The 144,179-nt window shown below is 36.7% G+C and overlaps 6 protein-coding genes across 6 annotated transcripts; 3 read left to right on the top strand and 3 right to left on the bottom strand.

The window, feature by feature from the left end:
* Positions 1-28,630: 28,630 nt before the first annotated feature.
* Positions 28,631-86,544, bottom strand: LOC307169919 (uncharacterized protein). The gene is made up of 12 exons (XM_079890788.1): positions 86,446-86,544; positions 76,737-76,876; positions 57,769-58,098; positions 57,074-57,403; positions 49,190-49,498; positions 45,757-46,092; positions 43,577-43,843; positions 32,989-33,120; positions 31,599-31,946; positions 30,476-30,799; positions 29,796-29,840; positions 28,631-29,677 (listed from the first exon to the last, which is right to left on the bottom strand). Exons 3-12 carry the CDS (start codon positions 58,055-58,057, stop codon positions 29,637-29,639), a joined length of 2,421 nt encoding a protein of 806 aa, XP_079746914.1. The 5' UTR covers positions 58,058-58,098; positions 76,737-76,876; positions 86,446-86,544; the 3' UTR covers positions 28,631-29,636.
* On the bottom strand, positions 63,294-65,864 carry LOC307169644 (uncharacterized protein; the record flags this gene model as incomplete). Its single annotated transcript, XM_079890372.1, has 3 exons — positions 63,294-64,418; positions 64,479-65,433; positions 65,853-65,864. The coding sequence occupies 3 exons, from the start codon at positions 65,862-65,864 to the stop codon at positions 63,550-63,552; spliced, it is 1,836 nt and encodes a 611-aa protein (XP_079746498.1). The 3' UTR covers positions 63,294-63,549.
* Positions 66,538-82,436, top strand: LOC307169970 (uncharacterized protein). Its single transcript, XM_079890871.1, has 5 exons — positions 66,538-66,688; positions 67,052-67,381; positions 76,759-76,908; positions 77,071-77,138; positions 80,186-82,436. Exons 1-5 carry the CDS (start codon positions 66,634-66,636, stop codon positions 80,237-80,239), a joined length of 657 nt encoding a protein of 218 aa, XP_079746997.1. The 5' UTR covers positions 66,538-66,633; the 3' UTR covers positions 80,240-82,436.
* Positions 86,545-97,492: 10,948 nt separating the features above from the next.
* On the bottom strand, positions 97,493-116,714 carry LOC307169922 (uncharacterized protein). The gene is made up of 9 exons (XM_079890793.1): positions 116,042-116,714; positions 114,769-115,071; positions 106,277-106,603; positions 103,923-104,219; positions 101,603-101,722; positions 100,201-100,551; positions 99,057-99,380; positions 98,749-98,793; positions 97,493-98,634 (listed from the first exon to the last, which is right to left on the bottom strand). The coding sequence occupies exons 1-9, from the start codon at positions 116,085-116,087 to the stop codon at positions 98,597-98,599; spliced, it is 1,851 nt and encodes a 616-aa protein (XP_079746919.1). The 5' UTR covers positions 116,088-116,714; the 3' UTR covers positions 97,493-98,596.
* A 6,177-nt stretch (positions 116,715-122,891) lies between these two features.
* LOC307169964 (SLAM family member 5-like) lies at positions 122,892-127,329 on the top strand. Its single transcript, XM_079890858.1, has 4 exons — positions 122,892-123,031; positions 123,794-124,123; positions 124,956-125,234; positions 125,337-127,329. Exons 1-4 carry the CDS (start codon positions 122,983-122,985, stop codon positions 125,486-125,488), a joined length of 810 nt encoding a protein of 269 aa, XP_079746984.1. The 5' UTR covers positions 122,892-122,982; the 3' UTR covers positions 125,489-127,329.
* An 8,244-nt stretch (positions 127,330-135,573) lies between these two features.
* On the top strand, positions 135,574-136,497 carry LOC307169643 (putative inhibitor of apoptosis; the record flags this gene model as incomplete). Its single annotated transcript, XM_079890371.1, has 1 exon — positions 135,574-136,497. One exon carries the CDS (start codon positions 135,574-135,576, stop codon positions 136,495-136,497), a length of 924 nt encoding a protein of 307 aa, XP_079746497.1.
* Between the last annotated feature and the right edge of the window lie 7,682 nt (positions 136,498-144,179).

Genomic DNA, 144,179 nt, shown 5'->3' with positions numbered 1-144,179 from the left:
TACATGTCATCTCAGATTCAATGGGTCAAATCTAGGCTACTAAATAATAATAATAATAATAAATATAGCTGCAAGCAGCAATTACCGGGGCCAAGCAGAATAAGACGACAAGACATGCCAACATTGCTGAAAGTGTCAGATCAACTGCAACAATCAGCAATTAAAGACATTTAAAGAGGATTTTTAATGGATTATCACTTTCGACCAATAGGTGGCGCAGTTACAAAACTGATGTGATGTGGTCAGAGTGAAGTGACAATGACACATACAAAGTTTGGTGTCAATATGTCAAGGCATTGCAGAGATAAAGCCTGAAAAATGCTTTTAGCATCTTGCCTCAAATTTGCTGCTGCGCTATACGAAAACGGTTTCGTCAATCGACACGAAATCCATAACTTTCAGTCGGCACAGTCTGGAGATGATATGATTCGATTTTGGTGAAAATCGGACAATCGGTGTAGGAGGAGTTCGAAAAAGTAGGTTTTGAATGAAAATAGCATTTTATTTCACAAAACTCTATTGAAGTCAATGGGAATTTCATGTTTTGTTCTATTATAGCGCCACCAAGAGGCTCAGTCCCACAATTTTTTTTACGTGTCCTCAGAGTGAGCCCATACATATGTGTGTCAGTTTTGGTGAAAATATCTCAATTCGCTTCAGAGTTATAGGCATTTATATGAAAAAACACGTAAAAAATGACTGACACATGACTTTGTTTGGAATTTACTACCCCTAAACATCAATATTTTCGCATTTGGGCATTGATGTATATTTATCGACCTATATTTCCAAACTTCTGACGGTGGTTTCGTCTCGATCGGACTAGCGGTTTCGAAGATATAGCCAAATGTTTTTTAAGCGCTAAATCACAACGCTACACAAACCGTAAGGCGAAACCTAGCATTTTTGGTATCATAGGACTCGGCAATGATTCAGGAGTCTAAAAAGATGAGTTTCGTGAAAATAAGTTGACCACACCCAAAGTTATAAGCATTTGAAAAAAAAAAAAATCACCACTAGGTGGCGCTGTTTCGAAACTTCTCACGCTCCTTCAGGACATCGGGCTGATGACCCATACCAAGTTCCGTAACAATCCGTTCATGCGTTCTTAAAATACAGCAGTTTAGCACAAAATTCAAAATGGCCGACAGCCAAAATGGCCGATATGGTAATATTGGATATCAGTGGACTCGGCATGTTACCCTGAATCTAACGAGACCAATTTTATGATTTTTGGACAAACTATTCAGAAGTTATAAGCAAAAATAGCCATTTTTCATATCTCCGGACCAGTAGGTGGCGCTGCGCCGAAACGCAGCATGTAGCCTCAGGTCATGCTTGTGATGACATGTGCCAAGTTTGGTCTGAATCCAATAAAGCGTAGCGGAGATACAGCCTTACGTCTGGTTTCGCAAGCGCTACGTAAAATTTGTTTGTGGGTTTTTTCGAAAATTGCTAAGCGAATCAACTTGAATTCCATAACTTTTTGTCGGCATGGTCTGTAGATGATCTGGTTCAATTTTCGTGAAAATCGGAGCAACGGCCTAGGAGGAGTTCGAAAAAGTAGATTTTTCAAAAATTCAAAATGCCGGACAAATTTCCATGACGGAAAATGACGTCATAGGGTGCGATCGAATCGTCTTGAGCTAGGGAATCAGAAGAAATGGGAATTTTGTTTCTAGCCCTTGTGGTTCAAAAGTTATTAGCATAAACATGAGTGCAAATTTGGACAGCTGGTGGCGCTAGAGGGAATGAGTTGGACACTCCAAATTTGCTATGGTGACTGTTCAGTCTGTCCTCTATCAGTGTGCCAAATTTCATAACTTTCCCGCAAGCGGTTCTATGGGCTGCCATAGACTCCCAGAGCGGAAGAAGAAGAAGAATTATTTTTGGTACGCCAACAGATACAATAGGTGCCTACGCACATTCTGTGCTTGGCCCCTAATAATAATAAACATCAAACAGTAGCCTATAGCCAATATCAAAATAGCGCAGTATTGCATCAAGGATCAGTCAAATTTCTACGTGTCTTTTGAAAAGCGGATGTTTTGGACGTTTTTATGCATTTAGAAGTTCAGAGGAAAATCAAATCAAAAGCGCCTTTCCCCCGCGGCGCGTTTAGGCTCGTTGTACCCCATTAAATGATCTCAAAGAAACCGTAAAGACTGACGAAGAGATCGGTGTTTTTTCATTTACCTAATAGCGACGAAGAACAATCAACAGCTTAGATTTTCCCCAGGCCAGAAGTGATTTTTTTTTTTTTAGAAAACAAGTCCAGAACTTATCAGAGATCCAGAAGACAAGAAAGTGGAAGACGAGACGAGGAAGAGGCAGATCCACCAGGAGTCGAGCAAGTGATAAATATTTCAAAAGTGAAAGTCAATCTACCGATACGCAGATTATCTAACGGTACGTTCACACGGGGCGTGAGCGTCAACGATTCCCATTGACTTTGAATGGGTGACGTCAAGCGTTGCCGAAAAGAATTGTGGATCCGTCGGCGGCGCTTCACTGGCGTTGCTCGCGGCAGAAGTTGAGAAATTTTCAACTTCTGCCGCGAGCAACGCCAGTGAAGCGCCGCAGACGGAAGCGTCAGCCAATAGGATCGCTCTATGCAAATACAGTAGCCAGGCGGCAGCCAATCACGTTCATCCTGTTCAAGAGCAGCAAACTGAGGATACATTTTAAATTTCATTGGCTGACGCTGCTATGACCTAGCCTGGCTCCGCCCTCCTACGTACTTCCGCTCAATTTCATTTTCCTTCAGTACTACGTCTGGGACTGCTGTATATTCTTAGGTTTCCAGAACCAAATTTTTTGTAGGACCAATCAGCGAATAGAGGGAGTGGCTGAGAACGATGACGTTGATGTGATCACACACATGACTAGCGTCGGCCAATAGTGAGCCTACGTGTGACGTACAACACACAGACGCGCTGCTTTATCAAGACTCGAGGAACAGAGAGAAGGAAATGAATAGTGGAATAAAGTCGTTTTTTTTTTTTTTTTCGCACAAAAAGTATTCTCGTCGTTTTATAAACTTTATAAAAGACAGACATCTTATTCTAAACATAATCCTCTGATCATTCGGACGACCACATGTTAGCGATTGGTTATGGCAGATCCTGAGTGACTCTGGGCAGATCCAATAGTTTTGAACTTTAACAGAGAACCCGCCTTCAAGGAAGTAAACGTTTCTCAATGGAGCGAGGCCAGACTCTCTGTACAAATGAAATGTTCGAGAGTCTGGTAGAACCAGGCTAGCTATGACCATGGCGTCAGTGCCAAACTTCAGCCACGCCTTCCGTCAAGCGTTGACGCTGACGCCCCGTGTGTACAAGGTCAGACTTATGCGCCAATAGGCTACACCCTACAGCTAAAGATTTCCAGACTGGATTTTTTTTAATTTCAACGGAGTCTCGATTAAAAGTCTACTGAAGCAGCGACCCGCTCTTACGATGAGATCATCACATATTTAAGCCCAAGTAAACATTAATGCCATCCAATCCAACGTCGAATTCCTTCTACAAAAAATGCACGTATGAAATTGACAATATTTTTGCCTCAAAAAGAAGCAATATTAATCTTTCTGTTGTGGGTTATCGCGAACTTTAAGTTAGGCTACAGTTCTAAAGGTGGACAATGATGGACAAGTGATTTCGAGAATTAGGCACGGAATAAGTAGCCAATCCTTTTCAAACTTCTCTTTAATAGCACTTGTCAGCCAGTAAGTGACAAACATTTACAATCACGATGGTAAGGATTTATGGCAAGTTATGTTGAGTAATCAAGTTGTGTTCTGTAGAGGAATAGCCTATATCAAGCCTACACAACGTATCACTAACTGACACAGTGATCAAATGAATACTCAACTGTCAGCTAATAAATAAACATTAAATAATAAGACAGCATGACGCAACATATAATAGCTGCAACAGCACATGTTTGTTACGACAGAAACGAGGAAACAATGTGCAAGTAAAACTCTTTTATTTAGAATGAAGTAATGATGATGATGATGATGATGAAAGTCCGAGATGATGCAGGCTGTGGCGCAGGGACTTCGATGGCCAGACACGGTGAAGACAGAAGTGCAGGGTGCTCTGAAGTGCCGACAAAATCCTGACATCAAACGAATCCACAAGACGGAGACCGGAACACAGGACGGAGACGGGGAACGGGAACGGGATCAGACACAACACAAGGACTTCATACAACGATCTGACAGGGGAGATGAGAAAGTGGTGAGTTTATATATTGTGATGAGATGGGCTGCAGCTGATGATGAGTGATTGCAGCTGGATCGCTGATCAGTGATAACAAGCCGGACACACCCACTCACGCGCTCACACACATGTAAACAAACAAAGCACGGGACGAGAGAGAGACATTGGATCTATGAACCGTGACAATGTTAGGCTAATTCAACGTGATATAACGCGGCTAACAGGATTAGCGTCTATCCGCGATCGTCATTTGCATATTTCAAACATTTGCCAAACATCTGACATTCACAACAACAGCTACAAAGTGTTGATTAAACAATATTCTCATAATTACTCACATTTGTTGCATGAACATTGAACAATATCAGGGAGAGCACAGCTGGAAATATTGCATCAGTCTGCTGGAAGTAGCAACTCTGCTAAAAATGTCCTTCTTCTTTTTTGCCATCACATTGCTAAATCCATTTCTTGGATTATAATGGAAATTTGTTAACACTTTGAACTCCAAAGTATTGGTGTTTTTATAAAAAAAAAATTATGTTTTTTTTTTTTTTTTTTACAAATAGAGTCATTATAACATTTATTTTGTACGATTATTACCCAAACCATATTAGACGGGAACAAAGATTTTGATACGGTCGAAAAAAAAGAAGAAGATATTTTCATGCATTTAGAATTTTGAAGATTAAAATTTAATTTTGGTGTGAATAATTGTTTTCTTTGTGAAACAATATATATATATATATATATATATATATATATATATATATATATATATATATATATATATATATCCCATTAGAAAAGGGTCAGTGTACATTAATCAAGATATATGAATGTACCCAAATTAGCTTTCAGTTTAGACTAGTTTTCATCGGTAGTCCCTTTGCCAGATGTTATTAGCTCTATAGTTAAATAATACTAAGTAGCCTATAATTAAATTATTAATAGTAATAATAGAGGAAGCAGCATTAATGTTCACATTGTTGATTATAAAGAAGTCATTTCTTAAAATGCTTAAATAGTTCTTTATCAAACATTTGAAGTGCTTGTTTGTATAATAATTCCAATGGTTTTAGAACTATCAAATGTGTATTATAGACCAGCTTGTCAAACGATATGGCATGAGATAGAGTGAAAATATATCTTTGCAGTCTCATTTGATAAAAAATTCTAATAAACTTAAAATGATCCAATTTAAATGTAATCTTTTTGCAAACCTTTTTATTTTTATGTGCAGCTCTTGTGGAAATCTTAAAAATTTGTTAAAAATCAGAAAGCCCTTAAATTGATTTCTCTTTTGCATAGGTAGCCTATACATTATTTTAAAAAGCCCCTTTTGATTTATTTTTCATTTTATTTTGTATTTTCTATAATTTAATTATTTGTTAGTTTGTTTTATTGTGATTTTGTTTGTGTTGTGGAAGCAATAAAAACAATAAATCCGTCAGAAACCGATGCCTATTTTCCGGTCCGGGCTGGACTTTCTGACACATTCAAAAGAGGAAGTATAGGCGACTGGACTGGTTTTCAAATAACGATCATCTTGTAAATAAAAAGAGCGGACAAGTGAGTCAGTCGTGGTCTGGGAAAGAGATCAGTTTATTAAAAAGAAGTCTTGCGAAAACTACAGAACTGAGAACCAGCTCCGGTCATTTAATCCAGTAGAAAGAATTAAAAACGAACCGACTTATATTTTATTAGACTTACATGCTATAATTGAGGGATGGATTTCACAAAATGAGTGTGATTATATTTTATTTTTATAAATACCCTTATATTCCTCCATATTAAATGTTCCCAATATAGATACAAGTTTTGAAAATCCACCAGGGAGATTTAGCGGGAATCTGTCTATTACAGAACTGGATTATTGTATTAAACCACGCAATGATCAGTGAACTTCCTTCTTTTAATCAAGATACAACTCGTGTATTGATGGAAACTACAGATTCATGTTTTAGTGACTATGGATATCGAATAGTTGTACATTATTTAGATCAGATCATAAAAGCCGCCGGCATGTAGCCTAGTATTTTACAATAACAGAATGGACATTGAATAACAACTTCTTTCTGTTTCAAGATCAATTCAATAAACAAATTAAAGGTACAGCACTCGGTGAATGTTTTGCTTCTAATTATGCTAATTTGTTTTTAGGATTTTGGGAAAATAAATTATTTTTCAGATTCTGAGTATTTTCTGTATTTTAAGTTTAAGATAAGAAAAACTAAATAAGAGTTAAATAAACAGTATACATAAAACAGATTAGAAAAAAATAATAATAAATCTGTAGACTTTTATTGAGCTGAGGAGATCCTGGTAGTGTTGCTGGACTGGGATGGGCAGCACCATAGAGACCCTGGTAAGGCCTCTGCCGGAGTGAATCATCTGGGATCAGTGTAAATTTCCAGTTTCAGATGACTCAGGCGTGGGCAGTTACTGAGATGTTCATAAGATTTTTATTTATTAAAGCTGCCGTCGGCAACATTTTTTTGATCATATTCAGTGAAATCGACACTATAATCCGACAGAACAACATAAATAAGGTTTTAGAAAAAAAAAAAACCGAGCTTCTAACTCCACCTGCAGCGTGTTATTTGTTTTGCAAAAATCCACCGCTCCCGCTTCATCAGGTCCAATCAGCGCAGGGGGGTGTGAGATCTGACTGTCAATCACAGGTCGTGCACACGCCACAGATCACGCTCCCCCCTCACGCACGTTACAATCACATGCACACGCCTGAAGTTCGCGCAGTAATGAAGAGTGATGGCGGAAAAGAATCCAATTCCTCAGTTAACCTCAAGAGCTAGGAGTTCAGAGCTTGCAACATTTCTTCTCGACAGGTAATTGTGCTTTATCAACCATTTACTTTATGAGTACTCCATGGTGTTGATCGATGCTGATGAGACGGGCGCGTTCACAGAAACGGTGCACACGCACTGACCCTCACGAACTCGATGGGAGGGTATTAGTTGATAGTGGGGGAGGGGCATGAGAGTTGTAAACATTCAAAATTTTGGCTAAGTCCACTCAATCTTCCAGGGTTGCGCTTTCCTTATTTCCTCCTCCAAACTTATCACAGGATCCATATTGTGTTTCTTCCTTTTCTAAATCCGCTTTGACATCTAGCCATTTTATTCTCCAAGTAGCTTAATCTACCCTCCAAAAAATGTGTTAATTTTTCATATATCCTGCGTTCCATTACCTTACATATAAGCAATGTTGATGGAACTGGTCTATATTATAAAGGGTGACCAGCATCTTTTTTAACGAAATAATTACTGGCTCTTTCCAGCTTTGTGGAAGCCTTCCCACCTTCCACAACTTGTTATATAACAGTATCCAGACTTTCCAGTTTTGAAAGGCGTTTTCACATACTACAATACATGCACGTCATATTTTCCTGGAGCCGTTTCCCCTGTGCTTTTCAATGCTTTCTGTAACTCTCCCATGTTTAAAAGAGCATCTTGCTCCTCATCTCCATTAACTTTCCTGCATATATTACATCCTTATACTGTGCTTTTGTTCTTTCTATTTACATTTTTTTCTATTATATTTTCTTTCTATATTTCAATTTTCTTTTGTATAGGCTATATTAACAAAAGCGTTTGCCATCATCTCTAACTTTTCATTATTTGTGGTCGCAATCACATTTCCTTCAGTCATAGGCTAACTGGGTAATTCCATTCATCCAACGTGAATTTATCGAGTTAAATTAGCTTTGCACTCAGTGATTTTAGCTACTTGTATACACTTTTGAATCTTTTTAATGCAATAAAAGACTAGTATTAAGACATCACGGGTACATGCATTATATAACATTTGTTCTTCATCTGCCCACTATAACTGTAAACTTTACTATTAGTCATAGAAACATAAAACTGTTACAGCAGCCTGGAACAGAGAGCGGGAAGCGGATTACAAGCACGAGCACCACAAACCTTGTCCTCTTTATCATGAGAAGAACTTAGAGGCTTGACTCGAGGATTTGACATTCAAAAGTGAGTTTTAAGCAGGGGGACACTGTTTCATAAAATATTGAAGCTTCCCCGGGCGCCGCCATTGGCTAGCGGACCATCACCTGCTGTTAGCATTCCGTTGACTCCCATTCATTTTGGCATCACTTTGACAGCGAATAACTTTACATCTGAGGCGTTTAAAGACTCTTATCCCTTATTTATTTCTAAAGAAACACGAAAATGTAAAAAAAAATGCTCCAGTACCTTGTAGCTTACGTTGTAGCCCCGTAGAAGCAATTTTTGTAAAAAAAAAAAAAAAAAAAAAAAAGGCTAACTGTTACATATTCATGTATTTGTGATTTGTTTGTTTTATGTTATGATCTGTTTGTCTCCTGGGGGAGTGTACTTAGCAAAGAATACTTAGCAAAAGTTCCTCCAGCTCATGGACACCTCCTACTCACACTCTCCATCTCTGCACGTTTCGGAAGGGAATGATTCAGATTTCTCTTGGCACAGCTACTAGAAGACAGACGGGTTGTTCACGTCACATCTACGTAGTCAAGCTCAGTTTGAGTCTGCGCAGTACGCTCAGCCATCAGGAAGTGAGTGCTTCTAATTGACTTCACTTTGTGTCCATTTTATATACTGTCTATTGTTTTAAGTTTATATTTAACAAATCAAAAGGTTGCGAAGACTGTCAATGGAGAGACAGAAAGCTCTCAGATTTCATAAAAAAAATCGTCATTTGTGTACCAAAGACGAAAGACGGTTTAACAAAGGTTTCGTTTTAGTATGTCAGCTATTTAACAACCAAGGTTTATTAATGACTTGCTCAGAATTTCTTTCAGAAAACAAAATGCCAGTTAACCCTAAAGAGTTTGCCATATGGGAGCCATACATCAGGAATCAGATGCTTTTTAAAAATTGCATTTACCCTTCCACTACAATACTTCTCCTGAACCAATAGAAACTCCAATAGGTCAAATGTTTTTCAGAAAACAAAGATAGAAATAATAAAGTTAGACACCTTTATCTTGAAGATATTGTTTCTGTATCTCCTGCAATCATTTACTGGAATAATTTGTTTAAAAATTTCAAATGAAATTCAAAATCCTTACAGCAAAAATATTTTAAAAGAGCACAGCACTTTAGCACAGAAGTTACACATAAATTGAGGGTGAAAATAGGTTTATAGGGCTAGATATGTATCCATTTATCCTACAAAATCTTAACAGTTCTAAAATAATTGCATTGCAGACAGTATGGCAGGTATTTTTTTTGACAAAAAAAAAAAAAAAAAAGGACACAGAGAGACAAGAGGAGAGAGGAGAAAGGGAAAGAAAGCAAGAATATGTCAGTACAACCATGGAGAAATGACAGAATGAGGGGTGATTAATGAATACCAGGAGATAGTTGAGAGCAGGCAGACAGTTCATATTTGCTTTTTAGCAAGGGCTTTGAACAATCCAAAGACTATTTGCAAAGGCGCTTTAGTGGCAAAGGCGCTTTAGTGGCAACGTTTCTGGCTCTGGCTATGAATCTGGGAAGAAGAAATCCTTGCCAGCTCAGTGGAATCTGAGAAAGAACTGGCCAGTCTTATGAAGCTCCTCTCCAAAAGACGCTCCCCCTTACCAAAAGAGATGTCTAGGGAATTAATTTAAATGATGCAAAGGCAAATAATATCAAAGACTTTTCTGAAATAAAAGGCATTGCTGGGTGTTACTGGTTTAGAAATATTGTGAAACGGAATCCAGAACTCAGCAGGGCCGAATGGAACTGGATAATATTCTTATAATAGACTTCTGACCTGTAATGCTGCCTGGATCATAATCACTGTTCGTTCATTGGCCAGAGGAGAACTGGCGCCCGACTGAGTCTGGATTTTTCCAAGGGTTTTTTCTCCATTCTGCCACTGATGGAGTTTTGGTGTACTGTGGTGCCTTTTTTGCCATTGGCTTTTGGCTTGCTCAGTTGGGGACATTTACTTTAATATTCAACAATAATACTGATCTGCCTGCATTGACACCATTATATGAGAACTGAATTGAGCTGGACGATGACTTCATGGTTTTCTCCAGAGCGGCTATACTGTATATATAAATGAACTAAATGAATAACTGTTTTACAACAAAAATGAAACATCACTGAACATAAGCTGGACTGTGACGCTATTTTCTTCTGGAAACAAACTTTGTCGCATTATTTTCCTGTTATCTGTGTAAAGCTGATTGGAAACAATCTGTATTGTAAAAAGCGCTATATAAATAAAGGTGACTTGACTTGAACCCTAGTGTGGTAGGAAAGTGGTTTCAACAGTATGAAGACCTGCTGGAGGAACCTGCGATCAAAGATATTTCATCACATCTTTTGAATTGCGATCATTCTGTACAGCATGACTGGTTTTGCTCTGTGTGGTTGGGGAGGTGGGTAAGCCCTGTGGCAACTCTAAAGGAGAAACCATGATAGTTTCTTGCAGCGGGAGAATAACCTTTTTTAAATTTTTTTATCACTTTTACTCACGACATGCTAGCTGGCAACAAAGGATTCTATTCATTATGCTTAGCTAAGCGAGCGGCGGCGCTGCCAAACTAAAATAATGCATGCACTGAGACAAAAATGTGTTTGCCCACCTATCTAAATGTAGGAAAGATGGTGAATAAGCCCTATTTCAAGAAACGGTGGAGTGTTCCTTTAAGTCATCGGGTATTTTTAACCTACACTGTAAATGGCGTGAGAACAGTTAGCTATTTAGTCTTGTTAGCATTGACTCAATAACTTTAATTGTAACTCAATGATAGTATGACAACCGGAAAATTAATGTTTTCGTCTTCATTGGGATTGGGGTTGAATCCTTAGGTAAGGTTACTGCGCTCACATCAGTGATATTATAAATATACCGTGCTTCAGTCATATTGCGCAGATGTTCACGCCGTTCACGCAAATCATATCACAGCTCCCCATGACACAGTTCTTCTCTCTGTTTCGCCAGGCCTGGCAGAGACTGAGACAGCTGAAAACACCCAGGCTGGATTCAGGAGCTCAGGGATGTTAACCTGGGATGTCCTGTTAACAAGAACACAATCCTTGATGATGTATACGCACCAAGCATCACAACAGAGAGGCCTGTATTACACACAGGAACAGAACTGGCCGTGGTAGAGGATACACCGATCTTGATTTACCGTGACACTGTCAGTGAGGATTTGGTGTATGAAGAAGTAATCATCACATCCCAGGAGGATATGGAGAGGTCCTGTTCCATGTTTTCACTCCTGAGCAAGACACCGATTTTCTTATCTTTAAAATAATATTTGACAAGCATACACACATACATGCACACAAAAGACACCAATGCACAGAAACACACACCTATACAACATGATCAATCCATTTTTAAGTGCATTTTTTAATGAAATATCCGTTCATCTTTCTATTTAATGAAATGTTGTTGCTATGGCACACTAATTTACACTAAATTGTTTCTCTTAAAGGTTTAAGTTGTAACAGTGCAAATTGAGTGTTAAATGCTGAATTGAGTGTTTCAATCTTCCTAAATATCACAAAACATTTGTTCTATGGATTTATCAAGATAATAAGTAGGTTATTGCTGAATTGAATACATAATGAAGTAACTACAGTGAATAACAACACTTAGTGGTACCATCACAATGAGTCTCTATCAGAGGCGTTCATAAGGAAACTCTGAATCACAGAAGATTACAGAGAGAGAAATGAAAAGCGGTTACAGTCATGGCATTTTATCACATAAACAATCTGCAGCAGCTGTTTGAGGGAAAAGCTGCTCAAAACTGCTGGTCTTAGCAGTGGCGGATCCTGGCATAGGCACAATATAGTGCGCCAATGTGTGTCATGGGGCGCCGCCTGCGTAGGCTATGACACACACACACACACACACAGCTTTCAGACACGATCAGCTTTCTTCTCTTCATGCAAGAGTGAAAGGAATTTGCCTGTGAGTGGAGAGTTCTGCACTTTCCCATATTACTTGGATGCGCTCTTGACATTTGTCATTAAAATAAAAAATGCCCAAGGCACCAAAAATGGCAGAACCGCCACTGGGCTTAGGATTATTTTTCTCCGTAACAATACGCAAACAATTTAGTGTGTATCTGTATTTGCGCTCTGTAGAACATCAAAGGTTGCTATTTACAATGTGTTTTTGCAGAGCTGAGCATAGTAGCCAATCACAAACATATCTGTTGATTTCTTGAACGCAATGGCCAATCAGAGGTGTTTGTTGGCACTAAACAAAAACTCTGGCGTTTTGAGCGGTGAGTGGACTGAGTTCTGCACGCTCGCAAATCCTCTCACTATAACAATTATGATATGATATTCATTGTGCAGCCGGCTTCATTTATCATAATGAAACTTTGTGAGATCGTGATGAGCTGAGATGAGTGACAGCTTTTAGGTGATTATAAATGGAGTGCTCTTTCTGTCATGCCAAATCCTGCATAAAGTGCTTGCTTTTCTGTTGCGTTCTGGAAACTCTGTTTTGTTTCTCGCTGCGTACAGTCTAACATGCGGTAGCCTTTCAAAGTATGTGCTCCATTTGATAGCGAAAATGAGCGCCGCTCGACACATGCGCTCTAATATGTTCTACTTTTGTCCAGTGTCTGCACTAATTTTGAATCCGGAATCCCGTACAATTCCAGTCCTCGTGACCCACTGCTCTGCACATTTTGTATGTCTCCCTTATTTAACACACCTGAACCAGATCATCAGCTCATTAGGAGAGACTCCATGAACTGAACTGAGTGTGTCAGATAAGAGAGACCTACAAAATGTGCAGAGCAGTGGGTCACGAGGACTGGAATTGGGAACCACTGGGTTAGAATATAGGTAACAACACAGAGTCAGAACAGTCTGAAGGTTTGGTGGTCATACCTTGACAACTGCATGGAGGAGTACCTTTTTTACATTACATTTTTAACAAGAAAATGCTCTTTTAGAGAAGCTGTCAATCAAACAACATGCAGGTCGATTTGTGAGATAGATTTCAGGTTATTAGGTTCAAATCCTGCAAGGATTGATCCATGAAATATCTCCATTGTGTTCTTTATCAAACTAAATCTAAGGAACTGAACCTGTGAAAACTGCGCTGAAAGACACTGTGGAGAAAAGCAGAAACAAACAGCTGATAAATACGTAAGGGATAATGTAGAGCGAGGCAGTTGTTATAGCGAATACAACCCCGACAGGCTGATCAGGACTCCGAGCCCAGCGGTCACGTGGTTCATGTAGCTCTCAGAGTTCCAAACAAATCTGTGTTGCCAATGATCAGCAGCAGCAGCTATATTTGCAGCAATTTTCGGTAAATATTGACGCATAATGTACATTGATTATTATGATGACACTTAAATTACTTGCATATAATAATACATTTCTAGGGAGTAGCAGAAACACAGCATTAATAAGTTTTTGTGTTTAATTTTGGAGGGAAATTGCTCCCATAACATAGAATACATTTACAGCAACAACCGTTTGCAGCAGATTTCTGTAAATACATGATGGAGAGAGGGCATTAAAGTTAACAGTGTGGTCAGTTTAAATGAAACTGGAGATATGGTTAGTGGAATAACTATGTACACATACTGTACATCGTATGCATTTGTGTGTGTTCTGATGAATGGTTTGAAAGGATGTAGTGTTGCATTAGCCATACTAAAATGAATCCTTTAACAGTAACGTTAATGATATGGATCATATTTAGGAACATAGTTATTTCACTGAGTAACCATCTCTCCAGTTACACACACACTGTTATGTCTAAGTCCTGGTAATCATGAAGACAAGAAAGTTTCTTACTTCTTCAAGGTTTATTTCAAACCCACAAGCAATACAACAGTGCCAGGCGTTTACATGATTAGGCAGCAGATGCAATAACTTCCATTCTTACTCTACAGCTTTTATAGGTAACAACATGTGGACTACAGCGCCATCTCCTGACAAGTACATAAACACAACACACACGTGTATATATTTGTATATAATACATACATACATACATGCATACTCTACCAGCCAAAAGGTTTGGATCAGTAAGATTTTTTATGTTTTTAAAATAAGTCATATCTTCTGCTCACCAAGGCTGCATTTATTTGATAAAAAAGTTAAATATTATGACAATTTAAAATAACTATGTTCTATATGAATATATGAAGAGTTCAGATGCAAAAGCCTCTAAGTGCCATCTGAAATTTTCTTCTAGAATGACCATTTTTATCAAGCTTGTATATTTAAATTCAGTAATTTCACTTAAATGGCAATGCAGATTACCTATTAATTGTAATTAAAGTGAAATTACTGAACTTAAATATACGAGCTTGATAAAAATTACCATTCTAGAAGAAAATTTCAGATGGCACTTAGAGGCTTTTGCATCTGAACTCTTCATATAGTCAACTGTAATTTATTCCTGTGATCAAAGCCTGAATGTTCAGCATCATTACTCCAGTCTTCAGTGTCACATGATCCTTCAGAAATCATTCTAATACGATGATTTGATGCTTATTAATAATGATGATTATTATTATTATCAATGTGGAAAACAATTGTGTACAATTCTTTTTCAGAATTCTTTGATGAATAGAAAGTTCAAAAGAACATTGTTTATTGTTATAAATAGTTTTTTTTGTTTTTTTTTTTTTTTTTATGTTGTGATCCTTTCCTCGGGTCTTCCTAGGCTATCATATATATATATATATATATGTTTTGTGCTTTAGGACCTTTCAGAGTTTTTAAGGATTTTATACAGTTTAAATTCATTTGAAAAAACAACAAATTTGGGAGATGATTTCACAATTCTACATTTGTGAATGAAAAATTTTGCCAGACATACAATTGTATACAGAACTCATCACCCTTGCTTTGCAATATCAATCCAAATGTTGGAAATATCAAAGCTGGAACGACGCCTGTAATGTGCTATTTACACAGGGAAGAATGACCATTTCGTCATATTAAAGTAGCCTACACCACATTTTAAAAGTAAATTAGCATAAAAAATAATAATGTACCATGGTATTCATAGTTTTAATATGACCTCTTCTATGTTAGACGGTTCAGAAACTTTCTGTCTGATAAAAAATTACCATACTTTTACAGAAGTAAAAATCACTATAATAATGCATTGCTCATTGTAAATTGCACTACGGACAAACAGCCCTTGTTTGAAATGACTTGACATGAATATTGAGTTGGAAAAGCTTATAATATGTAAAGAAATGTACGAATAAAGTGAAGAGATGAGCATTAATTAATTGCCTGGCTTATACTGCACTAGAGCGCTATCTAGTGTTATTAACCTGAAATTCACCTTTCCAAGATTAGCTCCACTGTCCAATATAAGTAGACCTACAGGAAACAGAAAACTTTTAAATTACAGTAGATTAGACACGGTGTTCAGGATTGAGTTTAACCGCTAGTAAAGCTCAAATGTTGAATAACATGTTAAAGGTGAAAGTTTAGTGCATCAATGTTGATAGTTGAATCATACGAAGACACTGATTCACAAAAGGTAAAAAAGAGAAATGAACAGGATTGATGAAACAGTTAGTCCTACACAAAATACTATAAACATGGGGTTAATACTACAGACAAACTGACATTGATTTTACTGATGTACTGATATTTACATATTTCTACTCTGATCATCAGTGGTATGATATTGATTTAACTGATAAATTTTATTTTATTTTTAAAACAGCCGCTAAAACAGCATTACAGTAGTGTGAGCTCAACACCTACTAACATGTTTCATTAACAGCATCTCAACTCTTGATAAAATGTGTTGGTCATTATGGAAAATCATCAGTATTCTTTCATTTTCACACGACTAGAGCTTTCCACTTCCATCAGCGCTTTAATGGGACTGAGCTCTCATGTTAATCTGTCGTGTTTAGTAAATGTGTCTCTAGAGTACATGAGTTGAATCTAGCAGGGCGTTGGACATTGATCTGTTTGTCAGAAGTCCACATCCATTACCTCATATTACTGAAGCTGTTGGCCGTCTCTGCTCTGGCCGTCTCATTTTTACAGACTGAACAAACCAGACAATAGCAGCAAACAAAGATATTTTTGGCTAATTATTTATTATTTTATTCAGTGAAGTGAAGCAAATGTTTTGCATTAAGCTTAAACCAGCAATACACAAAATACAGAGCTGAACATTCTCTAATAAAATCGTTTAAAAAAGAAAAAGAAAAATACCCATCAAATAAAAAAAATGTAATCAATAAGCTCACACAACTATGATAAATCATCACCCGTATCAGATCATTTGCATTCACAATCAGAGAGTAAGAAGGGCAGATTTACTTCAGATAACACAAAACAGAGATGAAATTAAAGGGAAATTAAGTGTTGTATAGCAGAACAATAAGGCACAGTGTATATTATAACAAAATGGAAATTAATGTGGAGATTATTACTGCAATAAAAGCGTCACATCAAAGAGCAAAACTGTCAGTGTGGCACAAACACACGTTAGAAACATTTAGAAAGTGTTAAACTAAAGTGTCACATGTCATTCCTATATTGTCCATACATGACATTTCTCATCAGACATCTTGATTTCCAAAGCCCCATTAACGGATCATTGTATTGTAGAAATTAAATTAAATCCGGTTGATAAACTAAGGAAAAATAAAGGCTACAGGAAATTTAACTCCGGTCTGTTAAAAAATAAAGATTATTGCACAAAGATAAAAGAAATAATGTTTGAAACTGAAAATAATGAGACTATAGAGAGTTTCTGCAATAAATGGGAATTTGTAAAGTATAGAATTGGAGAATGTTCCATTAACCTCCTGAGACCTGAGAGTTTGCCTGGTGTGCATTTTATAATTGTTCTTGCTATTTGGGATAAGTAGGACCTAATAAGTATAATAACTAAAATTTGTTTTTGTACAGGAAGTAGTTTTTGCAGAAAATGATGTCCTCATGTGAGGACAGTGGGTCTATGATATACCATATGATGTCCTCATGTGAGGACAGTGGGTCTATGATATACCATATGATGTCCTCATGTGAGGACAGTGGGTCTATGATATGTCCTCATATGAGGACATAGTACTAGCAATCAAAAAACAAACTTAAATGGTTGTAATTCAAGAATGCTTTGGAATATAGACATATGGTTGGTCTTGTTTTTAAGAAGACAGTTGCCAGATTAGTGTAGAAGTGAAGTTATGAAAGTGAAACAGATGAAAGTGAAATAGAAAAAAAGTTATATAAGTTTGAGTTTATGAAAATATAGAATGTACAAATATAATTATTTATATTTTATATAAAATATATATATATATTGTAAAATATATTTTACTCTAAAACTGCTAGAAAATTAAAGCCAAAAATCTAAACAAGTTGTGTTCCAAATTTTAGGTTGAAATCTCAAAAAATGAGCTTTCAGTAAGACCTCCGTGTGGCCGACTCTGTCGATTCTTTTAAAAAGCAACTAAAGACACTGTTATTTCAACAAGATTTTAGTTGACTGGGTTTTATTACCTTTTAATTTAAATTGTATAATTGTAAGTTTTATTATGATTGCACTTTGTAAAGCACTTTGTGATTGTATCTGTGAAAAGCGCTCTATAAATAAACTTTACTTACTTACTTACTAAGATTTTATTTGGGCGCAGTACTAAACTTTTTCACTAGATGGACAGCCAGCTTCCTTACTGACCATATAAGGGAGTCTCCATTTTCATATGTTTTGAGTATATATGATTTGAACCATGTCTTTCCATAATTTCATACAATTTATGAAGTATACATCCTATTCAGAAATATTATGGGTGTTTTGGCAGTATTTGATTTGATTTCAACCTCTAATAAACATAAAAAGAGCACATATGTGCGTTATAGCTCGCTGCCGCAGAATCCATAATATTTTTCTTTATATTCTAAACATTTTCAGACCTTTTTTTCTGATAACATTTAATTAGTGTTATCTTTTGAACTCTTGGCATGAAAACAAACTGAGGTTTCTACCAATCTTTCATGATTTTTCATGTTTATTTCTATTTCAAAATAAAGGCCTAAACACGCCTAATGAATATGAAATATTATTGTTGCAAATTGATAAATTACTGCTCTTCTGTAATTTATTTTAAATAAACAGCCACCAAATCTGAAAACTAGAGATTGTAAGCTTTCAAATGATATATAGTTTGTCAATATTACTTTAGGTTTTTACTAAGATATTATTGTTCTAACAGGCTGATCTCATGAAATGGCGTATGTATGACACGCCAATTCGATTTCCATTTTTGGCGTGCTATCAACACGCATAATCGCTTTTCAGTGTGTTTATCAACGCCGTTGACTTAACGTTACATTACTCTCTATATAAATATATATGACTTACCCCAAACCCGTCCCTAAACCTACCCGTCACTGGGGTTAATACCATGTATAGATTATAAATGTAAGATCCCTTAACTGTACTCCCACACCTAAACATACCCATTTTATGGACAATATTAAAATGTATAATCACAATAATTAACCTTATGTGACCGGATGCTCTCCTTTTCATGTTGCTCACTTATATAAATGATTAAGTTAGAGTTTCTCGCCGTAACTTTCCCTTTAAGTGTTGGGACACGTCATTTCCGATCAGCCATAAATAGCCTCTTTCAGCCTGCTAGGACACGTTGCTTCCTGTTGACTCGGGGGTTCCCTTTCGCTTCCCACGTGCGGGCGATTCGAGTGTGGCGTTACGCCAGTGATTGCAGGTTTCTACAATGGCGATTGCCTCTGGTAAGCTCGTAATGCAGTAGCTTATGACAATTGTGGTGGGGTATTAATCTGATGAGTGGGTATGATGTTTAGCTTGTTGCAGGCATATGTGAACCCATTTATGCGTCGCTGCGGGATCAAAGTGAGATCAAATAACCTAGAGGTGGGCGGTTCGGTGCTTGACTAATTTCATCGTCGGGTAAGTCTGGGTTGAAGTTACGGGTGCTGCGTGTGTGGGCATTTATTTTGAAAGGAGGTGCTTACAGTTTGTTTCAGAGATATAGACCAGTTTGCGTGACGGGATCAAAGGGAAACCGGAACATCTGAAAGTGGTTAGTTCCGAGCAATTGACTGACTTCGTCGTCGGGTAAGTTTTCCTGATTGGGTCGAGACATTGGGCATTTTTGTGGGTACTAACCATTGTGTTTCCCCTTTAAGACGGTTGAGATCTTTTGTGCAAATCTTATGCTCTCTATTCAGAAGGCCTATTTAATGCGAGGAATCGCCGTTGTCCTACAGTTTATTTCTCCCTTACCTGTTCATTTTGATTAATAGTTATGGCTTGTGTCTTACGAGTGGAATGACGATGTTATAATTTGTTTTTGTTTCTTTGTTTTGTTTCTTTGTTGTGAGATGATTTGTTAGTGGGAGCTATTGTTCCCAGGCGAGTGTTTTGGTTTATTATTAATATTTTCCTGTGTTCATATTAATTTGATTTATTTGGAATTATTTCTTTATTGCGCAAGTGCATGTTTGTGTGTGTGGGTGTGCTTGAGTGAGCGTGAGTTTCTTTTGCTAGACGCTGAGGGCTCGAGCCAGGAATCCTCCCTTTCGTTTTCTGCGTATCGGTGATGGTTTGAGCACAGGGTGCGGTGTGCAGTGAGACGCACGGATTTTGTGTGCAGTGGTGAGAGTTACTCCATAGTGTGTGCGTGGAGGTACTACCTGTTCTTGAGTCCTCAGCCAAAGCTTTCGAATGTAGTGTTATTGTATGTTAATGTCATTGTGAGTGTTTGTTAAATGATCTTGTTCCCTTCCTTGATCACCTAAATGATCGGTTGGTGTGGCATGTCTTGTCTGGCACGCCCAGTTTATTTTAAATGAGTTTTTATTGTTAATAAAGAATTATTGTGTATGATATTCACGTCTCTGTTCTTCATTAGTGTAAACAACTTGCGTGCTTTATAAAGCATAATTATTCTCTGTGTGATATCAGAGTGGCGTAGTCGGTTGTTAAAAAGCTCTATTTCATTTTGGTAAATGGGCCTTTAGTGCCCACCATTAATAAGTGTTTATATTTCTTGCACCTCGCCACACTTACAACACAACATCGATTCACAAAATACACCAATTTTATTAGCTTGATGTAATCCAAACCTTCAGAATCCATTATTTGCAAGAAAAAGAACCAAACTCAGCCCTTTATCCAGTGATCGCCATCTTGACCGTAAACGTCAAACCCCGCGCTTGTTATGAATTCAAATTCAAAAATTGCGCCCTCAAGAAGCGTTACGACAGGTTACTATGGTTACGGCATTACGCTCATTGGCTCTCGCCTCGCCTGCTTAGTCACAGATTGCGTCATGCACATTCACATTTGAAATGAAGCGCGCACTGTCGCGCAGGCGGCACAGTCAGCGAACCGAACCGAAGACGGATTAACATTTTCATGGATTTGAATTAATAAGTTAAATTCTGCTCTGTTACCTCATACAAAACCACTGCCAGAGAGGACACATCGTCACGTGAACAACTTTTGGTACCGATTTTGACATTTTCTCATTAAATAAATTATTGCGATTATATTTGTCTGTTGTTTTTCTTTATAATTGTATACGTAGTTTTAAGAAATGGTTATGATTAGATGGTAGGATTAGCAAACGTCCGGGGATAATGGTACGTGTAAGATTCACGCCTGAGGCTGTTAAACTGTGACATCTACACGTTTTCCAAAGGGGACCAACATGATTAATTTCACGTACATTTTGCTCCGTTTCGATCGGACATTTAACGGCGTAGACATACACGCGGAAGATGACGGTTCGTTTCGGCGTGAACATACACGCGGATAGCTCAAAATGCGTATAAATAACACGCCACTTTTGACTTGAAAGTGGCGTGTATGTTTACGCAAAGTCATGATGTCATGTTGGTTCTAAATATATATGGGCAATATATACCTGTGGGACGGTGACAGTTAACCCTGCATGAAATATTACTTAGACATGGTAAAAAATGTTTTGCATGTTTTTATTACTTAAAATGAGCTAAATAACAGATATATATAAAAAAAAATGTAAAAAAAAAGTTTAAAGGCCAACAATTTATGGCAACAATATGCAATCGTGGAAAGTACCAGAAAATAAAAATGTCAAAAAACTAATTTTATTTAAAACAAGACTCAACAAATCCATCTCATACTTAGTGAAATGTTTAAAGAAACATTTATACAGTAAAAACATTATATCATTTCAACAGTTATCTGAAATGTCTGGTAATAATAACCAGGAACCTGGAACCTGTCTCACTGAAATACACTATTCATTCGTTTAATTTCATTCAGTCATTTTTTTGCCGCTTCATTTCATTTAATTCTCTTCATGCCTTGTGAAAGTCAGTGAAGCAGAGGAAAACTAAACACTTGGAGCACTTGCTTCTCACAATGCCCTTGCATCCTGGCATTTTGCATCTGCCCTTCTCAGATGCATGCAAGGGCCAGTGGTCTGTGCGGTCTCTGCGGACAGGATCTGGCGGGACAAAGCTTTGGGGCCCTCTTTTATTTTTCCCCACCACAACAGCTTGTGAAGGTCTAATGTTTTTTCCTTTAAAATATAAAAAAAAGTTGTAAACATAGTCTCAGAGTAGTTTCATGCTGTGTAAGTCAATGGGACTCCATTAGGTTGAATGCACCAGGACGTTTCCATATCTGCATATAGTTGCCATATGGCAACAAATGTATTTTAGCATATTACAAAAAACGTATAAAATCAAAACTGAATTTAATGTTAAAAAATTTAAGTTTACTTACCCCAGATAGTGATTTAATTTTTTTTATTTGATGAAAATTTTTCAAAATTCTTAATAAAAGGCAATCTTCAGGAGCCCCAGACAGTGATGTTTGCATGTCAATGTCCATGAGCAAAAAGGACTGGCAAACAGGATACCCTGGTCATGTGACCTCATAAATTGTATTTTCTTAAAAGTTAAAGCCCCCCCTTTTCACAACTAACTGTAAAAACATAGATTTTATATCACAGCTTTTTAGAAAATTAAGATAAAGTAATTGTTGCCATATGGCAACGCTATGCAATAGAGGGTTAAGGGGATAACGTAATATAGTCCCAATGTCCTCAAACGAGTGCTTCACATTTACTGATGTCCTAGAGTGCTACTATTACTAAAATATTTCAAATTTTAATCCCCATATGATGATAGAGACAGTATTGTACATAAATACATTTGTTTCATTCATATAATTTGAATAGATTTTTTAGCTGGGTCATTTTTCTTTCGGGAACTGGTGTAAGTGTTAGGGTTAGGGTCATTTTCTTCTCACTGACATTGGTGTAATGTTGTGATATCACCACGAGATGGTGTGGGCAGTGTCCCTAAATGTGGCCAACATGTCTAAGATTTACAAATTTGACTATCATTGTGTCAAGAGGCAAAAATGTAATGTCCTCATATGAGGACGCAGGGTCTCAGCAAGGAGATTGCCAGGGAAAAAAGAAGAGAAGAAGTGAATTTGTTTCAGGAAATTAGTAAATATTGTGATAAGACAGAATTAAACAGTGAAGATAGAAGCAAATTATTGATATTGCAAGCCAAATTAGACGACATGTTTAGCAAAAGAGCTCGAGGTGCGTTTGTGAGATCACGAGCAAAGTGGAGGAAGGAGAAAAGAACAACTCATATTCAGTCGTTTAGAGAAGAGAAGACAGGAAAATAAGGCAATATCGAGTTTACTGATGAATGGAGTAGAGTGCAAATACAATAAAACCATTTTATAATAATCTTTACACCTCTGCATATTCCCAACCAGATTCCTCAATGTTTTAAATGAAATGAAAGACTTCATCCCCAAGATTGATGTTTCGTTTAAAGAATTCTGTGAGTAGATATAAGAATAGAAGAACTGGATGACGTGAGCTTGAGATTGTCATTGAATAAATCTCCGGGTACCGATGGACTCACTGCCGAATTTACAGATTCTTTTGGAAAGAAATCAGAAATGTATTATTTAAAGCAATTCAAGAATGCAAAGTGAAGAACGACTAAACTACAAGCATGAAGCAAGGCCTAATAATACTTAATCCTAAACATGGCAAAGATAAAAGATTGTTAGATAATCTAAGACCAATCACACTTCTTAACATTGATTATAAGTTGTTATGGGGAATTATTGCAGGATGAAAAAGTGTCTTCCACAGATCATAAATGAAACACAGTCTGACTTCCTTGCTGAAGATCTATCATAATAACATACGATTACTACTAGATTTAATCGAGTACAGTCATACATGTGTAGATCAGGGTTTTACTGTAGTTTTAGATTTCTACAAAGCGTTTGATTCAGTTGAACACCGAAACTTTAAATCATTTGGGTTTTGGACAGAAATTCTCTAATTTGATTATGATATTAACAGCTGTGTGTCTCTGGAGCTCGGCACATGCTCACGATTCGCAGTTAAGAGGGGCATTAGACAAGCCTGCAACACTTCTCCTCTGTTATTAATAATGCTCGCTGAACTATTGTCTATTAGGATTAGAATGAACAATTCTGACGGCTTCAACATCAGGAAAGCACATCATAATAAGTCAGTTTGTGGACGACACGACTTTATTTCTAAAAGACAAAAGGCAAATTTCCAGAGCGTTGGATTCAGTCAGTCAGTTCTCAAAGGCATCAGGTGTTATATTGAACACTAATAAATGTGAAATTCTAGCTTTACACGACCAACCAGCTCGCTTAACTGATAATATACAGGTTACATCAGAAGTCAAATATTTGGGCATCAGAAATAAAGAAACAAGGGAAAAAGATGAAAAAATATTGATAAATGTAAAGTAATATTAAAGTCGTGGCTGCAAAGGGATATAACAATGTTTGGCAGGACTCTTCTATCCAAGATGGAGAGTATATCAAGAGCCATTTACCCGGCCTTTTCACTAGAAATCTCAAACAACATGATTACATTAATAAATAAGATACATTTTAATTTTATTTGGAAGGATAAATGCCATTATATCTGGAAAAATGACATGATTAAGAGTATTGAAGAGGGTGGCATAGGTTTCTCTGTGATGAATGGTGTCTAAAACTAAAATGGTTGAATTCCTTTGTGTGTCATAAGGACTCTTTTTGGTTTAGCAGCCCGAACGCAATTTTCCAAAAAATGGGGGGAATTGATTTTGTATTGCGGTGTGACTATGATTTAAAATTATCTGATTTCCATCAGCAAGCTCTTCTGTACTGGAACCTCATGTTTAAGCACAACTTTACACACATAATACACCTCTGTGGAACAACAGGTATATCATGAGTAATGGAAAATCCTTGTTTTTAGGAACTTGGATGGGAAAAGGAATATGGGCGTTGACGCATTTGATGGATATTTTTGGTAATTTGTTGAATTACAGAGATTTTTGTGTTAAATTCACTTTCCAGTGCCCAATTAGAGAGTATAATAAAGTGTTAAAGGCCGTCCAGCACCCCTGAAAATGAGGATTAAACAGTTTGTAATGAACTCGAACTCTCAATCAGTAATTCATTAATTTAATTAGTAAACAGTTTAAAGATAAGTTTATTAGAAATGTGTTATCCAAACAGTTTTACTCTGGTCAACTGAAAAGAAAATATGTTGTAAAAGATTTCACTGATGAAGAGGCTAAAAAATAAGGAAGTGGTATTTATCTCACCCAATCCTTCCTAAAGCCAAAGACATTTAAAATCTTGACTGACATTTATCCATCTAATTGCTTTTTACATGAAAGATTCAATTGGGAAAACAATTCATGTGGATTTTGTGAGAGAGAAACTGAGACGGTAGAGCATATTTTCTTTCAATGCGAATTTGTACAAGAATTTTGGATTACATTTCAGAGTTGGTTACAATCTAAAGAGATATCACTTTACCCTTTGAATGTGAGATCAATTACAGTTGGAGTGTTTTTGAATGATAAAAACTCAGATTTGTTGATAAACTATCTGATTGTTTTAGGAAAGCACTTCATCCACAGGTGTAAATATTTAAAGATCAAACCCCATTTCAGTGGATGGAAGAATGACTTGAAGCTATTTGTTAAATCTCTTCATTGGATGACGGATAGAAATGCCCTAAAACTTCTTTACGTTTTGGATTTGTTTAGGTTATTGGACTAAGACCCTCACCACTGTGTTTTTATTTTATTTTATTTTATTTTATTTTATTTTATTTTATTTTATTTTATTTATTTGTTTGTTTGTTTGTTCTATGTTCTTTAAGTGATCTATCAACAAGATTATATATGTATGATTGTTGATTTATGCCTTAATTGTTTGTACTTGAATTATTTATAGCAAAAAAATAAAAAATAAATCTCGTGCCAGAGGAAGCACCTCACGTGATCTCACACAGCAGACCGGAAGCGGAGAAGCGGATGTAAACAAAATATATGTTCTTGGTCCTTCATAACAGGCCATATTCTTGAAAAGAAAAGGAAAGCGAAATCTTTCAAAAGTCATCCTTTTAACATTTAAGGATATTTCAAATGAATGGCGTCAGCGCTGGTCAATACAATGAATCAATGCCATTGACCTCTATGAAGTGAAGCATATCAGTTTCAGCGTTGCTGCTCAGCTGAGCCTTGTAAAGTGGAGCTTAAAAAAATATTTATAAATATTAAAATAATTAACAGCTTGTTTCATTACATCTCTCTTTGAATGAATCCGGATTTTTCTTCTTTTTTTTTTTACATTTCCGTTGAATGAACAGTTTCATGACTCACTCAAAGACAGTCGCTTGCCTCCATCTTGTGGTGTAACAGTGTAACTGCACTGATGACAGCCTCTCTATAACACGCAGAGCCGAGCAATGCCGATCCTGGTGAAATATCAGCAGAAAGCCTCTCATAAAGTGAGATTCGAGGATCGGAACTAACTGTTACATAACAATGGCCTAACAAGCTTATTGTCAGGTTACCGTTTATGTTCTGTTATTATATTTTGTGGACCCTTATTTTGGCATTGTATCTTCTGTTTACTCCACTTTAGTTTCGGTTTCATTACTGAACATGTACTCGTCTTCGGGCCTGCTTAACACTTGTTTATTTGGCAATAAATAAATGAAGATAATACCGAATATCGCGCTGTTGAGTCACTCAAAATGACCTCAAGGGAAATTCCTTCACCGCGACAGCCCTGCTTGTTTCTTATTGGCTACTTTGACAGGACTGACGTAATCACACAGTGAATTTACACAAAATTCTTTATCAACAAATGTAAATGGGGAGGAATAAAAAAAACTAATTTTACTCATTTTAAAATAGAAATAGGCCACTATTTGTATACGTTAAAAGGAAAAATAAATAATAAAGCGAAAGACAAAAAAACAAAACAAAAAAAAACGTTGACTAATTTGTAACTCTTTGTAGCCTACTTATTTGTGGTTATCTGAATTTCTCTCTGCTTTCTCTTTTTTCTTTTCTATTATATTTGTTTATTATTATATTTAATTTTATGTTGTTGGGTTGTTATTGCCCTTGTATGTTCATTGTTTAAAAGATTGCAAGAAATTTTCATTTTATTTTTTATGAGTTTGAGTTTCTTTCTTCTGCTGAACACAAAATAAGATATTTTGAAGAATGTTGTTAGTAATCAATCAGTTTATGAACCCCGTTGACTTCCATACATAGGGTTTTTATCTTACTATGGAAGTCAATGGGGTTCATAAACTGATTGATTTCTAACAACATTCTTCAAAATATCTTCTTTTGTGTTCAGCAGAAGAAACAAACTACAGTTTAGGAACAACTTGAGGGTGAGAAAATTATGACAGATTTTTTTTAACCTCCTGAGTCCCTGTGTCCTCATATGAGGACATTACATTTTTGCCTCTTGACACAATGATAGTCAAATTTGTAAATCTTAGACATGTTGGCCACATTTAGGGACACTGCCCACACCATCTTGTGGTGATATAACAACATTACACCAATGTCAGTGAGAAAAAAATGGCTGGAAAATCAGCAAAATATCAGCAAAACACTTCCCGAAAGAAAAATGACCCAGGTAAAAAATCTATTCAAATTATATGAATGAAACAAATGTATTTATGTACAATACTGTCTCCATCATCATATGGGGATTAAAATTTGACATATTTTAGTAATAGTAGCACTCCAGGACATCAGTAAATGTGAAGCACTCGTTTGAGGACATTGGGACTATATTACGTTATTTATTCTACCATGTGGCTAGCTAAACTTGGGAATTTTTAGACGGATCGCAATAGCATTGAAAAAACAACATTTGTCTGTGTGTGTATATGTGTGTGTGTGTGTGTGTGTGTGTGTGTGTGTGTGTGTAAGCATGAATTATTGAGTTAACATGGAAAAACTGGTTTGCTTTAGTGCAGAAAACTGGTAAAAATCAAGAATTTCAAAATGAAAGTGAGCCAATAAGTGGCCTTCTACTGCTCCCTGCTGGCCATTACCAGTACTATTATAAAAATCAGATTTTGTCAAGTGTTTATCACTTCATTTGTACTGACACTTCACATAATTGCTAGTAAAATGGTAAATTATAGACCCACTGTCCTCGCATGAGGACATCATATGGTAAAACATAGACCCACTGTCCTCGCATGAGGACATCATTTTCTGCAAAAACTACTTCCAGTACAAACATTTTTTTTTTGTTATTATACTTATTAGGTCCAACTTATCCCAAATAGCAAGAACAATTATAAAATGCACACCAGGCAAGCTCTCGGGTCTCAGGAGTATAAACAGATCTTAATTCATAAACATTTTCAAACACCAGTTTTTTATATATCGCTGCCTGCCATTATATTTTGAAGCATATTTATTGTGAATTGTGAATTGACTGTCTGTTAAATGGCGCCTCACTGTGGCCAAACCACGAACAACAACAGTCACTGTAACCAACTTTGAAATGAGCAAACGTGCTATGTTTAATAGTTTTTAGTTTTCAATGAACAGATTGTAAAGCTACAATAGGAGATAAAGTAATGTGAAAGGTTATCAGACAGAGGAGCAAAGAGAGCGACTGGTGAATTAAACACGATGACAGACACTGGAGCGCCAACTAGTGGAGGAGCGACCAAACAACTCATTCTCCGCAATTTCCTTAAAACTGATGCTTAACATGTTGTTATAATACACATTCACACATTATTAATACAGTATCAATATTCTCCCTCAAACTAAATAATGGAAGTTGATTGTGTAATTCTAATACAGACCATTTTTAAAAAGTTTTCTGATAGTTGTGATCCTTTCCTCCGGTCTTTGTAATGTATGGTTAGATTTTATAAAACACATTTTTTTTTTTTGCTGTTTTTATTTATTATCAGTGTAATTTTTTATTTTTGTTACATTGTACCAGTCAAATGTGTTTATTCTGAGCAACTTTATTATTCCTTTACACACAAGTGTGACTTTCTGAAGAACCAAAATGGTGTTTCTCCAGTTTTCCAGTCTGGGAGGATCAGGATGAGCATAAAGCAGACGACAGCCTCAAGATTTGTGTTTGTGGTTTATTTTGATTATTTTATTCAGTAACAGCATGAAGTGAACGCTGTGCGTCCGGCTCAAATCAGCAAATACAAAAGATTCAAGCTGAAGCTTCTCTGATAAAATGAAATAAAAGAACAATCAGAAATCAATAATTTCACACAACAGTGAAAATCATCAACAGAGAATCAGAGTTTATAATTTCACATTCACATCTGATCTGAGAGACACAGATGGGCAGATTCACTTCAGATAATACAAAATATAGATTGATAAAAATATAAGTGCAATTATGTATCATAAAAAAGACAGATTATAATATAAGCAAATAGAGTAAGGCCAAATAATACTAGAGTAATATAAATGTGCAGATAATTCCTGCAATAACAGAGTTTCACACAGAGATGAACAGTCAAAGTCACACTGAAGCTTCTTCAGTTAAACTGTTTCTAGAAACTTCTAGAAGTGAAGAGACTGTTAAAGTATCTAAAGCTCAGGATTAATCATGCTTGTTATATAAAAACACACATTAGTCAGAGAAATACTGGTTTAGCACACACACATTCTTCTTATATAGTCTATACATGACATTTCTCATCAGAGATTTTGTCTAATAGATGCAGAAACAGAAACTGGATTATACAGTGTGTATTATATGAAATGAGTAACAGATGAAATGTGGAGATTTTGATTTACATTAGAGGATCAAATAAAGATGAGAGTTAGTCTAAAGATCAGTGTGAAGAACATAGTAAATGAAATGTGTCTATATGTTATCCTGTTGTTTAACATCACAACATCACACACACACACACACACACACACACACACACACACACACACACACACACACACACAGCTAGATCTCCTTCATACAGGGTTTAGAGACTCACACGAGGAGAAATCTGATTTGATTGATTTTGAATGTTGATAATGTCACAGTCCGGAGTCAGAGAACGCTGTTCAAAGGCACCTCTTCTGGGTTATTTACTGAAAGAAAACACACGAGACAGATCATGTTAAAGAAAACCTTTGCTTTTATATATATAGTAAGGAGAGTTGATTTTGATTTATTATGAATGATGATAATGTTACACTGGATTCATACTTTTCACACTTTCCTCCTCTGGGTTATTTCTGTTATCAGTGGGATCTGAAAGAAACACGCGAGACAGATCATATTAAAGAAAAGCTTTTCTTTTATATATATATAGTAAGGCGTTGTTGATTTTGAATGTATTATTTGCATTTAGATAACTTAATATTTACACAATCAGAATCAGAATCAGAATCAGAAAGAGCTTTATTGCCAAGTATGCTTGCGCATACGAGGAATTTGTCTTGGTGACAGTAGCTTCCAGTACACATACAATATAAAGTGACAAGACAAGTGACAAGTAACATAGGTATAAATAAAAAAATAAAAATAAAAGATTATAAATTATAAATATATAGAAAGTTATAAGGTGCTATAATGAAATGTCTGAGGGAAGTATTGCACATGTTTGTTCCACAGTAGGGGAACATTAAGTGTTCATGAGGTAGATGGCCTGGGGAAAGAAACTTTTCCTGTGTCTGGTTGTTTTTGTGCTCGGTGCTCTGTAGCGTCGACCAGACGGTAACAGTTCAAACAGAATCATTCACAATCACACACACACACATTGACAGAGTCTGTTCTGACAGAAATCATAAAGTGTCATCATACAAACTCAGTCTTTCATCTTAAATGTCTGACAGGGTTGATCTAAAATAAGATCATTATTATACTGACATATTTGATTTACTCACCAGAGACTTTGACCTTGAATAATATAGGTTTGATAGTTCCTTTTTCAATTTTGTATAGCAAATACATTCCAGAGTCTGAGGTTCTGAACTTCTTGATGGTCAGTGATCCGGTCTGATGATTCACACTCAGTCTGCCTTGGAATATTGCAGCAGAAAATGGTGAGATTTTCTTGGTCCCTCTTGTGATTTCAGCTAACGGTGTGTCGTATCCAAACTTCCACTGGATCTCATCATGTTCCTGTATGTTAGCAACACCAGTCTTCAGTTCGACAGATTCTCCCTTCTTCACTGACACAGTCTTTATTTCATTCATCTGAGCTTGATCTACAGAGAAACACAGAACAGAAATCAGAAAAAGAAAATGAAGTAGTAAAAGCAACATGGATAAATTCCTCCATACTAAATACCTCAAATGTACTAATTTTATAAATAAAATTAATGTAATTTCTTATTATATAAACAACCTAAATGATGGTGTAAATCTATAAACAAGTCAAATGGCCTCAGTTCTCATGTGTGTGTGATGTGTGTGTTGGACCAATCATATTCTCTGATTCATGTGTGATCATCAGGATCATCACATCAGTGTTTAATTGTGTTTATGCCAGGAAACAATATCATTTTTATTGAATATCATGTTTCATTGTGGTTTGTTTTACGTTCCTCTTTGTTTTCTCTTCTTATTGTTCCAGTAATAATGGTTTTATTCTGATTAACTCTACACTTTATATATTTATACTGTTGAGCTTGAGAAACTGCAGATCATTTTTACTTTCTATCAAAAGACTGATGCGATTTGATTCAATAATTTTCTTGAGCTAATGTGTTTATGATTAATAATGTCAGATAGTTGTGGAGGTCTTCAGTGGCTCACAAACACACAACATATTGATCAAGTTTAGTGCAAAATAATTAAAACATTAATCAATACTCATTTGATTTTAAAGTGAATGAAATGAAACTGTCTTTATATACAGCATAATAGATGACATTATGCTTCAGTACTTGTGCAGAAGACTGTGCATATAAGAAGATATAACCAAATAAACCCATAATCCTAAATTGAATCAATTCAGCTGATTTAAAATAAAATCAATATTACGTAAAGATTTGAGTTACTCACCAAAGACAGAAACACTGAATCTCTTTATTGAGATCTTTCCCGATCGGTTGATCACTAGTTCATAAACTCCAGAGTGTGTGTTTGTGGTGTTTGTGATGGTCAGAGATCCATTCTGAGGATTCAGATCCAGTCTGTCTTTAAATCTCCCATCAAGAACATCATCATGTACAGTGAAACTATCAGCAGCGCTCTTCCTTTCAGCAATACAAGCGCCTCTAAACATCCACCGTAATTTGTCATCTTTATGTACTTTAGTATCATCAGGGTTTAGAGCGATACGTTCTTCATCAGGGTTTTGAGTGACAGGTTCTCCTTCCATCACTGACAGTATCCTCAATTTATAAATCCCTTCACATCAGCAAACAGAAACAGAGAAACACAGAACAGACATTAGCTGGAGAAGAAAAGCAATAAAAGCAGAGAGGAATAAAATCAACATGATCATTCGCTCCACATCTGACTCCTGCTCAATGATTGATCATTAAACCTGTAAACACTGAATCACACTCACAGCAGGAGACAATATAAACTAACACATTATCTGATATACTTCAACATTATTCATAATCTGTGTTTTTTACCTGTGTGTTTTGTGTTGTATTCATCATTAATTAAGTGCTTCTTTTTTAAAATAAAAGTATCTGCTAAATGTGTAAATGTTGGGTAGTCAGAGAAGGCTTTATTTTTAATCTGATTTTAATCTCAGGTTTTGTTTGATATGGTTGAGTTTATTATTTTAGCATCTGTGACACCCTGAAGCCATTGCTCTGTATTTCCTATCATTTAAATAAATCTATAACTTCTCTATTAAGAGTTTCCATTTCTTTGGTGTGAAAAGCATCATGAACTACTCTGAGCTGGTGCGCTGGTTTAAGATGACCTTTGAACCTGACCAGATGAAGAGTGCACAGAATCTGTGTGAAAGCAGTAAAACACCAGTCAGGAGAGCAGATCAGTTATGATTGAGACACACGTCTACTCAGTTATCTGAATGTGGACATTACACAGAAGTCTATTGTTAAAGCTAGTAATACATACTGTACTTTAACCCAAACCCAGACACCAACACTAACAGAAAACTTCATGCATTTTAAAAAGTGTGGACCTGCTATAAACTTAAGTTCCACACAACAATAAAATAGTTATATAAAATTGTATAAAAATACATTCAGCCTTTCATTCTTAAACAAAACCACAGGCCAGTGCTCTTTAATATCTGTGTATTGATTATGTTTCTTTCTAACTCTGCTTTTATGAGCAAAACCACAACACACACATACAAGTGTAAAGTGTTTGAAACATGATTATGAACAAACATTTTACACTTTAATCTCTACTGTAGCATAATAAAGCTCAGCATTTCTCTTGCTTTATCTGCTGTAATACTTACATTCTTTTAGTTCAGAGATCTTGTGGCGATAGTAAATCACACCAGCAGCTGCAGCTGTAGCTACAACTGCATACACCAGCAGAACAACACCAACACTGATCCCTGCTATAGCTCCTGGAGACAGACCTGGATCTGTAATGATAAAGAGAGAGTCAGTGTGAGTGAATCTGTCAGTCTGATCTATTTAAATATGAATCTGATTCTGTTGAAGGTGAATCATAAATGAGCCTCTAATGTAATTTCAGATATCATGATTCTCCTTTTCACTGTGTTCATCTTCTGTATTACTGTGTTACAGCAGGAGTTTGATGTGAACACACAACTGATCTCAATAAGAACAATACAAACAGTAATTCAGATTAAACAGTTTAAAAACCTTCAGAAACATGACAACAGTCTTAAAGCATTTGCTGCAGATACAGATGAGCTCTGACATGGGTTATGGGTTCATAACTAACAAATGATAAGTGCATTAGTGTCTTCCAGTTTTTCTTCAAATTTACCTTCTTAGTTAGCAGTCTGGGAAATTATAAACACATTTGTGATACAAATAAGAAATTCATACAAATAGGGGTGGGCGATACAGCAAAAATATATCTATGTTTTTTCAGGCAGGATCACAATTCACAATCTTATGATTCTTTTTCATGATGGTTTTTAAAACTATTTTGCAGGTGACTGAGCAGTACAAGCCCAACTAATTTCCCTATTTTAGAAATTTAGCCTTACAAGGTAATAAAATATAAAAGAAAAAAGAATGACAAACCATTTAGGCCAAAGTTGGGGATGGGCAAATTTGAAAAACTTATTTCACAATTTAATTTAATTATTTTATCATTGATATTAAAATTAAAATAAGAACAAAAGAAACTACACATATTAGGGCAAATACAATATAATATAATATAATATAATATAATATAATATAATATAATATAATATAATATAATATAATATAATATAATATAATATACAAATGAAATAAACAGTGCTTTCATTTTTTTAGCACTTCAGAATTTGAATAAACAAATATAAATATTAACAACACTATATATTCAATTTACATAAAACCCCAAATCTAGGAACATTGGGACATTTTGTAAAATCCATAATCTGTGATTTGTTAATTCTCTTTAAAAATATTTTCAAAGTTTTCACAGATCCATTTTAAGTGTATTTTGTAAATATAAACATATTTTGATTTTGTTGGCTGCAACAGACTCAAAGTTGGGGCAGAGGCAAAATAAAAGTGAAAAGATTATAGAGTATCAGAGTTAAACTGCTTTGAAACAGCCCAGAATGAGCAGGTGAATTGAACATAGGCGAGGATATCTCGATTGATTGTAAAAGGAGCTTCTCAGTCTTTGCGATTTTGTGATAAATATAATGAGAATTGTCAAACAATAAAAAAAAAAAAATCACATTTCTCAATGCAAGATTGCAGGAATATAGGTCTTTCAGCATCCAGCACACATAATATTATAAAAAGATTCAGGGAATCCAGAGAAATCTCAGTCTGTGTAGGGCAAGACAGGAGACCTCAGTTGAATGAGCGTGACCTTTGACCCCTCTGATGGCACTGCATGATAAACCGCTACTGTGTTAAATACAGCCACATGTTACTGTTGTCACTTAACACAGTCTAAGCAAACTAAGCAAACATCTGTTGTGGTAGACAGAATCAGTGCAAACAGCATGGGTGACTTGCATGTGTGTGAAGGTACGATTGACATGGAGGCATATATTGGGATTGTGAAGAGACATATAATGGTATCAAGATGACATCTTTCCTAGGAAGCAAGATAATGCCAGGGCTCAATCTCCACAGGCTAAAACTGAGTGGTTTCTAGACACTCTACATCCCTGTTTACACCCGGTATTAAGATGCATTTGGGCTGATCGGATCACAAGATGACGATGCTAAATACAGGCGTAAACGGGGTCTAAAAAGTTTTGAGCTTTTCCACTTTCTTTTTTCTTCAAATCTTTTTTTTAATTCTCAAGTATTTCAGCAGACAATTCTTTTAACAGAGGGTTTTCACAGAAGTAAATTACAGAACAAAGAAATTTAAGAATTACAGAAAATTTTCCCCATACCTCGTCAAAAGCCATCGAGTTCTTTTTCAAATTATACATGATTCTTTCCGGTGGAATATAGGACAAGATTTCATTCAACCACATATTGAAGCAAGGGGGTGTAACACTTTTCCATTTCAGTGCGATACACTTGTTAACAGCCATCAAAGCCATTTTAACAAATCTAATATTGTAGAAAGAATATAGAGGTAACATAGATTCATCTCCAAGTAGAACCAGTCTTGGATTTAAAGCCAAGTCAGAACCAATAACTTTTTCAATAGTATCTTTAACAGCTTTCCAAAGGTCATCCAAATGGGAGCATGACCAAAACATATGAATAAGAGACCCAGTCTGTGTTTTACATCGGGGACATAATGCTGAAAGGTCAGGGTTCATTTTATTTAGACGCTGCGGTGTATAATACACTCGATGAATCAAATTGAATTGCTGCAGTCTATGACGACTGTTAAATGAGAATGTCTGACTCTTTTGACAGATTGCTTCCCATTGTTCCTCTTTAAAATCAACCCCCAGGTCTTGCTCCCATTTCAGCTTGGCCCCCACTGGGCCACAAACCGAAAGCTTCAGCAACATTTTATACATAGTTGAAACAAATTTCTTTATATCTTTACCCACAATAAAGGTGTCTAGTTCCAAAGGATAAAAAGATAACAATTTACCTCCTTGCTGAACTCTAATATAATCTCTAACCTGTAGATACTTAAAAAAGTGCTTGGATTCCAGAGAAAATTTTAACTTTAACTGTTCAAAGGGTAATAATGACCCTTTGTCAAATAGGTCACCAAATACACAAATCCCTTTTCTATACCATAACAAGCACAATTCATCTTTTAATATCTTGGGTAATGCCGGATTAGCGTAAAAAGGGGTATCTGTGTATATTTTTTGAAGGTTTTTAGTCCTTTTCCTAATATCAGACCAAACTTTACACCCCTGTAGAACAAAGGGATTATTAAGAGTTCTTTTAAAGGTATGCACATAAGGGATATAAGGTAAGCTAGAAAGAGTAATATCTACTAATTGATGTTGCTCTATTTGTCTCCAAGAAGGGGGGTTGTGTCTATTAATTTGCCAAGCCCATATGACCATTGATTGTGCTGCTAAATAATATAAATAGAAGTCAGGGAGACCGAGTCCTCCCTCACATGGGTTCAAACAGAGGACTTTCAATTTTATTCTTGCTGGCTTACCCTGCCATAGAAATTTTGTTATTAAGCTATTTAAGTGCTTAAAAAAAGATTGAGGGACATGACAAGGGAGAGTCCTAAATAAATAAAGAAACCTGGGGAGTACACTCATTTTAATACAGTTTACTCTACCTATTAGTGAAATGGGCAGTGTTTTCCATCTATCTAACTCTTGCCCCATCACCTTCATCAAAGGGACATAGTTTAGCGCAAATATCTGGTCTAACTTATTTGAAATTTGTAGGCCAAGATATGTTAAGCTAGTATCATTCCATGAAAATGGTACATTTAATTGAGGCATAACGTCTGCAAAGGAATTAAGAGGCATAATAATACTCTTTGTACTGTTTACCTTATACCCCGAGATAGAACCATATGCCTCTAGTATATCGGCCAATGCAGGGAGAGATGACTCAGGCCTGGTTAAAAAAAGCATTATGTCATCAGCATATAATGAAATGGTATGTTCATCATTTCCGACTACAACTCCATGGATCTGTGGGTTTGATCGTATTGCAATAGCTAACAGTTCAATTACCAAAGTAAAAAGAAGAGGCGAGAGGGGACACCCTTGTCGGGTTCCTCTTGTAAGTGGGAATTGAGAAGAGGTATCGAAATTTGTAAGAATTGATGCCTTTGGATATTGATACAGAGTTTTAATCAACGCCATAAATCTGGGACCAAAATTCATTTTCTCTAGAACACAGAATAAAAAACTCCATTCGACACGGTCAAAAGCTTTTTCCGCGTCCAAAGAGACAGCTAAGACGGGTACATTAATTTTTTTTGAAAAATGAATAATATTGTAGAACCTTCGGATATTATCATAAGGAGAACGGTTAACGACAAACCCAGTTTGATCCATAGCCACCAGTTCAGGTATAAGGGAAGCCAATCTATTTGCAATAACTTTAGCTAAAATTTTATAGTCCGTATTTAATAAAGAAATTGGTCTATAGGAGCCACATAGATTAACTTCCTTCCCTGGTTTGGGTAACATGATAATCAGTGCTTGTTCTAATGTGTCAGGTAATTTCCCATTATATAAAGTCTCCTTATACATTTCTACCAAGGGACATAGAAGCTTTGGTAGAAACTTTCTATAAAAATCAATAGGGAATCCATCCTGCCCAGGGGCTTTACCACCTGACAGACTACAAAGTGCCCTTTGAACCTCCTCCTCAGTAATATCAACTTCTAAGCTTACCTTATCCTCCTCCGATATAACAGGTACGGATAAGGAGTTTAAGAACATTTTTATTGAAGCTAAATTACTCCCCTGAGAGGAGTATAGGGACCTATAGAACTCTGCAAAGGCAATATTAATTAGCTGTGGGTCCCTAGTTATCGAACCATCTTTTTGTTTAATTGAGGGGATTAATTTACTAGCATCATCCTTTCTAATCTGCCAGGCAAGTAAAGAACCAGACTTTTCTCCATGTTCATAATATTGCGCTTTAGTTCTTAAAAGAGCATTCTCTGCTTTGTGGCTAATAATGATATCATATTCAAGTCTTTTAGTTTTTAACTGTAGTAAATATTTATCATCCTGAGTTTCTATGTGTTTTTTTTCCAGGGTAGAAATAGCCAACTCTAAGGAACTTAATTTCCAATCATTCTGTTTACGTTTCCTCGATGTATATGAAATAGTTAAGCCTCTTAAAAAAGCTTTCAAACAGTCCCAGATAACTAATATGGAGGCAGTGTTTTTATTCAGTTCTAAAAAGATCTCAATGTTGGTATTAATAATGTCAATATATTCTAAATCATTGAGAAGGTAGTTACTGAATCTCCACCGCTTCTTTCCAGCAGTTTGTCCATACTTAACAAGCATCACTAGCGGAGAGTGGTCAGTGATTACTCTTAAGTAATCACAAAATGATACAAGATGTTGCTTCCCAGAGTATATATAGAATAGGTCTATTCTAGAGTAGCTATTATACTTGTGAGAGTAAAAAGAGTATTTCCTTTCATTTTCATTACGAGCCCTCCAAATATCAATAAGATTATGGTAGGCCATTTCTTGTATTAATACCTTAGCTGCAGCTGTATGTGAAAACCTATTAGTAGCCGATCTATCTAATATACCCAGGGTCAAATTCAGATCACCACCAATTATAAGTTCGGAGGAGGGGTAATTTAAATTCAAGAACAAATTGTAGAAAAATTGTGGTTCATCAAAATTTGGTCCATAAACATTTACCAAAACTATTGGTTCTGAGGCTACATAACCCCTTACTATAACAAAGCGGCCCGCTTTATCTTTAATTACTCTGTCCTGTTGAAATTGTACTTTATTACTAATCAGTGTAGCAACCCCTCTTGCTTGAGAAGAAAATGAAGAAAAGAAAATCTGCCCTTTCCATTGGCACCCTAATTTAACATGGTCTGCTACTGTTAAGTGAGTCTCTTGTAGGAAAATGAAATCAACACTCTGCTTATACAGAAAATTAAGATTTTTTTTCCTTTTCAAAGCTTGATTTAACCCATTAACATTCCATGTCATATATTTATACTGTATAGAGCTATTCATAGCTTAATTGTGGTCTTTAAGTCCACAATTAAGCTTTTCCACTTTCAACCACTTCCAGAGGTATACAAACACAATCAACCATATTGCTTTCATAGTGTATTTGCTCATGTGGTGAATGTGATAAAACAGCCAATATTATGGGAAGAGCTCTAGCCAGACGGGATTTAAACTTTGTCAGCTGAAGTGCAGTGCCGGCCCGAGCCTTTTTGGGGCTCTAAGCAGAATTTGATTTGGGGGCCCCCTCCCACCACGCGGAGTCACATGTTTGGCAATTATTGGCACAAATGTCACGCTATAATGTTACATTATAAATTAATACAATGAGGTTATGTATTAATACAAAATAAATACTTAATAAAAAAAAGATACTTAAAGTTTTAACTTTTTCTTTACTCTTTTACTAACTCTTTGAAACTTCTGAAAACAAACTGTCACAAAACATATTAAATACATTATTTGCAAAATATCCTCCAAAGTTTTGCAACACTTTGCAGTTTGAATGTCTTGTATGAACTGATGGAGTATGTTTTTATGTTTCCACTGTGCGATTGTGCCTGCGCCTCACACACACACACACACAATGCCAGCATTGCAATCTTGACATCGCAGCCTGTTCAAAGCCGTAATAAAATATAATAATAAAATAGTCAACCTAACATATAAAAATTACAGTGCTCTGTTTAAATAGTCAGTATTACAATTCGTACATTCACGATAAGCACCGCTCCACTGTGATGTTTCCAAGCACATTTTTGCGCATGTGAAGAGGATGATTTTTTCCGTCGATATTGGAATGTGGGTGAAGTTCAAAGCCTATAATAAAGAATAGTTTAGCATCCAAATACATCGCAAATGTTGAAACATTTTGATTCTAATGAGAGAGATACGTGAGCCCAACACTGCTTACTTTCACTTTCGCTTTAAATTATTTTTTTATTCCTGTTCTGTTCTGAATATCATTAAATTTAAAGGATAAATCATTGATTTAAATGTCAATCATCAATCATTGATCAAATCCAATTTTTGTGGCATGGCTTAACATTACCGTGACTTTGCGCACAAATTGTCTATGCACGCGAGGTTAACACTGGCAGACACAGCAGCAGTTGTGAAAAAAAAAAAAGTGGACTTCAGTTCGGCCTTCAATACCATCATCCCTGATCTTCTCACAGCCAAACTGACTCAGCTCTCCATGCCATCCACAATCTGTCAGTGGATCTCCAGCTTCCTGACGGACCGGCAGCAGCTAGTGAGACTGGGGAAACTCACATCCAGGACCCTCACCATCAGCACTGGCGCCCCCCAAGGGTGCGTTCTCTCCCCACTGCTCTTCTCCCTGTACACTAATGACTGCACTTCTAAAGACCCCTCTGTCAAGCTCCTGAAATTTGCAGACGACACCACTGTCATCGGTCTCATCCAAAATGGTGACGAGTCTGCTTACAGACTGGGGGTTGAACAGCTGGCTGTCTGGTGCAGTTATAACAACCTTGAGCTGAACACACTCAAAACAGTGGAGATGATCGTGGACTTCAGGAGAAACACCCCAGCACTCCCCCCTCTCACCATCATGAACAGCACTGTGGAAGCAGTGGAGTCATTCAGGTTCCTGGGCTCTACCATCTCTCAGGACCTGAAGTGGGCAAATCACATTGACTCCATTGTGAAAAAGGCCCAGCAGAGACTGTACTTCCTTCGCCAGCTGAAGAAGTTCAATCTGCCACAGGAGCTGCTGATCCAGTTCTACTCAGCCGTCATTGAGTCTGTTCTAAGCACTTCCATCACTGTCTGGTTTGGTTCAGCTACCAAATCGGACATCAGGAGACTACAACGGACAGTCCGGACTGCAGAGAGGATTATTGGTGCCCCCCTGCCAACCCTCCAGGACCTGTACTCTTCCAGAGTGAGGAAGAGAGCAGGTAAAATCATCACAGACTCCACTCACCCTGGACACCCCCTGTTTGAACTGTTACCGTCAGGACGGCGACACAGATCACTGGCCACAAGAACTTCCAGGCACAGGAACAGTTTCTTTCCACAGGCCATTTCCCTTCTGAACACTTAACATGCCCCCCAAAGCATATGCCTGTAAGTGCAATACTCCCACTGTCTAGTGCAATAAACTCAGGTGATATTTATATCTATATTATTCATACTACTCAAAATACTGTAAATATGTTTATAATCTGTAACATGCGCTAGACTCCCACTGTCTAGTGTAATATTCTCTAATTCAGGTGATATTTATATTATTCATACTACTCAAAATACTGTAAATATGTTCATAATCTGTAAATGTTTATTCAGACTAAACCCAACTGTGACCCTACTTTTTTACTTTTATACTATTTTTATTTATTTTTTATATATTTTCATTCTTAGAATTTGTATTACTATGTTCTTGTTGTATTTGTATTTGTATTTGTATATGTGCACTGGAAGCTTCAGTACCAAGAAAAATTCCTTGTGGGTGCAAGCACACTTGGCAATAAAGCTCTTTCTGATTCTGATTCTGATTCAGTTGTAGGCAGGTATATTGATCATGAAATCAGAATTTTCTTGTCTTGAATCATTCATTCATTCATTCATTCATTTATGTCACTTGTTTAAAGGTATAGTGGAGGATTTTTTTCTTCCGGGTGGATCATCTAGGCCAGTGGTTCCCAAACCTCTCCTGAAGGACCCCCAACACTGCACGTTTTCTTTGTCTCCCAAATCAAACACACCTGATTTAACTCATCAGCTCATTAACACATGGGTTAATGAGCTGATGAGTTGAATCAGGTGTGTTTGATTTGGGAGACAAAGAAAACGTGCAGTGTTGGGGGTACTCCAGGACAGGTTTGGGAACCACTGATCTTGACTAATGGTCCTCCTAATTGTCAATCATTCTGGTGATATGTTTACGTAAGGCCGTCGTACGTGCTCGTCCCTAGATAAGTTTTCGCTTTCTGCGCATGCGCACTTTCTGGTGTATATGTGTGGTGAGCTTGAGCTATGGTTTAAGCCATTCATTGAAGCTCGCCATTTCACCGGGTCCTTTGAAAATGTCTGAGGGTCGCAAGAGAAAATGTTTGTGCGACCTGTATGAGAAGAAGAGAAAGGCCTCAGAAGAGAGAAACAAGATCAAGGTGTTTTTGGGAGATTGTTTCACACGATGGCGTGCACTGAAAACACAGGTTGGGCTTCCCACTGATGCCTCAGTCGCGAAGTTTCTACTCGACAGGTAAAGTTTGGCATGCTATTTGGAGAAAAAGTGCAAATCTTCTCTTGGAAAGTAATCTTGTATGAGCGATGCCGACAGCAACTTGTAAACAGAGCGTGCACGAGGAGAACCTCGCACACGTTTAATAGGCGTTCCCTCTCGGGAGCAGGTAGAGTGTTGCGCATGTGCATTTTTTCAAAAAGTGGAGAGGGCGGTTCTTATCTAAAATTCAGGAAAATCCTCCACTATACCTTTAAGTTAATTAATATGTAAAAAAAAAAAAAAAAAAAACTCCACTGGGGGCCCCCTGGCCACCAGCAGGTAAATGTAGGAGCAGAGGTAAAGTAAGCAGTGATGGACTAAGATAATATTTCATATTCCATCCCAGACCACCTCCACTGCTGCCATCACTACCATCCTGTTCATGTAAGTCACCGGACAGCTATTCTTGTAAGTTAACCCTATTAGTTTATGTAACAGGTACCAGACAAATTATAAATTAAATTAAATTTAAATTATAAATACCATATGAGCGGGGTAGGGCAATGTCTATCTATAACATATTAAACCGTAAAATGGCCGTAAAAGCATGATATACAGTTGATACAGGTTTTCACAAAAAACAAAAAGTTTTTGTGAAACAATTATTGTTATTTTGCTCTCTCGCTGCCACTGACTTGTGTGACTTGTGTTTCAGTGAGTAACTCGTTATTTCTGAGATGCAGGTGATTGGCTGAAGAGAGTGGTTGCACACCTGAATGTAATCATGACGCTCTATAAAAGAGATGGGAGCGTGGGGCTGAGCTTGTGAAGAGATTGGGGCTGTTTTCGTTTGCTCTGTACTTTGGGTCTCGTGTCAAAAGGCTATCGGAGAACTCGTGAAATGTGATAAATATGGGAGATCACCGCTGCCTTTTTATCCATCTCCTTTGGGATGGTTGTTGTTCTTGGAGGTTTCATGAACTGAGAATGGTTGGACTGTTGTCTTTCATAAATGCAACACCTTTGCATATATCTGCTCTGCTGACACACTGATTACCATTTATACTGATCTTTAATGTTGTTCTGTCTTATACTGATAAATAAATTCACTTATTAATTGGCTGTGGTGTGTGTGATGACTCTCTTATTTTGTTGCGATTCAGAAGAGATCGTAACACTTTTTTTTTGCACCTATCAACCATGTTGAGTTTCAGCCCATAAAAATGCAAGCCCTAAAAATACAATGCACTGATTAAAATGCAAGCAAGGGTTAATGCAATGCATATTTTTTCAAGTAGTGCAATTCAACAGGCTTTTTTTGTTTCAAAAACATTTGCCATTGTTTTACTTCCATAGTGCCACTGTATATAGGTAGTAGGGTGAAATATTAACCTTATATCAGTTAATTAAATATATTTAGTTATTTTTTACAGCAAATTTAAGCCCTGTAAACCCTAAAATGTTGTTGCCGTATTTCTTATGGTAAAGTACTAGCAACCACAGCTGCCGTTTTTTTTTTTTTTTTTTTACCATAAATTTCAGTGAATCAGATTATTATTATATTTACAGATTTGAACTCACCACTGACAATAACAGTGAATCTCTTGTGTATGGTGTGTCTGCTGCCGTTGATCTTCAGTTCATAGAGTCCAGAGTCTTCAGTTCTGATGTTTGTGATGGTCAGAGATCCAGTCTTCTTGTCCAGCTCCAGTCTGTCTCTGAATTGCTCATATTTATTGATTTCAGTTTCTCCAAACATCCACAGTATGAAATCATCTTTCTGTATTTCAGTAAAAGTCTGTAGAGAGACATATTCTCCCTCTGTCACTGGCAATGACTTCACTCCATCTGTCAAAACAATAAACACATGAAGAATATTGAAGCTACTCAGACACAACATGGCTCATCTGTATGAAACATATCCATCCACTTGTAAGCATAGACCTCTGTATAAACTGAACCAATCTTAAATGAACTTGTTAATGAGTTCAAACTTCTGCAACAAAGTCTCAAGACTATTTTAAGTCAGTCAAATATTCTAACATTTTGTGAATGGCTTTGTAAGGCATGTAATGATCGTACTAAAAGGGACAGACGGTGTGCCACTACCCTCCTTAGCTCAATACTGCCCCACACCAATGTAAATCTTTAGAAGGAAGTGCAGCGCCACTGCCACAGCAGAAAAAGTGAATCTGCCCAGCTTATTTTTACAGTACCTAAAATAAACTTTCTGGACCAATCAATCCGCTTCAGCAACATGTATATCAGTCTGCATCAGTTAAACAACTAGTTAGTCACATTGTGGACTAGCCTACCAAATTAGTGAAAAAAAAGTCCCCCTGTGGTGAAAATCAAGTTTTTTAAAATGTTTTTATACATCTATGTGGTGTTTTTGATATGCTTTAAGATAAACCATGTGCAAATTCATAAGTCAACACCATTGCAGAGTATTTTCTCCTTAAAATTTCAGCTAAAAAAAGACAGTCTCAAAAACTCGGTTTGAATTTGGCATTTTGAAATGCCAGAATTTTTGACGTCACAAACTACCTTGTAACCAATCAGGCCGACATGTGGGCGGGCTTTAGTATATCATTAACTACGCTCTAAAGCAGGGGAGTCTCAAGAGAAGCCAGGTTATCCCGGTATATTTTTCTGTTGATATGAAAAATCGGGTAGAATTTTTGTTTTTTTTAATTTTGGCAAAGTATTAATACTATAATGGCACATGCAATAATATGATCACATATAAAGCCACAATATCAAATTTGATATCACATTGTTTATTTGAAAAAATAAATAAATGTTTTTTTCCTTTAAAGTAGCGTTTTTGGTCGTATTGTGTGAGGGATATGCAAATTTTCATATTTTTCATATTCCTGGATCTGCTTAGGCAAGGCAAGGGTGTGGAGTTACATTTAAGCTATTTTAAGATGAAGTTATTCCACAGTAATTTTTCTTTTTTTAATTGTCATTCTGGTGATCAAAGATATGACTACAGGGGGACTTTAAATTTGAACATGCTCAAGTGAATAGCCTGTAAATAATTATTTTGTGCCTGTTTTATGTTTGTTCTGAGAATCGACATGGATTTCTTTTCGTGTCCTGAATTTCTCCACAACTTGTAACATTCTATCTAAACCAACATCCGAACACAAACAATAAATACTATATTAAGCCACTACATTACTACATTGTCTGCCATGACAACTAAGGAGTGAAAAGGAAAATTGGACACAGGAAACAGGAAACCAGGATGAACAAACTAAAAGTCCTTGAAAACAAAACCAGAACAGACTCAAGTAAGCATAACTGTGACACTAGCTGCGTCCCAATTCAGAGGCTGCATCCTTCGAAGGCCGATTGCATCACTGTGGTGTGACGTTGGCTTTCCCAATTCAAAGGCACCACCAAATGCATCCTTCATTTAATAAAGGATACAACAGATGGATCCTTCACGGCCTTGCCAATCCCACAGTTCATTGCGAGCCAGTGACGACAGGATTCTTTTTAGAGAAATTACCGAATTACTCTGAATTTACCGAATTTGTACTCTTTATACAGAAATGGACCATGGTGAATAGTAGTCAGTTTATTTACAAATCAAAATATTTTAGTTTGTACTAATCTTCTTTGAAAGAGTTACTAAACTAACAGCACCACAAACATATTGTTTCTTAACCATAAACATTTAATTCAGTGCAAACATGTGTTCATCTAAATATATTCATTATTACATTGATCATTGACTCAACAGTACTCACCGCTGACAGTCACAGCGAATGACTTGTGCATTGTGTGTCCGCTGCTGGTTCTGATGTCAACTTCATAAACTCCAGAGTGTTCGGTTCCGATGTTCTTGATCGTCAGAGATCCAGTCAAACATTCCAGCTTCAGTCTGTCTTTGAATCTCCCATCAGAACCATCATATGTGGAGAAGATTCCAGTAGCTCTATTGATTTCAGCTATAGGTGAGTTTAGATGTTCAAACCTCCACTGTACCACATCATATATCTGTGTTTGATTAAGATGAGGATACGTGTTTAGAGTGACTGAATCTCCCACCAGCACTGACAATGGCGTCACTGTATCAGCAGACACTGGAGAAGAAACAAGAAACATTTCTCAGTCAATTACTTTTATTATACTGTCAGTAAACATATGTAACAAAGTTCATTGAGTTTTGTCTAATAAACATCATGTATTTCTGCATTCTATATTTAATTTATTTGATGGTTTTTAACTGGTCCAAAGCAGATGGATTGGATTTCAGACATGGTTTCACAAACACACACACATTACAGGCCAAAGTATACTTCACTTTTTACGTGTACGCGAGGGTCAGCGTACAGTGCACGTGATGCGAATTTCGTCATCAGAAGAGTAAGTACTTTGTACGTGCAGGTCGCACATGCACATACATTTTTTTTATATATATTTTTTTTAAACAGAACAGACTGGAACGCATGCAAGCTACTGGAACGCATGCAAGCTACTGCGACAATGGACCTACATAGACGAGAGATTGTGTCAAGAAGTTAGAAAGTAGAATGTTGGACGAATTGCAGCAGACACGCTCAATAAAGAATAACTTCTGTTTGAACGTGATCTCAACGTCTCCTGGTCTTGCTTTGAAGAAGAAAAAGTTTCCTACAATTAGTTTCAAATCACATTCATAACCGGCCTTACAGTCGTTAAGTGTGTCCCCGGCTTTACAGAATAAGGTCTCATTTGTTAACATTTGATAATGTATTAACTAACATGAACTAACAATGAGCAATACATTTGTTACAGTATTTAATGTTAGTTAATAAAAATCCAGCTATTCATTGTTTGTCCATGTTCCTTCACAGTGCATTAATGTTGATAATAACATAACATTAATAAATGCTGTAGAAGTTGTGGAAGAATTTTAATGTTTTATATGTTTGCATTTTCTTATATTCATATAATCTTAGTATGAATGTGTATGTTGTATACATGACCTGACAAAAAGTTAATGTGTGACTAAGTGCATGACCGAGACAGAGGGCCTTTATTCAAGGGTATAATATGATAGACAAATCTAAACAATGTGTTAGTTATGGCTGAGACATATCTTCATTTAGCCTCCAGAAAATTGTTTGAGGGAGCCAGGACTATAAAGAAGGAAGGATGGCCTCCTCTCATTGTCACACTCTGCAGGCATTTTGTATGACTGTATGTTTGCTGACCTTTCCTTGCAAGGGAATAAATAATCTTTAAAGACAATTGATACCTGTTTGTCTATTCTTAATTCATGTTAACAAAAGTAGTTTACTAATGTTAAAGGGATATTTAACCATTGGAAAGATGAATGTGTATTTAAATTGGGTCATTTATGTAGTAGAAATGTAAAATTATTTTAGAAGTTGGTGCCTTCTAGACTGAGCAAAGCCAAAAAATGTATTTTTGGCTCATGTAGATGAAAGACAACAACTCCCAGAATGCACTTGCTTCGCTGCCCTACGATGCCACTCCCAAGCCACGCCTACCGGTTACAGAGGGCAGCTCAGTTCGAAAATACTACAGGTTTTCTACTGATACAAAGGTTAATGCTAAATGCTTAAGTATCCCTTTAAATGCGGCGCGTACTTGTCTAACCACACGACCCGTCCGTGAGACCGGGATGGTAATAAATAATATAAAGGCCTATTCCTTCCCTCACTTGAATTTACATGTGATAATACCACACAACAACAGCACACATTGTGTTTTAAGGTGCTGATTCTGGCTCAAACATATATGGTTGCACACCTAAAGCTAGGTTTATACTCGCCGACATCTGTGCAGTGAGTATGGCATGTTGCATCTTTGCTTTGGAGATTCCTCGTTGTAAACCAACCAATCAGCGTGTAGCTCATCTAAATATTCATGAGCATACTATAAAAGGGAGAAAACCACTCGTTTCATTCTGGGGCTATTTCTCAGGGTTGCATTAGGGCGTATAAAAGAGCCACCGGGGCATTTTCACTTTCAGCCCAAACAATGTTACATACCCTTTTTGGAAACCTTAAGGTGTGAAATAACCTATAAAATCATTCTATCACCCCTTTAAAACTTAACAGTGTGGGTTTGTTGAATTTCTCTCTGTGATAAATTCATTTAACCATTAAGCTGTGGCATTTAATGCCAGTATGAATATTAATATGACGTAATAGAAGAATAATGTACACATATGAATTGCATATGGCAAATGTTTTATTTTCCTGAAATCATTTTTAATCTTTATATTAATTGTATGACTGGGTATTTAAAAATGTAATTAAATAAGACTGAATGAAAATGTACTTGTAAAGTAAGATCTGGGGGTTCGAGCATTCTGACACGCAAAATGAATCGCGCACGTGATTGGACAGAAAGTGAAGCTTCGTTTGTCATTTGGTCACATGATTTCTACGTTAACAACACAAGCCTCGAATCGCGGCTTCTTCTGGCACGCCCATTTATGCTCGACACAAACTCCGACGCCTTGGTTCAAAATATGTCACAATACTAGTCAGAGTTTATAATAGAAGTCTGACATTATAGACAAAATTCTTTTTTCTAGCTTTTTATTTTGCACAATAAACTGAATTTGAGATGTCATACAATTTGGACTTCTGTAACTATTAACTGATTATTCAGAAATCTGCTAGATCAGATTCAACTCTATTGTCATTGTAGAGAGTGCAGCACAGAGCCAATGAAACACAGACATTCTGAGTTATCTATATTGGAAAAATTCAAGATCAGAAGACCTCTAGACCTACTCGTCTAAATTCATCTCAACAATACAAAATTTCTCACAGCTGTTTTGATGGTTATCATTTATTCACTAATTGATTAACTGTTTACCATCAAAATAAAATCATTTACATTACATATTTTAACAGTCTCTTTAAGATTTTTTTATTTGATAATTTTAGCATAGAATCTAAATTAATATTAAATATGTTGCTTTTCCATATATTAAAGAAGCAATTGTATTGAATGTTAAATGGTCTTTTTGTCAGTTTTCTTGTCAGATAAAGACAAATATTTTATATATAAATATCTAATTTTAAACTGAAATTCTTTGTATAAATGAAAGTTTGGCAATAACATTTTGTATCTGTAACAAAAAATTGTGGAGAATTTAAATTGTTCATAGGGTGTTAATTATGTTTAGCAACTATTAACTAAAACTGAGACACTCACCACTGACACTGAATGTCTTCTCTGGGGGGGACCCTCTGGCACTGATGATCTTTAGTTTATATTCTCCAGAGTCTGTGGTTTTGATGTCTGTGATCTTGAGATCTCCAGTCTGTGTGTCCAGCTTCAGTCTGTCTCTGAATACCCCATCAGTACGGGAGACATCACCACTGATTCTAGCAATGCGATTTCCATTTAACCTCCATTCTATCAGATCACTACTCTGTATTTCAGTAAAACCAGTGTGTAAAGTGACAGAATCTCCCTCAATGACTGATACTGTCTCTGCTTTATCTGTATCACCAAACACACCTGGAGAACAAACAGAAACATAGTCAGTCAGAAATTAAACAACTCAGAAATCATGAGTCTTGCGACTGATCAGTGGTCTACACTGTTCTGTTTATGGATGCCCATCATAAGATAAAATAAGATAAGATTATATATATATATATATATATATATATATATATATATATATATATATATATATATATATATATGCAAAATAAATATATAAAAGTGATATAAAATATTTAGTATGCGACTACAAAGAACGGATAAATATTTGTATTTGAGGAACAATTACTCCACCTACAAATGAGTATACAATTATTAGGCTATATGTTTGAGTTTCGTCTCAAACAAACAAACTATTTAATTTAATTCAGTGCATTAGATTCATTGGAATTCAAAGGAACCAAGTTGCAACAAGGCGTTGAAAACACCCAGGCCTGTGTGAACAGTGCCAGTGTCTACTATAAATGTGACTCCGATTAAAATATCATGTAGCCTAGTCAACACTTACAGATCTCAAATATTAAGAAAAGAACATGTGTAAGTGCGCTCTTCATGATGATGTAAAGATGAGTGATGGATAGTAGATGATCCGTAGAGTTATTAAAGTCATCTCTGCCCTACAAAGGCTAAGAGCAGTATCAGCAAAAACGCCAAACTGAGAAAAACAGCTTTTTGTGTTTTTCTTAAACCAAATATAAGCATCCAATTAAATTTAACAACAAAGGGTACAATTAGATAGATCAGAGGGAGGTGAATATTAAACATTTAGTTTTTTGACAGTCAGGCAAAATTTGGTAGTTTTATAGGCTATACTGCACTTTGCCTTTGCATTACTGTGTATACTTACATGGCCATACAATAACAAATAGCAGTAAGTGTAGCAAGTCATCATAATCACTTGCTTATATCATAAATCATAAATCATAAATCAAATAATTTTTTATTACCGTGAGTCTGGAGAGGAGGGGGTAGGGGAGACGACTCTCTCCAGTATTTTGAATTTGTACTGCAGTAACTATTTTAAACACTAGCTGTCAGTATTACAGATTAATTTTGACCTTTAAGGTAATTTCTCTAAGGTATTCCCCAAGGTATGGTTGCTATCCCAATGCTGTAAAAAAAGCTAATGCTAGCTAGAAAGAGCTAAACAGACAAAATTGACAACAAAAAAAAGGTTAAAAGGTTTAAAACTTAATTTTTGGTGACTTGTTTAAGGCAAGTTTCACCAGCATTTTTCCACGTAAAAGTGAAGCCATTTTGACAGTTCCTTTCTTCTCTGAGAGAGGTTTTATAACATACTGTATGCTATAAAACCTGACTCATGCCACTTAGCTAGCTGCAACAATGTTCATACTGACACAAAGGCAAACTGCAGTATCATAGTGAAACCAAGGCAGTACGGGCAGATACTGCATTCTGCCTTGGTTTCACCCTACTTTTCAATACAATACTGCAACTAAAAATGTCAATTTATATAAGAAATTTATTAGGTAGCCATATGAAATTTTAACAGATTGTAGAGCAGATCCTGCACTTTTTATTTGTGCAAAAAAAATTTTTTGGAAAAATTGAAGATACTGCTCTTAGCCTTTGTAGGGCAGATCTGTTCTCTGTGTTTCTGAGCCGCGCCCTGAACCAGAGATCTTATACGAGTACTAACAGAACTCGTAACAGACTAACAGAACAAAAAAAACGATTTTTTCGTAGACGTTTACGCCGAATTTTTAGGTGAAGTATATCTTGATGATTTCTATTATGCTGAAAGAGACTGGTGTATATTGCTAATTTCAAACACAATAAAAAGCGCAGTCCCGTTTTAAAAATGTCTGAATCTTCCTGTATCAGAGAGTATCAGACACAGTACCTACAGCGCCACCTACCAACGAACTCCACACCCTCAACAAACACGCCCATGAAGCAGAACCTTTTTATGGTTATTAAAGGTGCAGTGTGTGATTTTTAGCGGCATCTAGTGGTGAGATTGCGATTTGCACACTGTCATTCACTCACTTCACATCCCTCAAATTTCAAACTCGAATGAGAAGCCACTACTGAAAACATAGTTATGGATCTTATATTGCATTTCTGCCATTAGATCCTCAGAAAAAACACACACATTGCACCTTTAATAGAACATTTGAACATTGCAATCTTTAAAGAAGTTAGTCACTAAACTAAAAAATAAAAATAAATAGTGATAAAAGAGTCTAGACAAAATTGTAACGGGTAAGAGGAACACCCATTACCTCATCTGAGCTAATTAGAATCAGCCTACATTTGATTTACTTTATTACAATAGTCCCTTTACAGTAATCTCATAAAAATACACTTACTTTTAGGTAAAAAATTCTACATAAGGCACATTTAATGTCCAACAACAAATATTTTAGCAAAATGTATTAGTCAGGATTATTGCACTCCTATTCTATTGAGCACCGTTTTGTGCACAACAGCGGTTGTTCACAGCGCTCAGACACTCAAATGGAAATATTTGCATGACTGTCTTACATTTACAGATGGAGAATAGCCTACCTGTGAAATGTAAGTTATGCATTGAGGAAAACACCACATCTCAAACGCATTAAACAACACAAAATATGCTGTTTGCTCTGGTGGATCGTTTTGATCCATAATCGACCTTTAGGACTGCTTAAGAATTGTGTGCATATCAAATGATCTTGACTGTGTCAGAAAACCACATTCATTCACTATTCCCTACATTCCACTAATAAAGTCCACTTGAATTTGGACACTGAGTGCACCGGAAGGGCTTCCACTTCATTCATCAAGACTCTCACAGTGCATTATGGGATTAAATAAGTGCACTCAATAACGTCCACCAGTACAAATGGCTGTTCTCTTAAATAGTGGTATAGGGGGCGATTTCGGTCATAGCCCTTTACTCAGTGAACCTGGGTCAAATTAGTAGGATTGTCAAATTGTTCTTTATGGAACTGCCTGATTTCTTAGTTTAATTCAAATTAGATTTTGGACTCTAATCCCCAATTTTCTTAGCACACTTTATTGAACAAGCCTCAAGAGGGATTTTACTCAGGCTTGTTCTAAAATGAACATTAACAGCAGTCTCATCTGTTACTCAGGCCCTGTCCCAAATGGCACACTTCATATACACTTCAAAGATATTCCACCGCGAGTGCCCCCTTTGCGATCGATATGTGCCCTTCACAGCAGACTTCTTCCCGACAGTCAAAGTGGCGTTACGTCATGAAAGTGCAGACTCATAGGTAGACAGTGAGTGTTTAGGGTGCCATTTGGGACAGGGCCTCTGACATCCTGAATCACTTCAAAGTTAAAGCGCCACATGAAAAATTTACTGATATTTTTTCTGATTATGTTATGTTAAAAATTTTGTAACAAAATCTCCTATTAAAGATTTTTAAAAACATTTGACTAGCCAATGTTACAATTGACATAAAGAAAGAAAGAAATAGCCATGTCATTTTCTATTAACTGAACGGCTATAAAATGCCATGTCCCACTTCAGATTCCAGGTCCCAGGTAGTTCTCAGTGGGCGTTTTGCCTTTGTCATAAGAAAATCACAGAGAAATAAAAAACACTGGTCAAGCTTTTTTTTTTTTTTTTTTTGCAAAATAAATTTTAATATCCATGGAAACCAGGACAATTACCCAGCTGGGTGAAAGCCGAATGGGGCACAGGCAGAAAGAGAGAGCCTTGACAACAATACCTCACTTAATAAAATACTGTAAACACTGAAAATCTACATTATTTTAAAACAGCAAACTTCCCTTCTCTTAAATGCTGTTAACCTCTGCTAAATGCACAGATTAATGCACCCTCTTCACATACACATTTGCTTGATACTAAATAAATAATGTTAATAAGAAAAACATAAACCAGAGAAAACTACAGTAAAACAAGCCAGAAATCCCATTATTCTTATATAACAGAATAAGTGTAAAAATAATTATTAAAAGGACAATGATTAATCATTGAAAGAACTGAACTTTAATCTGTAAATTCCTTAAAGGGGCTATATGCGTTTTTCTGAAATTTAAACTTGCGACTGACTCCTGTGGCCAAAAAACAGAACTGCTCTTCCTTTCTGCTCGCTCTTGCAGCGCGCGCTCGTACGTGCACACTTCACAAGTCATCTGCTGCAAGGAGGTCAACATTATGTTTACTGAGGTAAGAACAGTCAAATACATATATTGTTTGAGATAAGTGTTCTCTTATCATCCATTGCACTGCTTGCGAGTGTAGGCTTGCTGACTAGCGGTGGTGGCAGAGTGATCTGAACGCGCTTGACGTCACATCCGCAGACAGCGCGGGAAAAATCCGACCCGACAGAAAATAGGAAAAATAGGATACAGGCTTATAGGTGCACCCACTGTGAGCTGACAAGGTGTCAGTATGCTCATCAGGAGATGTTTGAGTCATAAATGGTCAAATAAAAAGGCTATTGTTACGTTTATTTTGGGGGAAAAGTTGCATATAGCCCCTTTAAAGATCAACTAACAGCCAGTTTGTGTTGTGAATTTAGAAATATTCTGGCAAAGCCCTATTCCCTCCTCGTCATAATGTGACATTATATGATTCATCTGTGAGGGTCTGATGATGATGATGATGATGATGGTGTCTGTTCTGTTCTCTCCTGTTTTCTGGATGTGATGTCATACACCACAATACAGGCAGCAGCCACACCCACCAGAGCAGAGATGACCAATCGGGTGACAGCTTCAGAAACATGACAACAGAAAACACAGTCTGAGGAAATAAAAGAACAATACAAATCAGGACAGAAAATGTGGACAACAACAACATTTCACCTGAGAGTGACAGAAGGAACCTTAAAGGGGTCATATAATGGTACATGCACTTTTACAAGTTGATTGTACTGAAATGTGTGTTGGCAGTGCCTGTACACAACCATCATAAAATGATAAAAATCCATCAAGTGTTTTTTTTTTAATCTCCTTATATATTTGACCCTCTCTCAAATCAAGCTGTTCGATATTGTGATGTCACAATATCGACGCCCCTCCCACGATGCCTGATTGACAGCAGCGTTTCAACACAGACCCGCCCTCGTGAGCGAGCTGTCAATCACAGTTGTTTGATTGATAGCTGGAGTGCTGAGTAGAATGGCGTCTAATGATTGTGGTGTTCTGTTCTTGGGTGTAATAACGAACACAGCAGTCATGTTGTTGATGTCCCTAAATCCGAACCGCTGAAGACGCAGTGGCTGAGTTTGTTTTCGAAGGGAATATTCCCCACGATCAACGTCAATGCTGTCATGTTTGCGCGAATCATTTTCAAGAACAAGTGAGTGTAACGTTTTATTGACCTTTATATTAATATTTAATCTTTGCAAATAGCTTGCACGCTTCACGATGAATGTGGCTATTTTTACACTCAGGGTACATTATGGCATGTTTTCTATGTACGAAGTTTTCAATATAATTCATAATCCCACGTTTATAATGAACGAAGCATTATTGTGTTAGAAACTGTGTACGCACAGAACAGAGGGGCGGTGTGAGCAAAGCTCATTATCATTTAAAGACACATGCACTGAAGCGGCGTGCTGAAAACAGAGCTGTTTTTGACCAGGTAAAATGAGTGTTTTCTTACAATACTAATGAGAATTTTTAATTAAAGTATATTACAAACTTTTAATTTAGACCCTAAAGAATCATATTAGCTTGTACAAAAATGACATTATATGACCCCTTTAAATACTGCATTTATTATCATTGAATATTAAGTGTGTAATTACTGAAAATGAATTACTGTTATCAAAACACCTGTGATTTTCACTGATTTGCCATTGTCAGGTTGGTCGAGACTCTCAAACAAACAGAGCAATTACTTGCAAGTGACAGTGTTTTAATAAGTGTCTCTGGGAGGAAGTATTTCATTATTGGGGGAAAAAACCCACCTTTATTTCAATGAAAGCATCTCAGCAGATAGAAAAGCCAAGATAAGTCGACAGTAAATTGATGTTAAACCTGCTTAAAAATGTTTTGTTTTTTTCTAAATTTCTCCTGAAGGAACAATCAGTGAAAATCTAGAAAGAGTTCAGTGTCCAAGAACATCAACACATCCATTAATAACTACTTTATTAATAAATACTTCAAATCAGTGACCAGAAACACATAAACTAACACATAAAATCACTGCTGATGTACCTGGACATGTCTGGCAGAGTTCAGAGTTGAGATGTGTGGTCCGGTTGGTGAATGAAGAAGCCACCACACAGCTGTAGGAATCATCCAGACACTCAATCTCCAGAGGTAGAGAGAGACTGATGCTGAGATCAGACGCACTGATGCTGGACAATACACTGATTCCTGCGTACCAGGAGAGAGTCACATGTCTCACATTCACCACTGAACACAGCAGCACACATTTGGACACTGACGATCCTGATGATGAACAGTTTGAAGAGTTACTGCTAATGACAGGAATGGGCAGACGAGCTGGAAAACATGAAAGAACTGTAATAGCAATTAGTCTAAAATTTCATCTTTGTTGTTGCTTCTTCTTGGGTGAGCGTGATTTGAAATCGAATAACATCCCGTGGTCCAGTAACTTCTTTTAAGTACAGATTAATAACAAAATTAACTTGAAAAAAGTTACACGGTCAAAAAACTGTATCGCTCCAATATTGCATCACACAAAAAACTAACAGTCATTGCCAGAAATTACATCATCGTCAATATTAAATATTATATTGCACATAAAATAATTTACTCATAATTATTTACCAATTGCTTAATGCACACAATAATTTATTCCACATCTAAATAAAGAAACATAACAATACATTATGAGGCCATTGCATGACCTACAATCCACAAAACAAAAGGCAAAGAATTAAATGTATATAGAGGCAGATCTTAACAGTGTGTGAGATTCAAACCCACAATGCAATGATTAAGAGCCAACGTCTATCCACTGACCCACACTTCCAACAACTTTCAAAACTGGCATAAGCAGTTGAGAGTCATTACACAAAAGCACTGCTGTTGCTCTTGCTTCATGAATATGAAAAATGATTTCAAGTGGCTGTAGTAGCCTGATAGGATACAGTCTCACATACACACAGGTATACGCACAGAACACATATACCAAGTTTAGTTTAAATACACCACAGCATTTCTAGGAAACATCCTGACTAACTTTGCTTTGGTGTGGAACTGGAATGATGTTGAAATTGAAAAAAAATGTCAGTCCGCTTGTTATATGACTGACCCAAAGTTGTTCTGGAGAGTCGTCAGACCCTCATCAATCATCATGACAAATTTCACAGTTTTCATCCGTATGATTTTTTGAGCTGCTATAAACTCTCATGGCAAAGGAAGAATAATACAAATGCACAAATGTATCTTTACTTCTTAAGGACACTGCCCTCCATTTTCTGATCACCACTGAAAGCATTTTTAACAAGCTGCATTGTGTCATATGCAAGACCCCATCCCCCATTTTTATATTTCATAAGATCTATACTTGTACAATGACAATAAAGTTGAATTATCTTAATTATAACAATAAAATGGCACTTCTGTAATATATAATAGAGTGAGCTGTATTTCTCTACTCACCATAGACAGTAACAGTGAATCTGTATGTAGATGATGATCTGCTGTTGCTGATCTCAACTTCATAAACTCCAGCATGTTCAGTTCTGATGTTCATGATGGTCAGAGATCCAGTCTTCTTGTCCAGCTTCAGTCTGTCTCTGAATCTCTCATCAAGATCATCAGGGATCATGCTGTTCACTCCATCAGTTTTAGCTATAAGATTCCTGTTAGTTCCGAATGTCCACATTATCTCTTCATCTCTCTGTATTTCAGTGAGACTAGAGTTTAGAGTGACTGAATCTCCCTCCATCACTGACACTGACTTCACTGCATCTGTGTCAGCAAACACTCCTGAAGAACACACAGAAACAGTCTCTCAGTCACACATTCAACTTTAAGTTGTTTTAATGAAGCTTTAACTGTTAGTTTCGAAATTATTACAAACTTTGAGAAAGTAGAAAGATAGAAACAGCATCATGGGAAATAAATTGCAGGGTGGAAAACACAGATATCTGAGTTGAAAACTGGCACATCCAATGGAAAGCACAGGGAGTGTTTAGAAACCATTCTGAAAACAGTAATTCATTTTCAGTAATTACACATTGTTCATCTATACATGTACAATGACAATAAAGTTGAATTGTCTTAATTATACAAAAAAAAAAAAAAGCCACTTCTGTAATATATAATAGAGCAAGCTGTATTTCTCTACTCACCATTGACAGTAACAGTGAATCTGTATGTAGATGATGAGCTGCTGTTGCTGATCTCAACTTCATAAACTCCAGCATGTTCAGTTCTGATGTTCATGATGGTCAGAGATCCAGTCTTCTTGTCCAGCTTTAGTCTGTCTCTGAATCTCTTATCAAGATTATCAGGGATCATGTTGTTCACTCCATCAGTTTTAGCTATAAGATTCCTGTTAGTTCCAAATGTCCACATTATCTCTTCATCTCTCTGTATTTCAGTGAGACCAGAGTTTAGAGTGACTGAATCTCCCTCCATCACTGACACTGACTTCACTGCATCTGTGTCAGCAAACACTCCTGAAGAACACACAGAAACAGTCTCTCAGTCACACATTCAACTTTAAGTTGATTTAACTGTTAGTTTCTAAATGATTACAAACTTTTAAGAAAGTAGAAAGACAGAAACAGCATCATGGGAAATAAATGGCAGAGTGGAAAACACAGAAATCTGTGTTCACACACTTTCACATAAGTTTACATTTTACGTTTTGGTTTAGTGTTATAAGTTCCATAAGTAAACAGTACGAAAATATCTCAGTTTTTATTAATTGACGGTGAACTGAAGTTCACTAGAGCTCCACACAAATAACATGCTATTCAGAGACAGAGCGTTTTTAGGCCACGGCCACACCGGGGGGTGGGGTGGAAGGGGGAGGGGACGGACAATTAGACGGTCTCCATTGACTTTGCATTGCAAAAGAGGCTCCTTGTCATTTATGAATTATAACAAAAAACAAAACAATGTCTAAAAGCTCCTATGTGACAAGGTGTACAGCAAACAAGCTAAATAACCCAGAAATACATTTTTATAAGCTGTCGGTTGTTTCAGGACATAAAAGTGGATCAATTGAGACAGAGCGCAACTAGTCTCGAACTCTGAACTACGCCCACTGGAACACGACATGATATTGTAAAAAAAATGCTGCAGCTTAGCTTACATAAATATAATATATAAAACTGACATTTGGATATTTGACTTCCCAGTGACAAAATGTTTACTGCACACGTAGACATATAGCCTAGGGTGTCAGCTGTCAGGATCCCACAATTTATCCATTCTTCCTGCTGATGCTTCACGTCTTATTGCCTATATCCACTTTTGTCTCCTTAAATGCTGGCTTTTACGGTTCGGAAGCTTATAAAAAAAAAATCTGTTTTTTTTAGCTTGTTTGCTGTAGGCCTACACCTTGTCACACAGCAGCTTTTAGGCATTTTTCTGTCTTTTGTTATAAGTCATAAATGACAAGGAGGCAGCCTCTCGCAATGCAGTCAATGGAGACCGTTGGACTGTCCCCAGTGTTGCCAGATTGGGACGGTGATTTCCAGCCCAAAAGCTCACCAAAACCCGCCCACTACAAGAAAAAACCGCCCAAAATTTTACTGCCGCCAAAATAATATGATATAAATTCATTACCATGTCATTCAAGGTTGATAAGCACAATTTTTATCTCCTTAAAACAAAATAACAATGATAAAATAAAATAAAAAATAAAATTCCAGGAAAACAGATCAAAACAGGGCAATAATAAAGGAGAATTAGCCAATATGACTAAAATGTCCAGATGGACACTGTCAAAACGGCAATCAAGAAATGAACCGATTACTTTAACCCTTGGAACTAGTACACATTGCAGAACATAACGCAGAATTTAGCAGTCAAACTCATTCATCGTTGATTCAAACCTTTTTCAGCAGCTGTCAGGGTCGAGTATAGTGCAATCTGGACGGTGTAAAAGTTGCCGATGTCTCAGGTAAGGTTAGGTTAGTGTGCACATGGCCATGGACATATTTCACGTCCCATATTTCATTTCATTTCATTTCAAGTCATTCAACTGTGCTCTCCTCAGAGTTATTCACCATCTATCTCCCACCAGGTGTACGTTTTTAGAGTTGCTCACTATCTTACTCTTTACTGTGTAGATAAAACTTACTGTTTAGTAGGCTATAGCTAGCCTATCACTTTGGCATTAGCGATGACTTGAATATACAGCTACAACTTATCGCGCTCAATCGCATCTGCCTGCTGATCACTGATTGGCTAAAAGTGCGTGCTCGTCGGTGATGTCAACACTAACGCCAGCTGACTCAGTAATGTCATGATGACTGATTTTATGGACTACATGCACACTTTAGTTTAGTTTTTTAATCAATTAGACTTTAAAATGTAGATGTTTGAAAACCGCCGAACTGACCCCAAACCAGCCCAAATTTTGTCCACCCGCCCAAACCCTTTTTTACCCGCACAATCAAATTCAAAACCGCCCAATTGGGCGGGAACCCGCCCAATCTGGCAACACTGACTGTCCCACCGCACGGTGGGCGTGATCTTCAGATTATGACGCGTTGCGCTCTAACTCTATAACTCATAAATCATAACTATAAATCATAAAACAGTCAATAACTCACCAATCAGACAGCAACAGCAAAGACAGCAAAAAGCAAACTTGCAAAACATTTTCTTCAACAGCTCAGCGGTCTGAAACAGTTACACTTAAGTGTGAAAGCCTGAGATCGTCTGCAGTGAAGATGTGTAGATAACAAGCTGTTAACAGTTTAAACTATTCTGTTAACTTCCTTAAAACTGAATTAGGCCACACCACCTGCCTCCAAACACACGCCCTCTCTCCAAAACCTGTCAGCCAATCAGAATGCAGAAAATGATTGACAGGTAAGAGAGCCTTCAAGTTTTTGATTAAAGTCTCTCACATTTAAATTATTATTTTTTTCTGTTTACAGGCTGTCATAGAGACAGGTGTCAGGACATATGTTTCAGTGATAGCTGGCTAGCAGGTGTTATTTCAAAGATAATTATTAAATAAATATCTTAATCTCTTATTGCACAAGACTTAAAAGAGCATTCACTGACAACGCTGTTGTTTCTAAGCGTCTAAGATCTCTTTCTGCACTCCCACTTGTAATCATAGGCAAATTATCACACCTTGTCTCTGCTCATTTGCATAAATTTGAGCATTCCTTAACTCCAGCCCAGCCTCACAAGCACAGAAATATTAATAACTCTACAGTATACATTGCTTAAAATATAGAACTGGATTTGACAGATGAGTGCACGCTGTAGTTGATTAGCCTACATACTGTACTTTTTATATAATTTAATTTATGTTTTTCTTTTTTTGGCACATAGTCACCATGAGAGGGCACACTTCTGAGCAAAACAACAACAAAAGCCACCTGTATGATTCCCCATAAAATTTAGTGACCTAAGCATTTATGTGGAAACATGTAATGTAATGTGTACCAATCTCTAGCATTTAATAATAGACTTATAAACCTACATCTTCTTGTTATTTCCAGTAAGAAATATAATCATTCAGATAAAAAAACAAAACATTTTGCTGTAGCAAAATCACAAACAGTTTTCGTTCAAAAGTTCGTTCAGCTTTAGAGTTCTACGTTATTAAGAAAAATATTATATTGTAATGACCTGGCAGTCAGCGCTAGCAGCTGGGTGCATTATGGGTACTTGTTTGTTGGGGGTTGATTTATGCGTTATTTAAGCAAGATGGTTGGGTTTTTGTGTTAGTAAAGTTATGTGTGTTTATGTTTGAGTTAGTTTGAGTGTTCTTGGTTCATTTACTGCTTTATGTAAAAATGTGGTTCTCACCGTCGTGGTAAGAGATGTGTAAGATGGGGTTTTGCCTGTGCAGTTCTTATTCTGTTGTTCTGAATAAAAGAGAGAGTAAGATAACAGTACTGCCTCCTGCTGGTTTGTGCTACAGATGCTCCACTTGCTGAGACACTCATGGTCGAGCGGTGTATGGGACATGAGTGCTCTAGCTCGCGCTAGTAATTAGCCTAGTAAAAGTAAATAGCGTAGTTTAAGCTCCAGTCAGCTCCCAAGCTTAATAACTGCAGTTATTACAATATATATACAGATATTTTTTAGGAAATCGATTTTTGACATTTGTGAATCGATTCAGAATCGTCCACGTCCGCATCGCGATGCATAAGAATCGATTTTCCCCCACCCGATTTTTCCCCTGTGGCCCCGCCTCTAGAACTGCTCTGTAGCAGAGTTGACAGAAAAATGTTACACATGCCGTATCAGATGAATACAACAAAGAACTAAGCCCGCCTCACCCAGGTCGGGTACCGGACCTAGTTGAAAACACTGCCAAAACTTCGCCGGCGCCTTCAGCACCACCTTAAACACGGTTGAGCCAACTGGACTAACTTAAAGGGGGGTGAAATGCTATTTCATGCATACTGAGTTTTTTACACTGTTAAAGAGTGGGATTCCAATGCTAAACATGGACAAAGTTTCAAATACTAATTTTCTGTTTAGTATTTCTGTGCCAAAAATTGTCCTTCCGGTTTGTCACAAGTTTCGGAAAGTTTTTTGTCGCGGAATTTCCTTATACGGGTCCTAAGGGCACTTCTCCGCGGGCGCGGGCGCACTCGTAGACCAGACAGAGAGAGAAGAGAGCGAAAGCAGTACGCCATCAAAGCGCTCTGCTCGGCTGAGGCTTTAGGGAAGTCAATGTCACCAAAGAAGTGTGTTTTTGGTTGCCAGGGCAAGACAACCCTGCACAGATTCCTAAAGAACCCAGTGTTAAGGGAGCAGTGGATGGAGTTTGTTTTTTCAGAGACTGTTTGTTTTTGTGCAAGACTGTTTGTTCCCTGCATTTCGACGATAATTGTTTTATAAACAAAGCCCAGATTGACGGATTTGCAGATCGTCTAATGCTTAAGGATCGAGCAGTCACAATGATAAAGTTTCGCGGTCGCAGGCGGTGAGTAAAACTGCTTTAAATGTCTCTGTGTGTTGTTAGCTCAGCGTTAGCACACAGCTTTAGCTTCGCCCACATGGCACGCCTCCAGACGCTCGTTTTTTTCCGGAAAGACTCGGTACAGCCTATCTTTCTTTTATAAATATAATAAAACTAAAGACTTTTTGGAGATATGAAGGATGCAATACTACTGACCTGAAGTCTCGCACAAAATACCGTCAACTGGCTGCGTCCGTATTTCCGTTAAAAATAAGGTGAATAGATCGATCATTTACAGTCTTTCACACACATTCATCATTTAAATGAGTAATGAATGACAGTGGCATCATAATGTCTGTGTTTTGTGTACGAGTTCAAGTATGGACTCAAACTGACAAAGAATATATTACAGTTAATTGCATAAACAGTCAATACAAAACTGTTCTCAAAAATCTGAATCCAGAAAACCGATCAGTCTTAATATAGTAATGAAAGAGACAATCCTCAAAAACAGGCAGAGTAAAAACCAGCAACAGGGCAGAAGTGTAAAGAGGAGAGGCTCGGGTAGAGAGGGTACACAGTCGCTGTAAAGGATCAGAGGAAGACAAACACCCTAAATTCACGTGGACTTCTTGAACATGCGTGACTGAAGACTAAGAGATCACGAGTCCATCAGTTTTGCCATGTCTAATTTTGTACCACTTCAAAAGAAAAAACAGTGCTTCAAGTTCGCCCACACGTTGAGAAGAGCAAGAAATTAATTTTAACCCTTTAAGGTACGCACCATGAAAAAAGCAAAGGAAAAATTATTTCTTTGCATTTTTTATTCAATTATGATAGCAATAACAACAATCAATATTTTTTTTTAAATTAGATCCTACAGTATTTTAGATACAGTGCTCTACCAAACGGTTGAGATGTCTGTTCATAGTAAAAGAACAACATTCAGAACAAGTCATATTAAGTGCAATTTCTTGACCAATAAAAAATCTGATGGTTGCTATTGATGGCTCCAAACACATCAAGAGTGTGTGTGTGTGTGTGTGTGTGTGTGTGTGTGTGTGTGTGTGTGTGTGTGTGTGTGTGTGTGTGTGTGCTGGTGCAAAACTTCAACCAAGATTTGATTAGTACGGAGCCCCCCCTTTGTCAAAAAATTTTTATTATAACTATCTTGTGGCCTCAGGATAGTAACTCGTGGCCTCAAGATTTTGTTACTATCTTGAGACCACAAGTTACTATCTTGAGGCCACGAGTTGCTATCTTGTGGCCACAAGATAGTATCTTGAGGCCACAAGTTACTATCTTGAGGCCACAAGTTACTATCTTGAGGCCATGAGTTACTATCTTGAGGCCACGCCCACGAAATACTATCTTGAGGGCCACGAGTTACTATCTTGAGGCCACGAGTTACTATCTTGAAGCCACAAGTTACAATCTTGAGGCCACGAGTTACTATCTTGAGGCCACGAGTTGCTATCTTGAGGCCACGAGTTACTATCTCGAGGTCACGAGTTGCTATCTTGAGGCCACGAGTTACTATCTCGAGGCCACGAGTTGCTATCTCGAGGCCACGAGTTAGTATCTCGAGGCCACGAATTACTATCTTGAAGCCACGAGTTAGTATCTTGAGGCCACGAGTTAGTATCTTGAGGCCACGAGATACTATCTTGAGGCCACGAGATACTATCTTGAGGCCACGAGATACTATCTTGAGGCCACGAGTTACTATCTCGAGGCCACGAGTTACTATCTCGAGGCCACCATTTACTATCTCGAGACCACAAATTACTATCTCGAGGCCACAAGATACTATCTTGAGGGCACGAGTTACTATCTTGAAGCCACGAGTTAGTATCTTGAGGGCACGAGTTACTATCTTGAAGCCACGAGCTAGTATCTTGAGGGCACGAGTTACTATCTTGAAGCCACGAGTTAGTATCTCGAGGCCACGAGATACTATCTTGAGGCCATGAGTTACTATCTTGAGGCCACGAGTTACTATCTTGAGCCCACGAGTTACTATCTTGAGCCCACGAGATACTATCTTGAGCCCACGAGTTACTATCTTGAGCCCACGAGTTACTATCTTGAAGCCACGAGTTACTATCTTGAGGCCACGAGTTACTATCTTGAAGCCACGAGCTAGTATCTTGAGGGCACGAGTTACTATCTTGAAGCCACGAGTTAGTATCTCGAGGCCACGAGATACTATCTTGAGGCCATGAGTTACTATCTTGAGGCCACGAGTTACTATCTTGAGCCCACGAGTTACTATCTTGAGCCCACGAGATACTATCTTGAGCCCACGAGTTACTATCTTGAAGCCACGAGTTACTATCTTGAGGCCACGAGTTACTATCTTGAGGCCACGAGTTACTATCTTGAGCCCACGAGATACTATCTTGAGCCCACGAGTTACTATCTTGAAGCCACGAGTTACTATCTTGAGGCCACGAGTTACTATCTTGAAGCCACGAGTTACTATCTTGAGGGCACGAGTTACTATCTTGAAGCCACGAGTTAGTATCTCGAGGCCACGAGATACTATCTTGAGGCCACGAGTTACTATCTTGAGGCCACGAGTTACTATCTTGAGCCCACGAGTTACTATCTTGAGCCCACGAGATACTATCTTGAGCCCACGAGTTACTATCTTGAAGCCACGAGTTACTATCTTGAGGCCACGAGTTACTATCTTGAAGCCACGAGTTAGTATCTCGAGGCCACAAGATACTATCTTGAGGCCACGAGATACTATCTTGAGGCCACGAGTTACTATCTTGAGGCCACGAGTTAGTATCTCGAGGCCACGAGATACTATCTTGAGGCCACGAGTTACTATCTTGAGGCCACGAGTTACTATCTTGAGCCCACGAGTTACTATCTTGAGCCCACGAGTTACTATCTTGAGGCCACGAGTTACTATCTTGAGGCCACGAGTTACTATCTTGAGCCCACGAGTTACTATCTTGAGCCCACGAGATACTATCTTGAGGCCACGAGTTACTATCTTGAGCCCACAAGTTACTATCTTGAGGCCACGAGTTACTATCTTGAGCCCACGAGTTACTATCTTGAGCCCACGAGTTACTATCTTGAGCCCACGAGATACTATCTTGAGGCCACGAGTTACTATCTTGAGCCCACAAGTTACTATCTTGAGGCCACGAGTTACTTTCTTGAGCCCACGAGATAGTATCTTGAGCCCACGAGATAGTATCTTGAGCCCATGAGATACTATCTTGAGATACTATATTGATCAAATATTTTTTCATCAAATATGTAATTTAATAATATTAAATGTATCATTTTACCAACACTAACCCTTTTGTTCATTGTAAATAGCTAATTTTACCAACATTAGCTAATTTTACCAACATTAGCTAGCTTCTCTACCCTAAAAGGACTACTCAACCGTTAGAGCATTTTTTGAAAAAATTATTTGACCCTTATAAGACTTATTTTTGTTTAATTAAGTTACATAATTCTGTTTAACATCTCCTCTGAAACGATAATATGTCAACAAAATAGTTTTACCTTTAAAAGTCCCGCCGATATGCGTCATCAAAGGATGAGTACATTTTTGCTGTGTCACATGCTGTTTGAAGGAACAATAAAAAGGCATGCTGCTCACAGACACAGCGCCATCTAGTGGATTTTTTTAGCATTGCACAACTACACCAAACAATAGAGATGACTCATTCAGGTTGAGTTAAGCTTGATGCATTTTTCAATTAAATATAGTGACTTAAAGTGGGGTCTACCAAACGGTTGAGTAGTACCTTATTTAGGGAAAAAATTTAAACTCTCAATAAGAGTGTTATTGAGTGTAATTTCATGTTCTCTTGAAGACATATACCATCCAGTTATTTTTTTCAAGTCTAAGATTTTGTTGGTCTGAATCAATACAGCATTAGTACAATAATACACGGCCCAATGAAAATGTGAAAAAAACATCACTGTTGCGAAACTGGATTACAGCCTCAACGCACTACACTCATGCTCACTCAGCCGAGACACAGAGGGAGAAGTAGATGCAAGTCTACATCGCTCTAAGATCATCTTTATAAACACCTATTTCATAGCTCAGAGTTGTTGGAAGAAAATGTTTAAAGGAAAAACATTAGTTTTTTTCTGGCTGTACTTTTGCCGTCTGGATGGTGAGTCACAAACTTTTTGGGGGTGTTCTGGTAAAAGTTAGTTCAGATCAACAGTCCACTATTTAAATCAGTCAGTCTTATTCCCAGATATTACTGAGATGCAGATGTGACCATGAGAAGTTTCCTGTTGTATTTACTTATGGAACTTATAACACTAAACCAAAACGTAAAATGTAAACTATGTGCAGGTGTGTGAACTCAGATTTCTGTGTTTTCCACCCTGCCATTTAGTTCCCATGATCCTGTTTCTATCTTTCTACTTTCTCAAAGTTTGTAATCATTTAGAAACTAACAGTTAAAGCTTCATTAAAACATTGTAAAGTTGAATGTGTGACTGAGAGACTGTGTCTGTGTGTTCTCCAGGAGTGTGTGCTGACAAAGATGAACTGAAGTCAGTGTCAGTGATGGAGGGACATTCAGTCACTCTAAACTCTGGTCTCACTGAAATACAGAGAGATGAAGAGATAATGTGGACATTTGGAACTAACAGGAATCTTATAGCTAAAACTGATGGAGTGAACAACATGATCACTGATAATCTTGATAAGAGATTCAGAGACAGACTGAAGCTGGACAAGAAGACTGGATCTCTGACCATCATGAACATCAGAACTGAACATGCTGGAGTTTATGAAGTTGAGATCAGCAGCAACAGCTCATCGTCTACATACAAATTCACTGTTACTGTCAATGGTGAGTAGAGAAATACAGCTCACTCTATTATATATTACAGAAGAGCCATTTTATTGTTATAATTCTTCTTGATACTACAAAATAAAAATCATTTATTTTTGAATTTTCAAATTTCTCAATGACACTGTAATTCCATTTTAAATATTAATCCACAGGCTACTTAAATCCCTGAAAACTGACCAGGCCTCTTGATTCTGACAGTGGATAGTGTCATAAATAATTCCTCCATCACTCCTGTCATAATGTAATCATTTTTCATATAAAAACCCATATAGCTCAGTCCAAATGATATTTCATTCAAACTTAGCCATATAGTTATATGATGAACCGTCTCCACAGAAAAGCTTTTTATTTTTGTAGACTGAAACATCTCCATTGACTTCCATTCAAACAGAGCAGCTTCTGGGAGCGTATTACAGAAAGATTATCACTTTATAATCCTGTCTTATCCTTTTGTAACAGTGGCCATTTCAGCGAGGACCTGAACGTTCACCTGAAATTGTGTTTGATCGTGTAAGGCCCGCTATATTGGTCCAATCTCGGTTCGCCAATACACGGGGAAGGTTATCACGTGTTCTGTCCTCACTCATGCAAAGTATTGGTTGGTTAAATTTGTAATACATTAATCATATGTATTTACTCGTTAATTCATCTGACTCCATAAATGAAAGGTTTTAATAATATCTGTGCCTCACTAAGAGTGAGCAAATGTTTGACTATTCCTTTTAACCATTAAAGCAGGGTTCACCAATCTTGGTCCTGGAGGGCCGCTGTCCCTGCAGAGTTTAGCTCCAACCAGCTCCAACACACCTGTTTGAAAGTTCTAGTATGCCTAGTGAGACCTTGATTATCTGGTTCAGGTGTGTTTAATTGGGGTTGGAGCTAAACTCTGCAGGACAGCGGCCCTCCAGGACCGAGATTGGTGAACCCTGCATTAAATGAACAATGTCAAGATCAGTTAGAATAATCTCATGTAACAATTTAATATTTCAGATATCAGAGATCAATTCCACAATCAATTCAAATATCTAGAACATGATTATACATTGGTTACACCAAAGAATCTTACCCAGCTTGTACCTGAGACAGAGAGAAAGGGAAAGAAAGAGAAAGGGAAAGAGAGAGAGAGAGAGAGAGAGACAGAGACAGAGAGAGAGAGACAGAGACCACCTATTCCATTCGTGACCAGCCAAGAAGAGGCCCAGAGAGAGGGAGCACACCTTCCTTTATCCTGTTTGACCAGGTGATATGGGGGATGGGGGAGACCACCCTCAAATGGCTTAACCAGTTTTCTCTAAACTTCTATAAACCTTATTACCTTTTATTTTATCTATCTGAATATGAGATATTTGTACCACTCACTTTGAGACATTTCAAATGACACCAAAAACATAATAGTCAATGATAAACATTCACATTAAACCATGTTCTTGTGTGAGTTCTTTGTTGTTTCTGGGAGGAAGTCAGGCTGTATGGGGGAGGTCAAATGCTAATTAGCCAGCAAGGCCCTTTTGTCTCAGACCAGGGCCCCAACCAGTATTTTCAGTCTTACAGATTCCCTCCTTGATCCCGTGGGTCAAATTCTGATGAACACTTACGGGGTCACAGTAAGACGTTTGTTATAATCCTTGAAGATGTAGCACAAAAATTCTCTTTGCAATGTTGGCATCTGTAGAAGCTCAGTGGGCTGTGTTCACCTGCAGAACACCTGTTCTCACCAGGTGTATAGCTTGAGTCCAGCAGGTGGATGAATGCGTTCAGGTTCTCTTCCTGTAATCCTGTGACGTGAGCAAAGTTCATAGAGTCAATCTGGACCTTTTGTGACTTGATCAGTTGACGTGTCATTCCTTCATGGAGAAACTTCCGCTTCCCTGGCACCTTCTCCACGATGATGATCTGACCCTCCTTGACCCACCCTGTCACCTCCAGCGGTACGGTGGTCTGGGCAGACCGCAGTGGATGAATGGGTTCTCCTTTGACACCTGAAAAGCATCTTAAATGTCCGCTTAACGATTAAGCACATATGAACTTACAGTCGTAAGGAAATGCATAGGAACGCATAATGCAATAAAGCAAAATCATGTCATGTTCAATGTAAAATACCATGTTCATGTCAGCAAATTTGAGTGGTACATTTGGTCTCATTAATTACCTGATTTTTAATTACCATGCCAATAGTACTACTATAGAGGGTCAAGGAAGGACAAAGGAAGATCTTACAAGCTCTTACCCTGTTTCTAGAAACATTTCAATAAATGGCATTCTAACAAAACAACCAGTGCTAGGTTAAAACAACATTTCATTTTGGTGTAACAAAATATAGAGATTCAATTGAATTGAGGTCCAAAAACATTTTTGCAAGTAAAATGGACAAAATACAAATAAGCAGAAATAAAAATAAGTTTCAGAAATGATTGTCTGAATTATTTAAAGGAAATGCAGAAATCAAAATAAGTTTCAGAAATTAAAATTAAAATAAGTGGTTTTGTGTGAGTGTTTTTTTATTATTTTTTTATTTTATTTAGAATGTCAGAGTGTGTTTTTGTCTGTGATAGAGTGTGTTTTTGTCTGTGATTGTGTGTGTGTGTTTGTTTGTTTGTTTGTTTGTTTGTGTGTGTGTGTGTATCTGGCTAAGTCACAGTCGATGACAGAGTTGAAATGTAAATTTTGTAATTGATTGAAGCGCTCACACTTCAGATTTATCCATTTTAATTATGTTTCTGTTATTAGTAGGTATGTTGAGAAATCAGGGGCCCTCTGATTTTCCAACTACCCTAATAACAATCAGAAAATTTGAACATTTTTAAATTTAATAGCAGGTCTGTCTCTGCTTTGTAGTTTGCATCATTGACTTCTGACTGTAGCCATTCATATGTATATTTCAGTGTTTTCCCATGAGTTGGCAGTGTGTTGTGAATAGCGTATGCTATGTGTGTCTCTTTTAGACCGTGATCATGGGATCAGCTTTACCATCCTGTGTGTGTGAAGCTATCTGGATCTGTTAGTGTGAAGATGACACATCTTCGTATAACGTGTAGTGTTCAGCCTGGATAGAATCTGTCTACCCCAGGTGATGATGCTGTGAGGGGATGGTGATGGAGGTGTGTGTTCAGTGTTCATGTCTAGGAGATGGGTGGAATCTAATCTATAACAATTGTGTTGCATATTTTGATCCAGTTCTAAACTGGGAGGCCATATTTATGATAGTGTGACGTGTGAAAAGGCCTTTTATAATGTCTTTTCACCCATCTCCCGAGTCTCAGGTTATGTTCTAACAATTCCGCTGTCCTGGATTTGCTCCAGGTGGGCTCCTTCCCCTCCTGGCATCCATCTTCCGAGAAATTTGCAGAAGTAAGCCTGAGACAGAAAACAGGAGAGCGAACCACAGATAATTCCAATATTTCAAAAACATTAAATTCAGACATGTGGAATTCTTTTACTTGTTCCATTATCATGTCAGTTGCAATTTTAATTCCAGATGTCACATGAAACCGAGTTTCATTGACCAAGTCTGAATTGTTGCTGTTGTCTGAATTGTTGCTTTTGTTTCAGTGTGGTCTGGTTAGCATTTGCTGTTTATGGTGTCGTTCACACATTTTAGTTAGTGCAGATATTTTTTGACCTGCAAAACCTGTGGCCTGACCTGTGGTACTTCTGTCTGCTGTTTAGCATTTCACACCCTCCTTGTAAATTTACTTCTCTGATTAGATTACATCTTTCAGTTGTTGCACAATTTGGTTTGCTATTACCTGTGCCACAATTCAAGCCGTGTTTTCTAACGGTGAAAAATAAAGGCATACCCCTCCCCTTTTTGGCACTTGGTAGCACACAAATTAAATTCTGTTTTAGAAATTCAGTTTTAATGACGAAAGTCACACTTCTTCAATTGTTGTCCTGCTCTGCGAGTGTAATATAATGTTTATTATAATTCAAGTTATAATGTAATTATATTCTCTAACAATACAAGTCAATTATATTGTTTTTGGTCTCTTAAGAGTCTCCGGAACAACTTAACGCATGGTCAAATCTCTGCTTGTTCTCATGTCAATACATTTGAATATGAAAAGGCTTTTGGCTCAGGAGTGATAAGATGTACATTGGCTCTTTCTCTTTTCTCTTTGCTAGGTTTCAAATACCTTTTCTTCTCATTTAGTCTTTTTAAATGGCCATTTTAACATTTGATTCTTCTATTTACTCTTACTTTATATTTTTCTGTTTATTTAGGAAAGATTTAGGAAACTATATCGCTTTGCAGTCCTTCTCCTAAGGATGCACGACACAATCTCGCCAGTCTGATTTCTCAAAACAGAGGTAATTGGCTAAATATCTGAGATTTGCCGTATTCATACGTACAAAATAACAGACACTTACATAGCCCCCTTGAATGCCACCTCAGGAACTTAATCAAATTGTTTCACTTTAGTAGAGGTCATGACCACCATAAAAGACGTTAGTCGATCAACTTACTATTCTTAAAATGGCTTTGGTTTAGTCAAGCCCTTGGTATAACCACGTACACGTATCTAAAGGAACATTTAAAATAGAACAGAGGTTATGGAACACACCCGAATCCAGGTTGATCAAATAGCATTTGCTGATTCTGGACGGAAATAACTCGCCCCCCTCATTCAAGTACACTTGAATCTGATATCAGTATTAGTCGTCACTAATGTCTTGCGCAGGCTTGTGGAAATATATGAATCCAGTAATCTATTTTGGAAAAAAACAAATCTCAGAGTAATTCAGAATACATTCAGAATACATAACAATATATAGTTCTCTGAAGCCTTAAATATAAAAAAGGTTTTTGTTTCAGGATTAATGAGATGCATTCGTTTCTGATTTTCAGATTTCTTTGTCTTGTGATTTACATTGTAGCCACATGGCAATCCTATGCTCCTGTTAGGAGACAAACAAATTCAACAAACACACTTGATATTTAATCCAGTTTACACAAGACACGTGGCCTAGCCTGCATGGCATCTACAACCTTTTACCTAAGTGTTTTATACAACACTTACAGTAAAGCAATCTTGTGTTTTTAAAGAATAAACTCAACTAGCCTATGTGCACATTTTCGTAGCACAAACAACTATAAAGTGTGTTCTAGCACAATGTGTTAAGCACAACTACAAATTTGAAAATCCAAACAGAATATGCATCACATCATCCTGTTTTTCTCAACCTTGCTTTTCATAAACAAATGCATCGACTTGTCTTTTTGTTTATCCAATTACATGTTTTCTGATCGTTCAAATTCATTGTGAGTCACACTATAGCCACCGAATTCAGCATAGACACGTGTTTAATTCAGTTTACACAGGATACATGGCCTACAATACAGCATCTAAAACCTTTACTTAAAGGTCCCATTCCATGGATAATTTTATTATTTTATAATGTTTCCTGGGGTGCCCTTATAATGTTAGTATGTTTTTTAGATACATTTTTTTTATAATTTAGAAATAAAAGGCCTATTTCCTAGCCTGATTTCATCACCTGATTTGAACGCTCTGTTTGAAGGGGCGTGTCTGCTGTGAGACTTCAGTGTAAACGCCCTCTGCTGTGATTGGCTAACATGCTTGCATATGAAATATCTGGCATTACATGTGGAAAACTTTTACTATTACTGCTATTATACGTTTTTACTATTACAGCTATCGGGATTAACGAATCCTGAGAAGTTTTTTAAGTATTTAGATCTATTTCAGTCACATAAAAGGTTGCAGTGATGATGAGCATTGAGCAGATGACAGTCTGTTGATCGCGTGAAAAAAGATCTTATCATTGCAACACAGTTTCTGCACTCACTAATGATTTCACCAATGCAAACATGAGGCATATAAATACAGTAAGAGCTTCGTTGTGCAGTGTAACAGCGTCATTGATTTCATAATTTCATCCGATTATAGATAAACATCAACCATGTCTGTTGACATTTCGCCATCAATACGCCTGTGTTCCTGTGGGCGGAGGTTAGTCAAAACATGGTTCTGGTGATGTCACTAATGAAGGATGTAGAGGGGTGTAGTCCAATCCAGCCGTTTTTTGTAGTCGACTTCTGTTAAATAAAATATCTCGCTTGGCATTGAACTTTGAGCTTTATAATTTTACAGATATTATTTATACTCTAACAAAAACATTACACACTTAAAGTTTGAAACATGGGATCACGAAGAACGGGACCTTTAAGTGTTCCAAATACACTCACAGCAAAGCAATAGAATACAACATCTATATCACCTTTGCTAAAGTGTTTCAAATACACTTACAGTAAAGCATTCCTGTGTTTAAAGAATAAACTTTAAATTAGCCTGTGCATGTTGTAGCACAAACAACCAAATTGTGTTCTATGTGCATGATGTGTTACTCACAATTTCAAATTTGAAAATTCACAGAATTATTGCTAACTTTTTAATCCCATCGTGTTAAAGTTTTAGCATTTAACATTAGCCTTGAATGCAGCATGGCTTTAGCATTGACAATAGCATTTAGCCTTGATATTTGAGTTTTAGCCTGTAAATCCAATCATCCTGTTTTCCAATCAAAATGTTCTTTTCATAAACAATGCATCGATCTGCCTTTTTATTTATAAAATCACGTGTTTTCCGATCGTTTACAAACTTGGATTTCTCTTTCTGTTGTTTGCTCATTCTCATCACGTGTTGCTAGTGTTTAAACAAAGCCAATACAACAATGGGCGGAAAACATGTGGCTGATTTTAAAACTTTTAGGCTTTACATTTTCAGCTCTTCATCGAGTTACTAATTATTTGGGAGATGTTATTCTCACTTTAGGTTTTGTTTCTTGTTGCTTAGGCAAAACAAGGAGATCTTTAAAAATTAATACACAAGGTTTTTCATTCTTCATCTGGCTGCCGCATCACATTTCTACAAACATTTCTTCAACACTTCTATAAAGGGCAGAAAAAGTTGACTTACCATAGCAGCGGAAGAAAGAGAAGACGTTTAAACCTCGTGCTGATTTTTAAATCCCGATAGACTACTTTGCTGGAAAGGACGTCGTTGCTCGCCTGTGTTGTGAGATCACGTCGCCGAGGTCACCATTTTGCAAGGCCCGCTATATTGGTCCAATTGCCGGTTCGCCAATACACGGGGAAGGTTATCACGTGTTCTGTCCTCACTCATGCAAAGTATTGGTTGGTTAAATTTGTAATACATTAATTAGAGATCAATTCCACAATCAAATCAAATATCTAGAACATGTTTATACATTGGTTACACCAAATAATCAGAGAGAGAGAGACAGACAGACAGACAGACAGACAGACAGACCACCTATTCCATTCGTGACCAGCCAAGAAGAGGCCCAGAGAGAGGGAGCACACCTTCCTTTATCCTGTTTGACCAGGTGATATGGGGGATGGGGGAGACCACCCTCAAATGGCTTAACCAGTTTTCTCTAAACTTCTATAAACCTTATTACCATCTGGATATGAGATATCTGTACCACTCACTTTGAGACATTTCAAATGACACCAAAAACATAATAGTCAATGATAAACATTCACATTAAACCATGTTCTTGTGTGAGTTCTTTGTTGTTTCTGGGAGGAAGTCAGGCTGTATGGGGAGGTCAAATGCTAATTAGCCAGCAAGGCCCTTTTGTCTCAGACCAGGGCCCCAACCAGTATTTTCAGTCTTACAATCGTTTGACATATAAGAGGTCATTGTATTATTAAAACATACTTTACATTTCAGACCTCAAAACCTCATTTAAAAACATTTATTGAAACCAAGCTACAACATTGTGACGTTATAATGTGGGGAAAGTAGAGAAGTAATTTTCATGTCAACACAAGAACATCTCTAACGTAACAAATATGTCTGATGTCTAGAAGAAGTGATAACACCAGGACAGACACTTTTCCTACAGACCAAATAGTGCTATTAGGAGTCGTTCAGACAAGACACAATCCTGCTCTATTTTATATCAATATAATTGTTGCTCTACATTACAGACTTTGCCTGCTGGGAAGTGTCTCACTGTTTTATTCAGTGTGTTGTACCATATACAGCTTTATTCAACGGGTTACTATTATTCAGATTTACTTTGAAAACTTAAAATGAGAATCAGCTTCAAAACCAAGCGTTTCATTCAGATGGTCAGATAAAGGGAGGAAAATGTATTGTGAAATTATTTATTACATCACAAGTTTAAACTCTCACCAACTGACAAGTCAAGTCATCTTCATTTATATAGTGCTTTTAACAATGTAGATTGTTCCAAAGCGGCTTTACAGAGATAATAGGAAATTAAAGTAAAGTGTTTTGGCTTTATAGCAGCTCTAGAATAAAGTTATTGTCTAGCTAAAGTTAGTTTTGACTGATTCACTTCCGTCGCAACGATCATTAGTTATTAACTTAGGGGCCGCTAACACGACACCATTTTAACAGAAAACTCTTAAGTTCTTTCTGCGCAAACTTCAGAAATGCGAACCAGTGAGAATGCCGATGACGTGCACGCATGCGTATTATAAGTTCAGTCTATAGGTATGTGCGTTTGAATATGTGCGCAGGCGTGTAGTCCTTCCCTACAAATCAACCCTCAACAAACTACTTGACTGGCCTTAAAATTAATAATACAGAATTTTTATCGCTTCCACGTAGCCACGAGAACCATATTTTTCCCGACAACGCTTTATCTGAATTACATCCCAAAAAACTTTTAGAATGCAGATATGTCATGGTGTTTGTTACAGATTGTCATGTCTGTTTTGTAAGTTTTGTTTATGTTTTCATCTTTTATTTTGGAATTTAGTCTTGTCATGTGATTCCCTGTTCCCTTGATGTGATCCTGTCGTGTGCTTCCCCTGTTCATTTGCCTTGTTTTCATTGGTTCATTTGTTTCATGCAGCATTTACTCATTAGGCTTGTTTGACTTGAACCGGCGCTGCACAGACTGATCGGGTTTATGACATCAACGTACCGCGAGTGAATCAAAAGCATATGGAGGGTCTGTTCTCCAATCACTCTCGCGATACTTTGATGTTCACAGATCGTCTGTGCAGCGCCGGTTCAAGTAAAAAAAAGCCTATTGATTCTTGTTTCATTAGTTCTGTCTTTTCATTGGTTGCTTTTGTCATGTGATCCCTATAGTCTTGTATTTAAGCCCTTATGTTTGCCATGTTACTTTCAACAATGTAATGCTGTTTCCCATGTTCCACATGTCAGGTTATTGTTATCAGTCAAGTTCTTAGTTCATGTTTCACATCTGCACATAATAATAAATAATAAACTGCGCCTAGGTCCTCCTCTACACTATTGTCTTTGTTTGCTTCCATGTCAGCTATGTTAAACACAGATCTACTACTTTCTCCTACTAATTCACTCACATTTATGACTGTCTCTCTTTAGCCGCTACAACACCAGATGCACACACTCCTCCAGGTCCTGTATCTCCGACAGCACTGATCTCTGCTGCTGCTGCTGCTGGATTTCTGGTGATTGTTGCTGCAGTCGGAATGATCTGGATCTGCAAGAAACACAGAAAAGCTGATCAAGAAGGCAAGTGTTTCCTGCTACTGATACAACTGTTAAACATGTGTTAAGCATGATAATGAATAATTATACACTTTAATAATACACCTCAAATTATGTATTTAGGATGAAAATGGATTTAGTGATTCCACTTTGTTGATTTAATGCATCTATTATTGTTGTTTACAGTTGAGACTCGTGATGAAGAGATAACCTACGCTGATCCAGCATTCTACAAGAGAAACACACAGAAAACGGTAAGATCATTTATGACCGTCATCTGTGTCATTATCAGCAGAATCACATTTAGATGCGTTTAGTGTTTTCCTGTTTAAGGGTAAATGGCTATGCTTCCTGATTTTCTTTATTATTAAATTAAAACAAATAAAACTACTAGTTTAGATTATAGTGGGGGTTACTAAAAGAACGGGTTACACTAAAAGTATGACATTAATATGAAACGACCAGTTGAATGTGGTGCACCAGGGTTTGAAATCTAGGATTTAAAGTTGTTCTTTGTGTCTGTTGTGGTGTGCTTTTCCTGGGAAAGCGGACTTCATACACTCACTAAAAGTGAAACAAATGTTTAGTTCCCAAACCCAATCTGCTGATACTATCACAACTTTCACGAAGAAGCCAGAGACAAACCTCTTTCACAAGCACTTGAGATTCAGGGGCAGTTCATGTGTCTATTACCCCTAATGTCTTGATATATTTACGAACATCCTGACGCTGCCCACATTGCTGAGAGCGACATTTAAATGAATAATTATATATCAGATGAATATTTATATTTTATATTTATTTAGATGAATATGTATACACTGTATATGCCTCATGCTCCTCTCAATAACAAAATAAACACGCAACAAAAATAACAGCGGTGAGAAAACATCAGTTAAGAAAGATATGATCATAGCGATGTAAAGTGTCCATCATATGCACACTTCACATTCTCACCGGAAGAAGCAGGTCATCCGGGGACTTTTGCCTATTCTTTTACGAGTACTTTTATCTGCCTATATAAGCAGCTCATCTCGCCATAGGATTCAGATTAATTTACTTCAGCGACGATCTTCACACATTGCGTTGCCTTTCCTGCAAGAAAGCCTTTTCGCCGTCGAACAGCCCAGCAGTGGAACGAGCTGAATCCTTGCTTTGCATGCGAGGGCTTGTATTGCGTGCAGAGGAGATGTCATGCGCTCACGTAGGGTTTGAAATGAGCTTGCGAGTTCCTGATTTCTCACGTGAAGATCTGTAATCCTTTCGCGGAAATAATTTACCACGCACGCCAGCATCAGTTCTGCGCTCGGTTCTTTTAGGCACTGATTTGCCGCCATACTGAACTCAGTACTTTTAAGGGCACCGACTGCATCACGTCTGTACTACCGAGTACAGACTCACATTAAACCAATTTCGGTACCTGAGAAAGCATCTGGATGCGAGAGAGACACCATGTGGCGTAACACCTGCAGCTTGTTCAAACACAACACACAGGCAAATGGCTAATCGAAAATGGTCTGAAGCATTATTTATAGGCTATTTGCCCCAGGAAGCTCCTAATCAAACACAAGATATGCTATATTTGAAATTATTCATTTTTTAAAAAAGTTTTAAAAGCTCAAGAGCGTACTGTATTTGGTAGCAAAATAGCAAAAGTCCCCGCACCAGCTGCAGCTAAGCTAACACACACTTGCAGGCAGCCAGTGCCGAAGTTTGATTTCCGCGATGCAGAAAACACTGGCGGAATTATGGAAGTAAAAGAATGTCAAATGTTTTTGAAACAAAAAGCCTGTTGAATTGCACTACTTGAAAAAAAATATCTGTAAAACCATCAAGATAATCTGGAGGATTGTTACTTATTTTACTAGGATTGTCGAAAGGGGAGAATTGGGCCAAAAATTGGCCCAATTATCCTGCGCCCGTTCTGGGTCGCCACACCCACTGGCCAAAGGTTGCAGCCTAGAAACGTGCCAAGCACAAGTCAATAAGAAAATACAGGGCCAGGTCAGTGGGGATCTCCACCTCCTAGTAGCCCATCTAGCTCACAAAAAAAAATCTTGGTGTCCACTCCGATAAGCAGAGGTGTAAAGTCCAGGGGTCAGAAAGTAAAAGGCCTGCCATATGTTTATTCCACCCATGAACTCAGCTGATTTCACTAATTAGTTCTCACTAATTATCTCCTGGCTGAAAAACTGTGCTAATTAGCAAATCCAGGTGATTGGAACAACATACTGAGGCGGCCTTTTACTTTCTGAACCTGGACTTTACACCTCTGCCGATAAGGCTAACTGACCAACATGGTGACATCATGATATCTTCAACATACCACACAAATGTGCAGTAGAAATGCTACTGCGCAAATTACCATAAAAATGTTTTGTTTGCAAGGTTGTGTGATTAATGTAAATTGAGTTTCGATTTCGAATTCCAACAATTATGAAAATATGATAAATAAAATAAAAATTATTGTCCCATTTTGATCATTTCCAGTGGTGCACTTTCACTCCTCAAAGGCCCGAACTTTTCATCATTAAACACATCATTAAACGTAAACCATTGGGAGAAAATTTTATGTATTTCAATATATTGGATCCATGCATTCGGTCTTAGTGACAGCAGCCTAATAAACCTGCTGCCTCACATGTCATTAATGTTAATCAAATAACAAAAGACAGACAAAATCACTTACTGCTCTTGACTGAATGATTTTAGCTTTAATAGGAATTTAAAAAAAGTTGTATTCCTATAGTGAAGACTATGCCGTTTTATTTTACATTTGATTATTCAATTTGTATAGTAGCCTGTTGATACTTGCATGAAAATCTTTAATTTGCATTTTTTTTTATTGTATGTGTCCTATTTTTTTCTACTTTGCTTTTTTCAGTATAGAAATTGGTATAGAGAATTGTGAAATTTTCCTGGTATCTAAAATTTAAATATCATAATCTTATTTCCAGCAAATACATGCTTGATATATATCATTATTGTTAAATAAATTACTCATAGAAAGTTTTGGTCATATGGCCCACTCATAATCGTGATTGTAATATTGACCAAATTAATCATGATTATGATTTATGCCCTAATCGAGCAGCCCTAGCATGTGCCTGTGCTGTCCATGCCTAAATCCACCACTGACTTAATCCATAACCATAAAAGGAACTATGAAAACCCTCTCTTTCTCTTCTTTTCTGCCTTTAACCTCTAGCTCTTATTAGCAATTTTTTACTAAACCTGCCATTGCATTCTATGAATATTGATAAATGTTCTCTTTGTATGTTCTGTGTGTGTTTTCTTTCAGAAAGTTAAACAGGAGGATGAGGTGATATACGCAGGAGTCGTCAACAGACGTTAATTACATTTGCTGTGAGGATTTTTTCTCATTATTGATGTTATTATCAATAAGGTTTTCATGCACACTAGAAAGATTATTGCAACAAAGCTGTTTAAGATTCAAAATCAGTGCTCATGCTTACATACGTTCTTACCGTTTTCTGAAAGGTGTATGAGTGTGAGAGATAAATGTGTGTGAGAGATAACTAAAGTAACACAAAGGTTTGGTTAAAGCTGATTAATGATATCAGCCATTGTATGAAGATTAAGAGCATGACACTTACACTGTGTTTCATAACGCTGCAATAAACCAATTTCCTAAGTGCATGTAAACTCTGAACATCAATGTTACTTTTTCTAAAAAGGTTTTGTTTGAGTTCAGTAATTTTTTTCTGTTTATTGTGATCCTGCATGGTAATGTGTGTTCCAGTGATAGTAAGGGTTAAAAGCACAAAGAATCACAGAGATAGTTAAGCATCATGGGGCATTAACTGGATTTTATTCAACAGTTTTGAACATTTGAACATTTTATTCAACAGTTTGAACATTTACTTTATTATTTACCAGACATTTATCATACATTAACTGATTTTAACAAAATTTGGGGGAGAGTGCAAAGTTACATAGAAAACATGGTAAAAAACCTCCACTTTACAAGATGCCCTACTGGGATTGATGTTAAATCAAAACGGCTCAGATATTTGTTCACAAGTATTTATTTTGAAGAGGGTATTTTTCTGTTCTGTGTGTTCATGCAATCCCAGCTGACTTTAAACAGCCATTTTATATGTCCTAACAGCACATTCTCAATGCATTCAGATAAAAAGTCAATGATTGATAACCATGAAACTGCAGAATAACAGTACACATTTAATTTTGGTTTAAATATGAGCAGCAAACAGATGTTTTGGTGTATTTTACAGTATTGCATTCAACAGACTCAAACCACAGAAGGCCTCAGCTTTAGATCTGGAAAGAAATGTGGTTTCATCTGTTAAGAGCATAAGCATGTGTTTTATTAATGGACGTTTGTGGTTAATGTGTATAGTGTTTGCTCGTCTTGAGGTGTGAATACTGAGTGTGTGTTCTTGTGAATCTTGTGGGGTTGAAGAACTTCAGCAATTTTACTTCCTCTTTATGCAAAATTTAACCTTTACTGCAAAATAAAGTACGGAATGGAAAATGTTTATTCTAAATATATTCTCTGTGAGATCTTACTGTGTGAATGTGAAATATTAATATAATTTACTATGTGTACGCATTCAGCAGCATTTGCATCTCTCTGTATATCCAAGACCTTTTACTCATATACTCCTGCTGTGATCCTACAGATAAGAAGTGTTAGTTTCAGTTAGTTATTTGGAGCTCAAGCAACACTTATTTTTTTCTGAGAAGTTTCCACTAATCTTATCACGCCTAGGTTCACACATCTTATGTTGATCTGTTAATGTCAAAGAAACAATCATTTAAAAAATAAGTAAATAATTAAAACAAAACAAAAGCATTGCAATTGAGTCATTGTTTTAAACAGTGATGCTTTTCCAGTAGCAAACTTTTTTTGAACCACCAGCAGTGTAGCATGACAGACGGCAACCGCCTGAATCACATGTCATGTGACTCACTGATATAGATCTACATTAAAACTTCCTTCAGCAGACAGTGGAAAAACACACATCTATTTTACACTATTAAAAGCATCCAACAATACTTTACTACCATTTAATAACCATCAATGGAAAGATGATGTTTGCCTACAAAATGGTATTATTACAGTATCTAACAGCAGGGCCTAACAAGGTGTTATTACAGAGTCATAGACGAGCGCTCTCTAGTGTGCAAAACAAGAGTTTACCTCTAGAAGAATAGCTCTACTGTTAACAGATGGGGCAATATAAATATATCATAGTGGAGCAGCAAATCAATGATAATTGAATCGAACTTTAGGAAAATAATAAAAATCTTGCCAAAAATACTTTAAATATTTTTGTAAATTTTTTTTTAATGTTCAGGTCTAATAATGGTTTTATCTGCAGTAAAGAGTCATTCACAAATAAGTTCAGCTTAATAAATCCTTCTTCATCACTGACAGATAAGACATTTGTTTGGTTTCAAAAGACTGTCTGGAAAGATTCACTTGTGAAAAGCTGCTCTAAACGATTCATGGAGTCAGACATTAAAGGGATGTTCACCCAATAAATGGAAATTCTGTCATCATACTCATCCTTGTGTTGTTCCAAACCTGTGTGAATTAATTTCTTCTACTGAACACAAAAGAAGGTATTTTGAAGAATATGGGTAACCAAACAGATGATGGCCCCCATTGGCCTCATAGTATGGGAAACAAATTATATGGCTGTGTCGAAAATCGCCCCCTATACCCTTAAATACGGCGCTTGTCTGAGTCACTAAACTGTAAAATAGCAAGCAAGCAACTTTATTTATATAGCACACTTTCAAACAACAGACGTTGCGCCAAAGTGCTTTACAAAAATAAAAACATTAAAATCATATAACAAAGCAAACATAACTTATTTGAAAGCTAAAGAAAATAAGTAAGTTTTTAAATAAGATTTGGGACCTACCACAGAAAAAGCACAATCTCCTTTTGATTTTAAATGGCAACGAGGAACCTATAAAAGCCGTTGGTCAGAGGACCTGAGAACTCTAGAAGGAGAGTAGGGAATAATAAGATCACAGATGTACTGGGGGGCAAGGCCTGATAGGGCCTTGTAGACAAACAAGAGAACTTTAAAATCAATCCTGAATTTAACAGGAAGCCAATGCAAGGATTGCAGTACAGGGGTAATATGGTCTCTCTTTCTCACCCCCATTAAAAGCCTTGCTGCTGCATTTTGCACTAACTGTAAGCGGATTAGCAAAGTCTGGGGGAGACCAATATATAGAGAATTGCAATAATCAATCTTTGATAAGATAAAAGAGTGAACCACGATTTCCAAATCCTTACTGGATAGAAAATGCTTTACTTTAGCAATTGATCTCAGATTAAAAAAGCTACCTTTAACAACAGCACCAATCTGTTTCTTAAAATTTAGTGATGAGTCCATAATTACCCCTAAACTCTTTACATGATCTTCAATCTTTATGGATAAAGAACCTAAATGATCAGAAAAGGTAGGCGAGATGGGAGAACCTATAATCAAAACCTCAGTTTTACTCTCATTTATTTGGAGAAAGTTGCAAGAAAGCCAAAGTTTAATGTCATTGTAACATTCCTGTACTCTGTCCAGAAAGCAGGTTTTATAAGCTCACAGGAAGATAAAACTGGAGATCGTCAGCATAACAATGGTATGCAATACCATACTTCCGAAAAATAGAGCTTAGAGGAAGCATATACAGAGAGAACAGCAACGGTCCCAAAATGGCCCCCTGAGGAACACCACAAACTAAAGGGGCCAATGTGGAAGAGTAGTCTCCCAGATTCACAGCAACTGTCCTATCTTTTAAATATGAGGCAAACCACGGAAGGTCTGTAGCCTGGACACCAATCCAACACTCCAGACGGTTGAGAAGAATCTCATGGTCAATCGTATCGAAGGCAGCGCTTAGATCTAATAACAACATGTGATCCTGAGTCCAACGATAATAATATATCATTAGTGACCTTGAGCAATGCAGATTCTGTGCTATGACAGGGCCTAAAGCCCAACTGGAATGTGTCTAAAATATCAAAAGTAATCAGATGAGAATATAGCTGTGAATAGACCACTTTCTCTAGAATCTTGGAGATGAAAGGCAGTTTAGAAATAGGTCTATAGTTGTTATATACTATATATACTATATTTTTTTAACAAGGGGTGAAGAATTGCATGTTTGAAACTATTTGGTACTACTCCATTCATCAATGAGCTGTTAATTATAGCTGTTAGGCTAGAACTCACAGTATGAAAAACATCTTTAAAAAGATGAGTAGGGAGAATATCCAGCCTGCAGCTACCTCCATTCATTTTCATGACAATATCTGCCAGCTGTGCTGATGAAACTGGTTCAAAGTCAGTGAAAAAGTTAGACAGCACAGGATTAATTGATGGACGGTAAATTATTTTGTAAAAAATAATAAAAACTCTTCACAAATAAGCCACTGGGAGACCGTGGACAGCTGTACATTCAATGTATTGCATTAATTAAAACCCAGTTCATATAAAGATTTGTAATAATAAGTATTTTTCCTGAATTAAGTTTTAATAGTATTTTCGTGCCGTGACCGTGTGGCCGGCCATACGATTGAGAAACACCCGTGCGCTCAACTGCTAGAGAATACCCATAATGCACTGTGAGAGTCGTGCGTAGAATAAATTCCCGAATCTGACCAGAAGATGGCGCCGGCAGCTGAATAATCCATCGTCCATTTTCAAACCGCTATGGCTACAGCGTATATTAATGCCAGTATATATATAGCATCAATCATATTTTGCATTCGTCCATCTATGCAAGACAATTTAACCCTTTAAGCATGCGCGATGCTTCAGATAGTATGGCTAACACATGAACACCATAGACAGTATATAAAATTGTCACAGCGACCCCATAGGTTTCAACGGAGACAAGTGAAGTCGATTAGAAGCACTCACTTCCTGATGGTCGAGCGTACTGCGCAGACTCAAACTGAGCTTGACGACGTAGATGTGACATGAGCAACCCGTCTGTCTTCTAGTAGCTGTGCCAAGCGAAATCTGAATCATTCCCTTCCGAAACTTGCAGAGACGGAGAGTGTGAGTAGGAGGTGTCCATGAGCTAGGAGCAGGAGAAACTTTTGCTAAGTATTCTGATTAATTATTTTTTTATTTTGCCTCCACGTCCCCCCGATTGCCCGCAAGCTTCTCCTCCTGTCCATACGGTAATTTCCAGAGAGTCACGTGTTATGACGCAATGTTAACTTTTACAAAAACTGCTTCTACGGGGCCATAACGTAAGATACAAGGTAATGGGGCATTTTAGTGTTTCTTTAGAAATAAATAATGGAAAAATTTAGTCTTTAAACGTCTCAGATGTAAAGTTATTCGCTGTCAAAGTGACGCCAAAATGAATGGGAGTCAATGGAATGCTAACAGCAGGTGATGGTCTGCTAATCAATGGCGGTGCCCGGGGAAACTTAAATTTATTACGAATGACTGCCCCCCTGATGAACACATGTAAACACATGAATCGGATATGGGTCACAATTGAAACAACGTGTAAACGGACAGAAAAAAAAATCTAATATAGGCAACAAATCAGAATTGGCCATCAAGACCTGGAGTGTAAACGAGGCCTTTGTCCCGTAGATGGTCTGCTTGTGCGTTTTAAACTCGCGCATGAGCAAATCCGTTTCCTTGCTAGAGAAGCAATGTAAATAGTGAATCTGCCCTTTTAAAGGGAATGGGAGATGAGACTCTGATTGGTTTATTATAACCCTTTTAGACCATGCGCGACGACCATTTTTCCCGTCGTTACACTAGCAAAAGTGGATTCGGACACTTGCAGTGTGCGCTTAGATTTTTTAAAATAGGGCTCCCAGTGTCTAAATTCACTATTGCAAGTGGACTAATATAGAGTATAGAGGGCGATTTCGAAAACAGCATGTATGGAAGTCAGTGGGGACCAACGGTTTGGTTACCGACATTCTTCAAAACATCATCTTTTGTGTTCAGCAGAATAAATAAATTCATACAGGTTTACAACAACAGAACACTAGGGTGAATAAATGATGACAGCATTTTCATTTTTGGGTGAACTATGCCTTTAATTAATCATTCAAACTGAATCGCGATTCGATCCAAACCATTCTGCTAACCCGTTTGACCAATTCATTGAAAAGAACCGAGTCAAAAGAACAATTAATTCACGAATCGGATTGGTTATAATTCTAAACAGCCGACAAAATACCAGACACGTGATTGGCGAACTATAGCCTTAATTTATATAGGGCTAAATATAGGGCCAACTTGTTTTTTTAAATGGCGACTTATTTATTAATATCCACTGCATAACGGTCCATAAATCTGCATGAATTGCTAATGGATTTACGTCAGAATCGTTTAAGATTTGTGCAAATTCTGCACTTCACAACGTCAACAGATACAAGAAAATGCATAATTAAAATCGTACTCAAACGTAGTAATTCAAGCAGGAATTTAAAACAAAAACATTTTTGAAGCAGTAGAACAGTCTCGGAAAAATGAAGTTCAATCCCAAATGTCTCAAAAAGGCGTATACCAAACAAAATCTCACCTTGAGGGATCCTGATGGCGTCAAACTCCAGACTTCTGAGGGACTGATGAAGAAGATCTGCAGCTTTTCCAGTTTTGCCATCCCTCATTCGTTCCAAGTCTGTGGGAATTTTCCATGTGTTTTTAGTAAATGTGATCACTTACTTGCAAATTACATCTGTAAAATATATTTTTTTAGATTCAATGTTAATTTGCCCAACTCACAAAGTGATTATTTCCAAACTTCTGCTAAGAAATGCCACTTAAATCATATTTACAACTCATGCGGAAGTCCATAACTTTCGTTGCAGTGATGCGAGTGCGCGTGACGTCACGCAAACATGGCGGCACGCAGCGAGATGTGATGAACACATGATAAACATTCGCTTTTAAATGAATGAAATTCATCGAAAATTACACTACATTATATTAAACCCTTTCAGTAAACGTTTTCGGAATCTAGTGTGTGAAACACCTACTCTCTGAACGGTACACAGACAACACCAGGAACGGCTCGGTTGCTCACACGGGTTTCCTGTTTACAAACATTACAGGGTGCGCGCGCATACCAGAGGCAGAAAGCCAGATGGGTGAGCTGGTTCGCTACTGCAACAACTTATTGAAGCTTTCCTTAGTGTTTGTATATAACTGCTGATTCAATAAAACGTGGATTTAGTTGGTTATGTTTGTCTGTCTTTAATTGTGCAGTGTTATTGTGATACATGTATGAATTATCATGTTAGACTAGTAATGTTAGCCAATGTTAGCATGCAGCATCTACTGGACAGCCCGGATTTGCTTTTATATAAAAGTTACGTTACGCTTGTTTACTTTACAACCAGCTTACATACATTACTGCCGTGCTTTACCTTGAGTTTCTTATCCTTTTTTTGTGTGATATCCCCTGTGATCTTTGTTCAATAATAAAAAAACTAAAAAAGCTGCCATGTTATCCTGAACGTCATCGGGAAATGGACCGCCTTTTTGGTCGGAAGGCGGAAATATTAAACTGCCTATGGTGTACTGTTATTTATATTTACAAACAAACATGGCTGCATAAAATCTGTTTCTTCAGAATAGGATACAGAGAAGATATAGCCAGAGGGAGCAGCTCTTAATACAAACAGGAAATATATATTAGTAACAAAAATAAGGATGATTTATAAAAGGAACAAGAAACATTCAAATAGATAAACGGTAAGAAATTATAACATAATATAAGGGGAGAATTCAGTAATTTTCAAGCTATTTACCTCAGTTGGGAAGTGTTTTAGGGTATCATATATTTTTTGTGCTTTAAGACCTTTCATAGTTTTTAAGGATTTTATATACAGTTTAAATTAATAAAAAAAAATAAAAAAATTGGGAGATGATTTCACAATTCTACATTTGTGAATGAAAAAAAATAAATAGCTAGACATACAATTTTATTAGTACAGAGCTCATCACCCTTGCTTTGCAATATCAATCCAAATGTTGGAAATATCAAAGCTGGAACCCAAACACAGCAGATTTAAACACCCTCAGAAATTAAACTATAACATAACTGGGGAAGAATCATATTCTCACAGAATAAACGACGCCTGTAATGTGCTATTTATACAGGGAAGAACGACCATTTTGTCATATTAAAGTACACCACAATTTAAAAGTAAATTAGCATAAAAAAATTATAATAATGTACATGGTATTCATAGTTTTAATATGACCTCTTCTATGTTAGATGGTTCAGAAACTTTATTTCTGATAAAACATTACCATACTTTTACAGAGGTAAAAATCACTATAATAATGCATTGCTCATTGTAAATTGCACTACGAACAAACAGCCCTTGTTTGAAATGGCTTGACATGAATATTGAGTTGGAAAAGCTTATAATATGTAAAGAAATGTACGAATAAAGTGAAGAGACAAACATTAATTGCCTGACTTATACTGCACTAGAGCGCTATCTAGTGTTATTAACCTGAAATTCACCTTTCCAAGATTAGCTCCACTGTCCAATATAAACAGACCTACAGGAAACAGAAAGCTTTTAAATTACAGTAGATTAGACACTGTGTTCAGGATTGAGTTTAACCGCTAGTAAAGCTCAAATGTTGAATAACATGTTAAAGGTGAAAGTTTAGTGCATCAATGTTGATAATTGAATGTACGGAGACACTAGCTGCGTTTACATGGACACTTATAATCGGATTGACGGCTCAATCGGACTAAAAAACCTTCATGTAAACACCTTAATTGATCCGATTGAGCTCGATCCGAATGAAATTTCGATCGGATTGAAAGGGGTGGTTTATCCCTTTTGTAATCCGATCGAGAGAACATGTAAACACTTGATCGGATGGAAAACCGAAACTGAAAGGACTGCGCATGTGCGATGACGTTAAATAGCGTAATGACGTATGACGCGCGGAACGAGCTGTTTTTCCTGTTGAATAAAGTGTCATATTAATAAGTTTCCCGTCATTCTAAAATTCTCATTTCACTCGCGCGTCTGTGAAGTGAAGCAGGACAACGTCCCACCAGTCCTTGTTTTGGATTCTCATCCACAGACGTCTGGTTTTGGCCGCGGGGAGGGGTATTTTTACTGCGTGATCAATAAGCAGCACGGCAAAGCAGTTAATATGCTCTAAATTATGACCAGAGACGAATTAATATAACATCTGCTGTTTAAAACAAATACAGATCCAATAGAGGAGAATATTTATGCGCGAAAAAGTGGGAAACTCTGTATATTTGTGCAGTGTGCGCATGTCAAAACATCAGATCCGATTTGAAACTTGTGACATATAAACGCGCGCATCAACCCGATTACTTTATTGATCATTCATGTAAACACCTTGTTCGGATTCATCAATCGGATTGATTTCATTCCGATTGTGTCCATGTAAACGCAGCTACTGATGCACAAAAGGTAAAAAAAGAAAGGAACAGGATTGATGAAACAGTTAGGCCTACACAAAATACTATTCACCTTATTCCGCCCCGCCCACTTTTACTTCTGTCCAGTACTTCCGAGTACTTCCGTTGTAAACCAACTTCCGGTTTAGCGGACCCTCATTCAATTTCGAGGAGAACTGCAGAGAAGTCTCACTGATAAAATGTCACATAAGATAAGCTAATTTGTGCCAAATGTGCTATGTACGTGTGTACCAACAGCACAGCAATGCACTGTTTCTCGGGGTAATTTTTAAACGACTTTTAGGTGTTTATATGACCCGTCTGCCTGTCTGATCGCAGCCCGGCCGATGTGTAGTGTTTAGCCTACATTAGCCACAAACATCTAATGTTGTAATGGTCTCACTACAGGACACATACACATGCTATACCTTGTTTGAAAGCTATGGTCCTCTAGAATTCAGTCGCTGGATTTATTTTACAGCCATTACTTGTGTTAGAGATCAAACCATAAGAAATTGCAGCTAGCAGTTAGCTAAGCTAACGTTTCCCACTTGTTCATCTAGTTGAGGCTCTACTTTCTACACCAGTTCGTGGCTATTTTTTTCTCATCTGTTGGCTATACACTGCAAATGTATCTGGTGATTAAGCAAACAAACTGGTGTAGTAAAGTTTCAATCTTTACATGTAGTAGTGTTTGTGCACATCTTCATAACTAAGTAATAGCTATTAGAAAGACACAGCTATTAAATAATTTGATTGGCATTGTTTCAAAAGCTTCAAGTGAAATGTACTTTAGTACGTTGCAGCAGTTGTTAATAACCATAGGCCAACGCATTTGGCTATAATATTATAGTCTATCTACTTATATCAAGACAGATAACAGATTGGACCAGGGCAAACAAAGCGCTAAGTAGCTAAACCAGGAAGTGAGATTACGCGGATGGCGCCACCCAGTGCTACTTCCGGAAGAAGGTGAATAAACATGGGGTTAATACTAGAGACAAACTGGCATTGATTTTACTGATGTACTGATATTTACATCTTTCTACTCTGAGCAACAGTGGTATGATATTGATTTAACTGATAATGACGCCATGGTGGATTTCTTTATTTTTTAAACAGCCGCTAAAACTGCATTATAGTGTGAGCTCATTAACACCTACTAACATGTTTCATCAACAGCATCTCAACTCTTGATAAATGTGTTGGTCATTATGGAAAATTAGCATTATCCTTTAATTTTCACACAACTAGAGCTTTCCACTTCCATCAGCGCTTTAATGGGACTGAGCTCTCATGTTAATCTGTAGTGTTCAGTAAATGTGTCTCTAGAGTTGAATCTAGCAGGGCGTTGGACATTGCTCTGTTTGTCAGAAGTCCACATCCATCACCTCATATTACTGAAGCTGTTGGCCGTCTCTGCTCTGGTCGTCTCATTTTTACAGACTGAACAAACCAGACAATAGCAGAGAGAATATATTTTTGGTTAATTATTTATTCTTTTATTCAGTGAAGTGAAGCAAATGTTTTGCATTAAGCTTCAAACAGCAATACAAAAAATCCAGAGCTGAACATTCTCTAATAAAATCGTTAAAAAAAGAAAAATACCAATCAAATTAAAAAATGTAATCAATAAGCTCACACAACTATGATAAATCATCACCCGTATCAGATCATTGGCATTCACAATCAGAGAGTATGATGGGCAGATTTACTTCAGATAACACAAAACAGAGATGAAATTAAGGGGAAATGAAGTGTTGTATAGCAGAACAATAAGACACAGTGTATATTATAAGAAAATAGAAATAAATATGGAGATTATTCCTGCAATAAAAGCGTCACATCAATAAGCAAAACTGTCAGTGTGGCACAAACACACGTTTCTAGAAACATTTAGAAAGTGTTAAACTAAAGCGTCACATGTCATTCCTATATAGTCCATACATGACATTTCTCATCAGACATCTTGATTTCCAAAACCCCATTAACGGATCATTGTATTGTAGAAATTAAATTAAATCCAGTTGATAAACTAGGGAAAAATAAAGGCTACTGGAAATTTAACTCCGGTCTGTTAAAAAATAAAGATTAATGTACAAAGATAAAAGAAATAATGTTTGAAACTGAAAATAATGAGACTATAGAGAGTTTTTGCAATAAATGGGAATTTGTAAAGTATAGAATTGGAGAATGTTCCATTAAGGTTAGCAAGGAGATTGCCAGGGAAAAAAGAAGAGAAGAAGTGAATCTGTTTCAGGAAATTAGTAAATATCGTGATAAGACAGAATTAAACAGTGAAGATAGAAGCAAATTATTGATATTGAAAGCCAAATTAGACGACATGTTTAGCAAAAGAGCTCGAGGTGCGTTTGTGAGATCACGAGCAAAGTGGAGGAAGGAGAGAAGAACACCTCATATTTCAGTCGTTTAGAGAAGAGAAGACAGGAAAATAAGGCAATATCGAGTTTACTGATGAATGGAGTAGAGTGCAAATACAATAAAACCATTTTATAATAATCTTTACACCTCTGCATATTCCCAACCAGATTCCTCAATGTTTTAAATGAAATGAAAGACTTCATCCCCAAGATTGATGTTTCGTTTAAAGAATTCTGTGAGTAGATATAAGAACAGAAGAACTGATGACGTGATCTTGAGATTGTCATTGAATAAATCTCCGGGTACCGATGGACTCACTGACGAATATATAGATTCTTTTGGAAAGAAATCAGAAATGTATTATTTAAGGCAATTCAAGAATGCATAGTGAAGAACGACTTAACTACAAGCATGAAGCAAGGCCTAATAATACTTATTCCTAAACATGGCAAAGATAAAAGATTGTTAGATAATCTAAGACCAATCACACTTCTTAACATTGATTATAAGTTGTTATGGGGAATTATTGCAGGATGAAAAAGTGCCTTCCACAGATCATAAATGAAACACAGTCTGACTTCCTTGCTGAAGATCTAAGAAAATTAAAAGATTAAAAGATCACAGAAATTCTCTAATTTGATTATGATATTAACAGCTGTGTGTCTCTGGAGCTCGGCACATGCTCACGATTCACATTTAAGAGGAGCATTAGACAAGCCTGCAACACTTCTCCTCTGTTATTAATAATGCTCGCTGAACTATTGTCTATTAGGATTAGAATGAACAATTCTGACGGCTTCAACATCACGGGAAAGCACATCATAATAAGTCAGTTTGTGGACGACACGACTTTATTTCTAAAAGACAAAAGGCAAATTTCCAGAGCGTTGGATTCAGTCAGTCAGTTCTCAAAGGCATCAGGTGTTATATTGAACACTAATAAATGTGAAAGTCTAGCTTTACATGACCAGCCAGCTCGCTTAACTGATAATATACAGGTTACATCAGAAGTCAAATATTTGGGCATCAGAAATAAAGAAACAAGGGAAAAAGATGAAAAAATATTGATAAATGTAAAGTAATATTAAAGTCGTGGCTGCAAAGGGATATAACAATGTTTGGCAGGACTCTTCTATCCAAGAGAGTATATCAAGAGCCATTTACCCGGCCTTTTCACTAGAAATCTCAAACAACATGATTACATTAATAAATAAGATACATTTTAATTTTATTTGGAAGGATAAATGCCATTATATCTGGAAAAATGACATGATTAAGAGTATTGAAGAGGGTGGCATAGGTTTCTCTGTGATGAATGGTGTCTAAAACTAAAATGGTTGAATTCCTTTGTGTGTCATAAGGACTCTATTTGGTTTAGCATCACGAATGCACTTTTCCAAAAAATGGGGGGAATTGATTTTGTATTGCGGTGTGACTATGATTTAAAATGATCTGATCTCCATCAGCAAGCTCTTCTGTACTGGAACCTCATGTTTAAGCACAACTTTACACACATAATACACCTCTGTGGAACAACAGGTATATCCTGAGTAATGGAAAATCCTTGTTTTTAGGAACTTGGATGGAAAAAGGAATATGGCCGTTGACGCATTTGATGGATATTTTTGGTAATTTGTTGAATTACAGAGATTTTTGTGTTAAATTCAATTTCCAGAGAGTATAATAAAGTGTTAAAGGCCGTCCAAGCACCCCTGAAAATGAGGATTAAACAGTTTGTAATGTACTCGAACTCTCAATCAGTAATGAGACCACTTTGTATCGAAGGAATTAATTTAAATAGTTAACAGTTTACAGATAAGTTTATTAGAAATGTGTTATCCAGTCAGTTTTACTCTGGTCAACTGAAAAGAAAATATGTTGTAAAAGATTTCACTGATGAAGAGACTAAAAAATAAGTTAGCGGTATTTATCTCACACAGTCCTTCCTAAAGCCAAAGAAGTGACGTTTAAAATCTTGAATGACATTTATCCATCTAATTGCTTTTTACATGAAAGATTCAATTGGGAAAACAATTCATGTGGATTTTGTGAGAAAGAAATTGAGACGGTAGAGCATATTTTCTTTCAATGTGAATTTGTACAAGAATTTTGGATTACATTTCAGAGTTGGTTTCAATCTAAAGAGATATCACTTCACCCTCTGACTGTGAGATCAATAACAGTTGGAGTGTTTTTGAATGATAAAAACTTAGATTTTTTGATAAACTATCTGATTGTTTTAGGAAAGCACTTCATCCACAGGTGTAAATATTTAAAGATCAAACCCCATTTCAGTGGATGGAAGAATGACTTGAATCACCCCTGTGTTTTTTTTTTTTTTTTTACTTATTTTTATTTATTTTTGTTCTATATTCTTTCTTCTAGGTGATCTATCAACACGATTACGATATGATTGTTGATTTATGCCTTAATTTTTTGTACTTGAATTCTTTATAGCAAAAAAAAAAAAAAAAAAATTCACACACTTCAAAATGTTAAAGCCACACCGCGGAACTTTTGCGGGCGCTAGGGGCGCTAGACCTGTAAGCGCCACAAGCGCCCCTAGAGGCCACAAGCGCCGCAGCACGGTCGCAAAAGTCTGCTCCATGAGTATATCAGTGCCCGGTTGCATAAAGCACCTTAAGTTTTTCCCTTAAGTATGATACTTAAGGGGCGATTTCCCCTTACCTAAGAGAATAACTTAAGGGTGTTGCATATAATCTCTTAGGTAAGGGAAACATTTAAGTGTTTCACGACAGCGATCCTGGATTCACGTTATAAAAGTCTGTTGTTGCCATAGATACGCAAAACACTAACACGCCGCGTCGCGTCTACAACTGTATCACACACCGGACGCGCACTTTCTCAGTTTATGGCCAGCATATTGTTATGTTTAAGGACATTATGGAATTAAGATAATGTCTGTACGTTATGTTATGACTGTACTCAGTGCCGTCGCAGGTGGGGTGCGAGGCCCTGTGCGAACTTGAAATGCGAGGCCCTGCTCTCTGATGTGGATGCTCAATTGCGCATGACACACGGATGTAGCTGTTCTAGTTCTATTGCACGCAGATGTAGCAGGGATATGTTGTTACACCAGATTATAAACCATTTTATTTATATTTTTATTTATTTTTATTATTTGTTTTGGGGCATTTTATTTTGAAAGAAGTTTGTGTGCTCTTACTAAGGGTAAACATCGCAGTATGCACGTCGGCTGACGTCATGCGTAGGAGCGAGCTTCAAACAGCAGTGCAATCGGAGGTTCGTCCTCTTTCCTGCAATGTCTCTTGAGGAGAGGTACGATTTCATGAGCTCCGTGCACTTGATGTTAAATTGAGTTAAAAGTGTTCATGTCAGGTTTAAATAATCATTTGTGAAAGAGTATTCATTGAGATGTTATATTTGACTATTAGTTCGAGTCATTAACTTGTTAAAGTAAGTTTATTTTTGTGCTGTTAATGAGTGAATAGTGCGTTGCGTGAAATGGCGGCGGGGTGTGTGCGTCACAAGTGAGAGATGTGTTAGTGGCTAAGCGTCTTGATTAAATTTTATATATGTGTGTGTATAGAGATGTGTATATTTGGTACGCATACTAAATATATATTCTATTTTATTAATAGATATTGTACATCGCATTTACTGGTTTCTGTAGTTAACTTACTGGTGTATTTAAACATGTATTTTGTGCTTAACAGGTACAGTTAAAAGAGCTGCGGTTTAACAGTGCCTGTCTGTTTATGTGTTTTATCACACAGGTATGTTAATTGAGATCTAAGAAACACTGTAATGCTGTTTTGAATTATTTGCATACAATGACATTTTTGTGAATATATTAATATTATTATTATTATCATTATTAATTATACTATTGCTATTATTACATATATTGTGTATGTGTGTGGTGAAGTGTGTGTCGCTCTTTCCTGCAATGTCTCTTGAGGAGAGGTACAGTTAAAAGAGCTGCGGTTTAACAGTGCCTGTCTGTTTATGTGTTTTATCACACAGGTATTGTAATTAAATTCATCTTTTGCATGACCAGCTTTGAGTGGAAAATCCTTTTATTTACAACATTCAAAATAACACAACGCAGAGGAACAACCGCTACACATAACCTCGCTGCAATACGTTTTTATCAAGTAAAATAATACAGCATAATCATGCACATAGTCTCAGAGTCAGCTATGACTTTTTGCTATTTATTTCAGAGGGAAAAAAATCAAATGTGCAACGAGCGGCTTTACATCAAGTCAGCTCGAGAATTTTCATGTGAATATATACATTGATCCGCCTATGTTAAAACATGTATCTTAATGGTCCAGTGGAAGAACTTTCGCCTATCGTGTCAGAGGTTTCCGGTTCTAGTCCGCCCTCGGACAGTATTTTTTTTTGTATAGTTTTTTCCCTCATCAAAACCGATTATGTTCATCAGTGATTGTATATCAAGCAGGGACACATTTGTGTGCATTATGTTTGGTGATTTCACCAGAACGAAGACAGTATTCGCAACGGATTGAAGCGCGCGTCTGAGTGAAGTTAGTGCGGTGTGTGCGCGAGCCACACGAGAAAACACTGTATCCGCCCACTGATCGCAGCGGCAACGAGCACTTTGATCACTTGATTTAAAAAAACATTTCAGCGCTAGATCATCGCATCTCTTATTTAAAAAACGAACGAAATGAATGCTCTGTCAGTTAACTGGAGATGTTTTATTTGTAGAATTGTTATATCCGTGCCGCGAGATGTTTTAAAAAGTGGTGGGGACAACAACAAAAAAAAATGTAAAAAAAAAAACAAAAACCCAAAAAACAGCAGGATTGCGAGGCCCCCTAGTGGCGCGAGGCCCTGTGCGGTGTACAGTTCGCACAGTCTATGCGACGGCTCTGACTGTACTGTACAATTAAATGTGATCGTTGCTGTCTGCAGTCTGAACACTATACCTCAGAGCGTCCGTTAACTGAATGAATTGAGAATATCACCTGAAAATCCGATACACACTAATTGTAGCCTACATTTATTGAATGGTAGCCGATTTATGCACGTGTAAAACATATCCCACTACTGAAAACTCCCAGTTGAAAAAAAACGCAGTGCTATTAGCAGTTGTAACACCGCAGGTAAAGAGTGGTTGCGATGTGTGACATGGTCAAGGTCGCTCTCTAGTTTGTTAGCGATTTATTGCGCAAATATTGCGCGTCGATCAAATCGGTATTCTTGCAACAATTTTTCATCGCTAAGATGGTCCAAAGGGTTCTCCCTATCCCTAAAAATTCTTCTTGGCACATAATGATCTTCAGCTGGTTCCATAAATTCAGCCATGTCGTCTTATTTTTGTCCGCGTTACTATTAAGGTTACGATTTCCAAACCTTAAGTTATACTTAGGGAAATGACCGTTAAGGGGTTTTATGCAACACTTAACGCTTTTTAAGGGATTGTTTAAGTGAAAAAACAGCATTTAAGGGAAATTCTAAGTGTTTATGACGTTTCACTTAAAGTAACACTTAAGGGTTTTTTTCTGCAACACCCTTAGGTTTAAGGGAAACATAAGGGCGAACTTAAGGGAAAATTACACTTAAGGTGCTTTATGCAACCGGGCACAGAGCCTATGGTCACGTGACGGCCGTAAAGCGATACGTTCTCCAGGTCACATGACCTGGCCAACGATGGTCCGTCTTCTCCAAACTTACATAGGCGGTATTTCAAGAGCGCAGCCCCGCTCGGAGCATTAAAGTGTCAAACGCTGTATATTGGCCTGAGGATTTATTTTTATTTTTTTTTTTTACATTGTTCCAGTCAAATGTGTTTATTCTGAGCAACTTTATTATTCCTTTACACACAAGTGTGACTTTCTGAAGAACCAAAATGGTGTTTCTCCAGTTTTCCAGTCTGGAGGATCAGGATGAGCATAAAGCAGACGACAGCCTCAAGATTTGTGTTTTTGTGGTTTATTTTGATTATTTTATTCAGTAACAGCATGAAGTGAACGCTGTGCGTCCGGCTCAAATCAGCAAATACAAAAGATTCAAGCTGAAGCTTCTCTGATTAAATGAAATAAAAGAACAATCAGAAAACAATAATTTCACACAACAGTGAAAATCATCTACAGAGAATCAGAGTTTATAATTTCACATTCACATCTGATCTGAGAGACACAGATGGGCAGATTCACTTCAGATAATACAAAATATAGATTGATAAAAATATAAGAGCAATTATGTATCATAAAATACAGATTATAATATGAGTAAATAGAGTAAGGCAAAATAATACTAGAGTAATATAAATGTTCAGATAATTCCTGCAATAACAGAGTTTCACACAGAGATGAACAGTCAAAGTCACACTGAAGCTTCTTCAGTTAAACTGTTTCTAGAAACTTCTAGAAGTGAAGAGACTGTTAAAGCATCTAAAGCTCAGGATTAAACATGCTTGTTATATAAAAACACACATTAGTCCGATAAATACTGGTTTAGCACACACACATTCTTCTTATATAGTCTATACATGACATTTCTCATCAGATATCTTGTCTAATAGATGCAGAAACAGAAACTGGATTATACAGTGTGTATTATATGCCATGAGTAACAGATGAAATGTGGAGATTTTGATTAGATTTACATTAGAGGATCAAATAAAGATGAGAGTTAGTCTTAAGATCAGTGTGAAGAACATAGTAAATGAAATGTGTCTGTATGTTATCCTGTTGTTTAACATCACACACACACACACACACACACACACACACACACACACACACACACACACACACACACACACAGCTAGATCTCCTTCATACGGGGGTTTAGAGACTCACATCAGGAGAAATCTGATTTGGATTGATTTTGAATGTTGATAATGTCACAGTCCGGAGTCATGGAACGTCTACACACTCCTCAAAGGCACATTCTCTGGGTTATCTTCTGAGAGAAAACACACAAGACAGATCATATTAAAGAAAAGCTATTTATATAAATAGTAAGGACAGTTTATTTTGATTTATTATGAATGATGATAATGTTAAATTGGATTCATACTTCTCACACTTTTCTCCACTGGCTTATTTTTTATTTCAGTGGAATCTGAAAGAAAACACACGAGACAGATCATATTAAAGGAAAGCTTTGCTTTTATATAGTAAGGAGAGTTGATTTTGAATGTATTATTTGCATTTAGATTTCTTAATACTAACACAATCATTTACAATTACACACACACATTGACAGAGTCTGTTCTGACAGAAATCAGAAAGTGTCATCATACAAACTCACTCTTTCATCTAAATGTCTGACAGGGTTGATCTAAAATAAGACTGTTATTATAATGACATATGTGATTTACTCACCAGAGACTTTGACCCTGAATAATTTATTTGTGCTTTTTCCTTCTTCAATTTTGCGTAGCATATAAATTCCAGCATCTGTGGGTCTGGTATTCTTGATGGTCAGTGATCCGGTCTGATGATCCAGCTGCAGTCTGCCTTTGAATATTTTAGCAGCTATTGGTGAGATAATCTTGTCTCCTCTTGTGATTTCAGCTAACCGAATGTTTAGTCCAAACTTCCACTGGATCTGTTCATCTTTCTGTATGTCAGTAACACCAGTCTCCAGTTTGACAGATTCTCCCTCATTCACTGACACTTGCTTTATTTCCTTTGTCTGAGCTTTACCTACAGAGAAACACAGAACAGAAATCAGAAAAAGAAAACCAAGTAGTAAAAGCAACATGGATAAATTCCTCCATACTAAATACCTAAAACTTACTCATTTTATAAATAAAATTAATGTGATTTCTCATTATATAAACAACTAAATTATGGTATAAATCTATAATCAAGTCAAATGGCCTCAGTTCTCGTGTGTGTTGTGATGTGTGTGTTGGACCAATCATATTCTCTGATTCATGTGTGATCATCAGGATGAACACATCAGTGTTTAATTGTGTTTACTCCAGGAAACAATATCATTTTTATTGAATATAATGTTTCATTGTGGTTTGTTTTATGTTCCTCTTTGTTTTCTCTTCTTATTGTTCCAGTAATAATGGTTTTATTCTGATTAACTCTACACTTTATATATTTATAGTGTTGATCTTGAGAAACTGCAGATCATTTTTACTTTCTATCAAAAGACTGATGCGATTTGATTCAATAATTTTCTTGAGCTAATGTGTTTATTATTAATGTGCCGTCACTGAATGTTTCTCTGTCAGAGAGTTGTGGAGGTCTTCAGTGGCTCACAAACACACAACATATTGATCAAGTTTAGTGCAAAATTATTAAAACATTAATCAATACTCATTTGATTTTAAAGTGATTTGAAATGAAACTGTCTTTATATACAGCGTAATAGATGACATTATGCTTCAATACTTGTGCAGAAGACTGTGCATATAAGAAGATATCACCAAATAAACCCATAGTCCTTAATTTAATCAATTCAGCTGATTTAAAATAAAATCATTATAACGTAAAGATTTGAGTTTCTCACCGAAGACAGAAACACTGAATCTCTTTACTGAGATCTCTTCCGATCTGATGATCACTAGTTCATAAACTCCAGAGTCTGTGGTTCTGGTGTCTTTGATGGTCAGAGATCCAGTCTGATGATCCAGTTTCAGTCTGTCTTTAAATCTCCCATCAAGAACATCATCATATACAGTGAAACTATCAGCAGCGCTTTCCCTTTCAGCCGCGCTTTTCCTTTCAGCAGCGCTTTTCCTTTCAGCAATACAAGAGCCTCCAAACATCCACAGTAATTTGTCATCTTTATGTGCTCCATCAGGGTTTAGAGTGACAGGTTCTCCCTCCATCACTGTCAGTGTCGTCCGTGTATAAATCCCTTCAGATCAGCAAACAGAAAACAGAGAGACACAGAACAGACATTAGCTGGAGAAGAAAAGCAATAAAAGCAGAGAGGAATAAAATCATCATGATCATTCGCTCCACATCTGACTCCTGCTCAATGATTGATCATTAAACCTGTAAACACTGAATCACACTCACAGCAAAAGACAATATAACTAACACATTATCTGATATACTTCAACATTATTCATAATCTGTTTTTTACCTGTGTGTTTTGTGTTGTATTCATCATTAAGTGTTTCTTTTTTAAATAAAAGTATCTGCTAAATGTGTAAATGTTGGGTAGTCAGAGAAGGTTTTATGTTTTATTTTATTTTCCCCATCTGATTTTAATCACAGGTTTTGTTTGATATGGTTGTGTTCATTATTTTAGCATCTGTGACACCCTGAAGCCATTGCTCTGTATTTCCTATCATTTAAATAAATCTATTACTTTTCCTAGAGTGTCCATTTCTTTGGTATGAAGAGCATCATAAACTACTCTGAGCTGGTGTGCTGGTTTAAGATGACCTTTGAACCTGACCAGATGAAGAGTGCACAGAATCTGTGTGAAAGCAGCAAAACACCCGTCAGGAGAGCAGATCAGTTATGATTGAGACACACGTCTACTCAGTTATCTGAATGTGGACATTACACACAAGTCTACTGTTAAAGCTAGTTATAAATACTGCATTTTAACCCAAACCCAGACACCAACACTAACAGAAAACTTAACTTATCATTTTAAAAAGTGTGGACTAGCTATAAATGTCATTTCCACACAACAAAAAAATAGTTATATAAAGTTTTATAAAAATGCATTCAGAGCCGTTCATTCTTAAACAAAACCACAGGTCAGAGCTCTCTAATATCTGTGTATTGATTATGTTTCTTTCTAACCCTGCTTTTATGAGCAAAACTACAACACAACACACACATATGTAAAGTGTTTGAAACATGATTATGAACAAACATTTTACACTTAATCTCTACTGTAGCATAATAAAGCTCAGTATTTCTCGTGCTTTATCAGCTGTAATACTTACATGTTTGTTCTAGTTCAGAGATCTTGTGGCGATGGTAAATCACACCAGCAACAGCACCAACAGCAGCACACACCAGCAGAACACCAAGAACAATCCCTGCTTTAGCTCCTGGAGACAGAGCTGGATGTGTAATGATAAAGAGAGAGTCAGTGTGAGTGAATCTGTCAGTCTGATCTATTTAAATATGAATCTGATTCTGTTAAAGGTGAATCATAAATGAGCCTCTAATGTAATTTCAGATATCATGATTCTCCTTTTCACTGTTCATCTGATCAATGTTATCATTTAATGTAATCATCTAATCATTTAAATACAACTAAAATGTTAATTAAAATTTTGTCTCAAGCATGAAATGTTGAGACATAGTTAAAATAATAATATTCCCTTTACAAATCTTTTGCACCAAAATCTTCCAAACGAGTAACAAATTATAACAGTCTCAAACAGTTCAAGATACAGAGTTTATTTTTAACATTTCAAATTCAGTTTAAATTAGTGCATTAGTCTGGGGAGTCTGCTCTGTATTTTCTACTGAACAAGAGGTGTGATCAACGGGCATAGTTCAAATGACTCTACGCAATTAGATAGTCCTTCAACCAATCAGACCAACGATCCGGGTGACATACTTTGCAGAGCAACGCGAAAAATCCAGACAGGAAACGTGTCAGGAAACGTGTTGGTTTGTAGCATGATCAGCGGTTTGCAGAAGCAGCAATGGCATCGAGCGATTTTTGCAGGTTATGCAGAAAAAACATGAAAGTAAGTGGTATTTACACCCACTCGAGCGATTTGTTTGCTTAACTAAAAAAGCCATTGAGCATCGTCGAGAGGTTAAATGGTATTGGATCAACGGTCGTGAGAGAGATGGGTAAATCAAATGCTTGCCGTCGCTTCTCTGTCGTAATAGTGTTAAACCCACCAGTAGGGCGCCAGGTGGATAAGCCAGTTTGTGATTGGTCCCCGCAGATTTGTAACGGAAGCAGGAAAGAAACATGTAAAGGTTTCCAGCCTGAGCTGCAGGGCGAAATCAAATTGCTGGCAGATCAGATTGGGTTTACCCAGTCTAAGATGGAGCAGTCCCAGTGCTAAAATTACAATGGTCATGAGTCGGAACCACAGGCAGTAGCCCAAGTAAAACTGCATCTGTGCATCAAATGTCTGTTTTGTTGACAATCTGTGAGTAAGCTATTTAGCTCCGCCCACGGCACACCTCCAGGAGCTCGACTGTTTTCTGAAAGAATCTGTACAGCGTATTTGTCTTTTATAAATCTGATAAAACTAAAGACTCTTAGGAGATATGAAAGATGCAATACTACTCTATAGGTACTCAAGGTTAACGTGAGATTGGCAGAAACTAACTGTGTGTGTTATGTACCCTTTAAAATGAATGTATCTGAATTTAATTTAATTTTTTAAACACTTTGAAGAATCAGCTATGACTGAAACTTTGTAAATATGAATCTAATTCTGTTTGAAGTGAATCATAAATAAGAAGCATCTCACGCCTATTTAAGTTACATCTGATATTATGATTTCCTCATTCACTGTTGATGCTGTTTTACTGTTACAGCAGCTGTTTGATTGATTTCAATAACAACATTATAAGTAGGAATTCAGATTAAATAGTTAAAGTTACTTTGCAAACATGCCAACAGTCTTAAAACATTTACTACCAATGTCATGGTCTCTGCATTAATAACAAACATTATTAATGCATTACTGTCTTACAACACAGAAGAAGAACTTCAGTTTACTGTCTTGGGAAGAAAGTGTCAACTGAGAAAATTATAAACACAAGCATTCAAAATACATAAAATGCATTTCTCAACTGTATCCGACCAACAGACAGTGAAATTATCAATAACCAACCATTGAAATATAACATTTCAATACATATTAATACAAAAGAACTGCTTCTCTCAAATGAGAGAACTTTGTTTTTTGTTCAAAAATAGTATTTCCTTTACAAATATCTTTTAGTATTTTGCCCCAAATCTCTTTGAGAGACTTACAAACTAGAACAATTTGAGATCCAAAACTGATGTTTAACTTTTCACATGGAGTTTCAATTAGTGCAAATTTTGTATTCATAGAGCTCTGATTTAACCTCTTAAACCCTTAGGGTTTTGGATTTCTGCCTGAAATTGACACCCTAATCTGATGGCTCCTTAACCACATTCAGTGAAGTAAATGCAAACTATTGGTTTCATTTCAACCTCTTGTAATAACAAAATGAAATGTCAAATGTAATAAATACTATGGCATGCATTCAAAATATTAGATAAGAGCATTATTATATTGACAGATTTGATCTACTCACCAGTGACCATAACATTGAATTTCTTGTGTATGATTTGTTTGCTGCTGCTGATCTTCACATCATATTCTCCAGAGTCTGTGGTTCTGGTGTTTGTGATGGTCAGAGATCCAGTCTGATGATCCAGCTTCAGTCTGTCTCTGAATCTCCCATCAGGAACATCAATAATGTTATTTTTTTGGATTGACAGCATGACAGTGTCTCCAAACATCCACAGTGCGGTATCATATGTCTGTAATACAGTATGAGTGTGTAGAGTGATAGTCTCTCCCTCCTTCACTGACACTGGCTGTATTTCACCTGTAACAACAAACGAAGAACATTAAGGAACAGCTACTCAGAGATTCATTACATGCATACAAAAAATAAATAAAGTTATATAGCACTGACAATAATTTTAGTTAACAACTCTAAGTCTTGTCTTTTACGAGATTAAATTCAATAGCAACTTTTCCTTGTGAGGGAGCAAAATTTACGTCTAACAGGACATTTCTTGGAGAGAAAAAACAAAAAGAAGAGAATCCAGGTGAACATGACTTCACTAAATACAGAGCATAACAAACATTCAAGAAACACATAGGTGTTAGATGATTGTTATGACAATTTTCATTATCAGTTTTATTTCAATATATAATTTATTATTTTCATTAATCTTGTTAGAGAGAGTCAGAAGAGACAGTAGGATACAATATATATACAGTGAGGAAAATAAGTATTTGAACACCCTGCTATTTTGCAAGTTCTCCCACTTGGAAATCATGGAGGGGTCTTAAATTGTCATCGAAATCACAATATATGATTTTTTAACTATTTATTTGTATGATACAGCTGCAAATAAGTATTTGAACACCTGTCTATCAGCTAGAATTCTGACCCTCAAAGACCTGTTAGTCTGCCTTTAAAATGTCCACCTCCACTCCATTTATTATCCTAAATTAGATGCACCTGTTTGAGGTTGTTAGCTGCATAAAGACACCTGTCCACCCCATACAATCAGTAAGAATCCAACTACTAACATGGCCAAGACCAAAGAGCTGTCCAAAGACACTAGAGACAAAATTGTACACCTCCACAAGGCTGGAAAGGGCTACGGGGAAATTGCCAAGCAGCTTGGTGAAAAAAGGTCCACTGTTGGAGCAATCATTAGAAAATGGAAGAAGCTAAACATGACTGTCAATCTCCCTCGGACTGGGGCTCCATGCAAGATCTCACCTCGTGGGGTCTCAATGATCCTAAGAAAGGTGAGAAATCAGCCCAGAACTACACGGGAGGAGCTGGTCAATGACCTGAAAAGAGCTGGGACCACCGTTTCCAAGGTTACTGTTGGTAATACACTAAGACGTCATGGTTTGAAATCATGCATGGCACGGAAGGTTCCCCTGCTTAAACCAGCACATGTCAAGGCCCGTCTCAAGTTTGCCAATGACCATTTGGATGATCCAGAGGAGTCATGGGAGAAAGTCATGTGGTCCGATGAGACCAAAATAGAACTTTTTGGTCATAATTCCACTAAACGTGTTTGGAGGAAGAAGAATGATGAGTACCATCCCAAGAACACCATCCCTACTGTGAAGCATGGGTGTGGTAGCATCATGCTTTGGGGGTGTTTTCTGCACATGGGACAGGGCGACTGCACTGTATTAAGGAGAGGATGACCGGGGCCATGTATTGCGAGATTTTGGGGAACAACCTCCTTCCCTCAGTTAGAGCATTGAAGATGGGTCGAGGCTGGGTCTTCCAACATGACAATGACCCGAAGCACACAGCCAGGATAACCAAGGAGTGGCTCTGTAAGAAGCATATCAAGGTTCTGGCGTGGCCTAGCCAGTCTCCAGACCTAAACCCAATAGAGAATCTTTGGAGGGAGCTCAAACTCTGTGTTTCTCAGCGACAGCCCAGAAACCTGACTGATCTAGAGAAGATCTGTGTGGAGGAGTGGGCCAAAATCCCTCCTGCAGTGTGTGCAAACCTGGTGAAAAACTACAGGAAACGTTTGACCTCTGTAATTGCAAACAAAGGCTACTGTACCAAATATTAACATTGATTTTCTCAGGTGTTCAAATACTTATTTGCAGCTGTATCATACAGTACAAATAAATAGTTAAAAAAATCATACATTGTGATTTCTAGATTTTTTTTTTTAGATTATGTCTCTCACAGTGGACATGCACCTACGATGACAATTTCAGACCCCTCCATGATTTCTGAGTGGGAGAACTTGCAAAATAGCAGGGTGTTCAAATACGTATTTTCCTCACTGTATATACTTAAGCACAAACGTGCTGATTTTAATCTAAATTGTTCACACAATGCTGATCTAAATAAATGTATTACACTGAAAGACTTGATGGACTCACCTTTGACAGTCACACTGAATGTCTTGTGCATGGTGTATTTGCTCCTGTTAATTAAATCAACTTCATAGAGTCCAGCATGTTCAGTTCTGGTGTTCGTGATGGTCAGAAATCCAGTCCAATAGTCCAGCTGCAGTCTGCCTTTGAATCTCCCATCAGGAACATCATCATATGAGACATTTCCAGTCTTCTTATTGACTTCAGCTATAAGATATTTTTTATCTCCAAACCTCCACTGTATCACTTCATACATCTGTGTATTAGTAACACCAGTGGATAGAGTGACATACTCTCCTAGGAGCACCGATGACTTTTTTTCATCAAACACAACTGGAGAAGAAATAGGAATAGTTATTAAGACTCATATTGCAGTTATTCAGATCTTCATTAGTGCAAAAATCACATTTTGAGTTTGGAAGGAGATTTACTGGATAAAGCGACAACAAACAACATTTAGAGGAGAATGTGTAAAATCAAGAGGGGAACGCCCAAAGGAGGGGAACGTAATCGGCGACAGGGATAGCACCTTACAGAAATATAATACATAAAACTGACATTTGGATATTTGACTTAGTTACCAGTGACTACATATTTACTGCACACAGTGTATTTTTAGTGCATACTGAGTTTCAGGAATCAGGATCCCATGTACTTATTCTTCCTGCTGATGCTTCACGTCTTATTGCCTGTATCCATTTTTGTCTCCTTAAAGGAGAACTCCGGTCAATTTTAACATTGAGCAAATTTTTTTGTACATTTGGAGTGTGTCATTACAAGTGCATCAGCCATGTGAGAGATTCCTTCAGAGTGAACACGGTGAATCTGACTGCAGTAGATGTGAAAGATATGAATAAAAATGATGTTAATTCAGCAAACGCACATACCTGTATTTACTTCCTGTTATTTTTATTCATATCTTTCACATCTACTGCAGTCAGATTCACCGTGTTCACTCTGAAGGAATGCACTTGTAATGACACATCAAGGATGTTAAGAGGCTAAAAGCAGGTTTAAAACTTGCCCCATTTAAGTCAACAGGGTGAAAATTTTAAAAAGAGGATAACACGGTGTAGGCAACACCGATTTTTGTCGTTGTTCTCTGTACTGACAGCACTCCAAATTTACAAAAAAATGAGCTCAATGTTAAAATTGACCGGAGTTCTCCTTTAAAGGCTGGCTTTTACAGTTCGGAAGCTAATAAAAACTTATTTCTGTGTTTTTTAGCTTGTTTGCTGTACACCCAGTCACACAGCAGCTTTTAGGCATTGTTCTGTCTTTTGTTAGAAGCAAGAAATGACAAGGAGGCAGCCTCTCGCAATACAAAGTCAAGGGAGACGGTTGGATTCTTGGTTTTCCCCCCGGTGGGCGTGGTTTTCAGATTATGACGCGTGTCGCTCTGTCTCTATGTCAGTTTGCCAATTTGCACTCTAATCTGGGTAAACGAAACAAACACACTAAAAAATGCAATTGGGTTAGTCAGAAGAGTGGCATGTATAGCATCTTTACTCATACTTTGTGTAATAGCCTGTGCCTGCTTTATTATTTGAATATTTTAAAGGAGTCATGAATTGAGTAATCAAATTTTCCTTGATCTTTTGACATAAAATGTCATCATTGTACTATAAAAAATGATGCTGTAAACTCACTCTCACAAATTTATTTTATGCCTGCTTTTGTCGCAATAGGCAAAAAAGGAACTTTCCCTCGCTGTTGCATATTGAAAAACATTAAGAATATCCAACCCTGTGTTTGTAGACCATTTTGTTTGCTTAACAGACAAATATTCTGTATCTTAAAACATAATATAAATGTAAGCAAATTTACTTAAATTTAAAAGTAAGTTTGACGTGTTCTGCAAAGGCTGTAAGGTCTGTGATTAGTGCCCTTCAGGTTAGTACACATCTATGGGTAGTACTGCAGAAAAATATTAAACTAAATACATCTTAAGTAAACAACAAAAATGCCAGCAAATGGTCTCTTTTATCATGTTTGTTTTGTGATTTCAGTTTCCAATGATTTCTTTCTGATTAGTTTTCTGATAAAACTTCCATTTGTTGGTGAAAAGATGGGTTAGTGTGACGTTGTTCCAGAGAGGCGTGTTACGGGTGTGTTTTAGTGAAGAGCTGTGAAATCCCTCCCTGCTCTTCACTGAATATCGTTTTTTTAACTTTAAAAAGGATTAACCTTAAATTTGCACAGTGAATAATATATGCAGTGTTATTTAACATTTGTACTTTATTAAATTTCTATACCTGAGAACTGTTAGACCTACCTGAAAAACACTAATTATTACATTTGTATCTTTGTTTTATTGTACTTATTTGTGTTATTGCTTGTAGTTTAATTATTTGTTCTTTCTTAATGACTGTTTGCTTGTCTTTAATAATCTTTCAAATGTATATTAGTAGGTTTAGCTGTGGTATCGAAATTGGAATCGAGAGTTGTTAAATTTCACTGGTATCTAAAATGTTGGGTGTTATAACCTTATTTAATATACAATACAAGGATACATGGGCCAAAAACAATATCTATTTTCACTGTGAAATGGTGTTTTCTTAAATGTGTAAAAAAAAAATGCTCTGGTGCATTACCTGTCAAGACACATAGTAACATATTTCAGCAACAGCGTGAAAGTGAATAGCACATTCATAGCACAACAGGCGCAATACCGATATAAACATGAATATCTATCAGTACAATATGCATCACATGACTAAACTTACGTGTTTTCAAATAGCTCCATTTTCACAATCCACACTACAACGCGAAAAAGGCATTTTCAAATTTATCCACTTTGGTGAGCTTTGTTTTCATTAATAAAAACATCTCAAAACGGAGAGAAAAATATGTGATTTGCAATGAAAACTTATTAGGGTGGACAAGGCCTTAGTTAGTTTCTTTGTTTATTAATTACCTCTACACCTTTTCTGATTTACCTTGATTACCCTGTCTGCGTATTTAAGCCATTAGTTCCTTCAGTTCATTGTTCAGGACTGGGTTGGGGATGCGATTGATGCGGCGGCTCGTAGGCGGAAGTGTGCGGCTGGATAGGTTTTAGGCAGCGTGTGGCAGCGAGGTCAACTTGTGGCTTTTGAAGATTATTCTTGAAGAGAAATAAACAAGTGGGGAGAAGGAGAGGCGGGTGTTGCTGTTGTGCAGTCATGGAGGAAGATTCTGAGGAATCGATAATGGAGGACAGGGAAGGATTTACGGAGATATATTCGGGGAAAAGTAATAAAAAAAAGAACGAAAAACGTAAGAAACGTAAGAAACGTAAGAAATCTAAGGATCAGGAGGATAGCGAAGATATGATAGAAGCAATGCAGGATAAAACAAAAAAAAAAGACAAAAGAAAACCAAGAAATAATAAGAGAACAAAATGGACACAAAATTATGCTGACATTTGAAAAGAGTACAGGAATTCATTTACATCCAATAGGACTATCCAAGGCGATTGATAAAATCATTGGGGCAGTTGTTTTGGCTAAGTGTTTGGGGCAAGGGAGAGTTCTGATCATAGTGAAAGATATTGGGCAGAAAAACAAACTACTCAAGATAAAAGAAATGAACGGAGAAAAGGTCACAACCAAAGAGGTTGGAGTAGAAATTGGGGAAAAAGGTGTAATATATGGAATTCCAACATATATATCCACTGACGAAATGCATGGAAATATAAGAGGAGGTAAGATTAGTAATGTGAGAAGACTGTATAAGACGATAGAAGGACAACGACAGGAAAGCTTGAGTGTCTTGTTGACATTTGAAGGGAAAATGGCTGAAAAGGTTCAAATGGGATACATAAGTTACCCTGTAAGAGTGTAGCCTATGTACCAATGCCATTGAGATGTTTTAAATGTCAACGAATAGGACATGTGGCTGCAGTGTGTCGGGGAAAGGTAAGATGTGCAAAATGCGGAGGTGAGCATGATTATGATAAATGCACAGAGGTGAATGGATTAAAATGCTGCAACTGTGGAGGAGCTCACAGTGCCGCATATGGAGGATGTGAGGTTCAAATTAAAGCAAGAGAAGTCCAAAAATACAAGACTGAGCATAAAGTCACTTATGCAGAAGCAGTGAAGGTTTGTAAAGGTAAGGAGGACAGGAGGGATGAGATGAGGGATAATCTCAACCAAGAAGCAAGGGACAAGAGAAAGGTTCAAACTAAAGAATCAGAACAACAGTGTGATATAAAAGAAAATACTTTAATAATGACTAAAGAGAACTTTCTAGCCTTTATTGTTAAGGTAATTAATGTCACTGCTATGTTGCCAAGCAGATCGGCAAAGATTAAAACAATTCTTGAAGCTGCATCAGAATTCCTAGGGATATCTGGGATTTCAGTAAGCGCAATACATGAAAGTCTAACTAGAGCAACAATAGTAGAAGGTTCACAGGGATCGGAATAGATCAATGGTGATAAATGTAATGCAATGGAATGCAAGGAGCCTTGTGGCAAATGGTCAAGAATTAAAAAAATATGTACTCGATTTGGAACATAAACCAAGTGTAATTTGTGTTCAAGAGTCTTGGCTCAAGCCAAATCTGCAATTTGTGTTACCAGGATATAAGTCTGTTCGAAAGGATAGGATTGGGAAACAAGGGGGAGGGGTGGTAACTTTTATAAAAGAAGGAACTATTTATAGGGAATTAAGTGAGATTAAAGATATGGAATGTGTTGTAGTTGAAATATATTTTAGAGAAGAATCAATTGTAATATATAATTTTTATAACCCGTGTAAGAAGATTTCAATAAAGTTGTTTGAAAAAATTAGGAAAGAGACAAAGGAATTATGGTGTGGTGATTTTAATGCACATAATTGGCTATGGGGAAGTAAAAATATAGATTATAACGGGGAAGTAATTGAACAGCTCATGGATGATAGATCATTAGTATGTTTAAACACAGGAGAAGGAACTAGGTATAATTTAACAGAGAATACGGTATCAAGTATAGATTTAACATTAATATCAAATGGTATGGCTGACTTATGTGAATGGAAAGTAAATAGCGAGAACACAGTTGGGAGTGATCATTTTCCAATTTTTTGTAAAATAAATGTAAATAATAATAAAAAATAATTAAGAATGCGAAGAGAGAAGGATGGAGAGAATTTTGTTCTACCATAGGAAAAGATACTCCTATGGATAAAATATGGAATATGTTAAGGAATATGAGTGGGAAAGGAAAGAAGTCGGCTCTAATACCAGTTTTAATTGAAGAAGATAAAGTTGCAGTAATAGATATAGATAAAGCAAACATGTTAGGCAAGGTTTTAGAAAGAGCACATAGAATAGAATTGGGAGAAGAATATGAGATAAGGAAAAAGGACATTTTAGACAAAAATCCAGATATAATGAAGAAAAGAAATAGCAATAGTAGCTGTATGGATATAGAGTTTACACTTACAGAACTGAAAGTTGCATTACAAAAATGTGCCAATACCGCTCCTGGGGTGGATAGGGTAAGTTATAAAATGATAAAGCATTTGTCAGATAGTATATTGTTAAAGATACTTGAGTTATATAATAAAATATGGATGGAAGGAATTATGCCAAAAATATGGAAGAAAGCTGTAGTAATCCCTATTGTAAAGCCAGGAAGAAATTCAACAAACCCAGGAAGTTATCGACCAATTGCTCTGACTTCAAATTTATGTAAATTAATGGAAAAGATTATAGTTCAGAGGTTAACATATGAGCTAGAGAAAAAGGGTAAATTTAGTAAGTATCAATGTGGATTTAGAGGTAAAAGATCAACTATGGATGCGTTAATCAAGGTTAGTAATGAAGTAGAGAAGACAATAGCTATGAAAGAAATCATGGCAGTAGTGTATTTTGATATAGAAAAAAGCGTATGACACGGTATGGAGAGAAGGGCTATTAATCAAAGCATCAAGGATAGGAATAGATGGAAATATGTATAATTGGTTATCTCAATTTTTGTTTGAAAGAACATTTGTAGTTCAAGTGGGAATGTGTCAGTCATCAATTTATAAGGCAGAAAATGGTATTCCTCAAGGGAGTGTTATAAGTCCAATTCTTTTTAATATTATGATAAATGATATCTTTGACAATGTAGGATTTGGTGTGGGATGTGCATTATATGCTGATGACGGGGCTATTTGGAAGAGAGGGCGAAATACAAAGCAAGTGATTTCAGGTATGCAAACAGCTATTAATAAGGTGGAAGAATGGAGTATAGAATGGAGTTTTAAAATGTCAACTAGTAAATCAAGTTATATGATATTCAGTAGGAAAAAGGAAAATTTTAAGGATATTAAATTATTATTATATGGAAAGCCTTTAGAACAAGTTAAAAGTTTTAAATATTTAGGAATGTGGTTAGATGGAAGATATACCTGGAATAAACATATTGAGGAAATAGATAAAAAATGCAGGAGGGTTTTAAATGTGATGAGGGCAATAGCTGGGAAAGAATGGGGAGCAGAAAGAGACTCAATGATAACAATTTATCAAGCCTTGATAAGATCGACAGTTGATTATGGATGCATGATTTATGGGTCAGCGTCAGAATCATTAATAAAGTTAGATAGAATTCAATATAGAGCTATCAGAATATGCTTAGGAGCAGTTAAAACAACACCAGTCAATGCATTATTAGTAGAAGCGAATGAAATGCCATTGAAATTACGGAGAGTTCAATTGTCTTTGGTATTTTGGACATCCTTAAGGAGTTACACTGGAGAAAGTATAGCTAAAGATGTTTTAAATAATTGTTGGGAATATTTAAGTAACGAGAGAGGATATGGATGGAAGATAAATCAGTTAGCAGAGAAATATCAGATTGCTAATATGGAATGTAGTGTGTCACCTGTATGGGGAGAGGTTCCGAAATGGATTATTTCTGAGGTTAAAATTGATTTAGGAATATTAGATAAAAAACGGGAATGGGAGGAAATGGGTATGATTAAGTACCAAGTTAATAAATACATACAGGAAAGATTCTATGCAAGTATGCACATCTATACTGATGGATCAAAAGAACCAAGATCAGGGATTACAGGAATAGGAGTGTATATTCCAGAGTTTAAAATATCAATAATTAAACGATTAACATCTAAATTGTCAATTTATACTGTTGAAATGGTCGCTATTATAATAGGATTAACATGGGTAGAGGAGGTAAAACCGGACAGAGTAGTCATATGCTCTGACTCTGCTTCTGTTTTAACATCACTGTTTACTTATTGTACTGCTAGAGAAGATTTGATGTGTGAAATATTTTCATTATTATGGAGAATACAAAGGATAGGAATAGAAGTTGCATTCTGCTGGGTGCCAGCGCATGCAGGAATAGCTGGTAATGAATCTGCTGATGAATTAGCAAAAAATGCTTTAAAAAGGGAAGAAATAGATTTTAATGTTCCATTAAGTAAAGGCGAAATCAAATCTATTATTAAGGAAAATATTATTAAAGAGTGGCAGGAAAACTGGAATACAGATAATAAGGGGCGGCATTTATATAATATTAAAAAAATGGTAGGTAAGAAATGTATAAATGGTAGAAATAGGAAAGAAGAGGTTATAATGACTAGGATGAGACTTGGACACTCAAGACTGAATGCATCGCTCTTTATAATTGGAGTTCATGAGACTGGTTTATGTGAGAATTGTGGGGAGAAAGAAACAGTAGAGCATGTGATATACGATTGTAAAAGGTTTGATGAGGAAAGGAAGGAGTTGATATCATATTTAAACGAAAGAGGGAAGGTTAATGAGGATTTGGCAGGTTTAAGTGAAAGGATTTAATATAAGGATGCTTTGGTCTATTCCAGATTTCATAGGCCGGTCTGGAGGAGCTGAACACGCAGCGCCAGATCGGATATGGGAAATGGAATGAGATGGAGCATCAAATAATTATATATAAGGATTGATTTGTGAGGAAGAGGCAAGTGAGAGTGAAAAAAGAAAAAAGGAAAATCTGATTATAAGAAATCATGACTGCATAACAGCAAAGGTAGGTGGCGGTATGCACTGAGAATGCAATGCGCCAAAAAACGAAAGAAGAAGAAGAAGAAGAAGTAGTTCATTGTTCAGGATCATAGGCTGTTTCTCAATTCCAAGAACGCAGAGAACAGACTTGTGTTCTCGTGGAGACCGGTCTTGCCAAGCTTCCTTGGAAGAACGAACTCGGAACCGGCCGCAATGACTTCTGGGACACCAGGCGAGTACTAGCTCAAGTCTGCATTCGATGCATCCTCGGTATCAAGAACACATCCGGGTTCTTTCATGCGTCCTCTGTACTTGCGTTCTTGAGAATTGGGTCTGAACTTCGACGGTTAATGATGACGTAAAACGAGAACACAAGGACGCAAGATCGCTGAAGAACGCATATTGAGAAACACCCATATTCTCCTGTGGAATGTTTGGATTATAGAATTAAAGACTGTTCTTTGTTATCGCTGGTTGTTGTACACATATTTACAGCCAAAATGTGATAATAATAACATTGACATGCATTAAATACTCACAAATGACACTGAATGACATTAAGAGGATGCCGTCGTTTGATATTTCATAGGGTCCAGCATGTTCAGTTGTGATGTTTCTGATGGTGAGATCCCCGGTCTGACTGTGCAGTTTCAGTCTGCCTCTGAATATCCCACGAAGAACATCATCATATGTTGTAGGGTCCGAGTTTATTACTCCACCTATGAGGTCACGTTCAGCTCCAAACCTCCAGTGTAACACATCACCTTCCTGTATTTTAGTAAGACCAGTGTGCAGAGTAACAGAATCTCCCTCTGTCACTGACACTGACTCGCCAAACACACCTGGAGAACAGAGGAACAGTTGTACAGACAAAAAATAAAATGACAAAATACTGACATATCTCTTTATGATAATTTTATTTTATTAATAAAGGTAAAGTGATATATACAGTGCTTAACAAATTTATTAGACCAGAACCCAATATAAGGTTTGTGCCTCAGCTGCCCTAAACTAACAGTAATGGTGATTACCAAAATCATTTTTTATATTTCTGTAATGGTTAATCCACCAGTATGTGTAAGCCCTTTAATCACAGTAGTGTTTCTAATGCTAAAATATAATTATTGTTGGGATTTAATGGATTCAAGGATAGATCTTATAAAAAGTTTTATCAAAAGCAAACAACTAAACTATTTGGAAGTCATTAACAACAGAGGCTGTGGAAAAGTACATACAAAAATGCAAGGTCAAAGGAGGCCAAGCAAAATAAAAATGTATATATATATATATATATATATATATATATATATATATATATATATATATAGTATATATATCGTGCCTAATAAATGACATTAACATTTTTAGTTTTAAACAAGTTTTTTTGAATGATCTTTGTTTTCTCTTTATTATGACAGGTGGTCTAATAAATTTGTTATGCACTGTATATTTAAAATGGGGCTGTAATAATCATCATCTGCATTATGAACTCAGGTCACACAACAAAAATCTAAGACCGAGTTTTGCTCCAGTCACAAGAAAACAGGCATCATAAACTTTAAAAATGTGATGAAAATGCTATATCAAGGCATGGAGTATAAAACTAGTCCTGTTACACTTGACTTACGTTAGATATTATACAACAACAGAAACTTTATTATCCCTCCCATATTTTGACTAAAGTTATCACATTTAATTTATTTACAAACAACGGGGGAAAGATAAACTAAACACAATTGAGCATTTCCGGGTTTTTTTTAATAAATTTTTTTTAAGTGAAACAGAAAGTAAAGACGTCAACATAAAACATACCTTCAATGAAAAATGAAAACAGAAAAAACAATAAAAAGTTCTTCATATTGCTGCAGATTTCAATAAAAATCTTAGTTTTCGAAGACGACCCGTGTAACGTTATAGGCTATTTGTAATAATCTGCTCCGTTGTGTTTCTGGGTGTGTCAGAGTCGCGCCCGAAACAACTGACAGAGAATAACTCACTAAAACACGACTGCAGATCAACAGAGAGACTTAATACTGGCTAACAATATCTAGACTACAAGAGCATTTTCTTGATTATATCTGCACTGCTTATCACAGGTGTTAATAATCGTACATTACAGTGGAAGTAAAATGCGCAGAGTCTGCTGATGGCGTCTTCTGCTGATTCTTTTTCTGTGGATTTATTTGGCGGGTCGCATGCCAGTTTTTTAGCTGCACATCGCCACCTCCTGTGCTGTAGCGCGAAGTGATTTCGGTCTTAAAGGGATACTTCACCGTTTTTTCATATTGAACTATGTTATTCCCTTAACTAAAACGAGTTGATACCTCTCTCGTCTCAGTGTGTGCGCTCAATCGCTCTGGTGCGCTGCGACACTTTAACACCTCCACGTTTTCCCTATTTAAATCAGAGAATGTCTAATAGGAAGATAATTCTCTGCTAACTTCCGGTTTCTGGACTGGCTGCAGTAACAGGTCTCTGTCCATGCGGGGGCGCTCGCAGGCGAGTGCAGAATGAATGGAGATCTATGGCGAAATACTCCTCAAAATCCACTTTTCTCAGGATATAATTTTTTGTCTAGTAATTTGAATGTTGTATTCGAAAGGAGATGTAAAGAAATTAAACACTGTGTTAGATTGTTAGGGTGTTAGGGTGTTAGATTTTTTAGAGTCACTTATTTGCTTTAAAAAGTCTTTTAAAATGTCAATGACGTCATACACATCGTACGACCAGAGATACTGCTTTACGGCAATCCTTCAGTCGCTTTGGTGCTTTCGCGCTCTGCACTTTGTTTTCTCTCAAGGCATCAACAACACAGCTGACACAGGTAAACACACGTGCTAGATGAGTTTTTTTGTTTGTTTGTTTCTGGTCCCGCTTCGGATGCCACGATGCCATCAAGCGGTATCTCTAGTCGTAATCAGTCCTTCACTGACGCAGAATGCTAGTGTGTTATGGGCAACAACAACTCAACCTGTAAGAAATTGAAAGGACATAAGTACTCGTTCATTCAACTTTCGACCTATAACCCATGTTGAACTTGCAAAACCTACAATAAAATCTGAGATTTCTCACGGCAATCGGGTGAAAGAGACACATTTAGCCCTCTAGCCCCATAGATTCCCATTCAGTCTGCACTCGCCCGCGATCACCTCCAGTGGAATTCTAATGGAACTGCAACCAAGATCGATACAATGGGGCTAATAGGAAGTGCCAAGGCTCTCCGTAGACGGGCTCTGATTTAAATACAGTTACACGAGTAGTTACACGACCAAGTATGGCGGCACAAAATAAAACGTGGCGCTTTTCTAAGCGGGTAAAAAGGATAACTATAATGTATGGCGGAATAGCACTTGGGACTCGGGAGCACTTCGACTCGGCGCAGTAAAAAGTCACACCTGAAAAATCCTCTCCCTCTCACTTCTGTGGGACTTCACTTCGGACTTTTTACTGCGGCGAGTCGAAGTGCTCTCAAGAGCTATTCCACCATCATATTCTAAGGCATCAACATTCGAATGTAATTTTATTTTCACTTCCTGTCTCCTGAGATACCTTCATCTGATTGATTTTTGAAGGCAGCATAGATGTATCTTTCGCTACCTCTGATATTGTAAGGCTGAAAGCTTACGCTGCTATTTTGAACCAATAATCGGAACAAAAGGCAGTTGAAGAATGACGTGTTTAATTCAAATATTTATCTCCTGACTCCAATATAATTAATCTGACTCCATTAAAGTTGTTGTTATTCTTTAACCTCTTATTCTTTAAAGGTAAAAGTCTTTCTTAGAACTGATAGGAAACATAAAACGTAGGATTTGACCTGAATGTTTAGATAACGAAAGTTATAATCACTTTAGCTTTCAACATAATCAGTGATAAAAGGAAAGATTCTCAAAGCCTTTAAAGCAGGCAAAGTTCTTTATTAAGTTACATGTTTAAATATACAGACAGTAGAGTGGAACAACATACTGTATAGAAACTTAGTTGTAACAAATAATGCACTGTTGTGCAGAAGAGGCCATAAAAGCCTTTCTTGTAGTATGAGGTTACACACCGGTGTGTGGGAGTGGCAGGGTTAAAGCCTTTCTCCCAGATCAACATCTATCTATCTATCTATCTATCTATCTATCTATCTATCTATCTATCTATCTATCTATCTATCTTTTATTACACTTTTATGCCTGGCGTTTTGCGCATCAGTGTGCATACTCACATTGGCGCGTTCTGGCACGAGGTGTTAAACATTGGTGAAAATCGCGCACGATAATCGTCCTAGGCATGATAAACAGGCCTTTAAGGCCGCATCTTCTGCGTGACGCTCAATATAGACAGACATCACCATCTACTGACACCACACATGCACAAACACACACCACGAAGTTTAGTTTAGTTATCCTCGTCCAAACTGGGCAGCGTTCCAGTGTCTGAACAAGATGTCCTTCTCAGTGATCAAATTAATGCTGCCTCCTTCCTCCATATAGTGAACCGGAAATTGATCCACCATAACAAGGCTTTGTCTCTACTTGCAAACGTTGGAGTATGCAAACTTGCAAACTAAAATGTAGAGTATGGTCTTTATTGCAAGGTAAAAAGAAAACACAATAAACCTCCTGAAAAGGGCAAAAAAGTCCTAGCAGACGGCAGTAGGACTGCAGCACGGAACGGCTCTCTGGCAAGGCTGACAGACATACGGACAGTGCACACACACTGGGTCAGGACTCCTGCAAAAGGACATCCACGTCAGGGGAAAATGATGACAAACAAGCACAAGACAGACAAAAGTGACCAAAGCCTATAGATGTCAGGATCCTGACACAAGAACCAAACTAGATAGGAGTGTCAGGACCCAGAAACCATGCTCTGAAAAACAAAGATATTACAACACGACCCAGAGAAGAAACCCAAAGCCACATGCTCACACAAGGACAAGACAAGCTCCAGGGCCCAGTTTTTCAAAAAATGTAATCTGGATGAAATTGATCCGGATTTGGAAATCCCATGTTTTGCTATTCAGGATCACCTGATCCATTTTACTTTTATGCCAGTTTTTTAAAGGAACCTTGGATTGGATCACTGTGATCCAAATACCAAATTACAGGATTACCAAATCCTGTTAGAGCAGGGGTTTTCAAACTTTTTGTGTGTGTGGACCACTATTTGTAATCAAGAATTTTCGCGGACCACCTCATAATACACACAATAAAATATGTCTACACAGAGTCCTACCTGAATTAATCTGCACCTCTAAATAGGCTTACTAGCTCTAAAACTATCATTGGTCATCACATCAGTACAACAGGCTTGTTAAAAGAAAGTTTACTGCACACAACGGCTGCCACATATTTAATTTATTTATTTACTCAAGCGCCCGAGGGCATAATCAGGTTCATTTGAACAACAGGCTTATTTCCATAGCAATGGAGTATGAAATCTATACAGTAATAAGAACACTGGAATATAGTCAACATTTCAAAACCTTTGGCGATTTTAGGGGATTATTAATCTTCAGAGTTTTACAAGTCCTCAAAAAGTACCTAGGCTTGAGTTTGTCTACTTAACAGCACATCTGCAAAACATTTCAGAAACGCGAGATCAAGAAACTAACTGGAAATTAAAATAATAATAGGCCTTATTCATTCCATTTATAAACATTTCGTTTCATATAAACTGCCTATGCCTAACTGTGCGTTCACACCGGACGCGAATAGCGCGTCAAATTCAAAAAGGGATCATATGTCAAATTCGCGCCTGCCGCGTAAAGTGATACGCTTGACCACTTTGTATCAATTCGCGCGTCAATTTCGCTCTTGACGCGCGAATTGATACAAAGTGGTCAAGGGGTAGAGTGGGGGAAAACGCCCCCCACCTGTTTTTCCCAAAATAACCACTAAAAGTAGTCAAGATACATTTTTACTGTTGCTATGCACTACGTTGATAACGGGGATATACAAATCTCTATGGAGAAGCTGACACCAGCGACACATTTGAAGAGAAGAGGATTACAGGGTAAATGCTATAATTTTCAGATATTAGTAAATAAGTGTTTAAGAGAATATTGTTCTGCAGGATATCGCAGTGATGTATGATAGATGAACAGTGAAGTCTGTAGTTTGAGATCATATATTATTTATAAGGAATATAATTATATTTTAAAAATTAAACATTTTTTTTAAAAACTCATAGCTTGTGGGGTAAAACGCCCCCTACGCTGAGGGGTAAAACGCCCCCCCTGGGGGCATAGTTTCTCTATCATAATTACTATAATAAAATATTTCTGTCTATCAAATCCTTTGTTTTACACTTAATGCAGTATAACTAGGTGGTAAAATCAAAATATTTGAACAAAACATGAAAAAATTACCTCAAGTGAGCATTAACTAGCTAGCTTGCTAGCACAGTTAGCTCACTGATGGAAGGTAGTTAATTTTGCCTATTTTGAACATTGCTGAAATAAATATTAATACATGTTGATACATTACTTGCCTTTTACCTTTAGAGATTAAAAACTATTGTCTGTTAATTTTGCTGTTGATCTATGAAGCAAACTGGTTGGTAAGAAAGGGGGCATTTTACCCCACCGCTGGGGCAAAACGCCCCCTTTGTACAAAAATATTTTCAGTGAAAATACTAATTAATTATGAAGGCTGAGCAATTTTAATATTTGGTGAATAACTCCTGCCATAGTCACTCAAAACCGGGATGGCAATTCTAGTCACATTTATGTTTTGTTTCACTATAATGTCTCATTTTCCTTAAGGGGGGCGTTTTCCCCCACTCTATCACTTTACGCGGCAGGCGCGAATTTGACATATGATCCCTTTTCATAAAAACAAATGTTTGAAGCGAAATTTTGTCCGGTGTGAACGCACCATTAAAGGCTATGCGTGTGATGTGATAATGAGAACATATTTGCCTCTGCCCTTTTCTCTTCAGAGAACCTGTTGCTATCCACTGAACCAATGTTGTGGTTCTAACGGCACTGAACTTGAATGTCACGGCCGAACACCACTAGGCTATTTTAGTAATCACACAATAACTTGACAATTTAATTAAAATGTTATATCAATTATAGGCCTACATATTCTTTTTATTTTATTTTTATTTTATGGGAATTTCCTGGTAAAATGAAGGTAAAAAAAATATTATTTTATATTTTATTTTGCCTTTCCACGGACCACCTGCAGTACCCTCACGGACCACAGTTTGGGAATGGCTGTACTAGAGCCTTAAAGGAGAACTCAGTAACTCTAGCGAACTCTAGTCACTTCTTCGCATATTTTCCCTTTTGTTGTCGCATGTTTTCCCCACGAGCTCCCCCTACAGCTGTGGGAGGGTGTATATTTCACAACACAGTCGTAAAAAACTCACTTGCGGCGGCCTCCTCCCCTTCTCTACCGCTGCTCATGTGCGTTTGTTTTGATCGGAGCAAGCCAACTGTATCGTGTGGAGCTATGTCTACCGAGGTGGGTAATCTGGTAATACATCATACATGCGTGTTTGTTTATGTCGAATTGCCGTAAAGCAATTTGTGTTTCACGCTCGTTCTCGTTATAGTTCTCGCTTCTCACGAGACTTCCCATTTCTATCTTGCCGGGACGGTAGTGCCCAAGTTGCAAGGTTGGTTTTCCGCCTGGGAACGCTGGGGGGAGCGGGGAAAGTCACCAATATCACCAGAACAGGTTGTTTAACCATCCAAATGATTTCTAGACAGTTTTATTAAGTTAAAAAAGTTACCAAGTTCTCCTTTAAATGGAACCAACAGTGTAGCCTAGTGGCTTGGCAAAGAACAACAGTTGGCAAAATACCGGTGGCCACAAATAACCATTGTTTATTTTAATTTTAAGAAACAGAAACACTGTAATAAACAGAAACATTTTACTTTCCTTATTTTGTTATAATGTTAAATTGTAGATTTTGTTGTTTTACCATATCTCATTAGATGTGACATGCTTCATATATGCTTCAAATATGAAGAAATGTATATATCATCAGTAAACATTGATTTTGGGATCATTCACTTAAAAAAAAAAAACCTCTCAGGTTTTATTTGGTTCAAAAAATCACAACTGAATCCACCCTTCTGATGGGATCAGGATTATCCTGTTTTTTTTTTTTGTTATCAAATAGATCCCAAACCAAGTTCAAAGTTCTGAAAAACCCAAAGGGCAGGTTTGATCCAGATCAAATGTAAGATCGGATTACGTGATCTGATCTTAGTTCAGAATCCCTCTTTTGCTTTTGAAAAACCCATTTCCAAGATTTGATCCAATCAGTGATCCGAAATCCCACTGGATTACTTGGCCCAGGATGGGGCCCAGGATCTAATTGTTCATAAGAACAAGATCAACCAATGGGGCATGACCCATCTTGAGTAGGAATTATAGACTGTGAATAATGCACTAGATGACATAAATCAGTAAATTAAAGCACAAACATGTGAAGAGGAGGAGGAAACATATGATAGACCACTGGAAAGTCACATGACTCAAATAAAACATGCTATAGTGTTACAGTTAAAATCTCCAGTTATTATAGTGTGTGTGTGATAGTTTTTTTCAAGAAAGACACTAGAAGGAGAAACCAAGGGTGTGAATAAGGCTGACTTAGAAATAGCGCAGCTGTGAAACCAACACGCATTCATTTTCCATCACACACACTCGATCAGTTCACACAGCCTGGAGTAGTTTTCATTTCAAGGTCTCAGATAGTGTTTGCATATATCTTCAGAGAAAGGATTTCCGACGCTGCTGAAGAAAATGTTTTTCTCGTTTGTTTTTTGCTGTATGTGCTTTGGGCATCTGGTTGGTGAGTTATAAACATGTCTTTATTCGTTGAATTGATATCACAGTGAGTCTAGATTCAGGTGTGTGATGAAATGGTGTATTAGTTTTCTATCTTCTTGGCATATTAAGATTCTAGCATCAGTCAACTCTTTTCATCTGAAGGTGTCCTTCTGAACACTATCACTGTTAACTGTGTAAAGTTCCACTGAAATTCAATTGCAATAAATAAACTTTAAGATTCACTTTTATACAAAGCAAAAACTGATCATATAAAATATGCATAAGTATTGATATTGATATAAATCAGTTTAGTCATTTGATGAAAGCCATCATATGACGGCTTTGATGATTGGATGTGCTGAAACATTAATTGTTTAGAAAAAGTAGCTGAATGAAGGACTAGTTTATCAATTTGATGTTTGAAAACATACCTCTTGTGAAATTCGAGCAAATTGTTAAAATAAAAAAGTGAATGAGGTTTTGTGTAATTTTATTGGTTCAAACACTGATGGTGTTCACACAGACTAATATATACAATATGCCTGATGATAATGAGGATACTATATATCTTTGCAATACTTGACACAAATCTTAATGTGTCACTGTTATTATCAGTAGTTCTAATTTTTTAAAAGAATCTCAATTCACTGCAGTGTTCAAAGTCTTACTTTAATGTCAGTCAGCTAACTACAACAAGCTTAAAGCTTGATTAAACCAGCTTTAATATATTTATGTTACTTTAATAACAACCTCATATGACTGAGAACTGTTGTGTTTTCTCCAGTGTTTGCTGGTACAGATGCAGTAAAGTCAGTGTCCGTGATGGAGGGAGATTCAGTCACTCTAGAATCTGGTGTTACTGAAATACAGAAACAAGATCTGATAACATGGTGGTTTGGACATCAAAAGACTCAAATAGCTTTAATCAATAAATACAAAGAAAAGTTCCCCACATCTGATGTTCTTGATGGGAGATTCAGAGGCAGACTGAAGCTGGATAGTCAGACTGGATCTCTGACCATCATGAACATCATAAACACAGACTCTGGAGAATATGAAGTGACCATCAGCGGCAGCAGAGTGACCACATACAGATTCAATGTTACTGTCTACGGTGAGTCACATTTACAAGTTTGTTCACCCTGTCTAATACATATATTATTTTTCACAATTCATTTTTGTGTTATGTTTTGGCCTTTTTGTGCCTTTATTGGATAGGACAGTAGAGATTTTGACAGTAATGCGTGGGGTGGTGAGAGAGGGGAACGGGATTGGCAAAGGACCTCAAGCTGCGAATCAAAGTTGGGTCACCAGAGGCGCAGTTGCGCTATAAATACGCTTACCATGAGGCTATTGCACAGACACAATTCATTTTACTGTAATAAAAAAATGTTTGGAAAATTATATAATTTTGTGCACATTCTATTAAACTATAAATAACTCACTAACTATTGTACCTAAATTTCATGCTTAAATCACTTCAGATTTGGTAAGAGTTTAACTAAATAACATTGTTTAACTAAAGATTGTAATGGGACACCAACATCTTAGTTAAGTAATTAAAGATCATACTTTTTTACCAAAAAAACAAAAGGATACGTGATCAGGGGTTGTCACGATTCAGAAAGTACACGACAATAGTGCCATCAAAATTCCATAAAAGTGGCTCATAGGACTGAAGTCATTTGATGCTTTGTCTGAAAACCAGACTCAAATTAAAGTTACTCACTGAAAATCTTATCATCCACTCCCTCAAATAGGCCTACACATCCATATACTCTTTGAAAATGAGGTTTGACATCAAATCAGCAGCACTAATTAGCAACAAAGACTACTTGTATGGTGCTTTTTTGTATTGTATTGAGTACATTATGTTGTAACTTTTTGATGAACTATTCCTTAAATATTTTGATTTGTTTTCATTTCTGTTTATATATTTTATCCAGCTCATCTGCCCGTTCCTGTCATCAGCAGAGACTGTTCTTCATCATCATCATCATGTTCATTGGTGTGTTCATCAGTGTTGAATGTGTGTGATGCGACTCTCTCCTGGTACAAAGGAATCAGTGTATTGTCCAGCATCAGTGTGTATGATCTCAGCATCAGTCTCTCTCTACCTCTGGAGATTGAGTGTCTGGATGATTCCTACAGCTGTGTGCTGAACAATCCCATCAGCAACCAGACCACACACCTCAACATCAGTGAACTCTGTCACACATATGCAGGTACATTTTCTATTGGTTTTGGTATTGGTATTCAAAGTATCAAAGTTTGATAAAGAGTTTTTTTAAAAGCTCAATTCCATCTGTGTTGTTTTCTTACCCCAGACCCCAGACCAGTCTTCTGTTGTGATACTACGGAAGCTGTGATCCGATTGGTTGCCTCTGCTCTGATTGTTGTTGCTGCTGTTTCTGTGCTGGTTTATGACATCATATCCACAAGAGCGGGAAAGAGGAGATCAAAGACATCATATTCTTGAAACATCATACAGGCAGGAGTACTGTTACCACAGATCCGCAAATCTTACCTCCATTTCATAACTCCGCCTAGCAGCAGCATCGTCTCCCTTTCGTTTCGCCATTTTGAAAACTGTGTATGGAAAAGCTTCCGTGCTCCTATTGGACAACATCACCAAGGACCGAAAACATGCTAGTCTTTCTGTCCTGATGCATCTCAGTCAACGTTGCGTTGGTTGTTGTCCACTATGACACACTATACGAGATGAAAAGATCGTTTCTTGCGTCCCGATGGCCGTTATCGTTTACCAATCCCCACGACACCCTACGTCAAACGGATTGTGCCAAAATCGTAAAAATCGTATATCGAGCTAAATCGTATAATTTGAACCAGGCCTAATAGAACAAAGTATTTTTATTTAAAGGAAAAGGGTTAGTTTAAAAACATACATTTTAACATTAGACATTAAATGTTTTTTTGTTAAATCCACTATTGTTTTAAATTGGTCTATAGGCTATACAGTATTTAATGCAATTACATCACAAGTAATTCCAATTAAATTACAGAAAAATTAAGAGTAATCCCTTACTTTACTTTTTCAAGAGAAAAGTAATTACTTAATTAAAAGTGTTAAAAGCAATTACTTAATTAAAAGTATTAAAAGTAATTAATTACTTAATAATGCATTACACCCAACACTGCTAAACGGTCAGTTGAGCAACAAGATCACAGCACATCTCAGTTCTCACAAGGAAGAATTCTGAGTTAGTTCTTTCAAGGCAGCTTTGACAATCAGGCCTCTGTGAGAACGCAAGCCCATAATTAAGTTCAATTGACTACATTTTAGTTTGATGATGAATAGAGTGCGATTTCAAGTTACCAAATGCTAGAACTGATACTGCATGTTGTGTGCGTTTTGCCTATGTTTTGTGTGCTTGATGTTAATTGCATAGCACAGCACATTTCAGATGATAAAACCATGATTTTGATAACATTTTTGGATACATTTTGTAGTTTTTGGGGGATTTTTTCACACCTGTGATGTGCAGTCAAAGATGATCAACCTACAAAAATTGCTTTGTTATGCTGTATTATCACCAAATATTGAATAAACTTGTTTTCTTTCAATTAGGACAGATTTTGTATTTCTTTTTAAACTGACTGATTGTAGGCCCTGATCTGAGCTTACAGTGGTCAAATATGACCATCTATTGAAATTGAATGGGGGAGATCCAAATAAGAGAAACATTTAGTGTTTAGTAGCATATTTATTGTGTTCATGTTCACATATTTACAGGTGTAAAGGCCTCGGATCTGTGCATGTGCACACACACACACACACACACACACACACACACACACACACACACACACACACACACACACACACACACACACACACACACACACACACACACACACATTTTAGAATTACAGGCTTTATTTTTAACAGATTAAATTTATCCACAAATCAATGAGGCTCAGATCAATGAGGCTAACAATCAATTAGTACAAAAAAAACCTAAAAAAAAACTGTCCTAACTGAAAGGAGAACAAGTTGACAAAAAGATTAAAAGGCTGGTCATTTTTATCTGGGAACACCAAAGGTGCAGGGTTTTCAACACAGCGTCAGGGTTAGTTTGAGATTTATTTGATTGTTATTCATATGATCTATAAATCTTCATCTTCATATACTTCATATACTAAATAAAATGAAAACACATTAAAGACAAAGGCCATGCTTAATTCCTGCACTGTCTAAAGACAGAGGCATGTTGTCATCTGATTAATTAAAATGATCAAATGTATGAGTTGAATCAAAATGGCTAAAAATAAAAGGATGAGCTACTTTTTTTCACTAGTAACAGTTTATTTTGATGTGATTATTGTGAATCTACTTTTTAATTAATATGCATGTATCACATTTTAGAAAATAAAAATGGATTTTCATATGTATTTTGTGTTTTAAACAAACGTATGTGTTTGGAGTGAGTGGTTATAGTCTCTTGAATATATGAGAGTAGTAGTATATATAAGGGGGCTTGTGTCAAAATGATTAATGACTTTGACCTTTGACCTTTGTGACAGGTTGAACTTCCTGTGACCTTTTATGATTGATGGGTTGAACTTCCCAAATGGGATTATGGGATTAACCTATTGACCCCTCCCACGCATCGATCATGTTGTATGACAGTTAGTATTGCCCTATTTGAATAGAACATATGTTTTTGCCGGATAAGTTTAATCCGTTTTAAACCTAGTTAGTCCTAAATCATAGTTTTGAAGGATAGTTTTGACGTAAGGAAATAAAACAGATGTTGTTTTGCCGGATAGTTTAGGCGGATAGTTTTGACGGATAGTTTTGATGGAATCAAACAGCCGGTGTCATGTTATACGGATGTGTGTGTGTGTGTGACAGACAACAAGCTTTGTGTCATATGTGTGTGAAGAAGGGTTATATGGTGTCATGTTGTACGGATGTATGTGTGTGTGTGTGTGTGTGTGTTATATAGGACATGTGTCACAGATGCCTTCGGCATCCCCCTCCCACCTTTGCATTCCTGAGCATCGGGCACTGACATCTGAACATGTGCTGTTCGGTCACTGTGAAGCGTATGCCACACAAAAACATTCTATCCTTTATATCATTTATATAATATAAATGATATAATATAAATGATATAATCTAAAAACAATTAACATAAAGTTGAAAACATACCATTCTTTATATTCTATAATTTATATAATTTATATAATATACTAAAGCAATTTAACTAAGGTTGAAAAAATATTCTGTTCTTTTAAAAGTATATAATGAAATGCTTACACAATATATCTTACTAAAAAGTATATAATGGAATGCTTACACAATATATGTTTGTATACATGTTTGTAAGTCTGGACGGTCTCTGACTTCAGTGATCAAGATATCAGTGGCTGAAATTATTTCAAAGTTTAAAAATGTTTTAAAGTTGTAATAATGCTTTTAAAATCAATGAATTATTAAAAGTGGAAATACAAAAAGACTTTCTTCCTGAATGAGCTTACCCCTGTCTCAAAACATAGGGAGCCATGCGCGTGCCTGCATGCGCGCCCCTTCTCCGTCTGAGCTCTGACCCCCTCCTTTGCATACCAATCTCGCACTAACAAAAGTTGAAAACATGCCTTTAAAAGTGTATAATAAAATAATTTTACTAAGGTTGAAAAAAATATTCTGTTCTTTTTAAAATAAAAAGCTTACTAAAACCAATTCATTCAGCTGAATAAATAAAATCATCTTACCTTATTTTAGAAAGTTGAAGTCTACCATTGATGTCCACAAAAATGTAATGTATGAATGGATTCAAAATTGTTTTACACAACTGAATTCACATAGTCATTCCTGAATGTCTCTCAAAGCACCGTCTCAAAACATAGGGAGCACGCCTCTAATGTATGTGCGTCAAAAGTAAAACACACGTGTGTGTGTGTGTGTGTGCTCTGACATATGAAACAGGACCCCACTCCACATTCCTGAGCCCAGTGAAAGTGTAAAGCCAGTAAAGTATATCTCATTTAAAGTGAGAATAATGTTTTATATTTCACAAATAACATAATATACAATAATATAAATATATTACAAAAATATACTGAAATGCTTGTAAAAAGAATAAAATTCATCTTACATGTTTAGTGTTACAACTCTTGAACTTACATGTTCTCTCTCACACCAGCGTCTCAGAGGAGTGTATTCAGTGATGGGATGAGACATTGTGAGTGTTGTGTTAAAAGTTTTAATGACATCTTTTAAAAATAAAAATTTAAATAAATTATTAAAAGTCTTAATAAAAACAAATATTCTACAACGATGGTCTGTGGAAAAATTCGACTTGAACTTAAAGTATATATTTTTTGGGTATGTAAAATAATTTGAAGCGTCACACGTCATCTCACGCCTGTGAAATGTTCAATAATTTCTTAAGTTGAATCTGTGAGAAAATGACAACATAGGTCTATCTTCAGAGAGAGCAACCATGAGAACATTTAGAGACTGGGAATCTTCCAGAAATAAGGTCCTTCCGATCAGCGCTGAGAAAGAAGTTACTTGACAATAATGATAGTTTCAGGATATCGGATGACAGTTGAGCCTCTGTGCATCGTGTCAGAGCGTATGTCATGTTAGTCTGCTAACGCCTTTCCATACCAAATTCATTTCAAAGCATAACCTTACACGTTTACATTAGATATTTTAAAAGATTGATTAAATTATATCTTTAAAGTTTGAATACATACTCATCTTCTATTTATCTGTACTTATGTATGATATAAATTATTTTGCTTAACGGTGACCTAAAGTATAATTGTTATTAAACAATGTCTGTTCAAAAACTGTACTTGGTCGTCTTAAATCTCATTTATATGAAAAAGATTCAACCAGCATTTTTTGTCCATCTGGGGGTTTCAACTTTTATGGTGGGGGTTTCCATAGCTATCCCGTACACCTAAAAACGACCATCACAGAAAACTACATTTTCAAAATGTAAACAAAGTTTTAGCTAAATAAAAACACCTTACATTCCAGAGAGGCAAAGTAGTTCTTTATGCAATGATAAAAACGATCCAAAAAAGCAAATAGTTTAAGTTGTCATAAACATAACAGCCCCAGACCCTTCAGTGTGAACTGAAGCTTCAGGATATAGGGCGACAGACCAGATGAGTCTCGGTGGACAATGTCACAGTAAATCTAGTCTGCGTTTCAGAGCATACTACATCCAGAGTTTACACTAATTTCATTTAAAAGCATAACCTTAAAAGTTTAAATCAAATCTTTAAAATCATATCTTCTTAGAAGATTTATGTATTATTGTTACTAAGCAGCGTCTGTCCAAAAACTTTAGATTGTTACATACAACATACAACATGAAACATGTTGTCAAAGTTTGTCACAATGTTTTTTAAGAAATCCTAGGACTTTACATTGCTCTTATTTAGACAAAGTTGTATCATTTGGAAAATCACCACACAATTTGAGAGATGCAATCTGTGATAAGTAAAAATCACACATCGTCTTAATTCAAAGTATAAGTATAAGATCGTATAAGATCATTTTTACTCGTATCTCCCGAACTAGGGTGAAACCCTTTACTGAGAATATACCACCGGCCATCTACTCAAAATATATGTAGAAGTTTCAAATGTTAGCATTTGTTGATGGTGGCCGTATGAACAGACTTTGGGGGGAGCTATAGCAGGAAGCATGCCCTTTGACCTCCTCGATTTTGGAGGCTTTTTTGTTAAAGATTTCTCCCATCTAGTGGTTCTCCCATCTACTCGTTTTTTCAACTTTGGTAAATGTGTCAAGAATCTATGACAACATGTCTTCCAATAGCACATCATCGAGTTTAACTGTACATGTTCTACCGTTATGATGTAGGGGAGCGCGGGGCACAACCTAACGCACGGTTAGTTGTAACACGCTTGTTTTAAATACTTCCGCACATGCTTGGATGACAAAACTTTGTGTATTTACTAGTTGCCATATCAACACTATATAGAAAAAAAAAATAATTCCGGCAAAATTCTTTTTTTTTGGAAGATATCCATAGACATTTATTAAACCATAGCAAAAATAAATTTTAAGTTAATTTTATCATCTCTATTTTTTGTGTTTATTTAAAATCAGACAAATCTGATATTATTGTAATCTCCAAGATGTTATTTAACAGTTGAGATAGTTATTTAATGCTTCGCTAACTAGCAGAAGACACTAGCCGGGTTTAAATCCCAGTTGTGCAGGCGGGGGCATTTTGTAAGACTGCGTTACAATGTGCCCCTATTAGAAATATGCTTTTATATTCTATACTTTTATTAATTTTATGAGAAAACGTGAGAAAAAGGTGAATAAAGGACAACATGTCTTCCAATAGCACATCATCGAGTTTAACTGTACATGTTCTACCGTTATGATGTAGTACTTGTTACATGTTCTACCGTACATGTTCTACCGTTCTATATAGTGATTTACACAACCAAGCCATAGTACCTTTGACTTACCCGTCGAGAAGAAAGTAGATTCCTAGATAAAAGCTATCCCGATATTTATTTACATACCGATAAATAAAATTTGAATTTAATTAAAACTTCTCCTGTGGCTCGGCATAACTATGATCCTGCATTATATTGTACCGTGCAGTGCAGCCTTTCAAATGTGCCGCGGGAAATATCAACGTCTCCCATATGGTCTAACGGTTAGGATTCCTGGTTTTCATCCAGGCTGCCCGGGTTCGACTCCCGGTATGGGAAGACCATTTTTTACATTGCCAACAAAATTCAAGTTCATCAATGATCATTTTTAGTTATTCACAGTCTTAGGGGCCTACACGAACTGCTGAAACAAGCAGTTTCTTGAAGATTCGGTACTGAATCATTTTCACAAATACAATTATATTGAATTCAGAAAATTTCACTATGGAATACTTTATCATAATTTCAATTTAGTACGTCATCATTTCAACTTTTCATCTCATAATTATGACGCATAGTCATAATTTCAACTTTTTATGTCAGAATTACAATTTTTGTCAATTACGCCTTTTTAATGTTTTAAAGTCATAATTTGGTTGTTGACTATAGTAGTGTTGCACCTGCATGTCCACTAACTCGCTTGTGAGAGTCAGAGTGTGTAAAGTAAACTCTCATTAGTGTTAGTAGAGTATTAGTGGACTGGTAGGGTTAGAATAAGTAATATTAGAATAAAATATCTGTTGGGGAGCATCACAATAAAGAGTTAGCAGATATTAAGCACATATTAAAATTACCATTTTTCAACCGAGCGAATCTGCGCATGAGAGGCCTTCTTCAACTTTTTAATTCAGAATTACAATGACGCCTTTTTAATGTAATACTCAAAACGTTTTTTAAGTCATAATTTGGTTGTTGACTATAGTAGTGTTGATGATGAAACCTGCTAGTGCTTTTTGTATCTCTCTGGTATTATAGTGTTTCAAGATGGCGGAACGACACGGAAGCCTCCTTGGACTTACCCGCCCCATGTAAATAAAAGATAAGAAATGATCTGATTTTAAGAAAGATCATTTTACACCCATGAGGACATATTTATGAATAAAGACAATGATTTTAGCTAATAAAATACCATTTTTTCAATCTACACATGAGAGAGCTTCAGAACTCAGAACTTCGGGGGTCAACGGTTTAGGCCCGTTGGCGAAAACACTGCATGTGTAAGGTAGTTTTCCATATTTTCACCCAAAATCAAATACTGTATGACACTTTTCAAAGTTAGAATAACCTGTTGTGTTCTGACACAAGGCCATTAACCGGTTCTTTTTTTGTTTTATAAATGTACTTTGCTTATTTCTAAATATCAACCTGATAAATATGAATACACGATTAAACAAGATAATTTTTAAGAAAAAAGAAAAATACAACTAAACCATGATAATGTTTAGTTTAGATGTTGATGATTTTTTGACAGTTTGAAATGTTTCAGGCATAGTGCAACCAGATTTCTCTAACATCTCACTCACAACGCAAAACGTTGTAAATAAACATTTTCAAACTGTAATTTTATTTTATTGATTATGGTGATTTAAAGTTTTTGTTATTAACTAACACTTCAACATCCGGCACAAAATTAAAGAGATCTCAGTTCACAATCTACATTGTTAGATATTCTTGTCCTTAGTATCTTTGGCTGTATCTTGACACAGCATAGCGATGCAAAGTTCCACACCCTATGGACTAACTTATCAGACACTCACCACACTGATGTTAACATCACCATATATTGTCTTTTCTACCATGATTGGAGCAACTATTGTCCCACCATTCTTCTGGTCAATTGTGAAGGTAAGCTGATTAGGGATCTGAATTAATAGCCGTCCGAATGATGTAGAATTATTATTATTATTAGTATTATTATGCTGTCGTTGTAGATGGTTGTTAGGCTGTTGGTTTGTCATGTTTCCAGAATGTGTTTGAATGCTCAGCGTCTGAACGTCACCATCTGTTAAAAAAAAAATGTTTTAAGAAGATTGAAGATTGAGAACCGTATGGACTACTAACAAAGTAAATTATACATTTTTTCCTACGTTTGATATTATTTTTTCTGATTTTTTTCACTATGGACTTGATCCTTTTTAATGCTGTTTTCTCTCCATATTTATTCTGTAGTTCCTCTACTGTGTCTTCCAACCTCCCTGTTGTTCTTCTCCAGCTGTGCTAACCAAAGACAAACAGTTAGAAGAATATAATGTATGTACAGCAAAAATAAAGTTAACATAAAATAAACACATTCATACACCAGTTCAAAGTCAATGAACCGGCTGATGCTGCAGGTGTTAGAGCACATGATGGATGGTGAACAGACGCACAGCAGGTTAAACCAGAGTTAAAACAGTAGTCTATGTTAGGACAATAGTATCTGATAATAGCTGATAACGGTCATAAAGTGCGAGATAAGGTGCAAGTAGCCAAACTAAACATTTCATATTTGACAGAATACAATGACAAAAATAATCAACTTTTTTTCTAAATTGTGATTTAATGTGAGAGGAGAAGAAACAATATTAAGAATCATTAATAATGAATGTGTACAATTTAATAAACGTATTTACCTAACATCCATAAAGTAAATTAAGGCTAAGTTCCTTTTTGTGGACAAAGTGAACTTTGGAACTCTTTTATCAAAAATATGTTGATAATGATAGTTTGGCATGCATGGGATTGGTTGTCCATAGTGAGAGAGAAATACTTTTATTATAGAAATGGCTATTTTTTATTCTATTCTTTAATCCACAAATAAAATCCACAAATAAAATAGGTTTTTATACCTGCTCAAGTACTTCTTGATGAGTTTCTTCTGTATTAAACAGCGAATCTTCTCAGTCAGATCGTCGCAAGATCTCAGGAATCCTTTCACACTGCTCGTGTTCACGCGCTCCATCGCTGCACTTGTGTGTATGACTCGAACGATTCAAACTTCTCTCTGGCGACATGTAGGACTTGTTGGTTATGCAGGAACTAGTTATTTATGGCTTTCCTGAGGCCAACCTCCATACATTCTACACAACAGGGTGGGTGGACCCCAGCCTGATAAATATTTCAGGACATTACACGCTCTACTCTAGCTCTACTAGCCTCGGACTGCTGCGCCACTGCAACAAAAGTTGAAAGTCCTGTTTGTCTGAACCTGACGCAAACTTCTGACCCTCAAACTTCTGCGCATTAACGCACGATTGTACCGCAAGGGAGATTCCAGGAACAAAAAGTTGGAAAAAATTTTGAAAAGCTGAAAAAAAATGGCGACGCAAAACCTAAAGGAGAGCGACTCCCCGTTGAGTTCTGGCGATACGGGGTACAATTATCCTCCGGCGTGTGAGTGTGCCACGGGCAAAGAGTGTCGTTTAAGAGCTATGCTGGACTCTATGTTTAAAGATTATTTTAGAGGCCAAATGGTTGGCTTGATGCACAGGATCATCGACGCTGCGTGTGATATGAAAAAAGATTGTGCGCAGGACACCAAACGTGTGACAAATCTCAAAAATGAAATGGATGACGTAAGAGGCTTGACAAAGCCATGGCCTGATGTAACGCCCATGTTTTTTGACGGCAAAGAGCCGAACGGCGTAATCCTCAGAAAAGTTTTGGATGTGTTGCGTGAATGTAGTGACAAATTCGAAATCATTGAAATACTCGCTATATGGACATTTGTAACTGATCTCTGTGTGTCACTGGTGTCAAAAAATGCAAAAACTGACGTTGGTGAATTAGTTGAAAGTCTGGTCAACTATAGCCTGGAGCAAAACATGATAGCCTGCAGAGATTTTCTATTCTGGTTAGACCATCTGTAAATGTCTTTCACTCAAATTTCTTCTTCAATATGGAAGTATAATGTTGAAATAAAATTCTGGTAAAAAAACGTCTGAGCTCATAATATTTAGAATAATTCAATATTTCAATATTTTATATATCTGCATTTTATGTGCATACATGTGCAACCATTTACATTCCAGACACGCCCTGTGGTCCCATTTTTATGTCATTTTTATGAGAGTTTTCCGCCCCTGCGACATCCGTTTCAGGCCAAACGGAGGAGTTTACTTAAACATGGATATGTCTCACCAGCAACCTCCGGCTTGTCACAATCCTGGCATGCGTCGGGAACAGGAACGCCTTAACACCTTTCAGAATTGGACTCTTGCACCAGAATCTCCGGCCGAGCTTGCCAAAAGTGGTTTCTACTACCTTGGTCAGAGCGACAGAGTGGCTTGCTTCAGTTGTGGAGGCCAGCTTAGCAACTGGGAACCGGGAGATCGTGCAGTATCAGAACACCAGAGGCATTACCCCAACTGCCGCTTCGTTCGAGGTGACCGTGCAGATAATGTACCTTTATCTAACCTTTTCAATGTATCGGCAATGCAACGGTGTGAAGAAAGGTTGCTCACATTTGTCAACTGGTCCTCAAGAATAACTGTTCGACCAGACCAATTGGCTAAGGCTGGTTTTTACTATGTTGGTCGTAATGATGACGTGAAGTGCTTTTCTTGCGATGGTGGACTCAGATGTTGGGAGTCTGGTGATGATCCATGGGTAGAACATGCCAAGTGGTTTCCAAGATGTGAATACCTGCTGCAAGAAAAGGGCCAAGAGTTTGTTCATCAGATTCAAGCAAGATTTCCAAGACTATTTGAGCGGCTATTGACTCATGGAGACACGAGAGAATTTGTGAGAGAACAAGAGAACAATCCTGTGGTGAAGTCTGCTTTGGAGATGGAATTTGAGTGTGGCCTGACGACCGAGACAAATGAAGCTGCATCCCCGAGTCAAGATCTTTCAGACTTGTCTATGGAGGAACAGTTAAGAAGACTTCAAGAGGAGCGCACATGCAAAGTTTGCATGGATAAGGAAGTGAACATTGTATTCATCCCCTGTGGTCACCTAGTTGTGTGCAAAGAATGTGCGCCTTCTCTGAGCAAGTGCCCCATATGTAGAGGCTTGGTCAAAGGCGCCGTCCGTACTTTCCTATCATAAAGTTTTCCTATCATTTGGATTTGCAAATTTACATTTAACTTGATGAATAAACACAAAGGACAAGTTTATTATTTTCACTCAATCCAGTAACAACAGTTTTTGGATTTACAAACATTTAGAAAGTAGTTAGGATTTATTTCATTTTTAAGTTCATTTTACCGACTATTGTTAAAGTTCATAGACCTTTACCGCATTTAATGTATTGAGTTAAAATTAAAACGTGATATCCATATCGCATCATTACCGAATTCAGGGGTGTTTAATAGATTCAATAGTGATCAAGCACCCGCTGAGTTTTTCTTCAAACAAAAGTAATTTTGTTGTATGCACAGATTTTGAGGGTCGCTTATAGAAAGAGGTGTCCTTGTCTTTAAAAACATAGAACCAGAGATATAATTAAAATATTAAAATATACATTTTAGCGCTATTTACGGTATAATGTAAATGTCTCTCGTATCAAATCAAGATACAAATCAAGCCAATTCATGCGAATACCGTCGTGTATGAACAAAGAGATATATAAAGAGATAAAGAAAACGCCATACAAAACATTACAATCACACCCGACAATACGGTAAGTGTTACGCTGGTGAAGTTAAACCATTTCAAAACAGGGTGGTTCAGAAGAAATGCAAACAAAATCTTGTAAAGTCTTGTTTCAGAGTCGGTACGCTCCGGTGAAAACTATGTGAACTTTTGATGAGGCCGAGAACAATAGCGCTTTTATTTAACAATTATTTTCAATAATATTGAAAAACGGTTCAATAACAATGTTCAATGTGTGAATCCTATGTTTCACATATAATAGTTAGATGATTTATCTAACGATTGAAATTTACGATATGTTAAAACATTTCGGCATTCTGCAGAATTAAAAAGAAGATCATAAAACTCTGGTGTCAAAGTGTGGACGGAATAAAAAAATGAATCAATTTACATAAAAATACCACTTGTCAACCGTAATTCATTAGCTTAACCGTTGTTTAGCGACACACACACAAAATAAGTGTAATAGTTAGACGAGTTTAAAGCGTAATAGGTAACAGAAACACAGCCATACTCATCTTTCACGTCGATGTTTCGTAGGCATCGCAGAAAGATTTAGTCATTTTTTTTTGTCTTTTTTTTTTTTTTTTTTTTTTTTTTTTTTATAAAACAAAAAAGAACCGGTTAAAGGCCTATTGTGTAGAAGGACCTATAATGTATAGGATACATTCCTAATATGTTTGACCACACTCTATGTACTTTTTGCAAAGTGTACAAAAAGAAACAAGATGTCAATGACAGACATTCAAAACGGATCACTATAGTGGCTTTTCTGTATTTGTTTTAAATGGCTCATGATGATGAAGAATTAGAATTTACTTTTGTGGAATTTTACCTGCAGGTTTTACCAAAGTGTGGAACTTTGCATCGCAATGCTGTGTCAAGATACAGCCAAAGATACTAAGGACAAGAATATCTAACAATGTAGATTGTGAACTGAGATCTCTTTAATTTTGTGCCGGATGTTGAAGTGTTAGTTAATAACAAAAACTTTAAATCACCATAATCAATAAAATAAAATTACAGTTTGAAAATGTTTATTTACAACGTTTTGCGTTGTGAGTGAGATGTTAGAGAAATCTGGTTGCACTATGCCTGAAACATTTCAAACTGTCAAAAAATCATCAACATCTAAACTAAACATTATCATGGTTTAGTTGTATTTTTCTTTTTTCTTAAAAATTATCTTGTTTAATCGTGTATTCATATTTATCAGGTTGATATTTAGAAATAAGCAAAGTACATTTATAAAACAAAAAAAGAACCGGTTAATGGCCTTGTGTCAGAACACAACAGGTTATTCTAACTTTGAAAAGTGTCATACAGTATTTGATTTTGGGTGAAAATATGGAAAACTACCTTACACATGCAGTGTTTTCGCCAACGGGCCTAAACCGTTGACCCCCGAAGTTCTGAGTTCTGAAGCTCTCTCATGTGTAGATTGAAAAAATGGTATTTTATTAGCTAAAATCATTGTCTTTATTCATAAATATGTCCTCATGGGTGTAAAATGATCTTTCTTAAAATCAGATCATTTCTTATCTTTTATTTACATGGGGCGGGTAAGTCCAAGGAGGCTTCCGTGTCGTTCCGCCATCTTGAAACACTATAATACCAGAGAGATACAAAAAGCACTAGCAGGTTTCATCATCAACACTACTATAGTCAACAACCAAATTATGACTTAAAAAACGTTTTGAGTATTACATTAAAAAGGCGTCATTGTAATTCTGAATTAAAAAGTTGAAGAAGGCCTCTCATGCGCAGATTCGCTCGGTTGAAAAATGGTAATTTTAATATGTGCTTAATATCTGCTAACTCTTTATTGTGATGCTCCCCAACAGATATTTTATTCTAATATTACTTATTCTAACCCTACCAGTCCACTAATACTCTACTAACACTAATGAGAGTTTACTTTACACACTCTGACTCTCACAAGCGAGTTAGTGGACATGCAGGTGCAACACTACTATAGTCAACAACCAAATTATGACTTTAAAACATTAAAAAGGCGTAATTGACAAAAATTGTAATTCTGACATAAAAAGTTGAAATTATGACTATGCGTCATAATTATGAGATGAAAAGTTGAAATGATGACGTACTAAATTGAAATTATGATAAAGTATTCCATAGTGAAATTTTCTGAATTCAATATAATTGTATTTGTGAAAATGATTCAGTACCGAATCTTCAAGAAACTGCTTGTTTCAGCAGTTCGTGTAGGCCCCTAAGACTGTGAATAACTAAAAATGATCATTGATGAACTTGAATTTTGTTGGCAATGTAAAAAATGGTCTTCCCATACCGGGAGTCGAACCCGGGCAGCCTGGATGAAAACCAGGAATCCTAACCGTTAGACCATATGGGAGACGTTGATATTTCCCGCGGCACATTTGAAAGGCTGCACTGCACGGTACAATATAATGCAGGATCATAGTTATGCCGAGCCACAGGAGAAGTTTTAATTAAATTCAAATTTTATTTATCGGTATGTAAATAAATATCGGGATAGCTTTTATCTAGGAATCTACTTTCTTCTCGACGGGTAAGTCAAAGGTACTATGGCTTGGTTGTGTAAATCACTATATAGAACGGTAGAACATGTACGGTAGAACATGTAACAAGTACTACATCATAACGGTAGAACATGTACAGTTAAACTCGATGATGTGCTATTGGAAGACATGTTGTCCTTTATTCACCTTTTTCTCACGTTTTCTCATAAAATTAATAAAAGTATAGAATATAAAAGCATATTTCTAATAGGGGCACATTGTAACGCAGTCTTACAAAATGCCCCCGCCTGCACAACTGGGATTTAAACCCGGCTAGTGTCTTCTGCTAGTTAGCGAAGCATTAAATAACTATCTCAACTGTTAAATAACATCTTGGAGATTACAATAATATCAGATTTGTCTGATTTTAAATAAACACAAAAAATAGAGATGATAAAATTAACTTAAAATTTATTTTTGCTATGGTTTAATAAATGTCTATGGATATCTTCCAAAAAAAAAGAATTTTGCCGGAATTATTTTTTTTTTCTATATAGTGTTGATATGGCAACTAGTAAATACACAAAGTTTTGTCATCCAAGCATGTGCGGAAGTATTTAAAACAAGCGTGTTACAACTAACCGTGCGTTAGGTTGTGCCCCGCGCTCCCCTACATCATAACGGTAGAACATGTACAGTTAAACTCGATGATGTGCTATTGGAAGACATGTTGTCATAGATTCTTGACACATTTACCAAAGTTGAAAAAACGAGTAGATGGGAGAACCACTAGATGGGAGAAATCTTTAACAAAAAAGCCTCCAAAATCGAGGAGGTCAAAGGGCATGCTTCCTGCTATAGCTCCCCCCAAAGTCTGTTCATACGGCCACCATCAACAAATGCTAACATTTGAAACTTCTACATATATTTTGAGTAGATGGCCGGTGGTATATTCTCAGTAAAGGGTTTCACCCTAGTTCGGGAGATACGAGTAAAAATGATCTTATACGATCTTATACTTATACTTTGAATTAAGACGATGTGTGATTTTTACTTATCACAGATTGCATCTCTCAAATTGTGTGGTGATTTTCCAAATGATACAACTTTGTCTAAATAAGAGCAATGTAAAGTCCTAGGATTTCTTAAAAAACATTGTGACAAACTTTGACAACATGTTTCATGTTGTATGTTGTATGTAACAATCTAAAGTTTTTGGACAGACGCTGCTTAGTAACAATAATACATAAATCTTCTAAGAAGATATGATTTTAAAGATTTGATTTAAACTTTTAAGGTTATGCTTTTAAATGAAATTAGTGTAAACTCTGGATGTAGTATGCTCTGAAACGCAGACTAGATTTACTGTGACATTGTCCACCGAGACTCATCTGGTCTGTCGCCCTATATCCTGAAGCTTCAGTTCACACTGAAGGGTCTGGGGCTGTTATGTTTATGACAACTTAAACTATTTGCTTTTTTGGATCGTTTTTATCATTGCATAAAGAACTACTTTGCCTCTCTGGAATGTAAGGTGTTTTTATTTAGCTAAAACTTTGTTTACATTTTGAAAATGTAGTTTTCTGTGATGGTCGTTTTTAGGTGTACGGGATAGCTATGGAAACCCCCACCATAAAAGTTGAAACCCCCAGATGGACAAAAAATGCTGGTTGAATCTTTTTCATATAAATGAGATTTAAGACGACCAAGTACAGTTTTTGAACAGACATTGTTTAATAACAATTATACTTTAGGTCACCGTTAAGCAAAATAATTTATATCATACATAAGTACAGATAAATAGAAGATGAGTATGTATTCAAACTTTAAAGATATAATTTAATCAATCTTTTAAAATATCTAATGTAAACGTGTAAGGTTATGCTTTGAAATGAATTTGGTATGGAAAGGCGTTAGCAGACTAACATGACATACGCTCTGACACGATGCACAGAGGCTCAACTGTCATCCGATATCCTGAAACTATCATTATTGTCAAGTAACTTCTTTCTCAGCGCTGATCGGAAGGACCTTATTTCTGGAAGATTCCCAGTCTCTAAATGTTCTCATGGTTGCTCTCTCTGAAGATAGACCTATGTTGTCATTTTCTCACAGATTCAACTTAAGAAATTATTGAACATTTCACAGGCGTGAGATGACGTGTGACGCTTCAAATTATTTTACATACCCAAAAAATATATACTTTAAGTTCAAGTCGAATTTTTCCACAGACCATCGTTGTAGAATATTTGTTTTTATTAAGACTTTTAATAATTTATTTAAATTTTTATTTTTAAAAGATGTCATTAAAACTTTTAACACAACACTCACAATGTCTCATCCCATCACTGAATACACTCCTCTGAGACGCTGGTGTGAGAGAGAACATGTAAGTTCAAGAGTTGTAACACTAAACATGTAAGATGAATTTTATTCTTTTTACAAGCATTTCAGTATATTTTTGTAATATATTTATATTATTGTATATTATGTTATTTGTGAAATATAAAACATTATTCTCACTTTAAATGAGATATACTTTACTGGCTTTACACTTTCACTGGGCTCAGGAATGTGGAGTGGGGTCCTGTTTCATATGTCAGAGCACACACACACACACACACGTGTGTTTTACTTTTGACGCACATACATTAGAGGCGTGCTCCCTATGTTTTGAGACGGTGCTTTGAGAGACATTCAGGAATGACTATGTGAATTCAGTTGTGTAAAACAATTTTGAATCCATTCATACATTACATTTTTGTGGACATCAATGGTAGACTTCAACTTTCTAAAATAAGGTAAGATGATTTTATTTATTCAGCTGAATGAATTGGTTTTAGTAAGCTTTTTATTTTAAAAAGAACAGAATATTTTTTTCAACCTTAGTAAAATTATTTTATTATACACTTTTAAAGGCATGTTTTCAACTTTTGTTAGTGCGAGATTGGTATGCAAAGGAGGGGGTCAGAGCTCAGACGGAGAAGGGGCGCGCATGCAGGCACGCGCATGGCTCCCTATGTTTTGAGACAGGGGTAAGCTCATTCAGGAAGAAAGTCTTTTTGTATTTCCACTTTTAATAATTCATTGATTTTAAAAGCATTATTACAACTTTAAAACATTTTTAAACTTTGAAATAATTTCAGCCACTGATATCTTGATCACTGAAGTCAGAGACCGTCCAGACTTACAAACATGTATACAAACATATATTGTGTAAGCATTCCATTATATACTTTTTAGTAAGATATATTGTGTAAGCATTTCATTATATACTTTTAAAAGAACAGAATATTTTTTCAACCTTAGTTAAATTGCTTTAGTATATTATATAAATTATATAAATTATAGAATATAAAGAATGGTATGTTTTCAACTTTATGTTAATTGTTTTTAGATTATATCATTTATATTATATCATTTATATTATATAAATGATATAAAGGATAGAATGTTTTTGTGTGGCATACGCTTCACAGTGACCGAACAGCACATGTTCAGATGTCAGTGCCCGATGCTCAGGAATGCAAAGGTGGGAGGGGGATGCCGAAGGCATCTGTGACACATGTCCTATATAACACACACACACACACACACACATACATCCGTACAACATGACACCATATAACCCTTCTTCACACACATATGACACAAAGCTTGTTGTCTGTCACACACACACACACATCCGTATAACATGACACCGGCTGTTTGATTCCATCAAAACTATCCGTCAAAACTATCCGCCTAAACTATCCGGCAAAACAACATCTGTTTTATTTCCTTACGTCAAAACTATCCTTCAAAACTATGATTTAGGACTAACTAGGTTTAAAACGGATTAAACTTATCCGGCAAAAACATATGTTCTATTCAAATAGGGCAATACTAACTGTCATACAACATGATCGATGCGTGGGAGGGGTCAATAGGTTAATCCCATAATCCCATTTGGGAAGTTCAACCCATCAATCATAAAAGGTCACAGGAAGTTCAACCTGTCACAAAGGTCAAAGGTCAAAGTCATTAATCATTTTGACACAAGCCCCCTTATATATACTACTTATGAGTCAAACAATAATCATTTGAAATGATTTAAATAATTTCAAAGGCCAGTGGAGTCTCTGACTACCAGACGAGCAGAAGATATGGAGTATATATATATTTGGAGTACTCTGGATATAAATCCATACAAATAGTAAAACTGAACAAAAATTTTTGTATTGGTATAAATTACTGGCTGCTCAAAGGGTGAGATTTATGCAACGTTTAAGTAGTTCCATGATCAAATCCTGGTATAATATATATGTCACGGTGTGGTGCAGGCTGAACAAGACAAAGGAGAATCAAAAGTTCCAATGCAAACTTTTACTCGCAATCATAATTCAAACTGCTACATAGAAGACGGGCAGAAGGTACAAACACTTAATACAACGGAGATCGGACCAGGGGCCTGTACCATGATGGTAGTTGAACAAACTCAGGGTTGCAGGATTAGTTTCGAGTTGACAAAACCAAACCAATCCAACCAGGCTTTGTTGGTACCATGATGCTGATCCCCAACTCTCTCTGTCAACTCAGGCTTTGATCCTGAGTTTAGGAGTTTAGGTGTGACATCAGTAGCGAACAACCAATCAC

The sequence above is a fragment of the Squalius cephalus genome (assembly GCF_949319135.1).
Source record: "Squalius cephalus genome assembly, chromosome: 13".
NCBI classification, from domain to species: Eukaryota; Metazoa; Chordata; class Actinopteri; order Cypriniformes; family Leuciscidae; genus Squalius; species Squalius cephalus.
Note: the sequence above shows the minus strand (reverse complement) of the source record. Positions and strands in the feature narration are given on the sequence as shown.

What these genes read in the sequence shown, in the direction of transcription:
- LOC307169919 (XM_079890788.1), bottom strand. Translation starts at nt 58,057, where the DNA reads ATGGAGGGAGATTCAGTCACTCTAAACTCTGGTCTCACTGAAATACAG. An exon ending in ATTCACTGTTACTGTCAATG is followed by an intron (nt 57,404 to 57,768) that starts GTGAGTAGAGAA and finishes TGTGTTCTTCAG; the next exon opens with GAGTGTTTGCTGACACAGAT. An exon ending in ATTCACTGTTACTGTCTATG is followed by an intron (nt 49,499 to 57,073) that starts GTGAGTAGAGAA and finishes TTTGTTCTCCAG; the next exon opens with GTGTGTTTGGTGATACAGAT.
- LOC307169970 (XM_079890871.1), top strand. Translation starts at nt 66,634, where the DNA reads ATGTTTAAAGGAAAAACATTAGTTTTTTTCTGGCTGTACTTTTGCCGT. An exon ending in GTACTTTTGCCGTCTGGATG is followed by an intron (nt 66,689 to 67,051) that starts GTGAGTCACAAA and finishes TGTGTTCTCCAG; the next exon opens with GAGTGTGTGCTGACAAAGAT. An exon ending in ATTCACTGTTACTGTCAATG is followed by an intron (nt 67,382 to 76,758) that starts GTGAGTAGAGAA and finishes GTCTCTCTTTAG; the next exon opens with CCGCTACAACACCAGATGCA.
- LOC307169922 (XM_079890793.1), bottom strand. Translation starts at nt 116,087, where the DNA reads ATGAAGAACTTTTTATTGTTTTTTCTGTTTTCATTTTTCATTGAAG. An exon ending in ATTCAATGTTATGGTCACTG is followed by an intron (nt 101,723 to 103,922) that starts GTGAGTAGATCA and finishes TTACACATCCAG; the next exon opens with CTCTGTCTCCAGGAGCTAAA. An exon ending in CTCTGAACTAGAACAAACAT is followed by an intron (nt 100,552 to 101,602) that starts GTAAGTATTACA and finishes GCTGATCTGAAG; the next exon opens with GGATTTATACACGGACGACA.
- LOC307169964 (XM_079890858.1), top strand. Translation starts at nt 122,983, where the DNA reads ATGTTTTTCTCGTTTGTTTTTTGCTGTATGTGCTTTGGGCATCTGGTT. An exon ending in ATTCAATGTTACTGTCTACG is followed by an intron (nt 124,124 to 124,955) that starts GTGAGTCACATT and finishes TATTTTATCCAG; the next exon opens with CTCATCTGCCCGTTCCTGTC. An exon ending in ACTCTGTCACACATATGCAG is followed by an intron (nt 125,235 to 125,336) that starts GTACATTTTCTA and finishes TTCTTACCCCAG; the next exon opens with ACCCCAGACCAGTCTTCTGT.